Consider the following 144179-nt stretch of genomic DNA (forward strand, 5'->3'; position numbering starts at 1 on the left):
TTCGAGGGCAAAGAAATATAACAAAATGATCTAAAGAGACGACAAGATACACTCTTTTGTTAATTTTTTAGTCGTCTTCACTTCTTCTTGGTTGCGTGTAGACGGACATCTTGCGAGTGCTGGCAAATGTAAGCATATTTGTACTAATTAACCAAATAATATGTTGATTTAATAATATTGTTCAATTTTAATTTGTAAGAGTTGATCCCGATTTCATGTGCGCCTTCCTTTAATTAACCTGCATTCGAGTAATTTACAGTGCAACAATCGCAGCGGCCGATGCAGCCAACGACGCCATTACGTGGCGATATTAACTTGTAAAATTTAGCAGGAGCGAAAAACTCGGCCGTTATTAACGTAATATACATTTTTCTTCACAGCCACCCGACGTTGCAGAAAATACGTGGCTTTAAGATTCTTAATTTCAGTACCACAGCCGAGAGTCAGAGCCAGAACTCCGACTACAATGCAATGGTTAACGGAAGTAAGAAGAAATACTCTCGCGCGTGTGTGGGCCGCAATTGTAATTAATAACTAAAGATTTTTTGCTTTAAAATGAGCTGACTAGCCGAGGAAATTAATATGAAAAGTTTATTCCATTGTTCAACTTATATGCTCATGTTTTAAGATTCAGCGAGTCTAACATTCATTAACGTAAGAAATAATTTAAGATTAGTATTGTTAAGAAAGAGAATTTCACAAAAGCATTTAATTGTAAATCAAAATTGAATGAAATATTTTGATTAACGCCCACCACGTAAGTCGGCAACAATCAACGTTACAAACAAATAATAAATGAAATTACGACGGCCGACGGACGCGAGACTTACTTACGGTGATAAGGTCTGTTATAAGTGACCGCACACTGGCGTACTGCAAGAATCACCTTTCGTCCAGATAGTTCTGCAATTTGGACAACGACATGACAGCCTCAGATTATTTTTTATTTTTCTTTGCTACAGCGTCAAACAGTGATGATCAACACAACACTGCAATTAGCGCTACGCTCAAAATTCATAAAAAGAATTCATAAATATAGTCAAGCTGTTGTTAAGAAATTGTTCTCTCTACGAGCGCTTTTAACACGTTGACTGCCACGCGCATAGTCATGGGTGCTTAACCGCCAAGCCAGGCAGGGACACGGCGCCAGGCACGGGGCTTTGCTGAGGCTGGCCGCGGCCTCCTTGCAGCCAACGCGTTGATGTTGATACGTATTGCAGTTTTCAAGATTAAATCACTTACAGCGTCCTTCTTTACATAGAACATCAATTATTCTGTCGTAAAATATACTTCGTCGAAGTACAACCAAATTAGAGAGATCATTAGCTTTATCTTCTAGGCAGAATTAAATATTTCAATAACTTTTCTTACTAAAGTAGTCAATCTTCCTTTAAATATTCATGATATCTTAAATGAATATTCAGGCTTTCTATTCAATCTACTTTCAGAACTTCAAACTTTTTTTCACATCACAACTTCGTACTTTTTTATTTCGTCACAGAGTACATAAACCATGCTGAAACTTTTAAGAACGTGAGCGTATATGCAAGCATGGCCTAACATGAATCTGATTAGAAAGATATATCTTTTTCATATGTGAATAAATAAGCAGTCTTGGTTGCAGTGTTAATTTTTTTAATTATTTTCCAGAGATGCGTTTCGCCTTTATTTAGGTATCTTCGGATTGACTGATATTTGGTAGCTATGGGAACGTGGGAGACCACGTACAAAATATCCCAGCAGATACATGCCCTTTGTCAAAACTTTAAAAACAGTGCACGATATCCTTATTACGGAATGTGGCGCAGTCCAATGAAAACTACACGGGATCACGCCGGAAACAATAAAGTTTTACATGACAAAGATGCGGAGGTGCAGTGCGTATTCCGGTTGCACACATAACACTTTTTCATATACTCTGAAGCGCCAAAGAAACTGGTATAGGAATGCGTATTCAAATACAGAGATATGTAAACAGGCAGGTAAGTTTACCTTTTCGCTCACAATGTACAATAAATATTAACAAAGCGACTAACACTTATATGCGGAATTGTTTATACCAACAGTAACAAAAGCTACACACTGTCTGATAATGCTCGAAATCAGCTATTTAACGAGTATATATGCAGAAACATAGAACGGTTTAAATAAGATAAATAAACTGTTGAATAAATTTTTCCTGAACGCCAAAACAGGGAGTTCTTCAAATTTACACCAAGGATTAGCAGCAACATGAACAATTAACCATACTATCCCAATTTATTCATTTGTATCTAATATGAAAATACGGTAATATAGCTTTCGAAGAAGGTCAGTTGATAAGGATGGAACCGCAGGAGCTTACCGAATAAAAATCTGAGCTTGATTAGTTTGTACTGTAAAATAGTAATCTAAAAACATGATTTCGCTATGTATGTAATTTATCTGTGTTAAACTGGGATGCTCACGAACTGTAAACATATATATTTATTTAAAATGGAATACGTTTAGAACCGTAAATATATTCCAGTTGAACTAACGAGATTATGGTGGTTGTCACGTACCAGAGTTGAGGAAGGAGCAAGCAGAGGCGGTGTAGAGCTCTTCTGATGTTTGCAGCTGTGAGTTTGTTCGTAGGAATTGAGCTGCCAGCCTGCTGCATATTTTCAGGTGTGTTCGGTGTCAGGGATATTTCGATATATATTTATGTTTGGGACCAACAAGGGGACAGCGCCTACTCGTCATCATCGATTTCGTTCATATTTGTGGCATACGAAGGGCTTGACCAGAAATGAAAGTGACGGAAGAGGGAGGTCCAGATGGCCAAGTGTTTAGGGAAAAAACAGCATTTTCGGCGCGGGACTGGTGATACATGAGCCACATATGTTAGTGTAGTTTCCAGGCAGCGGTTGGCGTAGTGGAAGGAGAAAGGAAAGGAAAGGTATTCTAAGGATTGAGGGAGCGATTCCCTACGTGGAAACTTGATTTATTTCAATATTTGCGTTAGTTCCACTACAAATAACCCGAAGTTGTCTCTATGTTACGTATTAATCAATGTTAAGAAAAAAAAAAGGAAAAGGAACCATGAAAGTGCAGGGAAACGAATGTTTGGAATTGCAAATAAATTTACAGGAAGGAATTGTAATTAACTCATACGCGAGACCTTCGTATTTAAAATTAGATACTGTTATTATTTTACAGTTGATGATTTACACGTGCTAGGCTGATATTCATCGCAAAAACAGGGGAATCAGTAATTTTCTCGGCTTCTTGCACCCGTTTTAAACGCCTCGTTTTTATAATTACGTGCTGATTTTGAAGTTCATATAGAAATAACAACGGTTACATTCATAAACGGTTCTCTCTCATTGTACTGTTTGGCAGCAAACCATGTATAACGCATCATTTTGCCAACTATTGGCTAGCGTAGCTGGTGATGGACAATGTAGCGAGCTTTGATGCAGTCATCTGGGGATGTGGTTTCTTTCTCTCATTCGATGAGGTAAGAACAGTTTCGAAGTTTTTGATAAAATTCTGTATCTGATGATAAAAATAGACATCGCAAGTTTGCACTGGCGGAGTGTATTTGGGTGGGGGAGGGGGGCGGTCACTGTAACACTGTACGATGGCAGTCCTTCTTCATCTTGAAAAATCTCGTCGTATAATTGCGGATTTATTTGTTCTCTCCACGAGTCATCAGAAGAAATTTGTTCTTTTGCACTTAGTTAAATTTTTTTGTATAAGGCTGTTGTGTAAGCTTCCCAGATATTGATGAGGTAATGGCGACTTCTCTTTGCCTTTACTTTTCACGCCATTTATGATGATATGGATAAATACAGTATATTGAGCACCTCTTCGTAGATTCTGACAGGAACCAGATACGAGTGACATGACCAGTGAGTAACAGTCGGTTCAAACCCAACAGCAATTGCTACTATGAGTGAATACAGATTCATCTCAACCAGGACCTGAACGAAGATGGCAAATGAAAGTGCATGCAATGCGTATTTCGAGTTTGTTACGTAGCAAAGGATCATTGCTTTCGGTGGCACAAAAAGTTGTAAGTCTTAAAAGGGCCAAACAACATTGAAACTAGCGGTAGCTGAATGGAATCCTGTTGTGTGGTCTTACGAATCGTGATTTTACCTCTTTTAATATGATGCTTTGGGTTGAGAGCGCTGACAGCCCAATGACATACGTTCCCCGCGTCAGGTACTACTTTAACTGTTTGCAAAATAGAAATACACTGAAGAGAAAAGGAAACTGATACACCATCCTAATATCGTGTAGGGCCTTCGCGAGCACGCAGAAGTGCCGCAACGCGACGTGGCATCGACTCGATTGATGTCTGAAGTAGTGCTGGAGGGAATGACACCATGAATCCTGCAGGGCTGTCCATAAATCCGTAAGAAAACCAGTGGTAGAGCTCTCTTTTGAACAGCACGTTGCCAGGTGCCCCAGATATGCTCAATAATGATCATGTCTGGGGAGTTCGGTGGCCAGCGGAAGTGTTTAAACTCAGAGGAGTGTTTCTGGAGCCATTGTGCAGCAATTCTGGACGTGTGTGGTGTCGCATTGTCCTACTGTAATTACCCAAGTCAGTCGGAATGCACAATGGACACGATAAAGGGGATCAGACAGCATGCCTACGTACGTGTTACCTATCAAAATCGTATCTAGACGTATCAGGGGTCCAACATCACTCAAACTGCAGACTCACCACACCATTACAGAGCCTCCACCTGCTTGAGCAGTCCCCTGCTCACATACAGAGTCCATGGATTCATGAGGTTGTCTTCATACGCATAAAAATCCATTCGCTCGATACAATTTGAAACGAGACTCGCCCGATCAGGCGGCAACATGTTCCCCGTCACCAACAGTCCAACGTACGTGTTGACGGGCCTAGGCGAACCTAAAGCTTTGCGTCGTGCAATCATCAAGGGTACACGAGTGGGCTTTCGAGTCCGAAAGCTCATATCGATAGTGTTTCATAGACTGGTTCACACGTTGACACTTGTTAATGGCCCAGCACTGAAATCTGCAGTAATTTGTGGAAGGATTGCAGTTATGTCACGTTGAACGATTATTTTCAGTCGTCGTTGGTCCCGTTCTTGCAGAATATTTTTCCGTCCGCAGCGATGTCGGAGATTTGATGTTTTACCGCATTCCTTATACTCACGGTACACTCGTGAAATATTGCACGCGAAAATCCCCACTTCATCGCTATCTCGGAGATGCTGTGTCCCATCGCTATAACACCACTTTCTAACTCACCTAAATTTTGATAACCTGCCATTGTAGCAGCAGTAACTGATCTAACAACTGATCCAGACACGTGTTGTCTTAGACAGTCGTTGGCGACGGCAACGCCGTGTTCTGCCTGTTTACATATCTCTGCATTTGAATACAAATGCCTATACCAGTTTCTTTGGCGCTTCAGTGTATTTAAGCAGCAGTGTGTTGGAAGTGTGGTTTAGATTGAAAGTGGGTCTGTGATGTATGCAGGTGCTTTCGTATCATGAAAGAAGCCCACACTTTCAGGCTATCGTGGACACGAACCAGGGTGTTTATTTCAGCAGTCTCAGGTCCAAGTGTTGCCTTTTTCTCTACATCTTCATGATGAGTATGCTGCGGACACTCCCATCTTCCGAAATGATAAAAGCCTGTGGGACTACACCAAAGTATGTAATTCTACAGGGGCTGGCAAAAAGACCTCCCGTATTTCGAAAGGTAGTTACAAACAAACAAAGAAAGATACTGATAAAATACTTTTATTTGTGAACGGGATTGTGGGACGATTTTCGTACACTTGTGCCTTTAAGTGTTCCTAAATAAAAAAAATCGCAAGATGATAAATCTGATGAAGTTGGAGGCCAGGCGATGTCTCCTCACGAAGACGGAATTCGTCCAGGAAACAGCTCTCTCAAAATTTCTGGAGATCGCGGAGAGGTCTGACCCGTGGCCCCATCTTGTTGAAACCAGACTTTTCCCTCTCCATGGTCCCCAACAAACTAGTTTAACTTAGGTCCTTATCATGCGACAGCAGCAGTTATAATTATTCGTTACGATATCTTACGCGAGAAAATATAGAATCCATTCACCTAATTCAGCAACGGTGCACCAAACGGTGGCTGTGAATTGGCCGTTGGTGAAGTTCCGGAGGATTTTCTGCTGTCAAGTAGTAGAATTGTGTTTTTTTTTTTTTTTGGAGTATCTGACAAATGAAAGTGGGCGTCGTCGGAATAACTCAAAACAGCGCCTGGGGCAGTATTCTGAAGAATGCTCTCACACACATCTTTGCAAGGTTCAAAATCTCTCTCACTTCATTCTCGGGTAACGATTTTGTAAAGGTGCATGTGAAGATCTCTGTGCAGATGGTATGCTTAAGTGCTTAACACTTTGGAGATTCTGGACGGACGCTCTCACAAGCGCCACATTTTCCGGCGTTGTTACAGTCCGAGGTCGGCCACTTGATTTTCTTTTCGGTGGAGAAACTGATGCTCTAAGGTTTGATGCCCAAACTCGAGTAGAGTTTCTACCATGAACAGAATCATGTCGGCCGTATTCGAACCAGATGCGAAATGCTCGTTGAGTAGTAATCACAAAATCAGCATTGCGAATATACTCCCCACAATAAACGCACCATGCTCACGTAGCCAAGGCATTGCGCCTGCTAAAAATGGCACGTACACCGCTATCGACCGATACCTCCCCCACATCAGTAACCCCACCACAACTCACGTAGTGGCCTCTCCAAACACGGGAGGTCTTGTTGCCGGAACGTGTCCAACACAGCATTCCTACCGAAATTTTTAATTTCATTTCTTTTCACAAATGTGACTTCATTTTTAAATTTATTTGTTATGTATGATGAGCTTCACTATGTGTAAACTAGATTGGTGTCGGCAACGTGGACGCCAGTATCAGTGAGGAAGGTTGCCCCTGCTGCGGGGTGACGCGTGTGGAAACTGTGGGTTGTGTTCTACTGGTATCAAGGGGAGTGGAGAGTCAGAGACCTCATTCAGTATAGAAATTCTTTATTCAGCGTGACTTCCGTAGGAGAGCTCGATGTCGGCGTTCCAGCAGTTTGTGTAGTCATCGAGGCAGCGGCATGCTATATCAGCATAATTCGCCGGCGGCGTCCGTGGCCCTATCGTACAAGGTGTGTAAGACAATGGTTTGCTACCACAGTGGAACAGCAGTGGCTGGTGAGTGGCTTGTTGATGCAAGGATGGTTTTATGGCTCTGAGCACTATGGGACTTAACAGCTGAGGTCATCAGTCCCCTAGAACTTAGAACTACTTAAACCTAACTAACCTAAGGACATCACACACATCCATGCCCCAGGCAGGATTCGAACCTGCGACCGTAGCGGATGCAAGGATGTCGTCAGGTGTCCGGCGGGCAGCAGGCGTACACTGGACACCCAGCAGCTCTCATCATCACTTAGGCGCACTCCCAGAACCATCATGTCTATCTGGCAGCTTGTAGACCATCGGTTAACTGATGTCGCTGCTTGGTGACGTGAGAGCTGCTCGGCCCCACACTGGTCCGACTGTAGGTTGGAGACTCTAATAGCGTCAGCTGAAGTTCAAAGTCCAGGACCCAGCTGAAGCACAAGTTCAGGTGCTAGTAATGGCAGAACGACAATCATTTATAGACTCTCTGGCGAGCTATGTTATGACAAAAGACCACCTGCTGCTATGTAGGTGGCCACAGAAGAGCAGCATTGTACCATGGCAGTGGAAATTCAGTCCACCACTACAACATACTGCTGTATTTCAGTGCTGCGCCAACAGTACTCTACCGAGCGAGGTGGCGCAGTGGTTAGACACTGGACTCGCATTCGGGAGGACGACGGTTCAATCCCGCGTCCGGCCGTCCTGATTTAGGTTTTCCGTGATTTCCCTAAATCGCTCCAGGCAAATTCCGGGATGGTTCCTTTGAAAGGGCACGGCCGACTTCCTTCTCCATCCCTCCCTAATCCGATGAGACCGATGACCTCGCTGTCTGGTCTCCTTCCCCAAAACAACCCAACCCAACAGTACTCTGGCAACTGGTGGTAGGATGTTGCAGTATATTTGCCTGCAAGGCCCCCTATGGATCGTGGAGTTTGATCTGTGGTCGATCTAGCTGTTTTACTTGGCAGTGTCATTACATGCATCTACGGTCGCAGGTTCGAATCCTGCCTCGGTACTGATGTGTGTGATGTCCTTAGGTTAGTTAGGTTTAAGTAGTTCTAAGTTCCAGGGGACTGTTGACCTCAGATGTTAAGTCCCGTAGTGCTCAGAGCCAGCCATCATTACATGCTGAAGTCCTTTTGACCTTATTGACCTTAAGTTTTGCACAGCAGTGTAATATGGTAGACAACACCAGATGCTTCAAGAGGCTACTTGCTGATGGTACTGCTGTTTACAGGAAACTTTGCAAGTCGGGTAACTATACAGAAATTCACGAAGACCTTCAGAGACTCGACACTTGATGCAAGGACTGGCAATTAAGCCTCAACACCGATAAATGTAAAATATTGTGTATTAATAGGAGGAAGCACTTCTTGATGTATGGTTTTACCATTGGCAATAAATCATTGGAATCAGTCATAAACATAAAATATCTAGTGGTAGCCACCCGGAACGACGTCAAGTGAAGACGACACACCACATTACTCGTAGGAAAAGCAAATATAAAGTTGAAATTGATCAAGGGAATAATAAGGACTTGTAATTCATTCACAAGAGAACTTTCTAACAAAACACTGCTTTGATCAACTGTAGAATACCGCATGTCGGTATGTTACCCTTATCAGGTTAGATTAATAGAAAAGATTCAATGAATAGTGACATACGGGTTCATTTGAGCAAGAACATTATGGACATATTCAACGAAATCCTACCGTAAAAGTTCAAAAAAGTATGCTGTGGATCACAGACATGTTTACTGTCGCAAAAACAATGTGAGAGTATGCTACTTTCTCCTGTGTATGCGAAAATCAGAGACTTTAGTGTTCACTCTTATCTGTGTCTGAAACATTGCTGGATTTCTTGTGCATTACTGCTCCTGTACCTGTTTAATTTCTGAACATATTTAAGCTGTGGCTGTTGTTGAGTTTTGTGAATTTGAGGCGGAAGTAGTACAGCGTTTCTTCAGTTTCCACTTCCATCGTGATGCTACGTTGGGCAAATGTAATTTACCTGCATGTGTAAATTGTTTATTTGTTCCTGTGGTTCAAATATGACTCAATGATATCATCCTCTTATCTGTAGCAGTACTTTATATTTACTGAAACATTCAGCTTTCGAACACTACCCATGTCAGAACAAAATACCCAAAATACTGTTGTAAGGGACGAGTAATAATTATTTTTATCCAGAAGATAAATGACATACGCTAGAAAATAATTTTACTTAATTTTTTTGTGAGCAGGTACAAATCTGCAGTTATCGTACACGTAGATATCCCTGCTTCACAGTACCGTAGCACACTGCTTTAGGTGGCGAAACGAAAGGGCGCTAATCATTGGTAAAGTGGAGAATCGTGCTATAATTGATTCTCTGCATTTTAAAGGGAACAGCGCTGCAACGATCCATGCGAAAAAATGAGGAAAGAGAGAGGAGTGTTTAACGTCCCGTCGACATCCAGGTCATTAGAGACCGGCCAAGCTCTGATTGTGTCAAGGATGGGGAAGGACATCGTCCGTGCCCTCTCAAAGGAACCATCCCGGTATTTGCATGGAGCGATTCAGGAAAATAACGGAAAACCTAAATCTGGATGGCCGGACGAGTATCTGAAGCGTCTTCCTCCCGAATGTGAGTCCATAGTGATAACTACGACGACATCTCGTTTGGTGAATTCGCGTTGAGTGGGTATAACAGTATGGCAACAATTCTCCACCGTAAGACAAGGTTGTTAGGTGACTCAGATGCTTCCAAAGTGCTCACCCAAGTGTGAATGACGAAGAACTAAACGGCAGACCACCTCTCTGTGAAGAACAGGAAATCAAAAGGGTAGTGGAGGCCCTGATACTCAAATATCATTATATGACAATGCAGGTAATAGTGGAAAACGGAAAAATCAGTCATGGATCGGATTTCGACCATCTTGCACGGCAGCCATTCAAAAAACATGTCGAACCAGTACAGCTGTGTTAGGTCTTTCCAGATTAAATCGTTAGCCGCACGGTTACCATGAACGAGTGCTGGGTGTATGACAATGGGCCCATGAAAAATGAGCTAACGAAGCAATGGACACATGTGGATTCATCACCATCCCAAAAGGCGAAGACCCAGCCACCATCGGGCAAGGTATTGTTGACTGTGTAATGCGGCTGGCATGGTCCAATGTTAAATGATTGTGGCTGGAAGACACAATCCATCTAGAAGCATACTACCAAAATGGCCAGACTGTGTTACGGTAGGATGCCCAAAGGAAGCAGTTTTCCTCCACAGTAACGCCCCACCTCACTCGGCACTGGACACTGTCTAGCAAACAGCTTCTTTGGGCTGTCAGATTTTGCTTCGCCCTCTCTTTTCTCTCGACATGCTATCTAGACACTTCTTCCTCTTACCTCGGATGAAGAAATCATAACATGGCAGGCGTATTAAGAATGACTACAAAACGTTTTTCATGGTGTAACGATCATTGAACAGCCAAAACGCAGACTTCTACAAACGAAGTCTTCATCGTTGAGAAATATGTGTAACTCCAAAGGGTCAATCTATAGCGAAGGACCGACACAATGACCAATTTTCGCGGTCGAAGCGTGACTTTTTTGAGGTGGTAATTGAAATCTCGTGACTACCCACAGTCATAAAATAATCAGGTGAAACATTTTTGTCTGAAAATAACACCAGAAATTCAGCTGTAATTTACACACAGGAATTAATCTTATCTACAAGATACACAGCATATGCCGCTCTGTCCACTCATATTAATGTCACCACCTGTCTAAAACAAAAAAACACATTTAGCAGCGCCGATCGACGCGAAACGTGCAGGAAGGGAGTCAGTGAGTTTCTGGAACATAACAAGAGGTATGTGGTGCCATGGCGACTCCAGTGCAGTGGCCAGCTGCGCTTCGATTATGGATGAGGGTTCAAGACGCGAACAGCCCTGTCGAGGTGGTCCCACAGACTTTCGATTGGGTTTTGATGAGTCTGGTGGCCAGGGGAGTACGATGAACGCATCATGCTGCTTTCCGAACCATACACTTATACTAAGAGTTGCTTAATTGCACTGTTGTACTGGTAGATGCCATCGTGCCGAGGAGAAACAAAGTGCATGTAGGTGTTGACGTGGTCTCCAAGGATAGATGCATGCCTGTGTTGATCCATTGTACCTTCCAGAATTACGGTATCACCCAGAGAAAGCAACAAAAACATTCCTCAGCGCCCTTCAGATGATTGTTGCTTCCAGACGCTTCAAGCAATACACTTCAACGGCCATCTGTCTGATGGAGCACGAAACATGATTCATCTACATCTACATCTACATCTAGATTTATACTCCGCAAGCCACCCAAGCGTGTGTGGCGGAGGGCACTTTACGTGCCACTGTCATTACCTCCCTTTTCTGTTCCAGGCGCGTATGGTTCGCGGGAAGAACGACTGCCGGAAAGCCTCCGTGCGCGCTCGAATCTCTCTAATCTGACATTCGTGATCTCCTCGAGAGGTATAAGTAGGGGGAAGCAATATATTCGATACCTCATCCAGAAACTCACCCTCTCGAAACCTGGACAGCAAGCTACACCGCGATGCAGAGCGCCTCTCTTGCAGAGTCTGCCACTTGAGTTTGCTAAACGCCTCCGTAACGCTATCACGTTTACCAAATAACCCTGTGACGAAACGCGCCGCTCTTCTTTGGATCTTCTCTATCTCCTCCGTGAACTCGATCTGGTACGGATCCCACACTGATGAGTAATGCTCAAGTATAGGTCGAACGAGTGTTTTGTAAGCCACCTCCTTTGTTGATGGACTACATTTTCTAAGGACTCTCCCAATGAATCTCAACCTGGTACCCGCCTTACCAACAATTAATTTTATATGATCATTCCACTTCAAATCGTTCCGCACGCATACTCCCAGATATTTTACAGAAGTAACTGCTACCAGTGTTTGTTCCGCTATCATATAATCATACAATAAGGGATCCTTCTTTCTATGTATTCGCAATACATTACATTTGTCTATGTTAAGGGTCAGTTGCCACACTCTGCACAACGTGCCTATCCGCTGCAGATCTTCCTGCATTTCGCTACAGTTTTCGAATCCTGCAACTTCTCTGTATACTACAGCATCATCCGCGAAAAGCCGCATTGAGCTTCCGACACTATCTACTAGGTCATTTATGTATATATTGTGAAAAGCAATGGTCCCATAACACTCCCCTGTGGCACGCCAGAGGTTACTTTAACGTCTGTAGACGTTTCTCCATTGAGAACAACATGCTGTGTTCTGTTTGCAAAAAACTCTTCAATCCAGCCACACAGCTGGTCTGATATTCCGTAGGCTCGTACTTTGTTTATCAGGCGACAGTGCGGAACTGTATCGAATGCCTTCCGGAAGTCAAGGAAAATAGTATTTACCTGGGAGCCTGTATCTAATATTTTCTGGGTCTCATGAACAAATAAAGCGAGTTGGGTCTCACACGATCGCTGTTTCCGGAATCCATGTTGATTCCTACAGAGTAGATTCTGGGTTTCCAGAAACGACATGATACGCGAGCAAAAAACATGTTCTAAAATTCTACAACAGATCGATGTCAGAGATATAGGCCTATAGTTTCCCGCATCTGCTCGACGACCCTTCTTGAAAACTGGGACTGTTGTTGTTGTTGTTGTGGTCTTCAGTCCTGAGACTGGTTTGATGCAGCTCTCCATGCTACTCTATCCTGTGCAAGTTTCTTCATCTCCCAGTACCTGCTGCAGCTCACATCCTTCTGAATCTGCTTAGTGTATTCATCTCTTGGTCTCCCTCTACGATTTTTACCCTCCACACTGCCCTCCAATACTAAATTGGTGATCCCTCGATGTCTCAGAACATGTCCTACCAAACGGTCCCTTCTTTTTGTCAAGTTGTGCCACAAACTCCTCTTTTCCCCAATTCTATTCAGTACCTCCTCATTAGTTATGTGATCTACCCATCTAATCTTCAGCATTCTTCTGTAGCACCACATTTCGAAAGCTTCTATTCTCTTCTTGTCTAAACTATTTATCGTCCACCTTTCACTTCCATACATGGCTACACTCCATACGAATACTTTCAGAAACGACTTCCTGACATTTAAATCTGTACTCGAAGTTAACAAATTTTTCTTCGTCAGAGGCGCTTTCCTTGCCATTGCCAGTCTACATTTAATATCCTCTCTACTTCGAGCATCGTCAGTTATTTTGCTCCCCAAATCGCATAAGTCCTTTACTACTCTAAGTGTCTCATTTCCTAATCTAATTCCCTCAGCATCACCAGACTTAATTCGACTACATTCCATTGTCCTCGTTTTGCTTTTGTTGATGTTCATCTTATGTCCTCCTTTCAAGACACTATCCATTCCGTTCAACTGCTCTTCCAAGTCCTTTGCTGTCTCTGACAGAATTACAATGTCATCGGCGAACCTCAAAGTTTTTATTTCTTCTCCATGGATTTTAATACCTACTCCGAATTTTTCTTTTGTTTCCTGCACTGCTTGCTCAATATACAGATTGAATAACATCGGGGAGAGGCTACAACCCTGTCTCACTCCCTTCCCAACCACTGCTTCCCTTTCATGCCCCTCGACTCTTATAACTGCGTCTGGTTTCTGTACAAATTGTAAATAGCCTTTCGCTCCCTGTATTTTACCCCTGCCTCCTTTAGAATTTGAAAGAGAGTATTCCAATCAACATTCTCAAATGCTTTCTCTAAGTCTACAAATGATAGAAACGTAGGTTTGCCTTTCCTTAATCTTTCTTCTAAGATAAGTCGTAAGGTCAGTATTGCTTTTGATGTTGAAGGGTCGTGTTGGAAACGGTTGAAGCACTCTAAAACTGTCATACGTGATAAATAGTTTTTGCCATACATTTCTTTTAGTAAAAGTTGGGTATCAGTAGCAGTTTTTCTAAGTTTCAAATGAAACTTGACGACTAGTCGTTGCACTATTACTACATTTATCATTTTTCCGGCAGTACAGAATAACAGCCTTTACACAAATGCCACGGCCACACTTACTCGTATACAGATACCAGAGATGCCGTACTCGACTAAGAAGGCTTCAGGCTACACAGTTATTGCTCGTTCACCTTCGACACGTGCGTACTTACTCTGTGACAGCAACATCCTGTTATTTTATAGCCACACGTCGTATATGTCTGATTGTGCACTGTTTTACACCATATGACCCCAGAGACAACTTAAATTTACGCATAAGTGATGTTCAGTCGCGAGGCTTGATCATATGTCGTGAAACTCATTGACAAAATTACTGGCTCGCTACAGCACTCATTGTTGCTACCTGGCTGAAACGCTGAACAGCACAGATAATAGGGACATTACACCTCATATTTAAGTGTTCTAGGTCAATTAAACACAGGATAAAAACACCAGTTCGCCGTTTTAGATCATTTTTACATACAAACTCATATAACCATCTTTTCATCCACATCCCCATTCCTACGACTACTAGTGGTATCGTACACCAATCTTACTTTAATACAAAAAGAAATCTGGTTGAAATAGCTCCAGGCATCCCGGTGTTATGCTTTTAGATCACTCCTTTGCACCTCCATCCTCAGCTGTAGAGGTGCTAGGGTCTTACTGCCTCAGTAATTTTTTTTCAGGTTGCAGGTGTTACGTGTCTGCAGTTTGGTAGAAACTTCTTCAGGCATTACATAATCTTTTCACTCCCTCTCCCCCCCCCCCTCCCCCCTTACACATTTGGAGGCGAAACATCATCAGGACTGTCACCAACCATCCTAGCGACCCCAAAAACTATGGATCCGATACTAATATTGGTCGTTATCCAATACTCTTACATGTCATGGCGTCTCATCCCCAGTATTTTTATACAAATAGTAATGTATATACAAAATAGTAAATGATGCGAGTACCAAGTTTGGTTGAAATCGGATCACTGGTTAAGGGCAACGCCAGTAAAACGCAATTTTTTTAAAGAATCGAACCCATATATAAAACAGCTTCAACCATCTAATTACTTTACAAATGAGTTAATGTGTTAAACATTTGGCATTTGGCGTTAAGCATGTAAGCGAGGAAAAGTTGAGAAAAGGTTTGAAATTATGCTGAAAGTTTGTTGGAAGTCGCTAAGTGCACTCATTTTGTAACACTGTATAAACACGTAGTCTGGGTAACTTACGATCCATTTGAAGCAGTTACTTTTTCATACATGTAAACGTAACGGCGTCTTTTCTCCTGAACTATGTATTGTACAATGGTATAATTTTGCAGGTGATGCAAATTGCTCACGAAATACAGGGTGGGGCAAATAAAAGCGGCCCAAAGCACAGAGTTCCGTGGTGCAAAGGAACACAGTAGAGGAATGGAAACGCAATACTAACCTGACTATAGCAGACGTTGAAAATGACCACCATCTATCTCTTGGCACTTTTGGTCCTGGTCGGCAAGTATCTGAAGGTGAATCGAAGCTGGACTGCTGAAACAGGTGAAATCTCATCCGAAATGTCCTGCTGTAGTTCTCGAAGATTATGAGGGCTGTTGCGATACACCTTAGACTTAAGAGCTCCCAAACAAAGTAATCGCACACTGACAGATCAGGTGACATAGTTAGCCAGCTATGGCCGAGAGCAGACTGACCTCTGCTAATAACTCTGCCAGGCGTAGAGATAGCGCAAATGTATTACAAGGTTCGTCCAGCTGTATAGATAGTTGCTTCACCCTGTTGGAAGTAACTCTAGGTCTTTTCCCCTCCATTAAAGCATACATCCACGTCCAATCGTGTCGACTCGTCCGGGCCACTTTTATTTGCAGTAGAAGCAGTGCAAATTGTTTCATAAATATACAAACAGTGGTATGTGTCGATAATGTCTGCAAACTGTATTGCTAATAGAGTCGATAGCAAAGAACTATAAATTAAAGAGTCGTGTGTGATGCTGAAGTTGTCCTGCATGAATAGTGTAAAAATTTTTTCTTTTATCATTTGCAATGAGGTGTCAGCGAGAAAAAGTTTGGTGAAGGTTTGAAATTGTGTGTGAAGTTTGTTGGAAGTCGCCAAGTGCACTCATTCTCAGATAATGAATCTGCAAGTTGCGGTAATTTGCGCTCCAGAGTTGTGCTGTCTCAAGAGAAATACCAGGTTTCTAGCTGTAATACTTGTCTTATTGTACTCAACTTTTAAGATAAGATTATGCTTCTTAATGAGAAGATTATGGCAGTATTTTAAATTTTTAAATTCGGTTAATAATTACACGAAATATTGAAAATCAAATTTTTGTTGCCCCTGGAAGCCGTTAGATATGCAATCTGCTACTGGTTTCAGATTCCGGGATAGCTGTCTAGTAACACAGATGTGGAACGTACAAATAAATATACGTAAACCCATTTTTATAATAGAAACAGAAGCATAGATTCTTCGTGTTTGTTATAGCATCGGTTTTGTTAGGACGAGATTTATAAAGTCGTTTAAACATACGTATGGTGGTGCAATAAGAAGATAAGCCTCTGAAGGTGATTCCATAGGATCCGAAATACCATAGTGAATGATTTATAGCTATTATGTGACTGAAGCCAGTGTTTATGCTTGTATTCATATGAAAATTAGTTAATGAAAAGGAAATAACGTAGGAAAAAGAAAATTCATTACAAAAATAAAGTTACGGAGTTAATAACAAGAAATATGTAACAAGGAATGTCATGACATGTAAAGTTCGGAAAGATTCTTAGACAAAGTGGTAAATCAGTTTATCTGACTTCCAGACTGTTTTTAACTTCTGACAACACTGACATTTTTCTCGGAATTCTCGCACTCCACCGGAGTTACAATATCACCTGTTATATTCTAACGACTGTGGCATCACCTGGAAACCTATCTAATGTATGACACGATTTATTCAACCGATATGGAGGTAACGCAAAATAAAAAAGTAATATCTGTAATATTATTAGTCATTTTGTCGTGTCTGATAATATTTTGTGACAAATACTGTAAATATTTTCCATTAAAAAGAGTGTATTTTAACACTTTCCGTAAAGCATTGAACTTCAAGTGTAATATATATACACAAGAACCATATTGCTCTCCCCTGTTTGTTCTCCGCCGGCCGGAGTGACCAAGCGGTTCTAGGCGCTACAGTCTGGAACGCGCGGCCGCTACGTCGCAGGTTCGAATCCTGCCTCGGGCATGGATATGTGTGATGTCCTTAGGTTAGTTAGGTTTAAGTAGTTCTAAGTTCCAGGAGACTGATGACCTCAGATGTTAAGTCCCATAGCGCTCAGAGCCATTTTTTGTTCTTCGTTTTTCGCCTGTTTGTTTTATCTTGCCTGTGGTTCCATGTGCGTATAACTCGCTGTCTGTTCTTTAAGGTTACAGTACATTGTTAACTGAAAGTGTCTTATGTTTCCTTTCAAAAATATCTCTCCCTCCATGTAAAATTTGTTTAAAGATGATAATGATATTGCTGTCTGGCTTCGACTGTTTCGGTGGCGCTGAATCCACCATTACGTGTACTAAAGAATATTTCAGTGTTTGCGAGCTTCACTCGTGAAGGAAAATAATTCTAAGTGCTTTTACGAATTTTTACAGTCAGTTTTCAGTATTAAAGTTAGTTAATATTTCTGATTACGAAACTTATTCAGAGATTTAATACCACAAGGCTTAGGTGAGGCTTCACCTCGGATTTAAAATATTTCCAGTTAATTCAAAGGATTAAAAGTTAACTCAGTTTTTAAAGACATAAAGTTGACGAAATTTTTTGAAATTATCTTATAATACGCAGTTGTTTGTACCATTCTTCCTTTCTTTGTAACATTAGATTAATTTGCTGAGAAAAGAAATCATTTCATGTTTTATGTTATCGCTGGGTTAGTTGCAGGGTACGTTACGTTGTCATTCATTGAAAGAGAACGTAACATTTCCATTAATAATAAATAACTTTTTGCCTGCGTATTGAGATTAAGTCACGCTACGTATATTTAAGACGCATTTACTCGCGCTCAAAATATACGTGGCGTTCCCAAAAACAATATGCAGAATTTGAACTGCTACGTTAATTATCATCGCTGTACGTTGCGACTAACACCTACCCGCGTATTTCCGACCGCACGTATTACTCTGCACTGACTGACACTCAATAACTAAATTAATTCAACACCACAACAATCACGCAGAAAGGAGGTAATAGCACACAACATAAATCCTGACAGCAATTATATCAATGCACTTTCATGCTAGACACAGATGTGAGACACGTTTGATTTTGCGCAAGAACACGTGAAACCCATCTGCAACGGCTGAAGGCGTTAAAAGATAACGCTGAGCGCCGTCCTACACGAGTCTTTCAAAGAAGCGAAAGTCAGCGACCGGCGTTATTTGCAGCCATTCGAATGCCCGACGAGAGCCCGGCACGTGGCAGTAGCTCTGCCGGTGACGTGCAGGCTCTCCGACCTGCAGCAATCCCTCACGACGGAAGACTTCGGTCGCGCAGCTCTAGCCACCACAGCGGAAGAAGACGTTTCATATCGACGCATTAGCCCTTGAATTTAATACGATTTATTAAGATACAGGATGTCCGTGAGTAAAGTTACAGCTCTAAACCCTGTACAAAGAGAGCCAGTGCTCAAAATGACGTCAAATTTCAACACTACATAATTGATGCGGGGGGAAATGTCATGGATCAAGGTCGGGTACAAATGACAGATGAATCGCAATACGAAGGCGATGGTTTGAGTTGCACATGACACCATCCGTACTGCTCATTGTGCATGCATTCGTAAATTCGCCAGTCAAGAGCTGTGACACTATCCACCATGACACGGTCGTACCACATCGGATGGGAAAAATCGATTTTTAATTGTCCAGAGGCTAAAATCCGCATAAGAGCAAAATGACATCTGTCTCTAATTGTCGCGAGACTGGCGTGAGACACGTTCAACACGCTGTTTACCATTTTCTGTTACAAGCTGCACCTAAGGAACAGCTTGCTCCACAACTGATCGGAGTGCCTCGCGGGTCACGTTCAGAACGCGTTGCGCAGTGCATGCCTCCAATTCAGCTACTTTCGTAAATGGAACACTAAACACAACATCTTTCAGATAATCCCAAAGCAAGATGCCACACGGATTAAGATCTGGTGATCTGGACGGCCAGGCTGCAGGGAAATGACGGCTGATAATTGTAGCATTTTCGAAATGCCTCTGCAGTAGCCGCTTCACTGGCTGTGCAACGTGCAGAGGAGCGCCATCTTGCACAAAAATAATCCTACCCACACATCCACGCTGTTGAGTGGTTGGAATGACGTCACTGCACAGAAGACTCTCATAGCATTTACCAGTGACGGTACAGGTAACAGGACCCGCAAGACTCATCTCCTCGCAAAAATGCCCTATGATAAACGATGCCGTCAACCTTCACCACACAGTAACCTTCGTAGACTGAAGAGGTACAATTTTATGCGACTGAGAATTTTCCATTGTTCATATCCGGCGTTTTGATGTCTCGCTGGAGATGGAAATGGGCTTTGTCTGTCCACAGAATGTTTCATGGCCATTCATTGTCCACTTCCATGAGAGCAACAAACTCCAGAGCGGAAGTTTGTATCGCTGGCAGGTCAGTAGGAAGCAGCTGCTGAACACAGCGAATTTTGTATGGCTAACAACGCAAGATGTTTCTTAGGATTTTATGCACTGTGCCCGTAGGCATGTCCAGCGTTAGGGCAGTTCTCTGTGCACTGTACTCGTATGTTTGCACACCACCGCTGGACCCCTCCTGAAATACTGTCGCCATATCTTCAACAGGCGTCCGATCAGCCGCTTTCCTCCTCTGCCACATTACGCTTCAAAAGAACCTGTCTTTTCGCATTCTGCAATCGTTTTCTACAGATTCTTAGCAGACATCGAACCAATGGCTTTTTTCGTAACGTTGAGTGTCCGGAACTTCTGCCGGGCTACTGGCTCATAGCCATCGTTCCTGGGCAAGAGCTTCACCAGGAGAGCGCTATCTTTTATGGATACAGTCATGTTAAGTGTCTCGGACGCAACTGATGAACAGTCGTATGCCGCTCGTCTGTCTGTGTGCATATTCTGACGCTTACAGCGCTGTGTGTTGGTCAAATTTTCATTAAATTTTTTTATTTGTTCCAGGACATTTTCCCCTGCGTCAATAATTTGCTGTTCAGATTGGACGTCATGCTGTGTTGTGGTTCTCTTTCTGCAGCGTTTTCAATCTGTAACTTTAATTATGGACATATTAACTAGTTTTCGATCCACTGTAGGCACGTCGTCTCATTTAGCCGTTACGGGAGGATTAATAGTGGCGAGCGTTCTACGGAAAAATCAACATAAACTACTTATCACTAACAATTTCAATGTAGCAATAATGACACGTGGAACTGTGTGCAGTTCGAGAGTCGCCTGTCAACCTTTTTATCTACAACGAAGTGACATTAAATGCCTCAGGTATTTATTTATCTGTCCACATGTTTCAACTTTAAATGACATGAAGAACTGTATAATACTGCATATGGATTTAAACCCAGAACCCATAGCCAACGCTGACTGAGCAAAACATATGTGCCTGACCGTGACCCGAACACAGGGCCGATCGTTATTGTTGACTAAGCATAAGTAGACGTGAAATATCTAATTTTTAGACAGTATAAATTAGCAAGTCTGAACTTGAAATTACATTACGTAATTTTTTGTATTATACCAGGAGTCCTGCCTATCAAATAATTTGCGTGTTAACTTACGATGAAAGATGTGGAATATGGTTTCATTAACAAATAAACTTACATCTTTTAAATTGAAATGCTGTGGCGTAAGGTTTTGTGCAAGACAGAGTTCCGATCCCAATACCTAGCAGGCTGTTAACTAAGCACGATCAAATGTTACGTTCCACTTTTTTTCACTAGTAGCAAATTGTTTGAACCTGTAATGAACACACGAAAAACTTTTACCTTATCGGGATTCAAACCCAGTACTTATCGCCGTAGTTTTCTGGCCGGGCATAGGAATTAAATATCGATTACTTTCGTCAGTAGCATGATGGGTACATGTTTGAACATTAAATAACGCGACAAAATGTTCTTTGGTGATAGGGATTGGGTCCACCCACAAATCGTCGTTGTTGACTACACACGAAGATGTGCTAACTATCGTACTCTTTTTCCCAGTAACTAGGAGTGACATGTTCGGACTTCGAACGATCTGATGGAAAGTTCAGAGTCTGATTGAGAGAGGGAACCGACGCCTATCGTTATTGTTAACAATGCACCAAGACACATTAAAAATAAAAATTATTTTTCACCAGTCCCAATGTTAGAGCTTGAAACGACTTGATGAAATTTCTTTCAGCACCTCAGGTTCAAATAAATTGAGAAGAAACTGTCCTGTGACTTTATATGACGTTTGGTTCATTAAGTAAAATAAAATTTCCAGTGTACATAGGTCTATTGGTAACAGAGTTTAAACTTGTCGAGACTTCCGCCTATGACATGCCCTAACCTAAGCCGACCCTGCTCCAGACTTCATGTATAATGTGGATTTGGGGCCATGGTGCAACCCTAAGTTCTTCACTTGGCGTTCCCAGAGGTGAAGAGGTTCTATTCATGTCTGTTAAAAATTGTGGCAACAAGTAATAAAAGAACCCAATCCTCAGGCGAACCATGCTAGCGTCGTTCCACCAGACCACCGAATTCTACGTATGGCTGACAAATGGTTTTGTCATAATGGTGTAATATCTCTTTATATTCGATGAATTATTCTGATACAATTCTACCCTTGAATGACGTTTACAAATTTTCTATCTTCATACTCGCAGAATCCATGCGAAAAGTAGTTCATACAATAGCTATGCCATGAGAGCATAAGTATTCTTTGTAGTACTCTCTCTGGTAGTTGTTAGAAAAGAAAAAAAAAAAAAAAAGAACGGGAGCTTCCGAGATTGTCTTCGTGCCGATTAGCCTGTGCTTGGTTTGGAAGAACTGTAATCTGATTATTGAGATTTATTACAGAAGATAACTGATATGAACTGTACGATTAAATGGAAATATATATAGATGGCTCCTTCAAGTAAATGGTGTGTATTTTAAATTTCAGAATTAATGATATTTATCGATATATTGCGTAGTTGTTAATCAGAAGGGAACTTCCGAAAGACTGGATACGAACCTGCATTTAATAATCCAAGAGCTCCATTACTTCTTCGGAAGGTTAAACTTCATCAAAGCCAAATATCCGATTGATATGAGGTTTCCCGACTGATTATACAACGCTCACAAAATTACGAGGCATTTTATTTGTACAGATTAGCAGACTGCCGCAAAGTACGAGCCTGCAGAGAAGAAGAATCATCGCCTGATTTCATTCTAACAAGTAAAATTTCAGAATCATTTTGAGTGACTGAGCTATGACTGTATTTCCTATCATGAATGATTGATTGCTCGAACGAATTGAGAGCTACAGAATTACGTAGAAAAGAAAAGATAGAAGGAGAGGAAAAATTACAGTGGCGCCAGTGTGACAGGACTTTCTTGGATTGTTATATAATATATGTATTTTTTGTTTCATGAAAACCCACGAGAACGAGAGGTAACTAATCTGAAGAGAGATTCGGTGCCCATAGTAAAAGATTGCTGATACCAAGAAACGATTTCAACTATTGGACAACACCGAGACTACAGAACAAGGCCAGAGAAATCTAATTTTTTTATCCTGTAGTTAAAATAGTTTGAAATCAATTTAGAATGAACTTTTTTCCAGATAGTAGTTAGATTGTAGAGCTGTATATTGTGTGATTTTCATATCTGGACAGTGAACTTTATACCATCTGTGAAGTAATTAGAAAGTTAAGTGTGTCTACGACAGTAAATTTGAAACTGTATTTAGTGACTGGAACCTGATATTGACAGTTATTTAATGGTATTGACTAGAGCGGCATTTAAAATGTCATTGAATCAGCAACGAGACGTGCAACAGCCTTCAGCTGTTTGCACAGAAGCAGAGGCCACGGATAGTAATTATGAGACTGTTGTGGCTAGCGGTAGCAATATAAATAATCCCGCTGGTTCAGAAAACATTCATACAACAGCTGATCAGACTGTTGTTGACACATTAGTTGTTATTATGCAACAGTTGTCTCTATTAGCCGAAGGCCAAGCGGAGGTGAAACGAGACTTATCCGTTATACAAAATGAATTCAAAAATCAACTAGCCGAAAATCAAACAGAATTACAAAATCAGTTATGAGCAACCTTTACCGAATTAGATCAGAGATTAAATACCCAGACACAGGAAATAAAGGAACAGGCAGAAAGGACCGAACAGAATCTTATTGCTCGAATTGAGCAGGTCCGCCAACAATGCCAAGAAAAAAAAAATGGTTCAAATGGCTCTGAGCACTATGGGACTCAACTGCTGTGGTCATAAGTCCCCTAGAACTTAGAACTACTTAAACCGAACTAACCTAAGGACATCACACACATCCATGCCCGAGGCAGGATTCGAACCTGCGACCGTAGCGGTCGTGCGGTTCCAGACTGTAGCGCCTTTAACCGCTCGGCCACTTCGGCCGGCCTACAGCCAAGAAAACAATAGTAAATTAAAAGCGGAACTAACCGAATATGTATCCGTCAAAATTGACACGATACAAAAACAAGTAGAACTGTTTCCTCAAGTAATACAAGCTCAAGAGGACATACAGTGTTCCGTAGCTATGATACCAGAAATAACAGAATCCCAAGATAATCTAAAGAAGCAATTTGACGAAGTGAAGGAAAAACAGGAGACAGTGGAACATAGAATGAATGTACTTGCGGGAAAGTTTTCAGAAATGACATTAGAGCGGCAAAATTCTCCTTCGGAAACCATAGAAGAAACTGTGAAAGTAGCTTTACAGTCCATTTCAGAGAGTTCCGATGATAATTTTTTTAACAAAGGGTTAAAGGAAGTTCGAGAACAACTTGGCGAAGATTTCTCGCGTTGGAAAGAAAATATCGAAAGATCACTAAATCTCTCGCAGGAGGATTTAGAAACACCGAGAAGTAGGAAACAAAACTCTCAATCTGTGCGTGACATTCCGTCCACGTCAAGATCCGATGTAGACAGAACTGGAACGTCACAAGTGAGATTCGATATAACGGATAGCCACAGGGAAAAGTACGAACAGGATGATTTTTGGAATCGTAGTAGCGTTGAGGAGAAGATGATTAAACAGAGACAATTTCAAATCTTTAACCCTGACAAAAAGAATGTTCATCCTGTAGTCTTTATTCGAAGTTTCAATGGTCTATTTCCACGATCTTGGACAGAATGGCAAAAGATTAGTTTTGTATCTGGATATATACAAGGAACAGGAGCATTGTGGGCATCCGAACAAACATCTTCTTGTAAATGTTACAAAGAATTTGAACAGGCTTTTCTAGCAAAATATTGGTCTGCTGGAATACAAGAAAGACTTAGGCAGGAAGTATTATATCCTGAGCCTTTCTCATTTTCTAGAGGATCTCTAAAGAGATATTTTGAGAAATACATTAATAAATCTTTGTATTGGGATGTACCGATTCCTTTGCCGGATATACTTAGAATACTCAAGTCCAGACTACCCACCAGTATAAGGAATCAGCTGTTATATATAAATGATAAGGATATAGACTCATTTATGACTACGCTTGATCATATTGATATAATTGAGGAGGACAATAAAAGGGCAAGAGAAATGTCATATCAAAGAGGAGTAACAGAAGCGAATCCGAGCTGCAACTCGAATGGGAATGGCAGTAATGGTAGCAGTAACAATAATCATAACAAACTACACTCTCCGAGGAGACTTAGAAATGGACAAAATGCAAACAATAATTATTACCATAATGAAAACTTTAGTAATGGTGCAGCGAGGGGCTATTTTAGGAACAGTAGGAATTTTAATCGATATGATCCAATGTATGGCAACACAGGACAGTTCTACCAACACCAGCAGAACAACAACAATAATTACACAAATCAAGCAAGACAATGTAGACCGAATGCACCACAACAACCAATAATCACTGAAGTAGCTGAAGAGATAAATACCAATCGGACCAATAATCAGTCAAACTAAACATGACCGCATCGTGCCCCGGAGGAGCGGTCAGGGGATCTGTTAGGGGCGAAACAGTAAAATTACAAATGTTAAGATATAATGATGGTGAGCTGTTGACTGAAGAGTTAACAAAGGATTTAATAACGTGTCAAAATGACAGATCGAGTGTTCCGGTATCGGAAGTATGTGTTGAAATAGAGGAAGTTCCAACGAATGTGATATTGGACACCGCCGCTTCCGCCAATGTCATCTCAGGCGCTCTTTTTCGGAGAATTATTAGGAAGAAGAAGGTACCAATTTTGCCAGTACAGAACTGCAAAATCATCGGAGCTGTTGGAGCACGCTCTCCCAATGTCAAAATACAAACACAATTAGAGATGAAAATGGAAATGTAGCAATAAAATGCACGTTCCTTGTAGTGGAGAAGTTATTAGTGGACTGTATTCTTGGTATTGGGAGTATGCAGGAGTACGATTGTCAGATAGATTTTTTGGAAGGAATAGTTAAATTTAGATTAAATGGAGAAGAGATAGCACTGGATTTAAATAGAAAGGAAACTGTGCATGAGAAATATTGTCGCGGTGCCATAATTCAATTAATTGACACTACAAACGGTCGTTGGAAGGAGCTTTCAAAGGATTTGATACAACAGGAGGACTTTAACCAAACAACAATGATAAAAGCTAGTGAATCAAATCAGCTTACCGGAGAACAAAGGCAGCAGCTTCATTATTTGTTAGAGGCATATGAAGAGATTTTTGATGAGAAACCAGGAATTATTAAAGGGTATATTTGTCACCTACAAGTGAAGCCACATCAGACTTACTGTTACACGCACTACCCGATCCCCTGGCGTTTAAAACAATCTGTTCAAAGGGAGATAAATAGAATGTTAGAATGGAACTTGATTGAGCCATCAACTAGTCCATATTGTTCTCCGCTCTTAGTCGTCCCAAAACCTGGAGGTAACGTTAGATTAGTTCTGGATGCGAGAGAGATTAATAAAATAATAGTACCTGTAAGAACTCATCCGGAAAATATAGATGAATTAATTCAAAATTTCCAGGATGTTTCGTACTTAACTAGTGTTGATTTGAGAAGTTCGTACTGGCAGGTCCAAATGGATGAAGAATCTAGGAAATATACCGCATTTATCTATGCTGGGAGAAGTTACCAATTTAGAGTTGTCCCGTTCGGACTTAATATTAGTGCCGGGATATTTATTTCAGCGTTGGATTATGTTCTTGGACCAGAATTGCGTAGTCGTATAACTGTGTTTGTTGACGACTTATTAATAGCCACGAAAACATGGGAAGAGCATTTGCATATTTTGGAAAGGATTTTTGCTGTTTTCAAGAAAACCGGAATTACAGTAAACTTACAAAAGTCTCAATTTGCTTTACCACAAATCAAGTTCTTAGGACATATGATAGATGCGAAAGGTATCCTGCCTACCGAGAAGAAGATAAGTGCAATTCGCAATTTTCCATCACCACGGAATAAAAGACAGCTGAAGGGATTTATAGGTATGGCATCGTTCTTCCGTCGTTTCATAAAGACTCAAGCCATGAATTCTGAGGCATTAAACCGGCTTCTACGGAAGGATGTGCCATGGCAATGGACTGAAGAATGTGAACTAGCTTTTCGAGACATTAAAGACCAACTCGTTAACGCATCCTTATTATATCACCCTGATATGAATTGTGAGTTCTGTCTGTCCACGGATTCATCGGATGTTGGATTAGGTGCTTGTCTCTTCCAAATAAGGAAAATAAAAGGGGTACCAACATTCTGTCCGATAGCATTTGCTAGTCGAGTGTTATCGCCCTGTGAAAGAGCTTATACGACCACAGAACTTGAAGCACTTGCGGTTATCTGGGCATTCAAGAAGTTTAACTATTATTTATATGGTTCGAAAACGATTGTGTATTGTGACCATCAATCACTAACCTTTTTGCAAACATGTAAATTATTACATTCTAGATTGTCACGTTGGACAATGACACTACAACAGTACCAATTTAAAATTATTCATGTTTCTGGCAAAGAAAATATTATTGCGGATGCGCTGTCAAGATCCCCAGATGGTTTAACGCCGGAAATGGAATCAGTAAATACTTCGGATTTTCCAGTATTACTGTTGCAGGACAATATCTACAAGACTTATTATGTACATCTTTGTAGAGATATGGGAAATTTACAACGAAAAGACCGTCGATGGAAGAAGATAATTCAGCTAAGGGAACAACAAAATTCAAGGGCTAATTTAGATCATTATAAATTAGTAAATGGAGTATTATTCTTCAGACGTGGGAAGGACAACAATCCACGGTGGTGTGTATGTATCCCGAAGGAATATGAGGAAAAATTAATTTGGTTTACCCACTTATCATGGGGACATTTTGGTGTAATTAAATGTGCCAATAAAATAGGAGCATACTGTTATTTTCCGAATATGCGGAGAAAAGTGCACCAAACAATACAAAACTGTTTACTCTGTCAAAAGGCAAAACCGGATAATAGAGGTAGTAAGCATGTTCTGCATTCAATTATTCCACGAGAGCCAAGGGCGTTAATTTCGTGTGATATCTGCGGCCCTCTCCCACGATCAAGAGGAGGAGTAAAATTCATTGTTGGATTCTTTGACGTCTTTACAAAATATGTAAAACCATATCCATTAAAGTGTGCTACTGCCAGAGCTGTTGTAGTGAGATTGGTGCGTGACTATCTTCCGCATGTAGGTTTATCGAAATCCATAATTACAGATAATGCCAGAATTTTTACTGGATTTAAATGGAAGCAAACACTAACACAACTTGGTATTCAACAAATTTTGACATCATGTTACCATCCACAAGGTAGTCCAATAGAACGAGTTTTTCGAGAATTAAACCGATTTATGCGTACATACTGTCACAGTAAACAAACATCATGGCCTGATTATTTGTCAGAATTTGAACAAATATTTAATAATCTGACACATACCTCAACTAACTTTACTCCAACAGAGCTTATGTTTAGTCAGACTGAAAAGAACTTCTGGATAAACCATCTGCCAAAGTATGAAGACCAGAATTTAAAATGGGAGGAAAAGATTCGACTCGCACTTGTCAATTTAACTAAAAAGGCAATACAACGGAAATTGACATATGATAAACGGATTCACCGGATTCAGACGTTTCATCTTGGAGAAAAGGTTTTATTGAGGCGACACATCCATTCCTCGACACTGATGAAGAACATAAAGAAATGGAATCTTATTTATACCGGACCATATGTTATTGTAAATATACCAAATCCTGGATCATACTTGTTGGCATATCCCGAATCGAAAAGAATAAAGGGATTATTCCCGCATAATGATATTAAGAAATTTAGTGAAGGATCGTAGATCTGTGATACCAAATATGGAGAAGAATTTAGAGTGGAATTTGACTATGAGTCGAATGTGTATATAAATATCAAGAAGTTTATGTTGTCTAGAGGTTAAGAGACAGTGAGATTACTCTTGTGATAGGTTAAGAGACAGTGAGATTACTCCTGTGGTAGGTTAAGATACAGTGAGATTGCTCCTGTGATAGGTTTAGAGACAGTGAGATTGCTCCTGTGATAGATTTAGAGACAGTGAAATTACTCCTGTGATAGGTTAAGAGACAGTGAGATTACTCCTGTGATAGTTTAGCACAAAAATTTTAAGATAGGTAGAAGAATTTGTTAATTACTAGTGTTTGTAAGTGTGTACTATGAGCAGAAGCCACAGTGATATACAATGAAAGTGCATCTACATTTCCTCAAGACACGGCACTTATGTGAGAATTGCGTGTGAAACTTGAACAGTGTGGGATATGTAGGTAAATACGCTGTGTGTATGATGTGCGCTGTTCGCGCAAGAAAACAAATGAACTGTGAAATGAAGCAACAGTCGATAATGTCACTGTTGCAAACAATTGAAGAAACTCTCTGGTTGCGCGAGAGAAAATTATTATAATTTTTAGATTTTTTAATTATGCCTTCTTTACCAGGAGAATTAATGTAAGAATTTTAACTAACATTTTAAGAATAGCAGTTTGTGTGTTTCATGTTATGGACATAATTGTTGAAATATATTTCCATAAATGTTCATGAGAGGATGAAGAAGATTCTGCGATTGGATGATTTGTTAAATGAACATACGTCATCATTAATGATATTTATTTGCAAGTGAATCTATAAATCAATTAATTATAAGAATAATGAAAATTTTTCAAATTATTCCTTTTGTGGAGTCAGTGTCATATACCTATGTTTAAAATTTTTCATCAGGTGTAAACTTAAATTTTATCCTTAATTTCGTAATTGAAAGCAAACCTCGGACAGATTCAGTGCTCTACTTCCACCTGCACTATAACAAAACGAAGATTAGATTAAAATTTTTTTTTGAGAGGAATACATTCGATATGAGCTACAACAAAATTTAAATGCCCACAGTGTATTTGGCAATGTTTTGGACAATCAGCAATTGTAATGCAAAACAACTTTGGTATTGAGGACTACAAAAAAAATTAGCGATTGTCAGGACTGATGGATGTTCCAGTCTAGTACAGATGGAAGAATATAAGAATCCACTCCGATTTTGAGTTCAACGATGAAATATGGACTTCGTTGCCTTAATCCACTCTCTTCCAGGGATTTATGCAATCAGAACCTTTTCTTATTTCACTTTAAACCTGTTTCATGTTCACGTCCCTGACCATCTGTTCCTGAGATCATCTTCCTGTTTCTACGGCACGTTACCAGCTTCTATCCTGTACCATAAGCCATCGCCTGTCCTCCGTGCCGCGTCCACCAAACGCTGTACGTCGCCTACCCGGTGTCCGTACCCAGTGTTCCTGTTCCATCGACTTCACAACGAGATCGCCGGCTACATCGTCGAAAGAAGAATTTTGAAAATTTTTTTTTGAGCAATATTGTAAAAATTTTTTTTGGCTATGAGGCACTTTTCCTTCGATCTAATCTATAGAGCTTCTATATATTTCAAAATTACTGGATTTAGGCTTTCCTATCTTCTTTAATACCTGAGCTGGGGTCTATTCTTCCGGGTTTTCCAGGGTTTCCCTGTGAAGGCCAGTTCCCAAATGGGTAGACCTTTTTCGTAATTACACCAATCTACATCTTCCCTGGTTATGTACTCGGGATGCGGGTATACCCCGGTACATGTAAAAGCTACAGCTTAGGTATTCTCGTAACTTATTGTCTTAACATGTTACCCATACTCTCTATAGTAAAATTCTACGAATTTAAAATATTCCTCTTTTGAATAAACAACCCAACAAATTTTTTTCTGTTAGCTCGCAAAGTGTATTATCATTAACTTTGCTCGCTGCGAGGGGCAATTGTAATATCTCTTTATATTCGATGAATTATTCTGATACAATTCTACCCTTGAATGACGTTTACAAATTTTCTATCTTCATACTCGCAGAATCCATGCGAAAAGTAGTTCATACAATAGCTATGCCATGAGAGCATAAGTATTCTTTGTAGTATTCTCTCTGGTAGTTGTTAGAAAAGAAAAAAAAAAAAAAAAACGGGAGCTTCCGAGATTGTCTTCGTGCCGATTAGCCTGTGCTTGGTTTGGAAGAACTGTAATCTGATTATTGAGATTTATTACAGAAGATAACTGGTATGAACTGTACGATTAAATGGAAATATATATAGATGGCTCCTTCAAGTAAATGGTGTGTATTTTAAATTTCAGAATTAATGATATTTATCGATATATTGCGTAGTTGTTAATCAGAAGGGAACTTCCGAAAGACTGGATACGAACCTGCATTTAATAATCCAAGAGCTCCATTACTTCTTCGGAAGGTTAAACTTCCTCAAAGCCAAATATCCGCTTGATATGAGGTTTCCCGACTGATTATACAACGCTCACAAAATTACGAGGCATTTTATTTGTACAGATTAGCAGACTGCCGCAAAGTACGAGCCTGCAGAGAAGAAGAATCATCGCCTGATTTCATTCTAACAAGTAAAATTTCAGAATCATTTTGAGTGACTGAGCTATGACTGTATTTCCTATCATGAATGATTGATTGCTCGAACGAATTGAGTTCTACAGAATTACGTAGAAAAGAAAAGATAGAAGGAAAAAAAATTACAATGGAGGATGTGCCACGCGGATGAGAATTTTGATTCCTGCCTCCCTGGATGGTTCTCACGATGTTTGTGATTATTTTAATGTTAGATCACTAATGATTTACAGAAACAAATCTTCAAGTGATGTTTGTTTATTTTGCCCTCTGTAACTCAACGAAATTATACATTTAACATGCATATTAGCTAAAATTTCAAGCTAGCTGACATCAGTGTTAGCACTACAAGACTGATGATGATGATGATTTAGACTTCAGCCTGGAGAGTATTTTGATGCAGCTCTCCTCGCTAGTCTATTATGTGCAAGCCCCTTCATGCGCGCAAGGCTATTCCAAGCTGTTGGTGGACCACAACGTTATTGTACCTGGGAATGAGGGCTCTTCGGTTTGCTTATCGTGAGTTTTTATCGTGATATTTAACGAGGACACACTGAAACACTTGATTGTATATGCACAACTATCTTATAATCATTCACAGTGCGATGTGTTTTCCTTAGTCACCGCTGAACTTGTTTACTGTAACGCTACCGCGTGTTTGCGGTACCGGGCACTGTAGGTCAACTGCAATAATGTCGAGTCGGTTAGTACAATCTGCTTACTCTTTACAAGTCTTGGTACTCCTCCACAATATTTACTCCCCCCTCTTCCCTCCATTACCACAGCGAAAATTACTTGCTGCCTCACAATGTGTGCTAGCAACCTATCCCTCCGTTTAGTCAAGTTGTGCCATAAATTTCTTATTTCCATGATTCGATTCATTGCCTCTTCATTATTTACTCTATCCACCACTCTAGTCTTCAGCATTCTTCTGTAGCACCTCTTTTCATTTCTTGTCTGAAATGCTTAACGTCAATGCGCCACTTCCCTGTTAGGCTACATTCCAGGCGAAAGGCTTGAGTAAACACTTCCTAACACTTAGATGTTTATAAATTTCTCTTTTTCAGAATGATTTTCGTACTATAGCGTGACAGCATTTTATATCCTCTCTATATCGGCCATCAGTAATTATATTGTTGCCCAAACAGCAAGATTTATCTATACTTTTAGTATACCATTTCCTAATCTAATATCTTCTGGATCACCCTACTACATTCTGTTACCACCGTTTTACTTTTGTCGATGTCCGTCTTATAACTTATTTTCAAGAAAGTAGCCATTCCATTCAAGTGATCATGCGAGTCCTTCGCTGTCTCTGGAGGATTACCATGTCGTCGGCAAACCTCAAAGTTATATTTCTTCACCCTGAACTCTAATTTTCTTTTCGATTTCCTTTACTGACTGCCCACTGCACCGATTGAAAAATATTGTACTCGTGGAGCCCATCGTAGAACACTGCTCAAGTGCGTGGTACACATGCCAAATTGCACTGAGAGTGGATATTCAACGGATACAAAGAAAGCGGCACAGATGGTTGCAAGTTTGTTAAACACATGGGAGAGCTTCTATAAAGTTTGGAAGGTGGGAGACGAGATACTGGCAGAAGTAAAGCTGTGAGTAGCGGGCGTGAGTCGTGCTTCGGTAGCTCAGTTGGTAGAGCACTTGCCCGCAAAGGCAAAGGTCCCGAGTTAGAGTCTCGGTCGGGCACACAGTTTTAATCTGCCAGGAAGTTACATGGGAGAGTGTCACGAAGATACTGATGGAACTGAAGTAGCGGATGCTTGAAGGTAGACGCAAACCATCCCGTGAAAACTTTCTTAGGAAAACTGTATGTGGCCAATCTAGGACTGTACAACAGCCCCCTACGTATCGCTCCCATGGCGATCGTGGAGACAAGATTAGACTTCAGTAACTTCAGTAATCTTTCTTCCTGCGATCGAACGCGAATGAAACGGGAGAAGGCCGTATTACATAGATGGTACCATAGGACGTACCCCCTGCCAAGCATTTCGCGGAGGTTTGCAAAACTGATTAGCCAAAACATTATGACAACCGACCAGCTATCGATATTAAGCCGTCCAGGCTATAGCAGCGTCACCTGGCGAGGAATGGCTGATAGACACACGCATGGCGCATGCAGTATCAGTGAGCGTGCTGTCCACGTGTAGAATGGGGAACGCGCGATCTGAGTTTGACCGAGGGCAGACTGTGATGACACGGAAGCTCAGCACGGGCATCTCGTAAACTGCACGACTTGTCGGATATTCGAGGAGTGCTGTGGTGAGTGTCTTCAACACGTGGCGAAACCAAGGTGAAACCACGTCCAGACATCGTGGGGTTGGAAGGCCATTCCTCATTATAAATGCTGGACGTCTTATGCTGGGCTGACTGAGGCAGCGAACCATGGCGGAACGAACATCAGACTTTAATGCTAGGCAGAGTACAAGTATGGCTGAAAACACAGTGCACCAAACACTACTAACGATGGGCCTGTGCAGCCGACGACTCGTGCATGCGAAAATATTAACACCAAGGCATCTTCAACTACTACTGAAATGGGCACGTGACTATCAGCACTGGACGTTGGCGCAGTGGCATAACCTTGCATGGTTTGATGCGTCCCGATACCTTCTTCATCTTGCCGATGGGAGGATTCGGATCTGTCGTCTTCCATGGAACAGGTCCTTGGCACCTGGACTGCAGCACGGAACCATTATGCTCATAGAAACATGCGCGTGGCATCCATGGGTCCAGTGGAGCTCCTGCAAGGCACCATCATGGCCAAGAAGTATCGTACATTGATTGCAGACCATATACACACGTTCATGACGATCATCTTTCCCGACGGGCCACGCGGGGTAGTCGTGCGTTCTGAGGTGCCTTGCCACGGTTTGCGCGGCTCCCCCCGAGTCCTCCATGGCGCATGGGTGTTTGTGTTGTAGTTAGTTGGTTCAAATGGCTCTAAGCACTATGGGACTTAACTTCTGAGGTCATAAGTCCCCTATAACTTAGAACTTCTTAAACCTAACTAACCTAAGGACATCACACACACCCATGCCCGAGGCAGGATTCGAACTTGCGACCGTAGCGGTTGCGCTGTTCCAGACTGTAGCGCCTAGAACCGCGCGGCCACCCTGGCCGGCGTTGCCGTTAGTGTTAGTTTAACTTATATTAAGTAGTATGTAAGCCTAGGGACCGATAACCTTAGCAGTTTGGGCCCATAGGAACTTACCACAAGTATCCAAAAAAATTTCCCGATGGCAGTGGCCCCCAACTCGCCATATCTGAACGTTATCGATCACATCCAGGATGTCATTGATTGAACGTGGTGTCAGAGCTCATCCCCCATTTCCCAAAATTTGCGGAAGTTAGGTGGCGTGTGCAGTGTTGTGCCGACTCCCTCCAGCGACCTACAGCGCCTCAATGCTTCCATACCATCACTCGTCGCCGCTGTTGTCCGTGCCAGAAGTGGACATACCGCATATTACGTAGGTGGTCATTATTTTTTGGCTGATCACTATAGATGTAGGTAGGCTACATCCCTATCTCTCTTCTATCTGAACTTCTTCTTACCTTTCATGTCCTTGACCAGTATAATTGGAGGTTTGTTTTGTACCATTTGAAAATAATCTTTCCTTCCTTTGTTTTATTTCTGCTGCATTCAGGATTTCAAAGACTGTATTGAATTGAACAATGTTAAAAGCTTTTTCTAAGTCAATGAATGCAAGAAACATATTTTTACCTTTCTTTCGCCGCGTGTGCTGCGGTCGCAGGTTCGAATCCTGCCTCGGGCATGGATGTGTGTGATGTCCTTAGATTAATTAGGTTTAAGTAGTTCTAAGTCTTGGGGACTGATGACCTCAGATGTTAAGTCCCATAGTGCTCAGAGCCATTTGAACCATTTCGCCGCGTGGAGTGGCCGCGCGGTTTGAGGCACTATGTCACGGACTGTGCGGCCCCTCCCGTCGAAGGTTCGAGTCCTCCCTCGGGCATGGGTGTATGTGTTGTCGTTAGCATAAGTTAGTTTAAGTAGTGTGTAAGTTTAGGGTCCGATGACCTCAGCACTTTGGTCCATTAGGAATTCACACACATTTGAACATTTACCTTTTCTTTTACCTATCTTCTAAGAGAAATCGCAGGGTTAGTATTACCTCGCGCGTTCCTGTATTTCTCTGATACCCAAACTGATTTACCCTAAGATCGGTTTCTACCAGTTTCTCCACTGTTCTGTAAATAAGTCGCATCGGTATATTGCAAGAATAACTTAAAACTGATGGTTCGGTAATATTCTCACTTATCCGCAACTGTCTTCCTAAAGGCGAAAAATAATTCAACATTCTCATGTATTTTGCATACCTCTATTGTTCCTCATCTATATTAACGACTTAGGAGACAATCTGAGTACCCATCTTAGATTGTTTGCAAATGTTTAGGACGGGTGGTAGGGACAGAGCATCGAGTGACATAATACTGAGTGCACTATCTGAAAATTACCTCGAGCAATTAAACAGGAACCGACTCGTGGAGATAACATCTTGGACCTACTGATAACAAATAGACCCGAACTTTTCGACTCTGTAAGTGCAGAACAGGGAATCAGTGGTCACAAGGCGTTGCAGCATCCCTGAATATGGAAGTTAATAGGAATATAAAAAAAGGGAGGAAGGTTTATCTGTTTAGCAAAACTAATAGAAGGCAGATTTCAGACTACCTAACAGATCAAAACGAAAATTTCTGTTCCAACACTGACAATGTTGAGTGTTTATGGAAAAAGTTCAAGGCAATCGTAAAATACGTTTTGGACAGGTACGTGCCGAGTAAAATTGTGAGGGACGGGAAAAACCCACAGTGGTTGAACAACAAAGGTAGGAAACTACTGCGAAAGCAAAGAGAGCTTCACTCGAAGTTTAAACGCAGCCAAAACCTCTCAGACAAACAGAAGCTAAACGATGTCGAAGTTAGCGTAAGGAGGGCTATGCGTGAAGCGTTCAGTGAATTCGAAAGTAAAATTCTATGTACCGACTTGACAGAAAATCCTAGGAAGTTCTGGTCTTACGTTAAATCAGTAAGTGGCTCGAAACAGCATATCCAGACACTCCGGGATGATGATGGCATTGAAACAGAGGATGACACTCGTAAAGCTGAAATACTAAACACCTTTTTCCAAAGCTGTTTCACAGAGGAAGACCGCACTGCAGTTCCTTCTCTAAATCCTCGCACAAACCAAAAAATGGCTGACATCGAAATAAGTGTCCCAGGAATAGAAAAGCAACTGGAATCACTCAACAGAGGAAAGTCCACTGGACCTGACGGGATACCAATTCGATTCTACACAGAGTACGCGAAAGAACTTGCCCCCCTTCTAACAGCCGTGTACCGCAAGTCTCTAGGGAAACGGAAGGTTCCAAATGATTGGAGAAGAGCACAGGTGGTCCCAGTCTTCAAGACGGGTCGTCGAGCAGATGCGGAAAACTATAGACCTATATCTCTGACGTCGATCTGTTGCAGAATTTTAGAACATGTTTTTTGCTCGAGTATCATGTTGTTTTTGGAAACTCAGAATCTACTCTGTAGGAATCAACATGGATTCCGGAAACAGCGATAGTGTGAGACCCAACTCGCTTTATTTGTTCATGAGACCCAGAAAATATTAGATACAGGCTCCCAGGTAGATGCTACTTTCCTTGACTTACGGAAGGCGTTCGATACAGTTCCGCACTGTCGCCTGATAAACAAAGTAAGAGCCTACGGAATATCAGACCAGCTGTGTGGCTGGATTGAAGAGTTTTTTGCAAACAGAACACAGCATGTTGTTATCAATGGAGAGACGTCTACAGACGTTAAAGTAACCTCTGACGTGCCACAGGGGAGTGTTATGGAACCACTGCTTTTCACAATGAACATAAATGACCTAGTAGATAGTGACGGAAGCTCCACGCGGATTTTCGCGGATGATGCTGTAGTATACAGAGAAGTTACAGCATTAGAAAACTGTAGCGAAATGCAGGAAGATCTGCAGCGGATAGGCACTTGGTGCAGGGAGTGGGAACTGACCCTTAACATAGACAAATGTATTGCGAATACGTAGAAAGAAGGATCCTTTATTGTATGATTATATGATAGCGGAACAAACACTGGTAGCAGTTACTTCTGTAAAATATCTGGGAGTATGCGTGCGGAACGATTTGAAGTGGAATGATCATATAAAATTAATTGTTGGTAGGGCGGGTAACAGGTTGAGATTCATTGGGAGAGTCCTTAGAAAATGTAGTCCATCAACAAAGGAGGTGGCTTACAAAACACTCGTTCGACCTATACTTGAGTATTACTCATCAGTGTGGGATCCGTACCAGATCGGGTTGACGGAGGATATAGAGAACATCCAAAGAAGAGCGGCGCGTTTCGTCACAGGGTTATTTGGTAAGCGTGATAGCGTTACGGAGATGTTCAGCAAACTCAAGTGGCAGCCTCTGCAAGAGAGGCGCTCTGCATCGCGGTGTAGCTTGCTCGCCAGGTTTCGAGAGGGCGCTTTTCTGGATGAGGTATCGAATATATTGCTTCCCTCTACTTATACCTCCCGAGGAGATCACGAATGTAAAATTAGAGAGATTCGAGCGCGCACGGAGGCTTTCAGATAGTCGTTCTTCCCGCGAGCCATACGCGACTGGAACAGAAAAGGGAGGTAATGACAGTGGCACATAAAGTGCCCTCCGCCACACACCGTTGGGTGGCTTGCGGAGTATAAATGTAGGTGTAGATGTAGATGATGCTGTCATTTACCGTCTTGTAAAGTCATCAGATGATCAAAACGACTTGCAAAATAATTTAGATATCTGTACGGTGCGAAAAGTGGCAGTTGACCCTGAATACGGAAAAGTGTGAAGTTATTCACATGAGTACTAAAAGAAATCAGCTAAATTTCGATTACACGATAAGTCACACAAATATGAACGCTGTAAATTCAACTAAATACTTAGGGATTACAACTACAAATAACCTAAATTGAAACGATCACATAGATAATATTGTGGGTAGAGCAAATCGAAGACTGCGGTCCATTGGCAGAACACTTAGAAGGTGCAACAGGTCTAGTAAAGAGACTGCTCACACCACGCTTGTCCGCCCTATTCTGGAGTATTTCTGCGCGGTGTGGGATCCGCATCAGATGTGACTGACGGATGACATCGAAAAAGTACAAAGAAGGGCAGCTCGTTTTTTATTATCGCGAAATAGGAGATATGGTGTCACAGAAATGATACGCGAATTGGAGTGGCAATCATTAAAATAAGGCGTTTTTCGTTGCGACGGGATCTTCTCTGATATCTCAGTCACCAGTTTTCTCCTCCGATTGCGAAAACATTCTGTTGGTACCAACCTACATAGGGAGAAATGCTCATCACGATAAAACAAGAGAAATCAGGGCTCGCACAGAAAAATTTAAGTTCTCGTTTTTCCCGCTTGCCGTTCGAGAGTGGAATGGTAGAGTGCCAGGCACTTTATTGTGAATAGCAGGGTAATAACGTAAATGTAGATGTAGATGTGGTGCAATGTCGACTACGCCGGAGCCCTCGTTTCGATTTATAAGAAAACCACACGACGATCGAACTTTTCTAATTTTTATAATCATGTTGCGTTCAGAACTCAAATGCAGGGTATACATAAAGTCTGGGAACACTTTCAGTTATTTATTCCGCAAGAACTAAACATTGTACAGATGACACACATATTGCATTTTGAGGATAAACTCTGAATTTTTTTTTTTTTTACAAACATTCGATATGTGAACCATGAGTGACCCGGCAGACGTCAATATGGTAATCGAATTCTTGCCATACCCCTTTCAACATGGCATCGTCGACTGTGGCAGTCGCTTCCCGTATTCTCTCCCGAAGCTCTTCTACATCACGTGGTAGAGGCGGTGCATGCACCAGATCTGTAATGTGTCCCAACAGAAAAAAGTCACACAGAGTGAGACCTGGTTATTAGGGAGGCCATTTCACGAAACAGCTGTCCCCTTCTGTAACACGGCCGATCCATCGATGTGGCAGCTCCGCGTTCACGTACCCTCGAACTTTGCGATGAAAAAGGGGGTGGAGTCCCATCCTGCTGAAAGATGAACGGAGAGTCCGATTGCATTTGAGGCATCAGCCATTGCTGCAACATGTCCAAGTAGGAATATCCAGTGACAGTGCGCTCAGTAAAGAAGAATGGCCCGTACAGTTTTCGACTTGACAAGGCACAAAAAACATTCAGTGCATTCGTGTGGATGCTTTGTACTCCAGATTCGACAGTTATGCCTGTTCACTTTCCCATTAGTGTGAAAATTGGCTTCGCCGCTAAAAATTAAGTGATCAACAATGCCATCCCCATCCTCATTCAATTGCTGCGGCTGCGAACAAAACTAAAACGCTTGTCTTTGTCGTCGTTATTGAGCTTCTGCACTGGCTCCAATTCGTCATTGGAGCCATTTCGAGTTCACAGGATACATGACGCACAGATTTCTTTGGACTGCTTCTGAATGTCTCTCGTACGTGCTCCACATTCACTTCACTCATACTGGGACGTTCGCTTCTCTTTGCCGGGCACAAGCAACACGTCGTAACAAATTTTTGAGCCAGAGGTAAATGGCCGTCCTAGTTGGTGGCTTCTTACCGGACTTGGTTCTAAACATCCGTTGAATAGCTGTAGCACACTTCTTTTTGTCGAACTCCATCACACAGAAAGCTCGCTCCGCACCTGAACTCGCTATATTTACGACTAGCGCTGACTATCGGTAGATTACCAAACTTCGCTGTCGCGGTATACATGAGAAAAAACTTGAAGGGTTTCTCTTCAAAATGACGTATGTGTGATATCTGCACAACGTTTGGGTCTTGTGCAACAAATAATTGAAAGTCTTCCCGGACTTTATGTTAACCCGGTATTAACCTCCAAAAATAATTCGACGCAACTCTAAAAAATTATGGATAAAATCGACTTTTAAATTTTCCGACCGTTTTTTTTGTACCAAAGTAAGGTCAAAATTGCTTGGCAGACCATGTGTCTGTGTGGCACAATAATCGCCTGCAGTGTGTTGGTCTTAGATTCGATTCCTGGCTGATGCAAATTTTTAAACAGAGGTACCTGTGCTACTAGCAATTTCGTGAAGTTCAGAATACGTAAAAATGAATGAAACTGATAACTGTTGGTTCGATTCTCCTTTCGGTAATTCTTTTGTTTTTTTGTTTTGTTTTTTGGTTTTTCATTTACAGTTCGAATACCTACGTCATTTAAATGTAACAGTCATGAAATATGTGCTAATCAACAGGTAGGTAATCCCAATTTTTATGAAAAACGCTTTTCGTCGTATTCCTGATTACATATTGCACATAAAAATCCAGTTTTCACGGGCAGTATATATCGTTAATTACCGATCTTCTATAAAATATTGTTTAACTAAACAAAACATTACAAGTTAAATCCTTTTTCATTCTCAAGTATTTTACGCGTCATGGAAATGTTCATGGAACATGCACCATTGTTTAAAATTTTGGCAGCTCTGGGAATAGCACCTGCTCCACACGCAGGTGGGCGAGCATTCTAGCGCACAGCCACACGACCTGGCGAGAAAAGTGGAGCTTGCTTTAGCATATTAACAACGATCGGAAAACTTGAAAGTCCACATTCTCGAGACTTTTTGAAAGTTGCATTGAACTGCTTTCGGGTATTGATGTTTGAGTTCTGAATTTCCGTACCATGAACATAAGAAAAACTTCAGAATAAAATTCAGTCGTCAGTAACACGGATGTTTTTATTTCCATCCTTGTTCAACATAGTGATTTTGCATGTGTTTCAAATCAGATAACCTAAGAGGTTTACCAGCACAGTAATTTATAAATTTTTCTAAGGGGATGTTTCAGGATTAATGTGTTTAAACGATCTTCATCAAACCCCGAAGGTCTTTCTGAACGTGGGGAGTCTCTAATGTCAAAACGATCCTCCTTAAATCAAGAAAACAATCTTGCTCTGACCAGTGGTATTATCCCCATACACGGCGGAAATGTTTCTGACTGCCTCCGCTGCTGTCATCCTCCTATCAAACGGGTGAATATGTCGGAATTATTACAATTTCTCCTCTTGGCATTCCATTTGCTAGCCTCCACAGATCCACGCACTATCCTCAGACGACAAAACAACAATATATAAACTCAAATAGCAAAAGTGAACTACAAATAAAAAGTTACAATCGATAAATAAACACGTAGCAACCGTAGTACCGACATGTAAAACAAAAACGTTACGAACATGTACACCAGCCTAATATACAGCGTGTTTCGCAATTCATGTTACACACTCCAAGAGGTTGCAGAAGGGGCTTAGTAGATCACGTTTTATACTGAAACCCATGTTCGGAAACGTCATACAACGACGCAACAGAGCGCCAAAGTTATAGGCACCGGCACCTGTAAATAAATGTTTGTATATGCAGGATGATTCCGTAATAATGTTACAAAATTTCTACGATGATGGAGAAGGATAAATGTATCCAATTGAGGAAAGGGTCCCTGCGCCGGAAACGAACGAGTCGAAAGTTATAAACGAAAACCGTTCTGTCACCTCTAACAATGGAATACATGTACTGGTACTGTTGTTGCTAAGATTGTAGAGTAGGCAACTTTCAGAGATGTTAGTATGGACCAAAACAAGAAACAGTGTCCAGTAAACAAGGGCTCTAAAATGCATACCTTAACAGCTATGAGCACTTGTTCATATTACCTAGTGTGAAACACCTCTCCACTATTGAACAAGTGCTCATAGCTGCTACGGTATGCATTTTAGAGCTCTTGTTTACTGGACACTGTTTCTTGTTTTGGTCCATACTAACACCTCTGAAAGTTGCCTACTCTTCAATCTTACCAACAACAGTGTTAGTGCATGCATTCCACTCTTTGAGTTGACAGAACGGTTTTCGCTTATAACTTTCGGCTCGTTCGTTCCCAGTGTAGGACCCTTTCCTCAAATTGATACATTTCTCCTTCTCCATCATCTTAGAAATTATGTAATATTATCACAGACTCACCCTGTATATCCACTGCCGGTCATTAAAATTGCTACACTAAGAAGAAATGCAGATGATAAACGGGTATTCATTGGACAAATATATTATACTAGAACTGACGTGTGATTACATTTTCGCGCAATTTGGGTGCATAGATCCTGAGAAATCAGTATCCAGAACAACCACCTCTGGCCGTAATAACGGCCTTGATACGCCTGGGCATTGAGTCAAACAGAGCTTATATGGCGTGTGCAGGTACAGCTGCCCATGCAGCGTCAGCACGATACCACAGTAAATCAAGAGTAGTGACTGGCGTATGGTGAAGAGCCAGTTGCTCGGCCACCATTGACGAGACGTTTTCAAATGGTGAGAGATCTGGAGAATGTGCTGGCCAGAGCAGCAGTCGAACATTTTCTGTATCCAGAAAGGCCCGTACAGGACCTGCAACATGCGGTCGTGCATTATTCTGCTGAAATGTAAGGTTTCGCAGGGATCGAATGAAGGATAGAGCCACGGGTGGTAACACATCTGAAATGTAACGTCCACTGTTCAAATGCCGTCAGTGCGAACAAGAGGTGACCGAGACGTGTAACCAATGGCTCCCCATAACATCACGCCGGGTGATACGCCAGTATGGCGATGACGAATACACGCCCCAATGTGCGTTCACCGCGATGTCGCCAAACACGGATGCGACCATCACGATGCTGTAAACAAAACCTGGATTCATCTGAAAAAATGACGTTTTGCAATTCGTGCACCCAGGTTCGTCGTTGAGTACACCATCGCAGGCGCTAATGTCTGTGATGCAGCGTCAAGGGTAACCGCAGCCACAGTCTCCAAGCTAATAGTCCATGCTGCTGCAAACGTCGTCGAAATGTTCGTGCAGATGGTTGTCGTCTTGCAAACGTCCCCATCTGTTGACTCAGGGATCGAGACGTGGCTGCACGATCCGTTACAGCTATGTGGATAAGACGCCTGTCATCTCGACTGCTAGTGATACGAGGCCGTTGGGATCCAGCACGGCGTTCCGTATTACCAACCTGAACCCACCGATTCCATATTCTGCCAAAAGTCATTGGATCTCGACCAATGCGAGCAGCAATGTCGCGATACGATAAACAGCAATCGCGATAGGCTACAATCCGACCTTTATCAAAGTCGGAAACGTGATGGTACTCATTTCTCCTCCTTACACGAGGCATCACAACAACGTTTCACCAGGCAACGCCGGTCAACTGGTGTTTGTGTATGAGAAATCGGTTGGAAACTTTCCTCATGTCAGCACGTTGCAGGTGTCGCCACCGGCGCCAACCTTGTGTGAATCTTCAGAAAAGCTGATCATTTGCATATCACAACATCTTCTTCCTGTCGGTTAAATTTCCCGTCTGTAGCACTTCATCTTCGTGGTGTGGCAATTTTAATGGCCAGTAGTGTGCTTACAGTCGCCGGCGCCTATAACCTTGACGCTCTGTAGCGTCGTTGGATGACGTTTCCAGACATGGATTCCCATGTGAAAGACATGGGTTCCCATCTGAAACTTGATGTAAGTGCCCTCTGCAACCTCTAGAAGTGTGTAACATGAATTGTGAAATACCTTGTATAAACGTTACTAACTAAATTCGAAAAAAATGGTTCCAATGGCTCTAAGCACTATGGGGCTTCAGATCTGAAGTCATCAGCCCCTAGACTCAGAACTACTTAAACCTAACTAGCCTAAGGACTTCACACACATCCATGCCCGAGGCAGCATTCGAACCTGCGATCTTAGCGGCAGCGCGGTTCCGGACTGAAACAACTAGAACCGCTCGGTCACAACGGCCTGCTAAATTCGAAAGGTTTGTTGAATGTTCACTTTGCACTGAAAAACAGACACTATTTGAATTGTATGACATCTCTTATAAAATGTGAAAAATTAGCCTATTCCTTTTTAACATTTGTTATACATAAGTTCGTGATATACCTTATACCTTTTTACATGATTTTAAATATGTTCCTCGTTGTGGCACAACAGCTTGATATCTACATAAATGTGATTATTTACTGTAAATAAGTTGTCTGTCAATCTGCGTTTACATTAATGACATACTGTATGTACATTTTTGCACATGGCGTTATGGTTCCTTGAAGATACTGAGATCTGCTAAACCAGTGCTAAGGAAGTTTCTGTAATACACTTCTCATACGTTACATAAATTGAAACATCCCTTTGGAAAAATTTATGAATGAATTGTGCTGATAAATCTCTTACATTATTTGATTTTAGAACAGCTGACCAAAACTGAACGTACTCAGACATTTCTCTCTTTACTTATTCTGATCATCACTAAACTGACACACAATATTTTAAGCGCAACGCAATCTGACTTTCAATAATCCCTACAAAAGAATGGCCCTGACTAACAATAACCTATACCTTTCATGAATCACTTACCTCACAAAAATCTTCATTACTCGAACTACTGCAATACAGCGAGCGCCACTACTGCCAGCTAAATAAAAGATTCTAACTAGTGAAGGCACTAACTACTGATAGGCATGGTTAGCAAATGAAAGATTTTGATAGATAACGAACAATGTATTTACCTTAATAGTGTTCAAAAGTCATAACATATATAGCAGTTCATGACATCCAGTCTTACAAATTTACTGTCTCTGATGGACACACGTCCAGATCATCCGCCCGCAAAACTCCGCCATCTCTCTCCCCACATCCACCACTGCTGGCGGCTCACCTCCAACTGCGCAACGCTACGCGCTGTTCACATCCAACTGCCCAACACTACAATAGCAAATATTCCAACAATGCAAACCAGCCACAGACTGCGCACAGCACAGTCAGTGATTTTCATACAGAGCGCTACGTGGCGTTACCAACATAAAAACCTAAACAGCCTATTTACAAAATGTATGGTCAAGACCTAATTATTTAGAATATCCCTAATTTTGTGGGTTTCTGAACATGACAAATTAATCTGTCGAGACCGGTAACGTGAAATAAAAATATCTGTGGAACTGACGACTGAATTATTTTCTGAAGTACATACTATAGTTGCTGAAAATTGACAGATATGAATAAAATGAAAAAAAGTACCAAAATCCTATTTTAATGTGGTCTGCTTGTTAGATCTTTTAATGCTGTGTTATAGTCTTATTGCAGTATTACGTTTGATACTTCAAACGAGAACACTGATGTAGCCGCGTCGCACACATGGTGTGTGCCACTTTACTTCCCAAAGCCAATGGTAAATAAATTTAAAAAATGAATATGCTATATACCACAAGAGGTTTTCAAACTGCACCAAGGGGCGTTACGGTGGTTTTGTTAACATAATAACGTAGTTTGTTTGCTTTTGAGTAAAGGAGTGACGTATGCGCTAGCAGTGGTATGTAGCGGGTCTACAAGTAAGCGTTGCTACTATGGTAGCTTGGTAGATGGCAGTCCAATCGTACTATGTGATTTATTCCTTCATGTAATAACAATCTGAAGGTTAGATTTGTCGAATGCAGATCGTTCCTAGTTGTTGTTTGTCTCATGTGATTTGTGTTTCACTGTAACCATCGACAAAGTTTTCAATGTTTAGTACAGAACGTTACGGTTAAAATCTATCATGCAACTCTAAAGACATGAGTAGAGGAAAACAGAGAAAGCACTACGAAAGTTACTTTCATTTCAAATTTTATGCGTACTACAGTTACAAATGAAGGATGACAGCGGCGTGTCATTTGCTTAAAAGTCCTGGCTACTCAAAGCACGCTTCCTAGTAAAATCAAACGACTATTAGAGTCAAGCCACGGCAGTTTGGCAACAAATCTGGAGAATACTTTTTCCACAAGTTAATACAAATGATACAACAAGAAAACTTTCAGTAAATAAACTAAGAGTCCTACAAAGGCTCCTCTTTCGTGTTACAAAGTTGCCTAAGATCTAGCAAAGAGCGTGAAACCTCACACCACAGAGGAAGACTTTACTTCACCAGCTTCTCAGAACGTGATAGCGACACTATCTGACAGAAAAAGAAAAGAAAAAGAACTGAAATACCCAATCTGGAGGAAGAAAGTAAATGAAACTTCCCGGGCTCAGAGTGCACGTTAAATTACACTCCTGGAAATTGAAATAAGAACACCGTGAATTCATTGTCCCAGGAAGGGGAAACTTTATTGACGCATTCCTGGGGTCAGATACATCACATGATCACACTGACAGAACCACAGGCACATAGACACAGGCAACAGAGCATGCACAATGTCGGCACTAGTACAGTGTATATCCACCTTTCGCAGCAATGCAGGCTGCTATTCTCCCATGGAGACGATCGTAGAGATGCTGGATGTAGTCCTGTGGACCGGCTTGCCATGCCATTTCCACCTGGCGCCTCAGTTGGACCAGCGTTCGTGCTGGACGTGCAGACCGCGTGAGACGACGCTTCATCCAGTCCCAAACATGCTCAATGGGTGACAGATCCGGAGATCTTGCTGGCCAGGGTAGTTGACTTACACCTTCTAGAGCACGTTGGGTGGCACGGGATACATGCGGACGTGCATTGTCCTGTTGGAACAGCAAGTTCCCTTGCCGGTCTAGGAATGGTAGAACGATGGGTTCGATGACGGTTTGGATGTACCGTGCACTATTCAGTGTCCCCTCGACGATCACCAGTGGTGTACGGCCAGTGTAGGAGATCGCTCCCCACACCATGATGCCGGGTGTTGGCCCTGTGTGCCTCGGTCGTATGCAGTCCTGATTGTGGCGCTCACGTGCACGGCGCCAAACACGCATACGACCATCATTGGCACCAAGGCAGAAGCGACTCTCGTCGCTGAAGACGACACGTCTCAATTCGTCCCTCCATTCACGCCTGTCGCGACAGCACTGGAGGCGGGCTGCACGATGTTGGGGCGTGAGCGGAAGACGGCCTAACGGTGTGCGGGACCGTAGCCCAGCTTCATGGAGACGGTTGCGAATGGTCCTCGCCGATACCCCAGGAGCAACAGTGTCCCTAATTTGCTGGGAAGTGGCGGTGCGGTCCCCTACGGCACTGCGTAGGATCCTACGGTCTTGGCGTGCATCCGTGCGTCGCTGCGGTCCGGTCCCAGGTCGACGGGCACGTGCACCTTCCGCCGACCACTGGCGACAACATCGATGTACTGTGGAGACTTCACGCCCCACGTGTTGAGCAATTCGGCGGTACGTCCACCCGGCCTCCCGCATGCCCACTATACGCCCTCGCTCAAAGTCCGTCAACTGCACATACGGTTCACGTCCACGCTGTCGCGGCATGCTACCAGTGTTAAAGACTGCGATGGAGCTCCGTATGCCACGGCAAACTGGCTGACACTGACGGCGGCGGTGCACAAATGCTGCGCAGCTAGCGCCATTCGACGGCCAACACCGCGGTTCCTGGTGTGTCCGCTGTGCCGTGCGTGTGATCATTGCTTGTACAGCCCTCTCGCAGTGTCCGGAGCAAGTATGGTGGGTCTGACACACCGGTGTCAATGTGTTCTTTTTTCCATTTCCAGGAGTGTATTTCAGTGATTACAGTATCGAGTCCTACAGAGAACTTCGCGGTAAGAGCCCACTTATTAGTATGACATTATATCGCCTCTGGTTTTGATGCATGCACATTACATTCCCTCTGGTTTGGATGCATGCACATTACATCCCCTTTCAAATGGTTCAAATGGCTCTGAACACTATGGGACTTAATTTCTGAAGTCATCAGTACCATAGAACTTAGAACTACTTAAACCTAACTAACCTAAGGACGTCACACACATCCATGCCTGAGGCAGGGTTCGAACCCGCGACCGTAGCGATCGCTCAGTTCCAGAGTGTAGCGCCTATAACCGCTCGGCCACACCGGCCGGCTACATCCCCTCTGGTTTGGTTGCATGTACATTACATTTCCTCTGGTTTGGATGCATGCACATTACATCCCCTCTGGTTTGGATGCATGCACTCATTCAGATGTGAAGGGTGTCATAAATCTGTGATATCATCCCTGAGCCAAGATGGCCCACAACAGAGTAAGTCGTCTTTGATGTCCTGAATACTGGCACTTGGGCGGAGTTGACATCATATTCTATCAGAGACCGATCTTCGGATATTGTTGGCCACGAGAGTACCCTAAACTCACGCAGACAGTGCACAGATACATGTGCCACGTGTGTACGATCATTGGCACCATGATACTGGCGCTAGGTAGGTAACTTATGAGGCCACGCTATGTCCATGAAGTATCGTTGTGCCGTCAGCAGTCCCTCAATCACTACCATTCGTAACCTGAAGTGATATCCGACGGCTTTACACACCATGACGCCTCTCCAAAACGTTGGAGGAAGGGGACCTCTCATCAGGCCGCCTACATATTCACCGACGATGGTCATCCGGGTAGTACAGAACCGTAGTTCGTCACTGAACACAATGCGACGCCATTCATCAGCAGCGCATGCCTCCCAATCACGGCAACACTCCAAACGTATTCGTTTGTATTGTGTGGTTAGCGGCAAGCTACGCTTGGTCCAATAATTCTTTAGTCCGGCTCGCGATGGTCTCCGACTAATGCTGCGGGACGTCACAGAATGTTAATTGGAGCAATTATTTATTTTCAGATGGCAGCCGCAGACGTGAAGAGGTAATGTGCTTGATGCACAGCGGACGACGAGTGTGCCAGGATTCACGTTCCCATGTATTCCATCATCTGGCTACTGTCACAATGGAACACCCCATAATTCTGGATATTACGCGATTCGAGCGTCTGGTCAAATGGAGACCTACACTCTCAAACTCTGTTAATGCTGATAACGCTGTCTCACACGTGTAGAAGCCACATCCGTGTCCTTCATGTTGATCATTCAACGCCTGATGCTGTTCACACCCCTTACATCCCCTACCAGCCCTGGTAACAAGACTAAACGTGAACAACATTACAGTGATAGGCCAAAATATTATGAAACTGCCTACCGCGACATTAGATGCCACCTGGTGGCGTTGCGCGCACGTGAAGCGGTAACAAAATTATGTAAGCGGAGCAGACACTCTCGGGGGATCATCCTAGCGAAGGTAAGGGGTGCAAGTGGCGAAATTCATTGAGATAAGCGACTTTGAGAAAAGGCAAATTATTAATAAGCAAATTCTGTGAACGAGTATCTCGAGAACGGCGAATATGGTGGAATGTTCACGTGCTACTGTAGTGAACGTCTACAGTAAGAGGTAGGAGGACACTGAAACTACCACTAGGGTCTAAGTGGTTGGACGTCCACGACCCTTCACAGAATGTGGAGTTCGGAGGCTTGTCTGCTCTGTAAAATAGGATAGATGGTGATATGTGGTAACTCTGCCGAAAGAGCACAATATTGTTGCACGCACAAGTGTTTCGCAGGACACCGTTCATCGTATGTACGAATGCATGTTTTCGCGGCGATATGAATTAATACAATTTTCTCGTGCCTCCTTCCGCGTCAGGTGGCTAAAATCTCACGAGCTTTCGACCAAGCTCTCCTCAGTCATTCTCAAGTGGTAAGAATGACTGCTGTGTCGCCGTGGCCGCGTCGTTATATAGCCGCACCGCTGGCTGTGACGCCATATATGGTACATGTCATGTGTGGTCTGGCGTCTCCTTACCAGCAACAGGTCCCAGGTTCAAACTAGTCAATTCCCTTAAAAACGCGCTCAGAGCGTCGTTGTGCGAAAGTGGTAGGGAGACACGACTTACAACAAACAGACACCGCGTATAATGTCAGAATTCCAATAATGAGTCCAACCAGCCACAGACTGCACACAGCGCAGTCAGCGATTTTCATACAGAGCGATACGTGGCGTTACCAATATAAAAACCTAAACAACCTACTTACAGTTAATTTTGACAAACCATCTAAGCGGTATAGATGACGAAACTGTTTGTGAATTAATCATCATCTGAAAACGACAATAAATTTCCAAAGCTGGTTATATGAATACTTATAATATCCGATCTTGACAGGCGATCTTGACAGAATAAATTACTATCGTCAACTCGTGAAATTCTATATTTGTGAAAACAATAAAACGACTCGTTCTGCTTTCTAGCTCTGTATGGTTGGGAGTGTAGATCTTGACCACGTATTTCGTGTGGTGGGATACAGCTTGTTAGATTGTGAACCCTTTCTCTCTGTCTATCTCTCTCCCTCTCTCCCTCCCTCCGACTCACTCTCTCTCTCCCTCTCTCTCTCTCTCTCTCTCTCTCTCTCTCTCTCTCACACACACACACACACACACACACACACACACACATACTGAATTGAGACTATTGTATCTTCTCTCCTATCATCATCGCACATATCCTTCTATCATACTACAGCATTTCTTTTTAATCACAAAGTAAAATATATGACATAATTATTTTTTGCATACTCGGTATTTAAATACGAGGACTTAAATTTTCAGTCTCTAAATACAAATGTATGTTACTAAAATTACGAGCCTAAGAGACTAGTTATATGCTACATTATCTTCTTTTAATGAGTCTATGTTTCACATTTATTTGTCACTTTCACCCTTACTTATCTTTCTCTGTGTTGTTGTTGTTATAGAGACATGTAAATTATGTGTACAGTCTCTCTTGCGGAATAATAAGTTAACATTAACTGTCGAATTGTAAACACAATTATTGTAAACACAAGTAAGAAATACCTTCCTTCCGTTACATTATTCACAAATTTTGGATTATATGTGTTATTTATGATTTTTTGAGGCCATCTTCAAAGGGCTGGAGCCGAATTGTTCAATGACCAAACGGTACGAGCTCCATTTTTAGTTTTTCGTCAATCTTTCTTTTAGTAGAGAAAGAAACTGGCTTCGTCAAAATCGCAGTCCGATTCCATTAATTTTTTCATTTCTTCAATGTAAGAGTTTTCTTAAACTATTACTGTCGAAAGTCATTGAACAATGAAGCTAGACAACCATACACATTGGTCTAGAGCATCGTAATTTTTCTGGTGATAGGGACAATTATTCCTGATTTTTTATCCTTTCATATCACTAAAGATTTCTTACAAAAGGCATTTATGCAGTCGTTAAGCATAAAAGATATCTCCATCGCCATTGGAATGTGCCTTCTTGACGTGATAAGACACACTTGAAACTTTTAAGTCATTCACATTTTTCGATGACACTTAGCTGCAGGATTTTTTTTCCTCTAATGCAGTTACTTTATCCGGAGGACACATTTCAAAATACAAATTGAAACTGAATGGATCTTTACCTACCTAAGCTTCTGGCAATTGGATATTTAGCGCTCTTTGATGCGAGAGTAGTTCACGTTTGTAAAGTGATGTTTGGTCGTGGCTTCGAGCTGTTAGCGGTTATCGTAGGATGGCGTGCAGGCAGTTTTTTTTTTTTTTTTTTTTTTTCAGCAGGGTGCCTATCAACCAGCATGGAGAGCCGCTAAGTGTTACGGACTGCCAAGTGTCGCGCGAAGGGCTGATTCACTTCGTGCATTTTATTGTTTGAAATCGGTCGTGTTGCTATATAGCAGCCCCCCCCCCCCCCCCATGAACCATGGACCTTGCCGTTGGTGGGGAGGCTTGCGTGCCTCAGCGATACAGATGGCCGTACCGTAGGTGCAACCACAACGGAGGGGTATCTGTTGAGAGGCCAGACAAACGTGTGGTTCCTGAAGAGGGGCAGCAGCCTTTTCAGTAGTTGCAAGGGCAACAGTCTGGATGATTGACTGATCTGGCCTTGTAACAATAACCAAAACGGCCTTGCTGTGCTGGTACTGCGAACGGCTGAAAGCAAGGGGAAACTACAGCCGTAATTTTTCCCGAGGGCATGCAGCTTTACTGTATGATTACATGATGATGGCGTCCTCTTGGGTAAAATATTCCGGAGGTAAAATAGTCCCCCACTCGGATCTCCGGGCGGGGACTACTCAAGAGGATGTCGTTATCAGGAGAAAGAAAACTGGCGTTCTACGGATCGGAGCGTGGAATGTCAGATCCCTTAATCGGGCAGGTAGGTTAGAAAATTTAAAAAGGGAAATGGATAGGTTGAAGTTAGATGTAGTGGGAATTAGTGAAGTTCGGTGGCAGGAGGAACAAGACTTCTGGTCAGGTGACTACAGGGTTATAAACACAAAATCAAATAGGGGTAATGCAGGAGTAGGTTTAATAATGAATAGGAAAATAGGAATGCGGGTAAGCTACTACAAACAGCATAGTGAACGCATTATTGTGGCCAAGATAGATACGAAGCCCACATGTACTACAGTAGTACAAGTTTATATGCCAACTGGCTCTGCAGATGACGAAGAAATTGAAGAAATGTATGATGAAATAAAAGAAATTATTCAGTTTGTGAAGGGAGACGAAAATTTAATAGTCATGGGTGACTGGAATTCGAGTGTAGGAAAAGGGAGAGAAGGAAACATAGTAGGTGAATATGGATTGGGGGACAGAAATGAAAGAGGAAGCCGCCTTGTAGAATTTTGCACAGAGCACAACATAATCATAACTAACACTTGGTTTAAGAATCATGAAAGAAGGTTGTATACATGGAAGAACCCTGGAGATACTAAAAGGTATCAGATAGATTATATAATGGTAAGACAGAGATTTAGGAACCAGGTATTAAATTGTAAGACATTTCCAGGGGCAGATGTGGACTCTGACCACAATCTATTGGTTATGACCTGTAGATTAAAACTGAAGAAACTGCAAAAAGGTGGGAATTTAAGGAGATGGGACCTGGATAAACTAAAAGAACCAGAGGTTGTACAGAGATTCAGGGAGAGCATAAGGGAGCAATTGACAGGAATGGGGGAAATAAATACAGTAGAAGAAGAATGGGTAGCTTTGAGGGATGAAGTAGTGAAGGCAGCAGAGGATCAAGTAGGTAAAAAGACGAGGGCTAGTAGAAATCCTTTGGTAACAGAATAAATACTGAATTTAATTGATGAAAGGAGAAAATATAAAAATGCAGTAAGTGAAACAGGCAAAAAGGAATACAAACGTCTCAAAAATGAGATCGACAGGAAGTGCAAAATGGCTAAGCAGGGATGGCTAGAGGACAAATGTAAGGATGTAGAGGCCTATCTCACTAGGGGTAAGATAGATACCGCCTACAGGAAAATTAAAGAGACCTTTGGAGATAAGAGAACGACTTGTATGAATATCAAGAGCTCAGAGGGAAACCCAGTTCTAAGCAAAGAAGGGAAAGCAGAAAGATGGAAGGAGTATATAGAGGGTCTATACAAGGGCGATGTACTTGAGGACAATATTATGGAAATGGAAGAGGATGTAGATGAAGATGAAATGGGAGATATGATACTGCGTGAAGAGTTTGACAGAGCACTGAAAGACCTGAGTCGAAACAAGGCCCCCGGAGTAGACAATATTCCATTGGAACTACTGACGGCCGTGGGAGAGCCAGTCCTGACAAAACTCTACCATCTGGTGAGCAAGATGTGTGAAACAGGCGAAATACCCTCAGACTTCAAGAAGAATATAATAATTCCAATGCCACAGAAAGCAGGTGTTGACAGATGTGAAAATTACCGAACTATCAGCTTAATAAGTCACAGCTGCAAAATACTAACACGAATTCTTTACAGACGAATGGAAAAACTAGTAGAAGCCAACCTCGGGGAAGATCAGTTTGGATTCCGTAGAAACACTGGAACACGTGAGGCAATACTGACCTTGCGACTTATCTTAGAAGAAAGATTAAGGAAAGGCAAACCTACGTTTCTAGCATTTGTAGACTTAGAGAAAGCTTTTAACAATGTTGACTGGAATACTCTCTTTCAAATTCTAAAGGTGGCAGGGGTAAAATACAGGGAGCGAAAGGCTATTTACAATTTGTACAGAAACCAGATGGCAGTTATAAGAGTCGAGGGACATGAAATGGAAGCAGTGGTTGGGAAGGGAGTAAGACAGGGTTGTAGCCTCTCCCCGATGTTGTTCAATCTGTATATTGAGCAAGCAGTAAAGGAAACAAAAGAAAAATTAGGAGTAGGTATTAAAATTCATGGAGAAGAAATAAAAACTTTGAGGTTCGCCGATGACATTGTAATTCTGTCAGAGACAGCAAAGGACTTGGAAGAGCAGTTGCATGGAATGGACAGTGTCTTGAAAGGAGGATATAAGATGAACATCAACAAAAGCAAAACAAGGATAATGGAATGTAGTCTAATTAAGTTGGGTGATGCTGAGGGAATTAGATTAGGAAATGAGACACTTAAAGTAGTAAAGGAGTTTTGCTATTTGGGGAGCAAAATAACTGATGATGGTCGAAGTAGAGAGGATATAAAATGTAGGCTGGCAATGGCAAGGAAATCTTTTCTGAAGAAGAGAAATTTGTTAACATCCAGTATTGATTTAAGTGTCGGGAAGTCGTTTCTGAAAGTATTCGTATGGAGTGTAGCCATGTATGGAAGTGAAACATGGACAATAAATAGTTTGGACAAGAAGAGAATAGAAGCTTTCGAAATGTGGTGCTACATAAGAATGCTGAAGATTAGATGGGTAGATCACATAACTAATGAGGAAGTATTGAATAGGATTGGGGAGAAGAGAAGTTTGTGGCACAACTTGACCAGAAAAAGGGATCGGTTGGTAGGACATGTTCTGAGGCATCAAGGGATCACCAATTTAGTATTGGAGGGCAGCGTGGAGGGTAAAAATCGTAGAGGGAGACCAAGAGATGAATACACTAAGCAGATTCAGAAGGATGTAGGTTGCAGTAGGTACTGGGAGATGAAAAAGCTTGCACAGGATAGAGTAGCATGGAGAGCTGCATCAAACCAGTCTCAGGACTGAAGACCACAACAACAGCTATATAGTATCTATTCAATGGAATTTTCTAGAATTTGTTATATCATGGAATGGGATATCCTCCTCTAGCATTACTTATCCTCGACAGTAGTTGTCGATACCAGACATATTTTTCGAATTATCTCAGCTGTTTTTATGAAAAATTTCATATAATTTTATAAACAATACGTTATATTTCGGGCTAAAATTTAGGAATAGCAATTATTACTTTGGATGTTATAATCGACAAATACTAGTTGTGAATATACAGTTAAATTTTTTTAGAAATATTTAAATTGAGAATTATTTGGCGCACTTAAATTTTGTATTATTAATTACGCAATCTAGTACTATTTATGTTGAAACTTCCTGGCAGATTAAAACTGTGTGCCGGACGGAGACTCGAACTCGGGACCTTTGCCTTTCGTGGGCAAGTGCTCTACCATCTGAGCTACCCAAGCGCGACTCACGCCCCGTCCTCACAACTTTACTTCTGTCAGTATCTCGTCTCCTACCTTCTAAACTTTACAGAAGCTCTCCTGCGAACTATATATGTTCATTTCTGGATTCATTTATGAAGTAAAAATCGAAACTAGTAGAAATTCATTTGTCAAGAAAAATTGTAAACCTGTTGGAATATTGTTATTACCGCAGAGTGAAGGAGCATTAAGCATGCCTCGGATGTGATTGGACGTATTTCTGTATTTTGGGCGAACAATGCAATTTCGGCTTTGTTAACATGTAAATTCAAAAGACTGTGTAATATACTAAAATGTGACTAACTAAATGAACGTAAAAACAAAAATTCTGCAACAACGATCTTCAAAATAATTTAGATTCAATTCAATCATGAGGATATCAGATGTAAGAATTTCACCTTCAGGAATCAGATCCCTAGACAAGAAGAACTGGAGCCAACGCTACAAGAAAAGCAAAGCAAACTAAAAAGTTTATTGTAATCTTACTCCTCGTAAATCTTCAGAGAAGATTTTGCTTATCGTGGACAGAAGCCGCAACTAGGAAGGGAGGGGTAGATTTCAAGTGTGGGCATCGTCAGTGATAAATTGACTAATAATAAAGTTTTGCCTGTTGCAGGAAGTGCTTTATTTTGGTACTTTTTGAAATTTATGGAAGAATAAATTTTCGATCAAACGGAGCAGAAACCGAAGGCTGGCCCACAAAGCAAATCATACCAACAGTGATGATGTACTACCAGTAATGATGGACCGGATCGAATGAAAGTGAATAGATCTTTACAACTGCAACCAGGGACATCAGAAAGGAAAGATGAGTACGAATTATTTGTGAAGTTAATTTGCTTGTGGAATCGAGTGCTTGTTAACAAAATGAATAGGGACGAAAGCAAAAGTGAGGTAGAAATGAAAGCAGCAGGATCCAGTCAGGACATGTTTGAACCGAGTGAAATCGTAGTCAGTAAAGAAACAGTAAAGACTGATGTTTTGCAGTTAATTTTGGCAAAACCAGAGAAAATTAAGACAGATAAAAATAGCAAATTTAGTGCAGTTAATGATCAGTTAACTGAAATAAGAATTGAAAACATTAGCAAAATGGACAGAGTACAAATCAGGTAGACCATCTCAGAGTTACAAAATTGCTTGTCAGAGAGACTAAAAAGTGTGAATGAAAAAGTTGATGTTTTAGATAATAAATTTATTGGTTTGGGCAATGAGTTTGTTGCTGAATCAGCGAAACAATCAAAGAATGTTGTTGACATCAGAGTTGAAAAGAAGGCTGTAGTGGAAAAACTCAACAAAATATTGTCAGTTGAAACCAAAATATTTTAAATGTAGAAAACAATAAGCAAACTAATGTAACTTTTTCAGATAAAAATATTTCAGCAGCTCAGGAAATTTGCATTCACAAAAATCTGTGTGCAAACAATGGTACTGAGTGGTCCAACACTCCTATCAAAACATTTTCATCAGATAATTTATATCCTGTGGATTTTCTGCACAACTGAAGACATAGTTTTGTGTCAGGCATGAATGACAATCAAAAAATTACATTTGTTAAAAGATTTTTTGAAGGCAAAGTTTAAATTTAAATCAATGGGAAATGTTTCAGAGTTTTGAGAAAAGTTTTTTAAATAACTTTTGGTCAGAAGCAGAACAGGGGGGAATCACAAGTGACTTTTTGAATGGTCCTAATTACAGGAATAGGGACAGCACTTTGAAAGAACCAACATAAAAAATTAGCACATATTGAGAAACCATTTGACGAAATTACCTTGACTGATGCACTTAAACGGAGATTACCAAGAAGATTGCAGTGGAATTTGGTACAGGACCTGACGATTGTCCAGAACAATTAATTTACGACTTGTTGACAGACTGGATATGGCACTAGAAAGAAGTATGTGTCATTGGAATGATAGAAATCCCAGTGGGAGTTGACAGGCTGGATATGACAGTAGAAAGAAGTATGTGCCATTGGAATGACAGAAATCCCAATGGGAGTAATCACAGAAACAGAGGTAATGTTAACTTCTACCAGGAGCAAAGTATCAATACAGAGAGAAATTCTGAACAACAGCAGGATAGTAATAATGGGGATAACCATATGCTTTTTAATAGAAGAAACGAACATAGAAGTAGCTACCTGGGAACGGCAGTTCGTCTGAATGAAGGTCCACAGTTTTGGTTCGAGGAAACATAACAACTGCAGGATCCCCAAGTTACACATAACATTGTTAATGACATGACACATGTATCTGAAATTGAGAAGAAGGAATATCAGATTTTTCTTTTATATTTTGATCAAAAGTTATGGGGTACTTTGTTTAATAATGTTGATGTAAGTGCTAATCACAAACTAGAATGTGAGAGGAGTGAGAATTTTGATGTATTATGTACTAATATTTCTTCTCTTGGGCAGAAAACAGTATTGTTGATGTATGTAAATCAGGTGATGACTGTGTTGGATCTGAAATAGCTGGTATTTTTCTTACAGATGTGAATGAGAGCTATCAAGTAACTGAGGTTGGTAAGCCTGAGAATGGTGGCTTATTGCAATTAATGCGTGTAGGTGAGATAAGTGACTTCGATGGAGATGAGACTTGCATTTTTAGTGATGTTGTTGGAGGAATGTGATGATGAGTATCAGGCATTTGTGGAGTTTGAGAATAATGAAGTTTCAGAGATATTTGTAAATGATGTTGACAGTACAGGTAAGGTAAGTGATGTATGTGATGTAAGTGAGGGCCGTGGAATATCAGTCCAGTCATAACAATTTTTCATTAATGTCATGCAGACTAATGATCCAAAGAGTAAAGGTGAGGTCTCTGTGAGCCCGTAGAATAAAGGTGAAAACTTTCTGAAGTTTGTTTGAGACCACATTGATGATAACAGGTGCATTCTGGAATAAGTTAGCTGTGGTTAGAATTTGTATCCTAATTGGTGGAATAAAATGAAAGAGTATCTAAGAAGGAAGTGTAATTTTGACAGTAATGTGCTTTGTGTTCCTTCTGTAACAAGTGATATTAGTTGTGCCATTCCATTCATTGTGTTCAATCTTTACCTGCCAATATGAGTAATCAGAGTAATGCTATGATACCTGTAAAGTTGATAAAACCTTGTGAAGACAGTGTGGATGTAGCATTTGATGAAATTGAAAGCGTTCTTTTGCATGAAGTATCTGATAACAGAGAGGATGATCGAGATTTTGGGTGTCCTTACATTAAAATTAAGACTGATCAGTGGGAAGGTAACTGTCTGATTGATACAGGTAGTCCAACTCGTGGTATATCTGAATAATTTAAAGACAACATCAAGTGTATCAAGAATTTTGTGGAAATGCCCTTTGTAGGTGTAAAGATAAGATATGCTACTGGTAAGCTAAGCGGACTGGTAAAATCTCAACAACTTTTAACTTTTAGCACAGAAGACAAGACCTTTGAACATGGATGCTTAGTGATCCCTAGTCTGGGAGAAAATATAATTCTCAGTATTGATTGGATAGTGAAAGTTGAGGCTTGTTTTGGATGGACTGCTAAGGAATTGTTTATTTTGGAACCTAAATGTAATACTTACCTGGAAACTAATTTCTGTGTTTTAAACTGTGGGAAAAGTTCTAATCATTTGCAAAACATTGTGAAACAAGGCGAGTACCAGATGTTTGATGACGATATAAACTTTGATGAGACAGAGGAATAGGATTTAAAAACTGTAGTAGATCCTAAAGTGAGGCAAGCTGAAACTCTTAATGACCAACAGAAGGAACAACTTAGGAATTTGTTACTGAAGTTTTGAAATGTGTTGTGTGAAAGACCAGGGAAAGTGAAAAGCTATCAGTGCATGCTTTACCTTAGAGATCAACCTTTCTTTCTAAAGCCATGTAATATACCATTTTCTAAAAGGAAAGCTGTTGAGAAATAAATTCAGAAAATGGAAACAGGAGGAGTAATTGAGAGAATTAGGAGTGCTTACAATAATCCTTTGGTTGGGGTAAGTAAGAGAATGTTTTGTACTCTAGACATCTTTGTAAGGTTCTTATCAGAGAGAATATCCATCCTGAGAATATAGAAGCGCTGTTACACAAATTTGATTCTGTGACATTCAAGAGTAGTTTGCACTTGATCTCTGGATTTCACCTGACCCCACTTGCAATTATTTCTAGAAAGTACACTGCATTTTTTATGGAGGTAAGTGTTATCAATACTGTGTGGTACCATTTGGGCTAAATGTATCTGTAGCTGAATTCATAAGAGCTCTGGATTCTGTCTTGGGAAGTGAAGTGAGTTCAAAATTAATTGTGTATGTTGATGACATTTTGGTCAGTGAAAAGACTTGGGAACAACATTTGGATCTGTTAAGAGATGTGTTTTAAACATTGAAATCAGGTGGTACAACTTGGAAAATAGGTAATTGTAAATTTGGTGTGAAAGAAGCAAAAATTTTAGGACATGTTATATTTGAGAGAGGAATTGCACCTGATAGAGAGAAACTTGACGCTATTGCTAATTTTCCTACTCCTCACAACAAAAAACTGATTAAATCATTTTTTGTATTAAATGGATTCCATAGAAAATTTTGTAGCAGCCAAGCTTCATGTCTGTGTGCACTTTTGAAGAAGAGTACTGTTTGGGATAGGAACGTCAGAATGATTTCGATGAGATCATAGGACAGTTGTGTCAAAGTCAGATACTGTTCAGACTAGATTTGTCTCTTCCTTTTTGTATTATGAGAGCCACTAGTGATGTTGATTTGGGTGCTCAATCATTTCAGGAGCTTGAAGTTGAAGGTGTTATTGAGCAATGATCTCTTGCATTTTCTAGTAAAGTATTGCAGAAACATGAAAGGACATACACTATAACTGAGAAAGAACTTTTGGCTGTACACTGGGTGTTCAACAAGTTTAAAAATTATTTACCAGGTCACAAAGTCATCGTCTATACTGATTACAAAGCGTTATGTTATCTCCAGGTGTGTAAACTGTACCACAACAGAAGTACTCAATGGGCCTTGTTCTTACAGCAGCTCAATTATGAAATCAAATACATTAACGGCACAGACAATATAGTTGCTGATGCAGTGTCTAGGCTACCTTTAGGGAGTTATCATCCAACAACTTTGGAGAAGGAATGAAAGAGTTTAAAATTATGTACTATGTGAAAGAGGAAAAAAGAGATTTTGAGAATTTACAAAAACATTTGCAGGTATGAAAATCACGATCAAAATATGAAATTAGCTAAGAGCATGTTGGGTAGAAAAGGAGGAGAAAAGATGGAACAATATTAAAAGGTATACAAGGGTATTCTATTCAGGAGACATAAGACTGACTCAGATGATTGGACTGTATGTTGGCTGGAACAGTGCATTGATTCTTTAATTACTTATGAACGTGAGAGTTTTGGTCATTGTGGATCAACCAAATGAACACAAAAGATTCAGGAAAACATCTGTTAATTATAACATAGGAAGGAGAGTCAAGAAGGAGGTTGCAACTGTGACAGATGTCAAAGGGTGAAGGTGAGTAACCAAAGAAGTAGAGGCCAAATGCAAAACATACTGCTTAAAAGTAACCTACATCTCGTGTTTGTGGACGTTCATGGACCTTGTCCTAAGTCTAAGAATGGACTTTGTTATGTTTTTGTGGTGCCTGATGTATTTTCAAAGTTCATAAAGCTATTTCCTCTTAAGAAAGCTGCCAGTAAGCAAATCATTTCTAAGTTTGAAAACACATATTTTCATCAGGTAGGTAATCCTAAAGCAATTTTATCTAACAATGATCCTCAGTTCTCATCTCAAGCTTGGAAAGATTTTGTTGATCACGCAAAAATAAGGCATACTCTATCCTCTGTGGACAATCCGTCGAGTAACCCTGCTGAAAGATATAAGAAACCAATTGGAAGACTGTTTAGAACATATTGTAGTAAGAATTATACCAATTGGGTATATTATGTCAGTGATTTTGAGGTTATAATGAAGAGCTCACAACATTCTTCAACAAGTTTTTCACCATTTGAAATCATTTTTAATCGGAGACCAGCTAACTTTACTTCTGAGAATGTTAAATCTCCTCCACATAAAATCCTGTCACCGCAAGAAAGAGAAGAGTGTGCCAGGGAGATGGTGAAAAAGCAGGGGGATAGGAGAAAGCAGAGATATGATGGGAAAGGCATATTTCCTAAGTTTGAGGTAGGAGACCTTGTGTTGGTGAAAGCCAAAGAGAAATCTAAATTGTTGACATCTGAGATAAAGAAATTTTACGATGTTGATAAAGGACCATTCGAAATTCTTGAAAATCCGTATCCTAATGCATATTTAAGAAGTTGCTTGGATTACACAATATCATTGAACTGAAAACTTAGACACATGATCCATAAGTATCTCATTTTTTTTGTTTCTTTTTCTTTCTCCTTTGTCAGGGATGTAGTATGTAAGACGATGTGATTTCTATGGTTATGTTTTGTCTACTGATTGAGTTTAAATCTTTGCCACACTACATTTGCTGGATCATAAAACTATATAATTCTGTTTTGTAATAGATTTTTGCTTTAGAATTTGATACATATATGCCATGTCACTAAATAAGTAGATACTTTTACAGATTTGAAATGAGACAATGCCATTAAATATCTAATAATACATTTCTTATCGTAGCATGCTATTAGTATTAAATATTATCGTTATTCCCGTGTACTCTGCAGAGAATAAATAAATTTAATTCTCCTGAACCCGTTTGGGTAAAATCATGGGTGTTGTGATAAACTAAGTGAAGACTCGTTTTATTTGTATGTACTGTAAATATTAGGAATATACCTTAAAGTTTCATATGTGAACACTTTTTAATCCATTCTGATGTGAACTCTGTATACATATTTTTTCAGTATAGATAGGCAAAACATGTGCCATGTGATGTGAGAGAGCCATTGAACTGCACACTTAGTACACAAAACAATGTTTCAGGATCCGATGTGAAAGCTAGACAGGAAGTTACCTACCTGTTGGAACCTGTGATGAGAAATCTAAGTTGATCCACTCCCACACTCATGTATGACTGCAACCTTGCTGGTCCAGTCGACTTACAAGAGATCATAGGTACTGGGTAATTTACTCAAGCATCTGTCAACTACATCAGTCTTGTGGCTGAAATTTGTAAATTGTTAGCCAGGGAATTATTCTGTATGAAGAATTCGTGAAACTATTTGTTTAGAAAAGTGGGCTGTGTTATTCCACATAAATGTTTTTTTTTTCAATTTAGGGGATTAACTTTCCAATACATTATGTAACTTTAAATAATGCTGTGGAAGTCTGATGTTCTATGACTGATGATTTGTTATTTTCATCACAGGAATGTGAAAACTTAAAAAGTTTGAGAGTACTGTCTATGGACCATGTTGTAAATAATGATCAGAATGTGATAAAATTAGGCACTGTTATGTTTGTAGTCATACATTACAACGAATTTTCTTATCTCAAAACTCAGTACGTATTTTTTCATCAACTGTAAACGAACTTTCTAGGCTTCTATGTACATAGGTTAGTTTGTATGAACAATTAGCAAATAATGTGGAAGACATTTACGACTGTGGTCATAAATTGAGTATAGGCTGTATAACGAGATGTATACATTTCTCATTGCACACAGTGATTTTGGTCCTCAAACCATTCGATTAATTCCTCATTCACAGCTATTTATGACTCTGGTTACCTTTATTTATCCTGAGTACTGCATTATTGTATCTCACTGGAACTTGAGTTATGTGCAAACTCATGCTTAACTGTGTTTTGTGGACCCCTGGTCATCATGACTGTGTGTGTGTGTGTGTGTGTGTGTGTGTGTGTGTGTGTGTGTGTGTGTATGTGTACTCAAGGAGAGTTTGCTGCTATTGACTGAGGCTAGATGCTTCCTACAATTATTATTCACATACGGTTGAACTTATCGATATATGATTATGAACTTTATTCATTTTGTTGTGTCGAGAAAATTTCTGCTGGTGTGTAACCAGTGTGGTTTGATTCATGGGTCAGTCCCCACTTCATAAGCATAAGCCCTAATATTTTTTCATTATTTTCTCCTTTCATGAGTCGACATATCCTTACACACTCTGGTTTATGTGGCTCATTGATTTTGTGCTATACTCCTACTTGTGATTGAGATATTCTTCTGGTCTATCCTTGTCGTTGTGAGTTTTTTCAGTCTGCTCACTGATTGTACACTTAGGCTCTGGATAATGTTTTCCTTCTCTTTTGATGATTTTGATGATGTAACTTTATAGATGTGAACTTGTAATTTGTAATTCTGGTAATTTATGTTGCCTGTACACTTATTTATATAGTTTTAGTGTTGTAATGTTGTAGTTTTGACTTTACATCATTTGTCTTGAGACAGAATGTTCCACAGATTTGAAAATCTGAATGCCATGTCCTGTTAAATGTATAGCTTATGACTTGTATAGTAGATATTTTTCTTACGTTTTCTGTAATATGTTATGTATCAGATATTTCTATTCATCTGTAGTTATATTTTGGCATCATTTTGTGTAGCTTTTGGCAAAACTTATAGTAGGCAACAAAATATTTTAAAGACATTGTTTCCATATTACGTGAGGGCGATATCAGTAATATTTTTCGAATTTTGGATGGTTCAGTATTATCTCAACTGTTATGCTGAAAAGTTTTAAATGATTTTATACACAATATGTTATATTTCAAGCTAAAATTTATAAATAGGGATTATTTTATGGATGTTATAATCGATAAATACTAGTTCTGAATGTACAGAAAATTATTTTATTCTGGAACATTTGAGATTGCGAATTATTTGGCACATTTAAAATTTCTATTATTAATTACGCAATCTATTGCTGTTTATTTCTGGATTCATTTACGAGTTTATAATCGAATCTAATAGAAATTTGTTTCGTCAGGAAAAATTGTAAACTTTTTGGAATACTGTTATTACTGCAAAGTGAATATGTAGTAAGCATGCCTCGGTTGTGATCAGACGTATTTTTGTATTTTGGGCGACCAATGTAACTTCGGCTTTGTTAATGTAAAAATTCAAAAGAGTGTGTGATATACTAAAATTTGACTAAATAAATTAACCTAAAAACAAAAATTCTGCAACAACGATCTTCAAAATTATTTAGATCAATTCAGCTATGAGGACCTAAAATGTGAGAATTTCAGCTTCAAGAATCAGACCTCTAGAAAAGAAGAACTGGAGCCAACGCTACAAGAAACGTAAAGTAAACTAAAAAATTTATCGTAATCTTACTCCTCTCAAATCTTCAGAAAAGACTTTGCTTATTGTGGACAATAGCTGCAACTAGCATGGAAGGAGTCAATTACAATCACATACACAGGTGTTAAGTGTATGATAATTTGTGAATGATCAGGGAAACATAGTGTAAGAGAAGAAGAATCTATGTCAATCAAGGTGTTCTTGGCTTAAGGACGCAGGTATTCAAGTGTCATTATTTATTTCCATCCTATGCTGACTCTTCACACCACTTTTGTAAATACTACATCTATTCTTGTTGACACTTACTTCGTCAGACTGATAGAGCACTTGAATAAAGTATAGTTTTTCAGAGTAATCTTTGGCCAGCACTGTTTGTTTATGATTTCTGATTTGTTCTTGTGCTTTCAGAGAGATGGATTTTCCTTGCATGCAAATTTGAATTTCGTGATTCTTGGTGTGATCAAGTGAGAATACTGTTCAGTTTTGAGACTGCTTAACAAAACTATGTCTAATATCTTCGCCATTCGATTTTGCAGCCATTTGATGTGCTTTCAGCGTCCTCCAAGTCTACAATGCAAACAAATGCAGCGAGTTAAGACATGGAGAGTACACACAAGTACCTGTAGGTACCATCCTAAGACGAAACAAGGACACGCCACGTAGGAATTATCCGAATGGAATGGAAATGGGCCGATATGCCTTACATATACAAATAAGAAATGATAAAAATTTAAAATGAAGTGGATGATTTATTCAAAAGAAAGAGCTTCACAAATTGAGCATGTCAATAAAGTGTTGGTCCACCTCTAGTCCTTATTCATGCAGTTATTTGTCTTGGCATGGCTGTTCTCCTGAGGGATATCATGCCACATTGTGTCCACTTGGAGCGTTATATAATCAAAATACCGAGTTGGTTGGAGGGTCCTGCCTGCCTATAATGCTCTAAACTTTCTCAAATGGGGAGAGATCAAGTGGCATTTATGGCCAGTGTAGGGTTTGCTAAGGACGAAGACAAGCAGCAGAAACTCTGTCCGTGTGCAGGTGGGTATCGTCTCACAGAAATGTAAGCCCAGGATGGCTTGCCATCCAGGGTAACAAAATGGGACGTAGAATATCGTCGATGTCACGCAGTGCTGTGAAGATAGCGCAGACGACAAACAAAGGAGTCGTGCTATGAAAAAAAATGCAATCCCAGATCGTCGTTCCTGCCTGTCACGCCGTACGGCGGGTGACAATCACGTTGGTGTCCCACCATTGTCTGGGGCATCTCAAGACACTTCTTCGCTAGTCACCGGCGCTTACTTCGAATTGGACTCACCACTGAAGACAGTTCTACTGCAGTCAATGAGATTCCAGGCCGAAGATATGTCTGGAGACGCCCTGGACAGTGGTGACATACCACCCTGACTGACGCCCGCCATACCACCCAATAACCTGGGGTGACAGTCTGGGGTGCCATTTCTATTCATAGCAGGACTCCTTTGGTCGTCATTCGTGGTACATTTGCAGCATAGATACACGTCGACGGTATTCTACGCTCCGTTTTGTTGCCCTTCATGGCACGCCATGCAGGGCTTACATTTCAGCGAGGTAATGCCCGCCTGCATATGGCGAGAGTTTCTACTGCTTGTCTTCGTGCTTGCCAAACCCTACATTGACCAGCAAGGTCCCAGGATCCCTCCAAAACTGAGAACGTCTGGAGCCTTATAGACGCGGTCCTCCAGCCGGCTCGGGATTTTGATGATCTAGAGCGCCAGTTTGACAGAATCTAGCACGCTGTCCCTCAGGAGAATATCCAACAAACTCTTTCAATCAATGCCAAGGCGAATAACTGCATACGGGCCATGGTGGACCAATGCTTATTGACTTTCTCAATTTGTGAAGCTCTTTCTCCTGATAAGTCATCGAGTTTTTCTGAAATTGTAATCATTTGTTTGTCTGTAAATCTACACCACTTCTACTGATTTCTGTCCCATACGCTCCATTAGGATAGTTCCTTAGTGTTTCTTGCTTTTGTTACTTAGATTCTACACGAAGTGCAGCTGCTCACAGAGGTCCACTATGGGCTCTGATTATCATATGGCAGCGAAACTTGGTAGATATGCTAAAGCGTTAATGCTGAGCCGATTTACATTCGAAAAAAATATTCTAAATTTTTGCCATCAGGTGCAAATCTGGCGCTGTGAACGCAAGAAAGACGTATAGAAATGTTTCTACATATAATGGATAAGGAACGGGACGTGGGCAGAAAAGATCAAACAAGTGAGAAAGGCGTAATGTTGATTTATTATGCACCAACACTTACACAATTTGTTCAATCAGAGCCCCAGAGAAGTCTACAAGATGCTGTACAGCGCCAGTTTTGCACCTGATACCCATAATTGGAACTAATTTTTTTCCAGCTTAAATCAGTTCTGCGTTAACGCGTCATCGTATCTGCAAAGTTTCGCTGCAATGCGATAATTACGGTTCGCACTAAGCTTCCGTGAGGAACTTAATACCAATTGTAACTATCCGGTACCCAGACCAAGCTAAATATCTGTAATAGCACTGCAGGAAATGCTCTTGATAACTATAAGTGTAGTGTAGTATTGCTTTCATCATAAACTTGCGCTTGCGGTGTCCCTGCAGTTCCAGCCCAAGAAGACTAAGAGAATAGTGAAGGGATGCTGATTACAGAAAGAAGAACTCTGTATTTATTGGAAAACGTTTATTAAACAACAAATTTCAGTATACAGAATGGTCCTCGGATATTCCATACCCTAAACCAGCGCAGAGAAGCTCCGAAGTAGTACCTACAGAGACACGCTAAAGTCTTTGGTGCGTTAACATTGTCGATTACTTTGTTACTAGACTAAAATAGTACTGTAGCAGAAAGTGTCTGAGGACCTACATAATGAGAAACATTGAAGCTAGTTACGCTAAATAAATACGCTCTTTGTATAGGATGCATCTTATGCACGGAGAGAGGTGACGTCTGACGACCCGGCAGGGAGCGAGAGTGCAGTGTGACGTCAGTGCGCCTTGACGGCGGCGGAGCGTCTGACGCGGGGCTCCATGCGGACTTTGAAGCCCTCGGCGCGCTTCAGGATGATGTCGGCCGTCAGCTTGAAGTCCTTCTCTGTCAGGTCTGAGTACACGCGGTAGTTGCGCAGGATCGTCGACAGGATGATCTTCAGCTTCAGCATGGCGTACTTGCGACCTGTAACAACACACAAGAACACTCCGTTAATTCAAGGGGAAAGCGCTGTTGGTACACAGATTCGTGCATTAGGGTAACACAAGAAATTTAGTCGTAATCAGACAGCAATAAATTTTCGGAGACAGGGAATGAGTGCTCTTTAAAGGCAGTAAAACTGAACACTTGTTACAAAATTGATACATTCCAAGAACAAATTCCTCAAATACGTACAATCGTCACAGACATGTAAACAAAAGGCACATGCTCATTGTCAAGAACTGTAACAAAATCGTTCTATATGTCAGGTGTGACACCATCTGCAGAATCTGATGTAACTTACGCGAAATTCAACACTGCAGTACACATCTGCTATTGCGTATGCTGCACCATGCGTTAGACACCTGTCACTCGTTGGGAAGAGTGACAAGTGAGTCAAAGAGAAGAATTGTTAGTTACAGCACTCATAATGTTGCGTGGCAGTTTATCCCCAACCTGTCATGCAACCTATTTTACAATGTAATATGCACGTCCCAATATTCAGTAACTGGTTCTTTGAAGCTGCACCATAGCTGCAGACAATATTCAACGATACCGATGGTTGCCCAGCTCATTACTTCTTTTCTTGCCCTTCATAATAGTGTTATTTCCTGCAGCTTTTCTTAGCTCGCTCGTGCCACATGGAAGTTTACTGTAAAGGCCTAGAGGAACACAGACATGTCTGGAGCTGAAAGCAACGCTAATGAGCAGGTGGAAGACAGAGAATTCACTAAGTCCCATCTCCACACAGCAGGAGCCTTAATGGCGGACTGTGAGCCGGAAAACTATTTTGTGTGAGACAACAGAAGAAATCCTTCTTCGAAAGATGAAATCGAAGCCAACTGTAGGCTTCGGAATGGGAGAGCGTGGAACCTGCTGTTTCCCAGCTGCAACGCCATGAAAGAGTGTTCATTTAAAATCCTAGTTAACAGAAACTCTGATTGGCTCACAGTAATTATTTGTGTAGAAGACAGACTTTCTCACACAAGTGTATGTGCAAGCATTTAGATTGGCTAGCGTTAGAATATTTCATGATGTGTAGAGATTTTCCGTGTTCCTCCCCACGCCAGACCACTATTGGTTAATCACTGCAAAATCCGCAACAAAAGGACTTTGTTAAACTTATTTATAAAGTTATTACTGGTCAGAACTTGGAAGGTCTGCAGCAGTTGTTAGGCGTGATTCCTATACTGACAGAAACTACCTAGTTTTGAGGAGTTAAGTCATTCAAGACTTGGCTCAAATGGCTCTAAGCGCTATGGGACTTAACATCTGAGGTCATCAGTCCCCTAGACTTACAAATACTTAAACCTAATCAACCTAAGGATATCACACACATCCATGCCCGAGGCTGGATTTGAACCAGCGACCGTAGCAGCCGCGTGATTCCGGACTGAAGCGCCTAGAACCGATCAACCACAGCGGCCGGCCTTCAACACTTGCTGCTGGAGGATCGATGAGTGACTTGCTGCGCAGACACCGAAGAGAGTATCCTTGCTGCCGAGGCATTGTAGTGTGGAAACAAGAAGATGAATAGTTACTTACCAACGCAACTCCTTGGGCCAGCGCTGAACGGGATGAAGGCGTAGTAATGCCTGTCAGCGGTCTTCTCTGGGATGAAGTTGTCAGGATTGAAAACTTCCGGGTTGGGATAAATGTCTTCCCGGTGGTGGATCTTGTAAGTGCCCACGACTACGGTGCAGCCGGCGGGCAGCGTTACGTCCATGGAGGCTATAACGAAATACAGCATAAAATTATTTCGGGATGAGGTACAACGTAAAACGTCTTGAGGAGAAATATACGTACTGAATTACTGCTGAACATTTACAAGACTTCGTACTTATTCTGTTGGGATAAGAGTGCAAGTATGCTGGAAGTTAAGTTGCTTAACAATTCATATTTCCATCTAATTGTTTATTTATTCACTGCTGCATTGCCGTGAGGTGCTTCAAAAAGCAAAATGGCTGGCGCCAGTTGGATCTGCGATATTCTTGTGTCGACTGAAAATTATCTTTGCTTCGCAGTAGTTTTAGCGTGCCAAAGAATACTGTTGCAGTAAACTCTAAGCAACAGTAGCAAATACTATTTGTTGCGAGGAAACGAATCGGAAACTAGAAGTAGTCGTTGTCTATCCGAAGTTTCAGCTTTCCTATTTACAGCTGCCAATGAACAACGATGATATGTATCGAAGAGGCATGAATTTTAATGTTGGTGGTCCGGTTTCGTTTAGAGGTAAGACTGCCTCTGTTTTGACTTAACTGCTCAGTCACGTAAGTCTATAGAAGCTGTTTAGGTAGTAGATATTTTTAATCGAGATATGTAACATGTTGTTTAAATGAATGGTTAATTAGCTATTTACAGATGGGTTTCGCTTGGGATAGCGACTAGTGTGCACAGAATAAGTGAGTTGCAAAGAGTCACTTTCCAAATGTTTATGAAGGAAATCTTTTTTTACTAAGATTATGAAATTTTGTGCAGCGAGTTTCGTTTTGCTCGCGCGGCTGTAACATATTGGTAAAAAAGAAAGGTAATGCGAATCACACTGCCACAAAATTTTAAAAGTATTTTGTGATCGCAGACTGTTTATTATAACAACGGCCATTGTGTGCGACGTAACATAAAACTCGTCTCCTAAACCTATATTTATCTGCTGGGCTTTGTAAAACCTCCATCGTCTTGTTTTAAAGTACCCTTATAGTAGAATGACAACAAAAGTATGACTAGCATGTAGCTGATTCAGTACCCGGCGTATAGTCGACGGCGCTTGGGTGGGAGGTAGCTGGTATGATTTTTCACTGGAAATAACAGTTCCACAGAGATAAACTTAATTTTTTAAAATTTTCTTTGCTCGCTACTAGTTGTGGTATGACTCGAAGTAGCAGAAGGATATTCTGTACGGTGTATGTAGGGAGAGTTTTAACACATTAATGTACAATTCCTGAAAAGCTACAGTTGAATAAGAAATCTAAATCACGCTACAGCCATATTTATTTTAAATATGCAAAATATTTCCAGAGACAGACGTCACGCTAATTAACCGGAAAAATTATTTTAGCAAACGGAAACTGAACTGCTGAAACTACAGATATGTCAAGTAGGATTTGTTCCAGTGACAATGTCATTTTCTCCGCATAACTTCATCTCACAGTTAAGTGCAGCTGATTTTTCAAGTCTATGTAGTCACATCATCTGGTCCAAGCGTTCCTAAAAATTCATGTGATTTATCTCGTGCGTTCTTACAGTTCTCAAATTTTGAGGCAGTTTTGGTCCATAACAATAAGACCATTTCTTTTCTTCTTCCTCTATTCTATAGTGTGATCCAGTCTGCACTTCCTTGGTTGGTTCCCGCCGGAATTTTCTGTCGAACTTCATATCGGATTTGTCCAACCACTGCTCCTTGGGACGGCCACGGACCGTAATGAAGGACTGTTTTGCCATTGAGTTTTCCTCACAACTGGCTGTGTTTTCATACTACTTTGGCATGTTTCCCGCAATTTGGCGGTAATTTCTGTGCCTTGGGGTAACCAGTGAACGGCGCACAGTTTTCATTCAATGCAGCGGTTGTTAATGTTTTGTTGTCGCTGCCAAATATTCTAAATCAAATAGAGTCACTGGGCAGACGGTGAATCTACAAAATTCCCCATTAAGATGATAGGGCAGTTTCTTCCTACATGCCAATAGTATATGATATTGAAATTCGTTGTATAATAAATGCACATCAAAATAAATTGCATGATACAGACGTAGAGAGAAACTGGTATTGTTAATGGAAATATATATATATATATATAAAATGAAAAAAGCCCTTCTAGAGGTCCTATTCGCAGCTGATCCAATGGAAAATAGATCAATCAATATGCTCGACGAGGATCAACTAACGTTACTGACACCTTGCCCGTGATTTCAATGCAGGATATTCTTGTAGTCAGAGATGCTGGATGTGGATCTGCAAAAGTTTCGAGAAAATAAGTTGCCTTAGCGCAGCATTCAGTGGCCGGACCAATGCCATAATTTTAGGATTGGATTTTATTGATATACAGTGCAATAATGATGGTTATTGTATGGAAGCGCGCCGAAAACTACAGACGGTCGACATCTATTAGAAGTTTAAACTTTAGTATGTGAAATATTGCTGAAAAAGTTGTGTTCTCTCTGTATACGTTGTCAACATCAGAAAAATTGCACTCTCATCAATGTTAAAACTTTGTTCTTTGGGTTAAATGGGCATTGCTTCCTCCCGCCCCCCTTCCTCCCCCCGTGAAGAAAAACTAACGTATCAAAAATACCATACAAACTGAACGTGGACGGCTTAAAAGCGAGAGGTTTCCGACAACGGAGGAGGTCGACATTCGTGATCTCACATCGATGCATAACGACATGATTTAAGTGCTGAAGGTAATTTTGAAGGCCGAGGTCACAATACACTCGCCACGATCTACGCGCAAGGTCTTAGGTTTCCCTCGTTCGAAAACTAGTCGTTAAACCGGAATACAGCGGTTTGCGACAGCCTGTCGAACCTGTTTGGAAACTGGAGACTGTAACAGAGAAAAGTAACAAAAATGCTTGTACTGGCCAGTGAAATATAAACTCAGTACTTATCCAGAAACTGGCAGTTGAATTATAAAAGGCGCATCATTCATTTCGATGATCTTGTTGCGGCCGATACCTTCATTCAGTCTGACGCCATTATGAACCAGCACAAAAGGCATAACAATCATCAGCCGATTGTTCCTTTTTGCATAACTCTAAACAAGTAAGAAAAACAAACTCAGGGAATACGTCTCCAAATCAATTCAGCAGGAGTTCTTCTCAATTAACGTGGTGAAAATGCAATATTATAGATTTGTGGATCTTAATCCTCAAGATTTCTTTCAACTCTAGAAATCCAAACTCAATTATTTTGCTACTAGTGATCATCATGATTAGAAATTGCTATGACAGGAAGTCTATTTTTAATGACTTTGCTACGTTTAATGCATTCGAGTACATTACGGTTGTAAGAATGAGTTTCGGCTACTAAATCAAGTCTCATATCTTTAGCTGTAGCTGAAGTTGGAGGTAAGCTCATCAATAACACTTCGATACGCTATTTAAGTCATGATGTTGAGAGTCCGTAATGCGTACCATGGTGTTTAACACATGTCGAATTATATAATTGATTGTGGATTAAGTAGACGAAGATGACAGTAGACAGTAGTCGAACACTCACATGTCTGGAAATTTTACTCATTTTGATAGGTATACCACTCGTCAACCTAGACGACGTATTCCAAATCGTGTTGCGTTCCAACGTTACGATCTAGTGCGACTTCAGATGGATTTTTATAGTTAACTCTGCTCTTCTGTACTTTTTTTAATAAATTCTCTGTGTTACATGGATCACATTTATTCAAATACTGTACATTTTGCTCTCAGGTTGTCCCCACTGCTTTTTTACCACATCGCAGAAAGCATACGTCAAACTAGCGTTAAATCTGACGTAAGAGCAAAATTATAGACAAAATTTGACGCGCGTACATTCATCAAGGTAAAGGTATTCAGTTGTCTTTTACAAAGATGTACTGTAAAGTAACCCCCAAAAATCATTCATATATAAGGAAAAACGCAGGGTGATCAAAAGGAGTTAAATTGAAGAGTACGGTTTTTGCGAAGTACTGAAGGTCAAGACAAAGACAATCTGTCAATGGATACACTATGAAATTCATTTACGTGATGGCTTGATATAGTAGGTACGTGGTAGAAATTCTCATATCATAACAGACTAGTTAATCAAGTAAGTACAAATAACATTTAAACAGCAAAATATAAATTATCAAATATACTGACCGTGTTTCTGTTGCTAATTACATCTGGAAAGATGTCACAGCTGTGAAAAGAAAGCTTAATCATTAAAACTAACAAACTCTTTTACTTCTTTTTCATCAGTTGACATTTAACTCAAGTTACCATATAAGTATCTGAAAGGATCCCAGATAATAGTACTGGACACATGTAAGCAGTCGACCATGCTAAACGCAGGAAAATAACAATATTAGATAGATACTAATATGTTTTGCTTTCTGAAAACAGAAGTGAAGAGTCACACGACGAAATTGCTACTCCAGAATTCGAATAATAAAACACTGCATGCAACTACAAATTCCTTATTCGGAATTTTTATTTAATTTCCCTAGCGATTTCTAGACTAGAGATTTGGGAGTCTGTGACTGTAGCTTGATCTTGTATCGATTCAGGTCACTTATTGGCCCGCATAGAAGACTTACGAATTTTCATGTAGGAACGATAATTTCAATTATGATTTGTCTGAAGAAGGTAATTCATTTACACACATCATTTCTCATGTATAAATGAAACTAAAGTGACGAAAATTTGTTATTCGATGCAAGCGCCGTAAGTCAGTAAACTACTTTATGGCCGTAAATTAATATAAAAGTGAATCTTGTGTGTATATGAGAGCTAGGTGTGTGTGTGTGTGTGTGTGTGTGTGTGTGTGTGTGTGTCTGACAGATAGAAGGTATTCTGCCTCGAAGTAGACTGTCGTGCAAATATTTACCGAGTTTGAGTTCTTCGTGGAGCTGTCTAGCTATGATAGGCACTGGTGGGAACATGCGAAGCGTCTCCAGGATGCAGCGCTCGAGGTACTTCATTTCCAGAGTGTCCTGGAATGTGGCCGGCCTGTCTGAGTCCCCGAAGATCTCATCCAGCTCTTGGATCACTTTGTCCTGAAATACGTACATTTTCTCGTTTTCTGTTGATTTTTACGGTGAAGTCAGTAATACTGCACACAAACTGTAAAATATACAAGCTTTATGAAGGTATAGATTTTCATTCTGAATTACTATGTCATTCTGATAGGCTTCATACATTAGTCGTTACTGTTCGTCGTAGTTTGCACAAGACAGGAAGAGATGAGAATTTCAGAAGCGGTGGTAACGAGAAATACAGAGAGAGAGAGAGAGAGAGAGAGAAAGGGAATGGGTGTGAAGAGAAGCATGAGGAGGATGAGTGTGAAAGTATTAGTTTGCCAGAGGAAGCTGTTGCGAGATTACTGGTCAGAAACGTTTAGATAAAGAGTGGATACAAGAGGAAAGTCATTATTTTGAGTTATATCAGGCAGGTCAAGTTATATTGAAAGATCACATTTCAGTGGTCTGGGAATAAGTAGCTTATAATTTCCTGATAGTCTGTTAGCGGAATCAACGGACAGTTAACTTTTGTCTGTAAAGTGGCTGCAGTTGCATTTCGCTTTAAAATAGAAGAACTAATACTTGGCACTTTCATAGTATCCGTAGCTGTCAATGACTAGCAAAGGATGGTGTAAAAACAGAAAACATTCTAGTTGAGTTTTCCTTAACATATGTACTACAGTTGTTTGACAAGAGAAGAAATCTCGCATGAAAAAAAAAAAAGAAAAAAAAAACTAAAGCAATGCTAGAACTTCCCGAATCAGGACAAACAAGACCTTGGTTGAGTTTCATTACCTGAATGTCTTGATGAATGCCCATCATCGACAGGAAGAAACTGCTGCCAGCAGCTGTTGTGTCGTGTCCCTGCAACATCGAGAAGGCAATGTAACATAACGAATGTCGTATTTTCATGTTTCGAACACTCAAATGCATGGTCTGCCTGCACGCTCACCTCAAACATGATGGTGTCCACTTCCTCTTTAATTTCTTCATCAGTCAGCACCACTCCATTCTGGGCGCTTTCGATCATCAGGTCCAAGAAGGCCAACCTCTTCTTTTGACCTGTAAATAAACAGTAAATGGTATGGAACATTGGGTGGAATGTAAGAGTATGCGCGTAAACATTAAAATATATGTGAACCCAGCACGTTAGACATTACTGCGTCTTGATATTTTTAGAATTTTCGTGACATAATAGATCGAGCTTTAAGAAGGAAGGCGTTTGTTCCTAAATGATTTATTGCCAGTCTATTTATTTTAAAACTTTGGGAAATTCTGACTGCCACAAGGAAAGTCATGAGTAACTTATATCAAATACTGCAAAACAAAGCAAATATTTCTTTGTAGTGGACTTAAAGTTGACTTGATAATAAAATGAAATAGATTCTATAAGAAATAGAAGTAAGGTGAAAATCGGACATGACACTTGATAGACAAGTATTCACTTGTTGTGATTTACGAAAAGTAGGAGAATCCTAATCAAACTTAATTCTTTCCCGTATTTTGATCGTCGATTTGCGATTTCTTTGTAGGCTTAAGTTTTTTGTTGCTTATAGCTTTTAGTTAGAAACATTTGTTTATATATATTCAAGCCATTTTAGTACTCTCAGCAAATTTAACATGCGATATCAAAGGCATCTTCCTGGAGCACACGCGACATGCCGCGTGCCATTACAGCTACGTGAAGACGGCATTTTAAACCTTCCTCCAGCGCGGTAGGTGAGCTCGCTTTTCCATAGCTCTCTGTCGCCGGTGGGAGAGACGTCACGCATACACGCCGCCAGACGACGCTAAATTGACATGACGTCACTGCCTGCGACGCTGCTTGACCAGTGCAGCTTTTTAAGCAGACACACTCAAAGGTTCCCCCATCCCCCCCCCCCCCCAAAAAAAAAAAAAAAAATTCGCTGTATCAACATTTGTGCGGAAGACTGCAGTGAGGACCCATTACTTTGACGTAGCACGATTCTATTAAATATTATTAATATTCGGGGACTATCAGAGCGTATCAGTACTCACGACTGTTTGTTTTTATCAAGTACTTTACTATCATTGCATATACCTCAGCACCACAGAAGAACCTGCAGCACTTCGAAGTTAGGTATATCTCAATTATTAAATGTGACAATTCGAAATAAACTTATTAATGTTTTACAGATGTCTTATAGTGCCACTGGCCACATCCACTACCGACACAGGAGACACAGCACGTATGTGCAGCAGTAACATGTTAGTCTCACTTCTGTAATTATGGGTCTTTTTTGCTCTGCCAGAATGTGGATCAAAATGCCACTGACCTCTGCTCTCATCCAAGAAATTGGGTCCCATATACCGCGAAATCGTTGAACGTGTATTATTAACATACTGCATGAACGAGACAGTTTGCATTTCTTGTAATCCATTAATTTTAATGCAAACAAATGGGGTGATACCTAACATGTTTTGAAGAAGTTTAAATATCTTCTTTATATCAAATATGAACGCCTGCACACATCCATAACGGTATCCTCCCTCCTTCAGTTTACGAAGTAGCTCACTACGGTCATAATATCGCCTTTTCTCTAATACGAGGGCGTGCTGAAAAGTAATGGGTCCGTATTTTTTATGTGATGATTCTTAAAGCCTTTTAAATAAAATAAACGTTACTAATATTCTACATCTTTATTCTTCATGTCTATATATTGTTTCTCAACGTAGTCGCCCTGGCGACGAACAAATTTCTCCCAACGAGACATCAGTTTGTTGATACCGTCACTGCAGAATGCTTGACTTTTTTGGCAGAGACACAACTTAACCTCTGCTTACTTCGTCACTATCAAACTGAAGTCCTCGAGGGCGGTTCTTGTGTTTATGGAAACAGATGGTTCAAATGGCTCTGAGCACTATGGGACTTAACATCTATGGTCATCAGTCCCCTAGAACTTAGAACTATTTAAACCTAACTAACCTAAGGACAGCACACAACACCCAGTCATCACGAGGCAGATGGAAACAGATGAAAAGCGACTGGACCCAAGTTGGGACGGTATGGAGGATGGTCGGTGATAGCGAATCCGAGACGTCGGATTGTCGCAGATATCGCAGGGCTCGTGGGTAGTCTGGTGTTTTCGTACTGAAGGAGAGGATGCTACATATGTTACAGCACGCTGTTTATCACGCATCTACGCAGTTACGTTACACATACTGCAATGCGGAGCCCTCTAGCGGCAGAGGTGTGCAAATATCCAGACATGAATAGTAAAGAATTCCATCGTTGTTTGCTGCAAACGGTCTCCAAGTAGCCGAACGTAGCAGTTTTCAGTCAATGGTCGGTTCAGTTGGACCAGAGGACCCAGCCCATTCCACATAAACACAACCCTTTCATTATGGAGCTACTACCAACTTCCACAGTGCCTTGTTGACAGCTTAGGCCCATGGCTTCGTGCGGTCTGTGCCAAATTCGAACCCCACCAGTTGCTCTTAATAACTGAAATCAGGGTTCATCTGACCAGGCCATGATTTTCCAGTCCTCTATGGTCCAACCGATACGGTCACGTGCCCAGGAAAGGCGCTGCAGGCGATGTCTGCTGTTAGCAAAGGCACTTGCGACGGCCGTCTGCTGTCATAGCCCATTAACGCCCAATTTTGCCCCGCTGTCCTTACGGATTCGAAATCAATCCTATTGTTGAAATTATTACTGTTATAGGAAGAATAATTCTTGATTTTTGAGACGTTCGTCGTACGTCCCACAATGATTCCTGACGTTATTTGACGCTGTCTCAGCAGTGACAATTCTACGCAAACGCCGCTGTTCTCGGTCGTTAAATGAAGGCCGTCGGCAACTGCAATGGCCATGGTAAGAGGTAATTTGGTATTCTCGGTCCACTCTGACACTGTGGACCTCGGACTACTGAACTGCAATATGCCACACGTCTAGCTCCAACTACTATTCCATGTTCAGCACCTGCTAATTTCCGTGGTGCGGCCATTATCACGGCGGAAACCTTTTCATATGAATCACCAGGGTACAAATGACTGCTTTGCCAATGCACTGCCCTTTTATATCTTGTCTACGCGATACTACACCATCTGTATACTTGCACATCGCTATCCCCTGACTTCTGTCACCTCAGTGTTTATGGCCCACGCACATTCCTGTGCATCTCCACTAGTCTCCCATTTAAACACAAGTAATTTAGTCACCGTGGATATTCCGAATACCCGAACAAAAGAAGCGATAGCAAGCGCGCTGTTCTTATAACTATTCTAATAAGTAATTTTTCTGTACTTGATGTGCAAGAACTGGTTTTCTGCCATCGCTGCCCTTCATATCGCTTCACAAGGCTCGCCCTTAGGTTTGGTCCATATAATCGAGTGCCTGCGCCTCTGTAGCTAAGTGATGAGTGGAGCTGACTGCCATGGAAGACGCCCAGGTTCGATTGGCAACCGGATCGGAGATTTTATCTGTTCGGGGACTGGGTGTTGTGCAGTCTTCATCATCGCTTCGTCATCGGCATGGAAGTTGCCTAAATGGCTTCAAGCAAAAAGACTTGCCCTCTGCGGCCGAACAACCCCTGATGGGGTCTCCCGGCCAATAATGCCACACCTATCGTTTGATTCCCCGCCTTTGGGATTTTAGCGTAGTCGCAGCCCAGTGGAACAGAGTCATGATGAGATGGGCCGCGGAACGCAGCTCGGGCGGCCACGTGCCGGCCAGCACGAGCCGCGCGCATCTGTAGGCGGCTGCTGTAAGCTGACATCACGCCGCCTGGCGACCACGCGTGCTCGCTGCTCACCAGTCACTGCTTACCGACGTCGTTCTCGTCCTGCTCGTCGAGGTCGTCGCGCAGCCCCTTGTTGGCGGAGAGCGCCGCCGCCGCCGCCGTGTCCGTCTGCTCGGACGCGATGTACCGCTTGGCGCCGCCGCCCTTCTGGAACTCCTCCTTCTTCTTCTTCAGCACCTGAAGCCCAACACGCCAAACTTTGAACACCACTCTGCCTCATATGTAGCCTCTTAACAGATCAGTGTAATAATGTGGTCGTACTCTGAACCAGTTACTAGAGATTTTTGTCTTTGTTTTCTCTTACAACTCGTTATACCGCTTATCAGCACCGGATTACGTATCGAATACATATCCAAACCTGTGTATGCTTTCAGGTCCATTATTTCCCAGTGATTGCGTCATTCTTGAGTTGGGTATCAGATAATGTACACAGACGAATCGCATCGTGTTTCAGACTGCGGTGTCTTACAGGGTAGCCCCTGATAGAGTTTCCGAATGCCGAACAAAATCACATCACTCTAAGACAAAAAGAAAAAAAAATAATAATAAAAAAAAAAAAATAAATAAATAAATAAAAGTCGACGCACCACGGAGCAATTGTCCGAATAGCATGGAACTGTACAAACAAATAACTGATTACAATTTCAGAACTATTAGATGATTTATTCAAGCCTTGGCACTGATTGATAGAGTTGCTAGACGCCCAGAGGGGTGTCGTCAGAAATTGAGTCCCACTGGCGTGTTACATCGTAAAAACCCCGAGCTGGTTGGAGGATCCTGCCCACAATCCTCGAAACGTTCTCAATTGGGAAGAGATCCAGCGACCCTGCTGGCCAAGATAGGGTTTGGCTAAGACCAAGACAAGCAGTAGAAACTCTCGCTTTCTGCAGACGGGCATTATCTTGCTGAAATATAACTCCAGGACGTCCTGCTATGAAAAGAAATGGCACCACCGATCATCACTGCTGGCAGCTGAGCCATATAGCGGGCGATATTCAGATTGGTTTCCCACCGATGTCTGGGGGATCTCCAGACACGTGTTCGGCTTGGAATGTCATTGAGCGGTGAAGAATTGTCTTCAGGAGTCTCACTTCGAACAGAGCCCCGTTGGCCAGCGAAGATGTGTCTGGAGGCGCCTCAGACAGCGCTGGGATGCCAACCTTACTTTAGTCCGCCATACTACCCGACAACCATGAGTCACGGTCTGGCGTGGTATTTCTTTTCATAGCAGGACCCATTTGGTTGTCATCCGTTGCACCTTGACAGCACGATGGTACGTCTGCGATATTATACTCGTTGTTTCATAACTCTTCATGGTTAGTTAACCTGGACTTACATTTCAGCAAGGTAATGCCCGCCTGCACACGGTGAGAGTTTTTACTGCTCCTCTTCGTGCTTGCCAAGCTCTACCTTGGGCAGCAACATCGTCGGATCTTTCCCCAACTGAGAACGTTTGGAGCATTACGGGCAGCTCCTTCCAACCATCTCCCGATTTTGACAATCTAACGCGCCAATTGGATAGCATTTGACACGATATCACTCGGAGGACACCAAACAACTCTATCAAGCTCTTCCAAGCAGAATAACTGATTGCATAAGGATCATAAGTGGGGCTACGCGTTATTGGCTTGCTAAATTCGTGAAGTTATTTCTCTTAAATGAATCTCTCAGTTTTTCTGCAATTGTAATAATTAGTTTTTCTTACATGTACATCACATTTACTGATTACGTTCCATTCGGATAATCCCTTTGCGGTACGTTGTTTTGTGTGTCACAGAGTGTTTTTCATTTCGTCTTTGTCGACTGGTGTCTTGAGTTTATAAACCCATACAGAGGTGGTTCGTGTAGGCCTCTTCTGAAATTGTGGTAACTCTCGACACTACCTCACCGAACAGTCCATGATATACGCACACAGTCCAAGAGACATAACGACCATTATAAGAGCCAGATGACACTTGACAGCCGCGTGGTATTAGCCGAGCGGCCTTACGCGCTGCAGTCATGCACTGTGCGGTTGATCCCGGCGGAGGTTCGAGTCCTTCCTCGGGCATGGGTGTGTGTGTTTGTCCTTAGGATAATTTAGGTTAATTAGTGTGTAAGCTTAGGGACTGATGACCTTAGCAGTTAAGTCCCATAAGATTTTACACACATCTGAACATTTTTGACACGGCAGTAGCCGACGGGTACTCGGACGATGGGGCTGGGAGTTAACTTGGCTGAGGTGCCTGGAAGCCCGAGAAGATTTTATCTTATCGCCGCAAGATGAAGCATTCGTAAACTACAATTATAATAAGAGAAATAATTTGTGTAGACGGTATTAAATAGCTATACTTATCTTTATTTTGACAGTCATTTCTGTCACCATCTGACCACCCTTGGACATAAATTATGCATTTAACTGTGCATTCGGCAATTGCAATATTTGATTAAAATCCTGAACTATTCCGCTTTTATGTAAGCTGTGATATTACTGATCCTGTTCGTCTACCTTCCAACGTACACTATGATAGTTTTCTCTGGAAAGCTACAGCAGGTACATGATTAGTTACATCACAATTTATGCCAAAATGGAGCATTTTAAGATTTTAATTAAATACTGTAGTTGAGGAATACAAAGTTAAACACGACTTTTATGTCTGAGGATCGCCCGGTTATGACCCAAATTGATTTGCAAAATTTCTCTGTATTGCAAAATTCCATTCCTAACGCTTATAATAAGTTTATTTTTTATACTTATATCAGAATGTAATTGTAAACAGTTATAGACTTATTTCGTTACAGCGTTTCTTACTCGGCGCACTTCACGGCCCCTTTGGTAGACTTACGTATCCTGAAATTTTTGACATGTTTTAATCATATCAAATCAACATCTTCTGCCCTTTACCTATTTACACGTTAATAGCTAAATGAAGACGTGCTCTGTTGGTTTTGAAAGGCGTTAGTCAATCAGCCTCTCACATAATTCTGTGGTTTAGCGTTATGAAATGCGGGAGAGTATCTTTTCTCTGCCTACATTTGTTCATATTTTCCGCACCAGAGAATATCACATTGAGAAGCTAACTTGTGTGTTTTTATTCTCCGTTTAACCATAGCTGATAGAACATCTGTCCCTGTCCCCAACATGGATAATTGCTCGTTTGAATGAATGTGGGTGTAATTACAACTGTATACAAGTAGACTAATTTAGATGGAAGTCCTTGGCTTAGCTTTGCAATAGGAGCCTGAGAAGACAGCTGAATGTGATCTTGGAAGCCAGCTCTGGTGACGACAGTCTGTCGTAATCTCTGTCGCCACAGGCGACTGCGCCTTTCGAATCGAAGCGTAAGGACACCAACTTCAGAATTTCAGCCGATGAACGGAATGGAAAAGTTCAGTCCGAAAGAACCTGGCGTTGCCTCTCCTGTCTTCTGATTGGAGGAGATTCATGTTCTTACTAGCAAAATCATCTTGGTGATTTGTCAGTTCGCCTCCTAAGACTTTGTTCACTCTCTGTACGCGAGGGGAGGCAGTATAAATTTTGATAGAACTTACCGGGGCGCCGAGGAGTCGTGTAACAGCATCAATATCTGCTCCTTGGACAAGTAGGTATGGCGTGCTGTCTCTGTACACACGTGAGCAGTGGTTTTTGGATGGGAGTAGTTCGATATTGAGTTAGCATTCCCTATAACGACCATACTCAGTCGTGGGGAGCACTGGTGATTTCTTTGTCATATTAGGTAAGTTCAGATGGGGTCATTATTCTTGTCACTCTGAGTCACGAGCCGGATTTGACAATTCGTTCGTTAATGGAAAGTGGTGAACTTTGCTTTCGATTACTCATATGAATCGTTGTGTGTGAGAAATTGCGCTACCATGTTGCATTTCCACAGCCCACAAATCCTTGCTGACCGGTATATTATTATACTCTGCTCATGAAGAACCATAGGATTAGTATTTCTATTTGTGTTACATGTAAATACAGTTTTTGGAGTACGCTTCATATGTTAAATGTTCATTATGCAGCTACTTAGTTGGTTAAAATTCGCTACAACGTACAACACTTCCACATTTGCCCCCTCCTATAATACCTAGCTTCAGGCGCCCTGTGAGAGAAAACTACTTCAAATATTTAGTAAAGTGTAAGCTTTTGCCGGCCGCGGTGGTCTAGCGGTTCTGGGCGCTCAGTCCGGAGCCGCGCGACTGCTACGGTCGCAGGTTCGAATCCTGCCTTGGGCATGGATGTGTGTGATGTCCTTAGGTTAGTTAGGCTTAAGTAGTTCTAAGTTCTAGGGGACTGATGACCATAGATGTTAAGTCCCATAGTGCTCAGAGCCATTTTTTTTTGTAAGCTTTTATCGAACGTTTTGCAGTCCACTAACTACAATTCCACTGCGTAGTTTTCTCCTAGGATAGGGTCTAAGGCTAATAATTACTCTTCATTAAATTTCAGACGATTTGGCACTTAGTGCTAGGTAGATAATGTTAAGCGTGCTACTTGTGCAACAGATAGTTATCCGTGGTATAAGATGAAAGCCAGCCCTACCAAGAAATTAAACAGGTGGGACTATTATTTGCAGCCTTCCCATTCGGCAAGCAAGAATCCCTTCCTTCACTTTACAACAATTCAAAGCTTACAAGGTCCCGCATAACCTGTGCTGTAAAAACTTTAGCACCAGAGCAAATTTTTGTCTGTGACAACCACTGCCCTGGTAAATTCTGAAATAAAATTTCGCTTAATAGTATAAAGCTTTCCATAGACGAAAAGCAGAAATTACTGCTTCGGCAATGCAATACTCTCAGCTTAAGGCCCCAGATTGATATGTAAGCTAAATTACGGAATGGCAGTTTACAGGAGAAGTTATAGCACGCGTAGTTTCTTATTTCCAGGTGGAAGCCCATTCTTTATGAGAGGCGGTTTAGGTTGCTAGTGAAGTGTTTTGTACATTTGAAAATTATCCACAAAAATAAGAAACAATGCTATTTACCTCGAAGGGTTCCCTTAATGCTATTGATAAGATGCAAATAAGTGGCAATAGCTAAAGGTGTTGCTTGTTACGGAGACATCACGTGCTTCTCACATCATCATCGCGGAGACCAATTAGCAGCAACGTCACTCATTTTGTATGCTCATCTGGCTTAATGGACAGCACGAGGACAGTTTCAGGAAATTGCCCAACTGGATTTACAACAGAATGCAATACTTCATCGAAGCTTTGCAAGTCATAGAACAATCATGATGAAATGGCACCACCAAATTTGTACACCAAATTGTGCTGCCAGTGTTTGGTTTATTAATACATTTCTCATCAGAATAAAATCCATACTCGACAGTTTACGGTAAGATGATTTGCGTGTAGCTCGAGTAGGCTGAGTTCAGTTTGGTGCAGAAATGAGACGCATCATTCTCCACTTTTTGACCACGGACATCACATATGTATTAGGAGCTTCACTAAATGATTACCAATGGCAACGAACGACGTATGGTATTCACTGTCCAAAGCAATGAAAGAGGCATACAGTCTAATACTTATTGCAAGAATTACCTGAACTGTATCCAGCAAGAAAACGAGACAGCTGCTAGCTCACAAGGGATACTCATGGACACATTCGTTTTGGATATGAGAGGGCAAGAAACCCGTCACTTGCTTAAATTAGTCACTGTACCGCTTGTTGCATGAATTATTCATATTAAGATAGGGTGCAGACTTCATGGCGTTTGTATGTGTAGAAATCACAGTGGAGGCTGCGGAAGACGGTGTAAAAGTATGCTTCATTGCCTCACTTCTGTTAACGGATCATCCTAGACATGTCAGACATTGGTACTCATAATGATAAGTTCAAATTTAAATTGCTCTGAGCACTATTGGACTTAGCATCTGAGATCATCAGTCCCCTAGAACTTAGAACTACTTAAACCTAACTAACCTAAGGACATCACACACATCTATGCCCGAGGCAGGATTCGAACCTGCGACCGTAGCAGCCGCGTGGTTCCGGACTGAAGCGCCTAGAACCGCTCGGCCACCGCGGCCGGCATTATGATAAGTGTTTAGGAGAATATGTTTATATTTGAGTGCAGTTTACGTGCCATCAGATGGTAAGTTCTAAGTAGAAAACATGTTTTCTCAAAGGGTATTGGAATATCCATAAACGATTGAAAGCGAATATGTGGTATTTTACAGAAGGGAACCGTTAACACGTTCACTGGATATGAATATTCTCTTATAGAGAAGCTATAGCGACTTTACAGCCTCCACACGAAAATTAACTAGTAAATAAGAGTTAACTTCGTAAAAAGTACATCTAAACACATCTCTAGTGAACGTCCGAGCATATCTTTAGTGAATACCACAATGAATTTATGTACTTCGTCGAGCGGGACCCCGAATACTATAACGCGCCATACCTCTGAGTTTTTTGACTTAACGATAGTGTAGGAAACGTAAGGTGTACCAGACGATTAGTTTTCCTTAGCGCGAACAAGCTGGAATATTTGTTGGTCACCATACTCAATTTCACCAAAAAAATGCTATTAACATCTGTGTAAGAAAATTATGGCTCTGAAATAATGATGCTATCGAAACTACGTTAACACACTTTTGTTGTCTTGGAGAGTTCTTACTATGGTTTCATGAAGTACATTATTAGCATCAAGTATCATATGTTATATTTCAGTTCAATGATACCCCAATAAAAATTTCAAATACCGCGGGTCTATCAAAGGTTGATGACAGTGGCGATGAGAGATAAGCCGGCGTATTCAGTTTCTGACGAATATGCTTCTCCGCTTTCGTAGACAAAGGCCGAAAAAAGGTATTGTGGCAAGCGCAAGGCGAGGCTGAAGAAGTGGAAGGAATCGAAAAAAAAAAAAAAAAAAAAAAAAAAAAAAAAAAAAAAAAAAAAAAAAAAAAAAAATGCAGGTATTTGAACGGCCATCGTGTCTAACGCGGACATTCTGTGTAGACAGGTTCGATTCCAAGTACTGCCAGTGGTTTATTTCGGTGGGAGGTCGGAATCGGAGAACACTCAGCTTCCACAAGAGAAACGGTTTAAATTCTCACATTTCATACTACACGTTTAACCGTCACAGCTATAAGTGAAATAACGCAATTTCATAAAATATCAATATTACGCCCACTATTTGTGTGTATTCCATATAAAATTTTTGTTTGACTTGGTACGTCAGTGGGTAAGAGCCAGACGGCAAATAGGTCCTGGCTTCGATCCCCAGTCAATCCAAGGAATTATCTCTTTCACCACTACTGACAATAATTTATGTTGTGGAAAATGTCGATATTCACCATCGTGAGGCATTCACGTTAAATTGTAGGTCCCCTCACAACTGACTAGGTATGTTGGTTCGAAGGTTTGACGAAGGCAAGGGCGCACTACGTCCAATAGCACCAGTCCAAGTAAATCACTGCAGTGTTCAAACATTCAGGTTGACAACAGTTTTGTTGTTTTACAGAACGTTAATCCTACATTTACGTGGTCTACGGATGAAACTTCCTGGCCGATTAAAACTGTGTGACGGACCTAGACTCGAACTCGGGACCTTTGCCTTTCACGGGCAAGTGCTCTACCAACTGACCTACCCAAGCACGACTAACAATCCGTCCTCATGACTCGCCCACGAAAGGCAAACGTCCCGAGTTGGTGTGGTGTGACTTCGTCCGTCACACAGTTTTAATATCGGGGCCCACTCCGGTGCAGAGTGAAAATTTCATTCTGTTCTACAGATGCCAACATATTCTGCTAAGTGAGTGAGTCCAACTTCTAACTACAACAACAGCACTCATTATCATGTAAGAGACATTGTAGGATTGTCCCGGTTAAGGCTATCGAGGTCAGGGCGAACTGACAGTAGTCTCTTTGTTAATTTCTTTCCTCGCCGGATGCATTGTTTTATTCGCGAAGTACACTGGCGTCACACGGTAATTCGCACTAAAAGAACCTCAATGTTAATGCCCTTCCATTTGGTTTGCGAGAGCATGAACATAAATCCTGATATTTTTACCTCTATGATTCTCACCTACGGATTTCACCGCGAGCATTTGTCATGGACGCCTTGTTTCATAATGGGAGGTTTATTACAGACAATAGCAAACTCGTATGTTTTCTTTCACTTGTTGCTTCTACTTGTATGAGAAAGATTCTGAAGTCGGATACGTGCAACAACTATAAATTGTCATTTTTTGACGGTAAAAAAAGATGTGGATTTACTCTTTGCACATTTTTAGGACTATTCGTGTACAAGAAGAAAAGAAAGACTGTTGTTTTAGGCTCTGATTACATCTTACACTAAAGGGATGTGTGACTTCAGTGTCCCAGTACCAGAAAGCAGGCGTTTGAGAAACAGTTGTACCAGAGTGCAGGGCCCAGAGTGCGGAGGATGACCATAGGTTGACACGAAAAATCTTAATACAAGTATATTTTGCATATTGATAGTTTTATCATGAGTAGTGTGTTTCGCGTCATTTATAATCTTGGTTCTGCGTCACTATGCGCACCTTTTACAAATTACGAGCGTTCGTATCTCTGGAGTTAGTGCAGTGTTGCGTCTCAGGACAATTGCCTGTATCGACGTCTGATTACGCATATTATCGTTTTATATGATTCTATGTTTTACGCTTGCCACGAATTACGTAAAATACTCACCTTCTTTGTAAGTCCGTGGATGACATCCAGGAGCTTGACCTGCTCCGTGCCGTATCTCGTCAGGTTGAACAGCCAGTCGGGACGGAGCCACAGTTTGGTATGGCGCAGGTGGAGGATGTCGCACATTCTGAAATGGAGAAACGCCCTATCATTGGAACGCACAGTGTGTATGCGACAGCCGATTGAGCAACGATTAGTGCAAGACGTGGCACATTTGTTTCTATGTATCAGAAAGACGAGATACGGCTCGCTTGAGTTGTGACACAGTGTAAATGTGTTACATGCTGAGGCCCTAAAAATATTGTTCTTGGTTTTTCAAATTCTCACGTATAATTTTCAGTAAATATGCCTTATTTTCTAATTGTTATAAAGTTCGTAAAGGAGCCTCTTCGTTATTACGTAGACACTGAGGCACTGTGTAACAAATGGGCAGTTGCTGAAAAGTGATGACAAATACAGCGGCTACTTTAAATTTTGAAATGTAGTGAGAATCAATTTGGAAGCTTTAACTGTTGTAGTTTGCTGCTATAACATTAAACGCTGTGACAAGTTTGCTACTATAACATTAAGCGCCGTGACAGAATGTACCAAATGAGCCACTGTTATTTTAGATTTTGAAGCATTACGCGTTATTTGATAAGGCTTATATCACCCAATACGTCTTTGCCCTGTAATTTTAGTGAGATAATCTCTTTAGCAGTCTTACACCTGGAAGTGACCCAATAGTTAATTGTAAATTTACTAGAAATTAAAGAGTCCTTGTAATGCTCTTCGGATGCCAGATGACGTCGTGGAGAATGGAGAAAGGGGAGGGGGAAGATCATTTGAGAATTCGTTCAGGAGTGTTTGGTAGGGTATCAGCAGCTATGGCACTTGTACATCAGTCTCCTGCGAGCTGCAGCTGGACCATAATAATGATGCAACTGATGATCGAACACAACTGATCCAGATAAGAAAAGGGGGGGGGGGGGGGTATTGATGTCAGTTCGCTGTTGTGCAACATGGCTGCGGCAGCTGCAGCTGTGAGGCTCTTTGTTGCGTTCACGCGCACCATGTCAATGTGCAGTATTGAGCTTGAATTAAAGGACTTTAGTAACCTTATCACTCCCTTGCTAAATTTCATCTTTGGGCTTTCTGTTGGGTTAAATGAGTTTGGAGAAACAAAGCACGCAACGTAAAAGGATTCAACCGTTTGGCTACCTGACGGAAGCCCATTTTCTGACTGATTGTTGTGGTAACTTTCCTGTGAATAACTAACTGTCAGTTATTTTGCTATTGTCAGATACAGAGCCAATATGACAGAACACGATCCATCACCGTTCAGAACATCATGATCACGTAAGATGTTGACATTTAAACAGTCGTTTTAAAGAAACAATAGCAGAACATATGCTGAACAACACTGTAACAAAATTGTACATCTTGCCGAGTGTCGTTGGTTGGCTCACGTAGTTTTTCTTTAGGTTCTCTGTTCATATGGACTTGACTTTACTGCTGTTAGGACGCGGTGAGTACTTGATGATCTATCGGTAATATTAAGAAAAAGAAGCAGTCTCCGTAAATTAGTCAGCAATCATTGTTGATTTTTGCGGATTATGACGTCTAGACCGCTTAATATATTTCTTTATCTGTAACTACGTTTCGGTTAGTGTCATAATAAGATCTTCATTAAGTTTAAAGGAAAATAAGGCTGACGAGTGTTAATTGCACATTACCACGCGGAAGAAGAAAAAAAGTTAAAACTTAGAACTTTGTGTCATACGCTACAAAAACTTTACTTAAGTGAGTAGTTGTTTGTTATGTATTATTGGAGAGACATTATAAATCTAATACAACAAATTCGACATCGGAAACCATCCATTTGTGGCCACCTTTTCCTTGTAACTGACCACTCTACAAACTTCATTGAATACGCTCTAGAAGTCTGTCAGTAGAGTTAATATATTTTCTTTTATCGAACGAGGGATCTGTAGAGTAATTCTAGTGCAACATATATTCATTTTCAGTGGTTATTAATTGTAGTCTCGGGAACGAAACTGGATCGTGACAGCTGCCGGAAAAATACTTACTTCATTACAGCCATAGCGTACTCGTATCCGCTCTTATCTTGTGTCGATTTGGTCACTCCCATAGCGGTTTCTGTAAAAAATGAACAAGCAACGAGCATTCACTATCTGTCTTCACTTTCGATCATTCACTTTCATTATTAAATACCTAAACTTAACCATCTGCAAGACATACATAGTCGGACGGCGGAGCTTCGATGCCATGAGAGCACTCACCGAGCAAGATTTCGACGGTACACTCGCTCATGTAGTCGTGGACATCGAAAGTCTTGGTGCCTTCCTTGCGCAGTTTGTTGACAACATCGCGGCTGTTAGCGTTGAACAAATCGATGAATGACTTCAACACATTCAAGTGGAAAGTGGGTGCTATCAGCTTGCGGTGTGACCTCCACTTCTGACCTGAAAAATTGAATTATGATGTAATTAACAAGCGACGTGGTTGACGAAATTGTGCCATTTTATTATAAAGAAATGCACTGAACCCTACTTTGTCTTCAAATCAACTTGAATATCATGATAATCAAAACTTTTTTGTCACGAGAAGTTTTGAAACACTTTTAGTCTCGTAACGTCCCCTATTACTGTGAGATATATTGATCTGCCGTTACTTGGTAAAAACGGACAGGAAATACACATGATGTACCTGAGCTGATTAAAAGGCCTTCTCCCAGCCAAGGCTTGAAGAAACGGTACTCTGTAGACTTGTCAATATACACGTTGCTGCTCAGGATCAGCTGCAACACGCGAATAAAACAGATTTGTTAATTACATTTTTCATTCAAAACTACTGAATAAATTCTAACATCAGAAGATTGGAAAACTAAAATTGGAGACTACTTCAATGAAATGAGTGTCATTATTTGAGTTTGAAACCCATTTTCTTAATGAAAGAAGACAAACAAGTAAAGTAAATTTCCCATAATTAATTATGAGGCGCCTTATAGTTGCAACTGTCGGAGTCCGGCAATACAAGTAGAAACTTTTTTCAGCGTTTCAGAACATGTAAAACTAAAAAGGCTACATAAAATCTTCCTATTACGCTTGTTAATTCTGTTGCAAAGCTGTTACGTGAAGTATACTGTATTGGTCCAAGATACTGGTAGCTTATAGTCAACAAGAATTACGTTTACTGATCATCGTTGTTTCAATTAAGTGCCAATAATCCAGGTTTGCGACCAATACGATCTTGGATAAATCTAAACATAACAACTTCGTTAATCATTTATCATTATTGTTGTCAGTTTAAAAGAAATCGTTCCTGAATCTTTTGCTTTCCCGAGATGCTTTGTAGTGAACATTACTGTAACGCATTTAACTGCGACAACGACGCAAGAAAAATGTGATGAACATTTCAGATGATTCAGCATTGTGAAATGCTAGAAAATGTGAATGAATGTGTGAGAAAGTTTCTCACACACGTAGCTGCAGTACAGACGTTGCTTACTGTTCACAGGCCTTGGTATCCCTCTACAGTATTTACCGCCCACACTTCCCTCCATTACCATATTGGCAATTCCTTTCTGCCTATCGATCTACCGATCACTTCTTTGAGCCAAGTTATGCCATAAATATCTTATTTCCCTAATTCGATTCTGTACCTCCTTAGTTATTCGATCTACCCTCCGGCCATCCAGGGATAGGTTTTCCGTGATTTCTCTAAATCGCTTAAGGCAAATGCCGTGACGGTTCCTTTGAAAGGGTACCCGTTTATCTTCCCAATCCTTCTCTAATCTGAGCTTGTGCTCCGTCTCTAATGACGTCGCTGTCGACTGGACGTCAAACTCTAAGCTTCCTTTCTTCCTTTTCAATCTATCCATCAAATCTCCAGCTCTCATACACTGAGGTGACAAAAGACATGGGATAAAGATGTACACATATTTAAATGACGGTAGTATCGCTTACACTAGGTATAAAAGGGCAGCGCATTGACGGAGCTGTCATTTCTACTCAGGTGATTCACGTGGAAAGATTTCCGATGTGCTCATGGCCGTACGCGAAACGATAGTTGGAGCTAGACGCGTGAGACGTTCCATTTAGGAAATCGTTAGGGAATTCAATAGTCAGAGATCCACAGGGTCAAGGGTATGCTGAGAATACCAGATATCGCGCATTTCCTCTCACAAAGGACATAACAGTGGCTGATAGCCTTCACCTAACGGGCGAGAGAAGTGGTACTTGCGCAGAGTTGTCAGTGCTAACAGACAAGCATCAATGCTTGAAATAACCGCAGAAAGCAGTGCCCGACGTACGACGAATGTATCTGTTAGGGCAGTGAGGCGAAATACGGCGTTAACGGGCTGTGGCAGCTGATGACCGACGCCAGTGCCTTTGCTAGTAGCAGGACATCGCCTGCAGCGCCTCTCCTGGGCTCGTGACCATATCGGTTGGACCCTAGACGACTGGAAGACCATGGCCTGGTCAAACTATTCCCGATTTCGCTGGTAAGAGCTGATGGCAGGGCTCGAGTGTGGCACAGACCTCACGAAGCCATGGACTCAAGTTGTCAACAGGGCACTGTGCAAGCTGGTGGTGGCTCCGTAATGGTGTCGGCTGTGTTTACAGGGAATAGACTGGGCGCTCTGGTCCACCGATCGTTGACTGGAAATGGCTATGTTCGGCCTCTTGGAGACCATTTGCAGTCATACTTTGACGTCACGTTCCCCAACAACGATGTCATTCACCGGGCTACAGTTGTGCCCGATTGATTTGAAGAACATTCTAGACAATTCGAGCAGATTGTTTCGTCACCCACACTGACCGATATGAATCTCATCGGAAATTTATGGGACATAATCAAGAGGTGAGTTTGTGCACAAAATCCTGCACCGACATCACTTTCGCAATTATGGGTGGCTGTAGAGGCAGCGTGGCTCAGTATTCCTGCAAGGGCTTCCAATGAATTGTTGACTCCACACCAAGTAGAGTTACTGCACTACGCCAGTCAAAGGAGCTCCGACACAATTTTAGGAGGTATCCCTTGGCTTTTGTCACCTCAGTGTATGTGGCATAACGATTCAAAAGCTTGCAATCTCGTCTCGTCTGAAGTGTTCATCACTCATATCTCATTTCAGTACACAGCTACATTCCAGACAAATACCTTCCGAAAATACTTCCCACCGCTTAAATTACGTTCGATATTAACTGATTCCTCTTTTTTTCAGAAACACTGTCCTAGCTGTTGCTAGTCTACATTTAACATTCCGTCTGCTTCAACTGTCACCAGTTATTTTGTTGCCCAAAAAGTGTTACTAATCTTCCACTTTTCTAATCTAATTCCCCTGGCATTGTCTGATTTAATTCGACCTCATTCCAACAGTTACAGTTTTGCTGAGGTGGATTTTATAACCTCTTCTCAGGATAATGTGTGTAGGGTGTTTACTTTCAGTGTTTTGTTACTGCAGTTTTTTGATGATGTATGTACAATGAAGAATAAACGAATTACAGGAATTACGATGTGGACTATCAGTGAAGCAGATTCTCACAATACGCAGAAGCGACTGCTTCACCTACTGCTTCAACAGGTCACCAGGAGAAGACTTTACTGAATCTTGAAAACCCTGATCATGGAGCTTTCATTCTGAAACACGTATCGAAAATAAAAGCCTAACAAATCAAAACAGAGTAGACCGACTTTCATTGATAGATATCTAGTCTTCACTGTATCTGTGCGCCACCTAAAATTATTATGGGTTCTTAATAGAGAGAAAGAAAATTACTATCCATCCCTTTCTACTGATCATCCGGGGCCTTTGGAGTCTCCGACAGATTACAATGCGATCAGCAAAAGTTTTTGTTTCTCCTCTTTGAAATTTAGTCTCTTTTCCAATTTCTCCTTGGTTTCTATAGCTACTTGTTCAATTTACGGAATGAATAACATAGAGGATAGGCTACAGCTCTATCTCACTCCCTTCTCAACTATTCCTTCCCTTTCATGTCCTTCGATTCTTACAACCGAAGGTTTGTTTCTGTTAAACTGTAGATAAATTTTCACTACTTGTATTTTATCGCTCCTACCTTATGGGTTTCAAAGAGTGTACTCCAGTCAAAGGAAACACAAGATTTGACGACCATTCTGTGAACATGAAAGATTTTGTTATTGTGCATTAATGTCTGTTGCTGCGACAGCCAGAAGGAATAAATTGAAAAGGCCGTATAAATAGGCAGGTAGTTGCTCGGCAACAAACCTTGGGTTGAAAGCGCGAAGGAAGAGAAGGAAAGTGCGTAAGCACCTCCATAATGCATGAGGCGGTGCCTGAGGCCTAGTGGCTGGTGGCGAGCTGCCAGCCGCGGAGACTCACCTCCACATCGCGTGGGTCCGTCAGGAAGACGAGCAGCTTGGGCCCGATCCACGTCTTCACCACGCTGCCGAACTCGAAGCTCATCGTGTACACTCGCTCGAAGATCTCTGCAACAGCAACACACAAGCGGTCGCGTTAGCCAGCCACGCCGTCATCAGGAAGCCGCCACGTTATCTATTTTCCTGACAAATATCACAAGAAGCGAATTGTCTAATGGCAGTATGGTACAAGTGGCAAGAGGACTTTACATGAGCTAAGAAAAAGTGTTCTTCTTCTATGAATTTACTCAACAGATATGTTTAGAGTACGATTGGTCAAAGTAAAAGGCAGAGAAACTAACGGTATGTTGCGACCAACAGGTGTCCGTCTAATTCGAGACGGTCAATATTGAACGATGCATTTTATAGCGGTTTCTTGTTGGGATGTACTTTTAACTTTACTTGTTGGTTTATCTTACTAAAATTAAGGTGGTTTTCAAATAACGTTCTTGTAATGAAGACAGAAAAATATTACCTGGTCCAGCCATCCTCAAATTAAATTTTGCTGTTTTCTTCCTATAGTTTCTCGCAAATGGCGAGATGATTTCTTACCATCAGTCACTAACATCACTTTTCCAAATTACAACTCGTTATGATGCGTTTTAGTGGCTCTAAACTAGCATCTTATTCAAGTACATATGTTTTCGCAAGTATTGATTACATTTGTTGCGCTGAGGCCTACTTTATGTTTCTTTCTGTTTCCCAGGGGCACTACTGTGATTTAAATAATTTTACAGACCTTTACAAAACATATGTACTGTTCCGAAACATATTGTACTGAATTAATCTTTCACCCTGTAGTCCAGTGTGCGCTGTTATGAAACTTTCTGGCGAATTAAAACTGTCTGCCCGACCTGGATTCGAGCCTGGAAGCTTGTCTTTGGTGACTAATGCTCTTTACCGACTTTGTTCTCCAGCCATGAAACATGACCCGGCTTCGCAGCCTCAATTCTACCAGGTATGGTTCCGCTTTCTGGCGAAGGTGCGGCACCCACCTGCTAGGAAGTTTCAGAATTTTAAGTACTGCATGTTGCTGCTTTCATGGCATCCTGAAATTCGAGACTGCTTCCTCTTGAAGTTATGTACTACTGACCCACAGTCATCAGTTACGACAAGAATGACCAAAGACGTTGCACCAGCCACACATTACTGACCTGCACTCTGCTGTCTCCTGAGCCGCTTTATCGTCGATATTCGCATTACATGGGATTGCATCATTCAAGAGACTCAGTCTTGTTGTGTCTCGTTGCGGTGGAAATGTATGGACTCCTACCCTTTACGGTTGTGTCAGCATTTGTCAGTTTATCTTGCAAATTAATGTAATAACGATAAATACATCATGCACGGAGCGTAGAGTTTAATGTGCAAAATTATTATTGTTGAATGAATTGTCACTTACAGCGGAATATGCGCCGATTTGGCGGATGGTAAACTGTCAGGATGGATCATGCATCGTACCTGCGTAGCTCTATCGGTAGATCATTCGGAAGCGGTAGGTGAAGCTTCTGGATTCTAGTCCGGGTCTAATTCACAGTTTTATTCAACCAGGAAACTTAATTATACTTTTTATTATTCAGTGTATGTAGTTATTGTTCATACAATGTAGTGACGTATCCCTTGAACACTTGGCAATGCTATAGTGACACTATAGAACGAAAAATAAAAAAGCAGTAGAAAAGTTACTGCATTCAGGAAAAAAATCACTGTCCACGACAACAAAAAAGTAACGCCAGAGAGTTACATATACTAATAATATCTGAATTGTCTTTGCCTGAAAATGGCGCTGACTAACTCATCATGAACCCGTGTAGAAACGTGTGGGATAATGGAAACATGTAATTAATCTTTTCTTTGGCTAGAAGCTTGATACACGGAAGTCTATTCTCATGACTGCAGGTTAAATTGCAGGTTAAATTGTGCCTTCTTCCTACTGCATGTTAATCGTCCGTTATTTACTACACAGCCGTGTTGTCTTTCATAAACGTTTAGAGGCCGCATCGAGAGTGTTTTCTTAGGTTCTCGATGACATCAGGCATGTGTTGTAACAAGTGGTATGTAGACTTTTTCAGACTTTCCGTGCTGTGTCCGTTAGGTTCCGTTGGATGTGGGAGCGAGAGTATCACCAGAGCGCTCTAGTTACCAAAGCGACATCTTAAGAAACGGTCCATTACGGTTGTTGGCATACCTAATTGTTTTCTGAAGAACTGGCAACGAGGCCCGCTGTGCTTGCGTTAATGATAGTACGGATTTCATTACGTTTCCGTCAGTCGTCGAGTGTGAAACCGTGGCCGCTGCACGCCACACCGTGATCGCATCAGACGGGCCAGACCGAGAAAAAAGAATAAAGTGCTGGAGACCCATGATTTAGCGTCTTCCCCTGTAACCGGCTTTGACTTGATGTACTCTCACAACACAAGGCTCTCCCAGCGGAATAGGGATCCCCTATTTTTGTTATTAGTGGTACGTAATACTTGCACGTCAATACGTATTTCAAAGTAGTGATAAAACTGCTGCAGGTAAATGACTTTTTGTTTCATTGTTATGGGCAGAATTTTCATCCAATAGCTTTGCTATGACTTCTGCAAAGTATTCATGATACTTCTGCTACAAACCGATGCCAAAAATTAGAAATAAAAACAAAAACAATGAAGAAAGACCCACAGTTTTATTTTCTAATGCAGCTACTACCGCTACCGATCACCAAGACGGTGAAATATTATCAGCTAGAGCAGTAATCGCCAAACCGTCAATCGCGTGCTATTAGTAGCTCTCGGGGATATTTTCGGTGGATGGCGGAAACTTTCAGGTTGGCTAACCTGGATTGCTCCATTGAAGTCAGACCGCACTGATTGTTTCTCCCGCGCAGTTGCCATAGGCAGCCAAGAATATTACACTGCCAGCCTTTTAGTTGACTGTAACGCGTGAGGTTATGCACTTCACATTTTTCGTGTGTACATCATCCGTTTCCTAACGTAATAGTGTGATTTACGCATTGATACTAAGCTGAATTTGTTCTGAAGATGGCGTGTTCAAGCATAAAGCAAAAAACTTATCACTTGCATTCGGTATGGGAAACCGATTATGAACTTCACCTTTATAAAGGAAAATGTATGTGTTTACTGTGCTGTGCAAGTGTACCTGGATGGGAAAAAGGAAATGTAAAAGGTCACTTCAAAACAGTTCAGTCATGGATTGGAAAGGATATCCCACTGGATTGTGCTCCAAAGAAGGAAGTAAGGGAGCTAAAATTCAAACTTAATGCTCACAATCATCATTTTAAAGCCATTTGACAAGAATGAAGCAGCAATTGAGGCATCATTCTTCGTTGCAAGAACTATCGCACAGAATAAAAAACTGCACGAAGACGGTGAAATTATCAAAAATGCATTTTTAGTAGCTGCCGACTCATTATTTGATAATTTCAGAAATAAGATTTAATTAAAATCAATATAATATTTATTAGTACTTTAAATGTATAAGCCATAAAAATGTAAGATTTAAACACAATATGATAAGAAAACGTATATTAGTGACTACATAGCTGTGCGAAAAGTGATTGTAACTTGAGAGATATATCACTTATTGTGTGCAAAATGCAGTGAGATAGTTAGTTTTCACATTGTAACGCACCTCCACGCATCCTCTTCCCGCCTCCTCCCGCCCCTAGTACAACCATTATGCAGTATAAAAATTATGGCGCCACGCTTGAGCCTTCCAGGTGTGTGGCGCAAATAAATTTTGTTACAACTGTCATGGGATGTCTGACATTCCCCAAATAAAAAGTCAACTTATCAAAATTAAGTAATCTACAAACGATCGCAATCAGAAGGGAGATTATTTTTCGGTATTGTTAACCTTCTTGACGACTTTATTTAACGATACTCTGACATAATGGTTTTGTTTGTATCTCTCAGTTTTTCAAAATACCCAGAATACACCCGTGCATCAGAATCCACACCGTTATTTGAAATTATGACGTCGAAATCTTTCTCTTATGCCAGCTCAACAACGACGGGGGTCTAGAGAACAGCATGAGGCTCTTGAAATTTTCAGAGAAATAAAGAACAGCAGCTCGTTAATTAACGCTACAATCTCTGCCACGTCCTTTTGTCGCGGCAGTGAGACACAAGTAACTTACTGTACAGAGACTGTGAATACGTTCTTCAATGGTGTTGTGGCAATCGTAGGGGGATGGTTGTGCCGTGACTAAGGTAATCACGGTGGCACAGCAAGAAAAGTTGCTGCGTTATGACCCGTTTTTTGAGATCAAAACTAGAATGACGTGCCACCCTCGCCACAGCCAAGGACACCCAGACAGCAGAATTTAAGAGTGGTTCGTCTTGAATATTGCCTTAACCCTGAGAGCGGTTTAGTGGGCGAAATATTACCACGATAAACTGGTCTCTTGTTAATGGGAAACACGTCTGTCCAGCTGGTCTCGTGTAGTTCGATGCCCGGGAGTTCACTGGGCGTCTTGATTTTAGTCACCTGAAACTACGTATAAAACAGCAAGAACGGCGTAGGATCTGCTGTACACTGTGATTTAATGCATTGGGAGATATGTTTCTGTGTACAACAAGGCCTTCAAAAGAATGTGACACATAGTGCCGTATGTAATGAGTTCGAAATTTGTTTTGTTGGTCTTGGGCATCTGTTAAATTAACGTGTGAAACAACAGCTAATATTATATAATTCATTAAGAAGAAGTTGATACTTAAGTGAATCATACTATCACTGACTTATCAAACAATTTAGGAACTCAGACGAGAAGTGCGTTTTACCCGTTATATCTGGAGCAGATGTGTTAGGAGCTGATCTCTTAATAAGGCACTTGGACATTTAGAGGTATAAAGGGTACCCAATTGGAGTAAGTCAGTATTCCGGCCAGATTGAAAAATAAAAACAGATAACAAATACAGAATTAACTGTGGATTGTAAAGACAGGCAAGACTTGTGAGTGGGGTGTGCTGCATTGTTGGGCTGGTTCCTTCAAAAGCACACGGCCAATTTCCTTTCTCATGCTTCTTCCATGAGAATTTGTGCTCCGTCTCTAATGATCTAGTCGTCGACTGTACTTTAAATCCTAATCTTCCTTCCTCTGGTATATTCCATAACAGTGTTAACGAGTGGGCGGTGGGTGGTAATTAACTCAGCATAACTCACAAACGTAATTAGAACTAAAATCGCTGTTGAAACTTAATTGTATTTTGACATTCAGTTAATTTGTTTGGAACTGCAAGTACACGACAAACTTGATAGCTCCATTAGCCCTGATGGCAGGCACACAGTGGAAGCCTTTTTCCAAGGGGATCTACATCGTATGCTTAGGAAGGAAGGTTGGAGTTTTAGCGTCCCGTCGACAGCGCGTTTTTCGAGACGGTGCTCAAGCTCGGATTGCGAAAGGATATCGGCCATGTTCTTTCCAGAGCAACCATGCCGGCATTTGCCTAAATAAATTTAGGTTAATCACGGAAGACCTCAATCTGGATGCTCGACGGGGATTTGAACCGTCGTCTTCCCAGCAGAAAGCCCACTATGCTAACCATTGCGCCACCTCACTCGTTTCCTGTATCAACCTTTATCCTCGTTTGTGGTGGTTATTGCCCGAAGGCAAGGTTATTTGGGAAGCTGCGCATCCAATATCCACTAATAAAAGTGTATGACGTATTTGTATTCCAGCATCCATTAGAAGCTAAGCAGACGTTTGATCCAATGCTGTTGTGCTCTAGATAACGTATGACAAGTAAAAACTTCAATACATTGTTAGTTTTGACACGTTGGGGAGAAAACATCATCCCTATTTTCTGCGCGTTATAATGCCAGCTCGTAATCTTTTATTTATCTAATTACTTATTTTTGGACTGTTCGGCACAACAGCCTAACAGGAGTGTTTCATCTCCGACGATAACGTAGGCTTCTAGTCGTGGAAATCTCAGCCACGTAGACACTTTAAATTTGTCGAGTACAGCGAACAGTGCGTGGAAACGACAGTGGTCGTTTGATGTCCATCTTGAGGGACGTGAGAGGGGCACAGAGTGCTCTTGTAGCCAGTGAAATCGGGGCAGGTCGCTTGGCCAACGGCTCGCAATGCTGGCTCTCGCTAGCGTTTGTGGCGACCACACACATACGAACAGCTCCTCAGCGGCCGCATATTGCACAACGACGTTTTCCGGAAGCGCTAGCTAGCGTCCAGGTACAATGCGTGCAAAAACAGCCAGCAAGGCGCAGCCTGTTCCTCCATCCTCAAGCCGAACGTTCCAGATCCTAGCATCGCGGTGACATGGCGAACCTTGCACACTCATAATTGCACTACAGAGTTCTCAGAGAGTAACGGATCGAAAAACAACTTCCAAAAACGCAGAGACTGGTTCTTCTGACGTACACAGGAACCAGTCGCACCATTCATATCAGTAAGGTGGCTGGAAATTTCAGGTCAACCCTGTATGTTTCCTTGGAACTTGCACGTCTTTTGGAAGTCTCAAATATGTACGACTGTTACCCTAGTTTTATAAATCTTGCTCTCAATAGATAATCCCAAATAATTTCGTCTTGAATAGTGTTCTGGAACTTCAGAAATTGTGTTTTGATGTTTCGCTTTCGCTTTTCTGAGAGATTAGTGGTGAAGCGCGTGCCTGGAACCAGAAATCTTTCGGAATTGAATTTCAGTCAGACCATGCAACATTTCAGTGTGCCTTTAACCTATCCTTGTGAGGAAACGCCAGGTACGACACGTGATTCGGATTCCACGTTGAACTATAGGTCACCTTTTTCCAGTAGAGCTACTGGGGTATGTTCGGGACACGTAAGTTGCAGAAGTGTGTCCAATGCAAAAAATTGCACCAGGTCATTGAGCAACACGAAATTACAGCACTTGAATTTCATTCTTATATTTGTTGATTGTCACTTTTTAACAGGTATTTTAAGGCAAAATTTTTATAAGTTCTTAACCACTGTTGACTTTAATTATACACTTAGGTGACTAAAGCCATGGGACACTTCCTAATATCGTGTCGGACCTCCTTATGTCCGGCGTAGTGTGGAGCAACTCGACGTGGTATGGATTCAACAAGGCTCTGCAAGTCCCTTGCAGAAATACTGAGCCATGCTGCCCCTATAGCCGTCCATAACTGCAGAAGTGTTGCCAGTGCAGGATTTTGTGCACGAGCTGACCTCTTGATTATGTCCCACAAATGTTCGTTGGGATTCACGTCGGATCATCTGGGGCCAAATCATTCGCTCTAACTGCGCAGAATGTTCTTCAAACGGATCGTGAACACTTGTGAGTCTGTGATATGGTGCATTGTCATCCATAAAAATTCCATCGTTGTTTGGGAACATGAAGTCCATGAATGGCTGAAAATGGTTCCCAAGTAGTCGCACATAACCATTTCCAGTCAGTGATCGGTTCTGTTGGACGACACGATCCATTCGATACCATATAAACACAGCCCACACCATCATGGAGCCACCACCAGCTTGCACAGTGCCCTGTTGACAACTTGAATCCATGGCTTCGTGAGGTCTGTGCCACACTCGAGCCTTACCACCAGCTCTTACCAACTGAAATCGGGAATCATCCGATCAGACCATGGTTTTCCAGTCGTCTAGGATACAATCGATATGGTCACGAGCCCAGGAGAAGCACTGCAGGTGATGTCGTGCTGTTACTGGAGGCACTCGGGTCGGTCGTCTGCTGCCGTAGCCCATTAACCCCAAATTTCGCCTCACTGTCGTAACGGATGCGTTCGTCGTGCGAGAAACTTTGCCTGAGACCCAAACTGATCCACATACGTCGAATATCTGTTTCCGTTTTATCATCTTTGGATGTAGCTGGGCCTCTTTTTTCGCGGTTTGGGTACGTGCATGGGATTTGGTTGACTGCTCCACAACTGGTTCTTAAGAGCAGTCACAGAAGCGGCAACAAATAATGACGTCTTTCTTTAAAGTGCAGTGATGCTATTTTGCGTAGCAAACTGGAGCTTTGATCTCTTCCTAAAACTGAATAGGAATAATAATTTCCTGTGGCTCAATGGCCTGATGTAAGCCTTTTCAATTGGACGCCACTTCGCCGACTTGCTTGTCCCTAACATACCACAGTCATACAAGCGCGGAAAGGGGACTTACAGTTTAATGTGGGGTCCCAACCCCCAACCACGTGCCGTTTCTGGGCTGCCCTCACATCGTAGAAAGAGGAAGACTAGTTTAAAACGCAAACCGGAAAATCCATGTTCCAAACGCGATTCGATCCCGCGACCTCTCGGTTTCGAGGCAAGCGCTTTACCGCTATTTTTACCCCCCCCCCCTTCCCCCTTCCTTTTTTAGTAATTGTTCTCGACATTTGGTCCGGACGGACGCCACGTGACAGACCTTCAAGTTCACCGTTCAATACTTCACTTCTTCTATTTTTTTCTTTTTGGTTCGTGTAATAGCTCTCGTAAGTAATGCATGGGAGATAAAAACTGGTATACTTTTTTGTTCATTTCAATGTAGTTGTTATTGAAACTGAACAGTAGAACTTTCTGTGTGTCCTCACAGTAAGTGGACTAATTGCAGCTTCTTTTTTTCATTTTCTGTGCCACGTTCATACATGTCAGTAATCGGTTCACGGTGTGCATAAGAGCATCTTGAGACCAACGTTAATGAGAAGTTAAAAGTCCATATTCTCCAACACGTACTCCGGTTTCGGAAAAAAAGGGGTTGCGTTTAGAACTTCAACTACTGTACGAATTTTTGATCTTGCAAATATTCCGATAAGAGTAATTGATTTTATTCTAGCGACAAGCGTGGTGGTAACCGTAAGGCATCCTCTCAGATACATCCTTTCTGCCAAGTGCTGGTTCTGTTTCTGTCTCTCTGACAAGACGTTCTAATTTATCACAGATTTAACCAATACCATATTTCGATGAGGTTCAAAGCGCTTTCTCCCAGATTATCTGTATATGCACTGAGATGGTTAGTTTTGTTTAACAAAAATGTCTTCCATAATTTCTCTCCGAAATTACTATAGCGGTAATTATACAAAGCAACGTTCACCTACCAAATGTGTGTCTACTGTTTCCCCACAGCATTGTTAACCAGGCCCTCGAAGAGGGTCGTGAATATAAACAGTGGGGAGCTATGGATCAGTAATGCGATAAATCAGATGTTCTATAACCCGATGGAAATAATAGAGTACTCATAGTACTCGCACTAAAATTTTGTGGTTTCAGGAAATATGTATTTTAAGCATATATCACTCGATTCTTATTTTGTAAGTCGATAAAATTATGGCTACTGACGTAAATCAATACGTTAAACTTAGTCACTTGATAAATTCAGTATCATATCAGTGATAATTGATTTTGGAAGATTCGTACTTGTGGCATAAGCAGGAGACTGAGAAAGTTATCTTTAGGATGAGTTTGCGCAAGAATAACTCTGTAGATGATGAGAATGATACTCAAGGGCGACAATTAACGTGAGAGCGTTTTCGATGTCGAAGGAACTTTCCGTTTCTGCAGGCTTGCTAGATGACTCAGTGAACGTTCTGAGGCTGCCGTAAAACAGCAGCTCCGTCACGGCCGCTCGCCGTGACATCTCAGGTCGGCAGAAGGACGGATCTGGACGAGTCTACTCTGACATAAAGTTCCTACTACTGTGGCAGTCACTGCGAATACGGAACTAAACAAAAGTTACGATCGTTGAGACGTCACAGAAATAAAGTACAAAAAATGGAGAAATACATCTTAAATCGAAATAACTTGCTGCTTACATGTGTATATAAGCTGCAGTCAGTGCTGTTTCGCCTATTTAATAGATCTGGCTGAAGTCAACGGGGCTTTTTTCGATGGTCCGTAACACGTTCGTTACTGTAAACTATTGCTGCACATCTTTATCCCTCAGTACGATAACTGTTAATTTGCTACAACGTATCTGGATGTAACATCTACACGATCTGGAGGTCTGACTGATTTTGTTAATGAATGTAGATCTACATGTACATCTACATTTATACTCCGCAAGCCACCCAACGGTGTGTGGCGGAGGGCACTTTATGTGCCACTGTCATTACCTCCCTTTCCTGTTCCGTATGGTTCGCGGGAAGAACGACTGCCGGAAAGCCTCCGTGCGCGCTCTAATCTCTCTAATTTTACATTCGTGATCTTCTCGGGAGGTATAAGTAGGGGGAAGCAATATATTCGATACCTCATCCAGAAACGCACTCTCTCGAAACCTGGACAGGAAGCTACACCGCGATGCTGAGCGCCTCTCTTGCAGAGTCTGCCACTTGAGTTTGCTAAACATCTCCGTAACGCTATCACGCTTACCAAATAACCCTGTGGCGAAACGCGCCGCTCTTCTTTGGATCTTCTCTATCTCCTCTGTCAACCCGACCTGGTACGGATCTCACACTGATGAGCAATACTCAAGTATAGGTCGAACGAGTGTTTTGTAAGCCACCTCCTTTGTTGATGGACTACATTTTCTAAGGACTCTCCCAATGAATCTCAACCTGGTACCCGCCTTCCCAACAATTAATTTCATATGATCATTCCACTTCAAATCGTTCCGCACGCATACTCCCAGACATTTTACAAAAGTAGCTGCTACCAGTGTTTGTTCCGCTATCATATAATCGTACAATAAAGGATCCTTCTTTCTATGTATTCGCAATACATTATATTTGTCTATGTTAAGGGTCAGTTGCCACTCCCTACACCAAGTGCCTATCCGCTGCAGATCTTCCTGCATATCGCTGCAATTTTCTAATGCTGCAACTTCTCTGTATACTACAGCATCATCTGCGAAAAGCCGCATGGAACTTCCGACACTATACCAATTGGTATATCAACAATTCCATGCTTTGCTTAAGCAAGCTTTCTATTTTCTGTAAATCTTTTTATGTTATACTTTCTTCATCATACGAAATCTCCACATTTCTTGACGTCTAGTTGACCGTTCTTGTGTCTCTCGGCTCGGAGATGTTTGCGGTTCTTCTAAACGGCATTTGTGTACAGTACGTAAAAATAAATAAAAAGTATTTATGATCCCTTAGGTAATACTCTAAAAGATACGCTCCCGTTACACTAAATTCTTTTGTCCTGGCTTGTCGTGAAGATATGATCCGTATTTGCAATACAGTTTCACACGAGGCAAAAATCAGTTACATAAACGAATTGAACTGCATTCGGATCATGACACCCTGGGAAACGCAAGGTGAGCTTCCGCTGCGGCCTATTGTGTTTGTTCTCTCGGCTCAAGTTCCCACGATAGTCCTCGAATAATTAGCCCAGCGAACTGTTCAGCAACGTCATTGTGATACTACAATAGACTTGACAATAACTGATGTACAATAGGAATACGCATAGATGGTTGAAAACACTCATGCTACGTCAAGTCTAGCGTGTAACATACGAAGGCGCGCCGCAGCGTGGGCGAGCGGCGTTGCTGCACGCGGGGCGAGAGCTCACGGCGGCTGGGTGCGTCGTCTCTGCCAGCGGCGTACCAGCGCCGCCCTTACGCAACTCTTACGGCGGCTGCCAGCAGGATAATCGATTCCCACTGCTCTCCTTCCTCCCTTCCGGTGCCTTCCCCGGCACCGCCGTGGATAAACACCACGATGTGCTGTATCTCTAGTTAATGTCCGTTTGGCTGCGCTATTCCCTGTCAGGGATCAAAGCGGCTGCGTGTGTGGAACACAACTTTTTCCTCCACTAGATCACCGTATCGAACTAGCACGCTACGTGATCTGCTTTTCATTTTCACAGAACGTCACACCGCGCGGGGTAGCCGCACGGTCTTGGGCGCCTTGCCACGGTTCGCGTGGCTCCGCCCGTCGGAGGTTCGGGTCCTCCCTCGGGCATGGGTGTGTGTGTTGTCCTTAGCGTAAGTTAGTTCATGTTAGATTAAGTAGTGTGTAAGGTTAGGGACCTATGACCTCGGCAGTTTGGTCCCATAGAACTTATCAACTTACCACAGAACGTCTTGCTCTCGCAAGTGGATCGTACGTATTGCCTCCTTCGATTTTCATCTACGTCTACGTGACTGCTCTTCAACTCACAACTGAGCGCCAAGCAGAGGGTTCATCGAAGACCCTTCAGACTGTTTCTCTACCGTTCCACTCTCGAACAAATGGCTCAAATGGCTCTGAGCACTGTGGGATTTCATCTGAGGTCATCAGTCCCCTAGAACTCAGAACTACTTAAACCTAACTAACCTAAGGACATCACACACATCCATGCCCGAGGCAGGATTCGAACCTGCGACCTTAGCGGTGGCGCGGTTCCAGACTAATGCGCCTAGAACCGCTGGTCCACAACGGCCGGCACTTTGGAACAACGCGTGGGAAAAAAGAATACGTAAATCTTTCCGTACGCGTTCTGATTTATTTTATTATGATGGTCGTTTCTTCCTACCTTGGTTAACGTTAATAAAGCATTTTCGCATTCAGAGGAGAAAGTTGGTGAGTGAAGTTTCGTGAAGAGATCTCGCCGCAGCGGAAATCGCCTTTGTTTTAGTGATTGCCGTCCATCATATCCCTCCTCTGTTTTACAATAATACAAAACGCGCTGCCCTTCTTCGAACTTTTTCGATGCCCTCCGTCAATCCTAACTGGATCCCATATCGCACAGCAGTACTCTAGCCGAACACGGGATAGAGTAGGTGCCCTGTTAGTGGATTTGTTGCATCTTCTAAGTGTTCTGCCAGTAAAATACAGTCTTTGGTTTGCCTTCCCCAAAACATTATCTTTGTGATCTTTGCAATTTAAGTTTTTCGTAATTGTAATTCCTAGATATTTAGTTGAATTGACATCCGCTAGATTTGTGTGATTTATCGTGTGATCGAAATTTGACGGACTCCTCTTAATACTCATTTGAAAGACCACATACATTTTATTATTAAGAGTCAGCTACCATTCTACGCATCATACAATCACTTTGCGTTTGGTTTTCATCTTTTGATGATTTTGCTGGGCAGGAAATGTCAGCATTGACTGCAAACAATCTAAGAAAACCGCACAGATTGTCGCCTAACTCGTTTATATAGAAAATAAAACACTTTTTTTTTAATTTGGAAGTCTGAACTGTGTTATTGAATACTTATTTTTTCATTGAAGAAAAGTGCATTTCACATGTCTGTATCAAATTTTAGTTACCTTTCATACCATCATAATTAAAAATAAAATTATGTTATTTTTATTACAAAATCGTCATTCAGTCTTTTCTAAACAGCATTCATTTTTTTAATGAATATCCAGTTTAAATAAACGTAAAAAAATGCTACTAGCAAGATTGGAACTAGAGGTGTACGATTACTACGCTACTACGCCATGCATACACCTGACAGAGACTAGTAATATGCCGGAAACCCAAAAAATGTTTTGTACTCAACAGACCTTGGAATTTCAATCTACGAAGATTATTTTTTCTTCGTAAATTGCACTTCACTGCATTATGACGTTGACGTCCGTACACTGGTCTTCAGTTGACGTAAGTATGAAAAAATGGAAGTGGGTCAGTCCGTAAGCTGTCTTTGCTTGACTACCTTAGAAAAATGGTTCAAATGGCTCTGAGCACTATGGGACTTAACATCTGTGGTCATCAGTCCCCTAGAACTTAGAACTACTTAAATCTAACTAACCTAAGGACATCACACACATCAATGCCCGAGGCAGGATTCGAACCTGCGACCGTAGACTACCTTAGAATTTTTCGGTGCTTTCTCGTAGGCTATTGCAGCTCGCTGTCCGTGCCTTTTGCGTGCGGACGCTGAGTGTAAGCGACTGTGCAGTGTGCCTTCGCAACGTAACAGAGCGACCTATAAATGTGTGTCAAAAATTTCCGTGGGAGGGCGTTCTACAGCATGTATGCGACGTAGCGCGACTGATGCGGGTATAAACGCACCGACATGTAGACTAGGGTTGGTTGGTTTGTGAGATTAAAAGGGACCAGACTGTAGACTAGGGGCTAGTGTGGAATTTGGGTCTCTTCGACGTGCGTACAGAAATTGCGAAAACGTGAATTATGGCGAAGTTGTTGCCAAATGTGTCTAAACAAGCCTAACGTGTTGTTATTCTTTTCTTAACTGCCGAAGGACAAACACCAGTAGACATCCATCAGACAATGAAAAATGTGAGTAATTAAGACGAAACGTCAGGGAAAACTATGACAAAATGTGCTGATGCTTCATAATAACGCACGTCCCCATATCCCAGATGTGGTAAAGTAGATATTACGCCAACTCAAATGGGAGACAGACGAGCACATGCTCTACACTCTTGATCTGTCCTCTTGCAAAGAATGGCTCTGAGCACTATGGGACTTAACTGCTGAGGTCACCAGTCCCCTAGAACTTAGAACTACTTAAATCTAACTAACCTAAGGACATAACACACATCCATGCCCGAAGCAGGATTCGAACCTGCGGCCGTAGCGGTCGCGCGGTTCCAGACTGTAGCGCCTAGAACCGCTCGGCCACCCCGGCAGGCCGTAATCTTCCCTTAGTTTTTTAAAGACGTCAAAAGCTCACGTTTCCCACGTAAATCTGCAACTCTTAAATGGTATACCTTTACTCAATTCAAAATACTTTCGTGCCAAGCAACTGTCAGAGAACTGACAAATACGAGGACCCTTTCTTGGAAACGGTTGCCTTATGTCATAAGTTATACAATCTGCGTAAGTCACAAAAACATACCAGACACGTTAACTGCAAAATATAACAGTGTAAAACCTCGCCATTTGTGCTGTAAAGACCCCAGAAGGGTGAAAGCGAGGTTGCTGGTTTATAGTCGTATCAGCGGTAGGCCTTGCGTGACAACTACTTTTTTCCCTTTCACCTTCGAGCGCTCCACTGGAACGACCTCCTTCGTTCTCATCACATAATGAAATAAAGCTCCTTGCCGACCTTCGCTCAGTCCAAAATTGTTTACCAAAATTTCCTGGATTTATAATAGTGATAAAGTTATAGTGGAAAATTACAAAGGTACGCACTGATTGTTTACTCTCTTCCAGCTCTGAATGACACTTTGAGGAATTCGTTTCTCAAACGGCAGTTAGTAGCAACATGGGTTGATACTGACTTCGATAGACTCTAAACACTTTTACAGAAGTACGCTCTCACGAGAATTCACTACGTATTTGTGAAGCTGTGTTTCGTATTTCTCAGTAAACTGGAGCAAAACAGTGCCCCGTTGCTTCAGGTCAGACAAGACTTATTGAAGATCAGAACACTGGCCCAGATCGGTATAATGTCAACTGGTTTTCACATAATGTGCCATACTGGTTTCTTGGCATAGTTTTTATGGAGGAAAATTGATGTTTCAGTTAATATTAATGGTTTGTCACATTAATATAGGAGTCCCATATTGAGCTCACGTTATGGTTGGTAATTTGCCATTAACAGCCACTGACGACTTCAAGGAAGTGATGCATACAAAGTGCAACTGTTAGTGAAGAGTTGTTACGCTAAGAGAAACTGCCAAGAAAGCGTTTAATTTTAGAACCAGTTCCATAAAACATTAAAGTGAGCTATAGAACAGTCGATGATAAGACGGAACCATTGCATATGGAGAATGTCATAGGCTGTTTCCGGTGGGCCGGTGATGTCACTGTCAGCCGCTGTCAGGAAGATAGCGGAACCGGCCATTAGTAACGGACTGTCTCCAGAGGAAATCTAAATGAGCATCTCTGGGCGCCAATACGCAATCCAGAGGGTTCGATTGTGCGTCTCGACAATGCAACTACGACAGATGTAGTTGCTGTTATATATTGAAGGAAAACTAGTAATGATCGGTTTTGCATAGTTGAAAAGTCTCAGGAAACCCACAAAGAGTAAATTCCAGACAAGCGTATGGTGCAACTGCCATCATCTAAGTGGACTGGTCAGCTTTTGTTTACTGTTTTAATTTCTGTTATTTTTTTAACCAGAGATTTACTGTTTCATTCGTTTACGGAATATGTGCTTGTAATGGATCTTCACCAGTGTTGTCAGTAGTCTTAATTTTATGTTGTTTGGCCTCACAAACTCTGCGTTTTAGGTTTGTTTGTTTGTTAATATAGTCTTATGACAAGGTCTTCGTGAGAAGACATAAGACTGTATTACAAAGACTATATTAACTTAATTTCGCATGTAGATAACAGTGATGTATCATTGCTCATTAGGAACGAGAAGTTTTCGTTTTATGCCGATGGGTAATTAAAGCAATAGCGGGATAAATAACATAAAACTTTAAAAGTGAACTTCTATAAATTTGAGATGTAAGACCATTTCAAAAGCTGATTGTGCGAAAACAATTTTGTCTCTCCTATACCAGCTCATTAGTAATGTGTGGAAATAAGAAATTCTTGGTCCCGCTGTATATGCATCTTAATTAGTGTGCGTTCATTAATGCCAAGTGTTTAAGGGCAGTCAGCTCGTACATAAAGATTATGGAAGTTTGTATCCTTGATAATTTCCTACGTTAGTATTTTGATGTTGTGGATGTATCAGCCACACATACTTTCCGATCTCCTTCTAACTTCCCGAATAATTCTTCTTTAAAAGCATCATATATTCAAACGATCTCTCGTGGGCGGTGGCGCCTTGTAGGCCGAACAGTCCCGAGGTGAAGCACCGCACTACTTCTTGCGTTTTTTTCTATTCGAGCATTTCGTACACTCAAAGAATTTCATTCAGTAGGTATTTTTTACGTTGGACGAAATGTCCATGAGCTGTCTCTTTCTACACGCACATTTCCTCTCCGCCTGTCACCGGATGATGTCAATTGGTAGACACCTAGGGGAAGTATTGCTTATGCTCTTTCTCTGCCTCCCAGAAATTCTGTGTACTGCTCTGAAAGCGACTTAATATATTTTACACTGTAGGTTATGCCTGATTTTACGTTGAGATGAGTAACATAATAATGGTACCGTTGGATGTATAATATAATCATTGAATTGTCTTTAAAGACAGGTTCTTCCCGAACACAGCCCTCCCTCTTCGACGTCTTGCTCGTAAAAATATCAACTGGACTTCCCCAGGCATTTTTGTAGAGGACTCGTTCAGGTCATATTGACTCATGATCATTTGTGCAACTCGTCTTTACTCTTCTTCCCTCAGTTTGACATGATACAGACCCCAGACAGGTGAGCATTTTTGTAACTACTTCTCTAGCAGAGAACTTACACCTCCTCCCTCCCCCACCCCCAGAATCTTCACAATCACCTCAGGCCTAGCCAAGTCCACTAAGAGATTTACGTGGCCGTTCCAATTTACGTCACAATGAATGATCATTGGGAATTATTTACCTGATGTTTCCAGTTCATGGCGGTATGGTACAGCAATCACAGATATATAATTTGGAGAGACAAGCAGTCTTTATTGTTTTGTATTCTGCCAATAACGAGTTTCGCCTTAATTAAGGCATCTTCAGATTGGCTAGTATAAGAGATATTAAACACAGATGCTGCCGTCCATGCAGTTGTTTCAGCAGGGAAACACCTTTGCCAATAATTTAAGGACATCGCGTGGCGTCCTGATATAAAATAGTATTGAGTTAACCGGAAGTCACTTTTAAAATACATAAAAAAACCTCAACGGGTAGTTACTCTTATCTAGCATATGGTGCAGCCCAAAGAAAACAAAAAACCGTATCAGGGCTACAGAAATGCATCACTTGTACATGAACAGTGGCATGTTTCCTTTGGATTGCGCCGTTTACTCTGCAATGGCACTGCCCCAAGTCTCTTAAAACTCGACAAGAGCTATCCGCTGAGATTTTTTAAATGTATTTTAAACGTAACTTCCCGTGTTCTTACCACGATTTTCTGTCAGGGCACCACGCAATGTTCTGAAAATATTGATAACTGTGTTTTCATGCTAAGACATCTACATGGACGGCAACATATGAGTTAACACCCGTTTGCAAGCCAATTTTACGATGCCTCAATCAAATCGAAACGCGTTATTGGCAAAAATAAAAAAAAGCCTGGCAATAATAATAAAGCCTGTTTTGCAGCCAAGACTGTTTATCTCTTCAAAATGTTTATCTGCTTTCACTGACTTTAGAGGTTTATCACTCGTGATATATCAAAGCAAATGATTTTACCTTCGAGCGTCGATCTGCATTCATCTACGATTGAAGTGCGGCGCCAGTAGTTGCACAAACCGATAAAATTATGGCGCATTCCCTCGAAATTCTAGGGGGATATCGTATCTCAGCTCACCTAGTAACGAGAAAAGCCTCAGTGGCCACTCGGACTGATACGCACCCTCATTCTTTCCGATGAACGAAAGCGCGTTGCCGAGGACTGGAAGTCCCGGAGGTCCCGGTATCTTGTCGGCGAGCTCGTACATGCGCCGGCGCTGCAGCCGGTAGTAGATGAAGTAGAGGACGACGGCGGGTAGCAGCAGCCAGTAGAAGACGGTGGAGGCGGACAGGGCCGACTCTGCGACCGCCTCCGGACCGGGGGCGGCGGCGGCGCTCAGTGTGTCTGCGGCCGACATGCTGCTTCTGGCTGCTGGCGACTGCTGCGACCGCCGGCGCGCTCCGGCATATATAGACGACGGCCGGCGGGGCGCTGGCGGGGAGGGTGAAGGCCTCCACCGGACTCCGGCCGCGCGTCCGCCGACGTTCCCAGCACCATTGTCTTCGTCCGTACTCTGCAAATCACGCCCGAATCCGAGTCACAGGGTAATTGTTGCTACATCTCTCCTTCTGTTTCATTCGTGGACAGAGCTTGGGAACAAAGATTGCCTATGTCTGTCTGTACGTGCTGAAGCGCCAAAGCGCCAAAGCGCCAAAGAAACTTCTATAGGCATTCGTATTCAAATACAGAGATATATAAACAGGCAGAATACGGCGCTAAGGTCGGCAACGCCTGTATGACAGCACGTGCCTGGCGCAGTTGTTAGCTTGGTTACTGCTGCTACAGTGGCAGATTATCAAGATTTAAGTGAGTTTGAACGTGGTGTTATAGTCGGCGCAAGAGCGATGGGACACAGCATCTCTGAGGCAGTAATCAAGAGGGGATTTTCCCATACGACCATTTCACGAGTGTGCGGTGAATATCAGGAATCTGGCAAAACATTTCATCCCCGACATCCCAGCGGTCGGAAAAGGTCCTACAAGAACTGAACCAACAACGACTGAAAATCGTTCAACGTGACAGAATTGCAACCCTTCCGCAAATTTCTGCAGATTTCATCAACAAGTGTCAGCGTGCGAACCATTCAACGAAACATCATCGATATGGGCTTTCAGAGCCGAAGCCGCGCGGGATTAGTGTGGCGCGGCAGTCGTGGACTGTGTGGCTGGTCCCGGCGCAGGTTCGAGTCCTCCCTCGGGCATGGGTGTGTGTGTTTGTCCTTAGGATAGTTTAGGTTAAGTAGTGTGCAAGCTTAGGGACTGATGACGTTAGCAGTTGATTCCCATAAGATTTCACACACATTTCAACAGTTTTTCAGAGCCGAACGCCCAGTCGTGTACCCTTGATGACTGCACGACAGAAAGCTTTACGCCTCGCCTGGGCCAGTCAACTCCGACATTGGACTGTTGATGACTGGAAACATCTGTCCTGGTCGGACGAGTCTCGTTTCAAATTCTATCGAGCGGATGGACGTGTACGGGTATGGAGACAACCTCATGAATCCATGGACCCTGCGTGTTGGCAGGGGACTGTTCAAGTTGGTGGAGGCTCTGAAATGGTGTGGTGTGTGTCTAGTTGGAGTCATATGAGATACGTCTACATACGATTCTGACATGTGTACGTAAGCATTCTGTCTGATCACCTGTATCCATTCGTATCCATTGTGTATTCCGTTGGGCTTGGGCAATTGCAACAGGACAGTGCGACATCCCACACGTCGAGAATTGCTACAGAGTGGCTCCAGGAACACTCTTCTGAGTTTAAACACTTCCGCTGGCCACCAAACTCTCTAGACATGAACACTGTTGAGCATACCTGGGACGCTTTGTGACGTGCTGTTCACAAGAGATCTCCACACCCTCGTACTCTTACGGATTTACGGACAGCTCTGCAAGATTCATGGTGTCAGTTCCCTCCAGCACGTTAGTCGAATCCATGCTACTTCGTATTGCGACACTTCTGCGTGCTCGCGGGGGCCTACACAATATTAAACAGGTGTACCAGTTTCTTTGGCTCTTCAGCGTAATATGATCTTATCGTTTACCGTTCCTAATGTAGCGATATACGAGGGGCTATGCAAAATTACCGAGAAATCCTTGAAAAAATCAGGAAACACACTTTACATTTTAATTTCCAACGTCAAAAAGTAGGGATGGGCAAAAATGTCGATGTACGAAAATATCGACATTTCTTGGTTATAGTATTGCCACATATCGTCGATATGCAAAATAGTGAAGTATCTACTAATAGATATCGAGTATTGAGCGTCGAAAGTAATATTTTTACTGTTTGTCTTTACTTGATCCATAAGCACTATAGTTCTCACCGGCCGATTTCTCGCCCATTCCAACTACTACTATTCTTTGTGATCTAACAGTAAATGTTTTACAATGGGCTTAATTTAATTTCACATTAAGTGCTACAAATGAGCATCAAATTTGAACATGAATGTATCCGTACTGCATCTTTATGAAAGTTTGTTTGTTCAGTGAGCCATTTCTGCTATAGCATGTGATAGGTGCGAGGTGCAAATCCAACATGTCTTGCGACACCACGGTACAAAAATGGCGGAAATTACTACTCCCACCTCCCAACTATGGGACAGAATATGCGCTCTACTTACCCCCTGAATCCCTGTATCAAGAAAATATAGACGCACTGTAAAAGTAACGTTGACTCAGCACAAAAGTTACGCACGTTACTGCATTGGCTCTGAGCACTATGGGACTTAACATCTATGGTCATCAGTCCCCTAGAACTTAGAACTACTTAAACCTAACTAACCTAAGGACATCACACAACACCCAGTCATCACGAGGCAGAGATTACTGCACTGGCATTTAATGGATAATGAACTCTTGGTGTCTGAAATGTCTATGGAAAGTACAATATTTCGTGCGCAGAGCACATATCAGAAGTGTTTCACCTCCGTGATTTTTCTCGCGTAGGACTAGGTCAAAATGTCGGTACTGCAAAAAATTTCCAATTTTGTCTTGACAGTATCGATGTCTTTTTATAAATATCGAAGCGGTATATATCGATATTCTTAAAAATTTGCTCATCATGCTACAAAGTGTCCCCTCGCGCTTCTATGCAACGCTTCTAGCGATTTTCCCAGTGCAGGAAGCACTGCTGGAAGTGTGCTGACTGAATAGTGTTCAAAATTATTTACGATTCCGCTTGGTTTCCTTCTATAGAGTACAATGCCACCCATTTTCAGAAAGAGGAAGAAATCGAAAGAGATCTAGATCAGGAGAGTGGACTGGGTGGGTGGACAGTGATCATGCTGTTCTTTGCCAGGAATTTCTTCACAGTGAGTGAGGAGTATGCAGGTAAATTTTTATGGAGCAGGAACCAGTCTTGGGTCTCCCGTCTCTCAGGCCGTTTGCGTATATTATCATCCCTCAGTCTCCTCAAAACATCGCTACACAGCTTCCCTGTGACTATTTGAGCACATGAAAGAGTTCTTTATGGGAAATTCACTGCATTTAATTAGCCATGTCTCCGCAATATCCTTTCTTCCAACCACTGCTAGTCCCACAATGTATGCAAGAGAACTTCTGTAAGTTTTCAAGAAAGGAGATGATGCACTGGTGGAAGTAGGGCTGTGAAGTGCGATCGTGAGTCGTGCTTGGATATCGTGCACATGATCTTATGTGAAAATAAAATCTGAATTTGAAATTGAACTAGGAAGGAGTTAGCAGTTATCAAAAGAACCACAGGAAGTCATGCTTTGCAGCTTTGCAACCCACCTGGAAATGTTACCCGTCCGCAACGCATAACAGTTATTGGTGGCTTATGGGAGAGTTAGTTAGTGCCTTTCGTGCTAACAAACACGACGTTGAACTTAGAAGAGTACATGTTTTATATTGCAGTCATTGGTGGCTTATAGAACAGATAGTGTTTTACGTGCTAACAAACACGACGTTGAACTTAGAAGAGTATATGTTTTCTAATGCAGAAGAACATTTTAACTTTCAGAAGGACACTAAATATAAGGATTGGTTTCAAATATTTTATCTATTGCCCTATGTGGGCTACCATGAGGAGGACAGTTTTGCTTATTCTTTTCTCTTCCGTTACTACTCAGGAAACTTTCTTATGCTCGTGCTAAAATGAAAACTGTACCAATATGGCAGAATTGCTCCTCAGACAAACTTTTTTTTTCGTTAGCCGAAAGATATATAGCGTTCTTAGAGGCATCACATTGCATCCAGTGGGTAATAACTTAAATTGTGGAAATGTTTTCCAATGAATACTTGTTATGAATTTTTCCGGCGTTATTTTGATTGTTTTTAGCTGTGTTTTAGGAAGAACCCTCTCCACTGAAGTGGCAATCTGCTATTATTTTTACCTTAGTTTACTAACTCAGTTTGGTTTTACAATTTATGGTTTATATGGAAACAAACATGTGACAGTGCCTGGCGTCGAATTTTACTTTCGCTACGAGTGGGAATTAGAGAAATTATCGCTTTTGTGCCAGCACCGTCGAAGGTGAGACTATTTTGTCTGTTTTGAGTTATGTCAGAAAGAAGACCTCTCGCCATTGGCTGTGGCGGCCTGTTAATATCTCACTTCAATTTACTACTTCAGTTTGATTACACAGTTTAAAGCATATATGGAGAAAACATGTGACGGTGTGTAATCTCCCCACGGAAAATTACACTCTACCACGCAATAATTAATAATGGTCAATCAAATCATCCACATTTATTCACTTTTGAAAAGTATCTGATCGGATTTTCTAGTAATATATGCGCCGACAGCTCGTCGACGCCAAGGTATTTTTCTAGTACGTTTATTCTTTGGAAGAACAGAGATACATATATGTATTCTCCATGGTTGTTAGGGACGGATAACTAGGACAGCTTCAGAAGTATCTGTTGGAAGATTGTCGGGTTGCTAAAAGAGACATATTTGCTCTTCTTCTCGCTGAAGCGAGCTATTAACGTTTGTGCCACTAGCGGGTTATTTGAAGAGAGAGAAAAATTGTAAACGCAAATTAAGTAAGACTGAGAATCAACAGAAAACGGAACATGTAATGGAGATGGATTGAATATACAATTTTCCTCAGAAATAAGGTTTGTGACCCTTTTATTCTAGAGTGAATGACGAATGAGTTCTCTGTCTGAATCATTGGTTGTCTTGGCCCTGTAATTAGTGGGGAAGTTTCAGTTGTGACGAAGAGAGCCTGCAATCACCGAGATTTTATAAAATCGTCCAAAAAGGCTTCGGACACATCTGAAATTCTAAATCTGTCGTAAAAATGAACGAATTGTTCAAACGATCGATTTTCCCAACTGAATGCAGCGCTTAACAATAATAATAGATATAAAGATCTTTTACAGCAAGCCAGCCGCTGAATATTAAGACGAAGGGCTCCACCAGAGATTCTATTGGGCTGAGTTCACGTAATGAAATATTATATTTAAAACTGTATATAGATAAAGGACAGAGAAAGAGAGAGAGAGAGAGAGAGAGCGAATGAAATTAGAGAAAATACGCAGAATCCTCCATTAGTATAATTGTTTGCCTGTCTTATCACGGATCAGCCTAAAGATAAAACAGGAGGCCCATACTTTACTGTACAGGTTTATGTGTGAGAGACATTACACCAAGTTAGCGGCAAGCTGCATTCACATACTTTCATCATTTACAGTATAATTCATTATAATGGCCAATCCGTGACAGGACACGTTTTTGGACGTTGTTAAAATAATTTTGTTCTCTGTTTCATGTGAACTATGACGAGCCAACTTAACTGACGCTTGGAAAAGAGAAGAAATACTCGCAGTCACATTAAGTGGATTTACAAATAAGAACATAAGACAACACACTGGCGCAGAGAAAAGGTCAGATCTATAATTTTATTATTAAAGCTTGCTAGTATAGATGAAGTATACGCTTTTATATTTAGTATTATTGGATATTTGAACATTGATTAATTGTGTTTATGCTAGATGTAGTTTGATTGACCTGCCCCAGTTGCATTTATCTGTGGAAGTACAGTAAGAAAGTAGCCACAGAAGTAGTCTTGTGTGAAGGGAGATATATATATATATATTGACGGTAGAACATTTATATGGTTTTAACTAGATGAGTCAAGCAGAGCAGAGCAGCACGCAACAGCCTTCAGCTGTTAGCACTGATAATAATGATGTAGTAAGAAGTGTTGTAGAACCGATCGCTACAGATAGCGCAAGAGAACGCCCTGTAGACACGGCTGGAGATGAAACGGCAAGTACGCAACATGGGTTAGATCCATTGGTCATTATCATGAGACAGATGCAAATGATAACCGAGAGCATGAATAATATGAATACAAAATTAGCCTCAGTCACTGAAGGGCAAAATGATTTGAACGCGAAATTAGCCTCAGTTACTGAAGGGCAGGAAAATCTGAAAACCGACATTAATGCGAAATTAGCCTCAGTTACTGAAGGGCAAAATGATTTGAACGCGAAATTAGCCTCAGTTACGGAAGGGCAGGAAAATTTGAAAACTGAGATTAAGCAGCAGTTACAAGACAGTTTTTCCGAATTAGAGCAGCGGATAGAGGCGAAGACAAAGGAACTTAAAGATCAGGCCGAAGAGACGGAACGAAAATTAACTGCACAAATAGAATTGGTGAAAGCTCAATGTGAGAAATCTACTCACCGCGTACGTGTAGAAATGATGGAGTATGTGGCTATTAAGATAGATACCGTACGGGAATAGGTGGAAATGGTTCCGCAATTAGTACAAAAGCAAGATGCCATGTCATGTGCAATTGCGCAACTTCCTGAATTGGCACGTACGCAGACTAACCTAAAGGAAAGTGTTGAACATCTGACAGAGCGTCAAGATGTTATAGACCACCAAATTAATGTATTAACGGGTAAATTATCCGAAATCACATTAGAAAACAAAAGGCTAATGTGTGAAAACGTTGAGCAAAATGTTAAGGCAGCATTCCAGAGTCTATCTGGCAAACAGGAAGAGAATTTGTTTGCGAAAGGACTTGAGGAAGTGCGACAGCAGTTAGGTGCTGATTTCGAGCATTGGAAACAAACGATAGAAGAGTCGATACGCGTTTCACAACAAGGCTCAGAACAAATGAATACAGGCCAGCAGCAGAAGTTGGCAGCGATTATAGAGCCAGTTACTGCACATTCGCACACGATACCGGCTTGTGTAAGTAACTCAAACATTAAATTGCCTCGAGCTAGTTGTTCGCGTGAAGTCTTATCTAACGGAAATTACGAAAGCCTTTGCCATGCCGAAGAAAAAATGATAAAGCATCGGCAATTCCAGATTTTTAACACTGACAAAAGGGGGGTCCATCCAATTGTTTTTATTCGAAGTTTCAGAGGAGTGCTACCCAGAAATTGGTCGGAGTGGCAGAAGATCAGTTTCGTTACAGGATATATACAAGGTTCGGGGGCGATTTGGGCCTCGGACATGACTTCTGTTTGCTCGACATATGACGATTTTGAGAAGGCGTTTTTAGCAAAGTTCTGGTCAGAAGGGGTACAGGAACGCCTAAGGCAGGAGGTGCTCTACCCAGAGCCTTTCTCCTTTTCAAAAGGAAGCCTTAGGAAGTATTTTGAAAAATATATAAATAAAACTAGATACTGGGACAGACCTATGCCCTTGCCAGACATAATAAACATACTTAAGGCAAGACTACCAATTACCATCCGGAATCAATTGATTTACGGCAATGATAAAGACTTGGAGTCGTTCCTCACGACGTTAGACCATATAGATATTATTGAAGAGAACAACCAGAAAGCCCGTAATAACAGATTCCAATATAGGGAGATAGAACCTCCGCCAAGTGGTAGGCAAGGGAATGCACAGAGATCGTTAAATAGCGGAGAAACCCCTCAAAATCTCAATACTAATACCGGCAATAGTCTTGCGAGGGGCTATCCAAGGAACAACAGGAATGGGAAAAGATACAATCCCGTGTGGGGGAACGAAAGGAATTTCAGACCTCAAGCCCGGAATAATAACAGTAATAGAAAGTGGAATCAACCGGGGGGAATGAACTCAAATAACCAACATCAGTGGGGATGGACATCTGCGAATCAACCGGTAATTACCGAAGTGACGGACGATGTCAACCACCAGGCGAATCAAAATCCAACAAACTTGTAAGGACCCACTCGTGCCCCGGAGGAGCGGTCAACAATTGGTTGAGGGGCAACAGGATATGTGTACCCATGCTAACGTATAATGATGGACGATTACTGGCAGATGAACTGACCGAGGACTTAGAACCACAGGATGAGGATAAGGAACAGGTGGCAGTAGCCGAAGTGCAAGTCATTTTGGAGACTGTACCTATAGTGGCGGTTTTAGACACAGCTGCAACCACAAATGTTATTTCGGAGGCACTATTCAACAAGATCAGAAATATAAGACGAGTACCAATTTTTCCAGTTCAAAATTGCAGAATAATAGGCGCCGTTGGGGCTAGATCGGCTAATGTAAAAGTGCAGTCACTACTTAGTGTAGAAGTCGGAAATGTAGCAATATTAAGCACATTCCTTGTTGTGAAAAATTTGGTGGTAGATTGCATTATCGGAGTCGACAGCCTACGTCAATACGGATGCAGAATAGATTTTAAAACAGGAAAAATTTGGTTAAATGTAAATAAACAAGAAATTGAGTTGGACTTGTTGAAAAAAGAAAGCCTTACCAGAAAATATAATAGTGGGATCAGTGTGCAAGTAATCAGGACGGCACAAAATTCTAAACAGCACGTAATTAATGAGTTCCAAGTCAAAGGAGATTTCGGTCAATTAGTGTATGAGAAGTTAAATGAATCCGACTGCATTATTGAAGATCAGAAGAAACAGCTCAAAGAATTATTATTAGCGTATAAAAACGTGTTTGATGAAAGGCCAGGAGTTGTTAAGGGATACATATGCCATCTCTACGTTCAGCCGCACGAAACGTATTGTAGAACTTTCTATCCTGTTCCCTGGAGGTTAAAGGCTCAAGTTCAGAAAGAAATAGATCGCATGTTGAAATGGGGTTTGATCGAACCCTCTACAAGCCCATACTGCTCCCCATTGTTGGTCGTGCCAAAAGCAAATGGGACTGTGAGACTGGTACTCGACGCCAGAGAAATAAATAAAATCATAATTCCAGTGAGAACACATCCGGAAAACATAGACGAACTTATACAACGGTTCCAGGACGTCCAATATTTGACGAGCATTGATTTGCGGAGTTCTTATTGGCAAGTCAAGCTGGATGAGTCATCAAGGAAATATACGGCTTTCATTTATTCCGGAAGAAGTTACCAATTTACTGTAGTTCCTTTCGGACTCAACATTAGTGCTGGAATCTTCATAGCAGCTCTAGATTATGCACTAGGCCCAGAACTAAGAACCAGGATAACAGTGTTTGTTGATGATTTGCTTATTGGATCGAAGACTTGGGAGGAGCATATTACCTTACTGAGCCGGGTGTTGGACGTGTTCAAAACCATGGGAATAACTGCTAACCTACAGAAATCCCATTTTGCAGTGAACAGAATCAAGTTCCTGGGGCATTTAATTGACGCAAAGGGAATTTTACCAACCAAGGAGAAGCTAAATGCGATTAGTAAGTTTCCAACACCCAGAAATAGGAGGCAATTAAAAGGGTTTATGGGTCTTGCCTCATTTTTTAGAAGGTTTATAACAAATCAGGCCATGAATGCAGCAGCTCTAAATAGTTTGCTGAAGATGGATGTGCCCTGGCTCTGGACATTAGAGTGTCAAGATGCATTCGAAGAGATAAAGAAGCAATTAGTAAATGCACCGCTTTTGTACCATCCGGACATGCAAGAAGAATTTTACTTGTCAACAGATTCGTCGAATGTGGGTCTTGGAGCGTGCCTTTTCCAAGTACGCAAGATAAATGGACAACTCACCTTCTGTCCTATTGCGTTTGCCAGTCGTGTTTTGTCCAACTGTGAACGAACTTACACGACGACAGAATTAGAGGCTCTTGCGGTCGTCTGGGGTTTTAAAAAAATTTCATTATTATCTATATGGGTCTTCCACATGTTGGTACACCTAAGGCGATCATAACAGACAATGCTAAAATATTCACGGGACTCCGATGGAAACAGACTTTGTCTCAAGTCGGTGTGAAACACATACTAACATCATTTTACCACCCACAAGGCAATTTGGTTGAGAGAATTTTTAGAGAATTCAGTCGATTTATGAGGACGTATTGCCATAATAAGCAGACTGCGTGGGCAAATTATGTGGAAGAGTTTGAGCAGATATACAATAACATGCCCCACTCCTCAACTGGATATACACCTCGTGAATTGATGTTCGAAGCAAAAGAGGAAAACTTCTGGACTGACCATATGCCCAAAACTCTGGAAACTGAGATGCCTTGGGAAGAAAAAATAAGACAAGCCATCATAAATATGACGAAAAAGGCTGATCAGAGAAAACAACAATATCACAAATTAATCAAGAGGGTACAGACATACCATGCCGGAGAAAAGGTACTAGTCAAAAGACATACCAAATCATCCTTAATAAAGAAAAGTATAAAGAAATGGGAGTTACTATATACTGGCCCATACATTATCCTACAAATTCCGAATCCTGGGGCTTATCTATTAACATACCCGGGATCGAACAAAATAAAAGGGTTATTTTCCCATAACGACTTGAAAAAATTTAATGAAGATTAGAAGATAGGGAGGAATGGTGTTGCGAGTGACAGAGATGAACGCTCGTAAAAAAAAAAACATAACAATAAACTGTGTGTGTAGTGTTAGGAAACTTTAAATTGAAATAATTAATCAGTGACATAGACTATAGAAATAGTGACTAACTATTACTATCGAGTGTTGCAAAGAAGATAGTGGAGATAGGCTTCACCTGTGGTTTGGGTGAACATGGAACTTTAGCATTGCTAATGTCATCAAGATTTATAAAGGATCTAACTGACCTTCAAGAAGAATGAAATGTTTCCCACAAATGACGCTGAATAATCAAAAGAGGTTCCGAGTGAATGTTCATATATAATCTCAAGTGCACGCTTAGATGTGTAAACGTGTGAAGGGATGTGTTGAGGCAGTGAATCGTGAGTGACGGTTAATGCCGCAAAGATAATTTGGTTCAAATGGTTCAAATGGCTCTGAGCACTATGGGACTTAACATCTGTGGTCATCAGTCCCCTAGAACTTAGAACTAATTAAACCTAACTAACCTAAGGACAGCACACAACACCCAGCCATCACGAGGCAGAGAAAATCCCTGACCCCGCCGGGAATCGAACCCGGGAACCCGGGCGTGGGAAGCGAGAACGCTACCGCACGACCACGAGATGCGGGTAAAGATAATTTCCCGCGCAAAACAGTTGATGTCGGCGCGAGAGTTAAAATCGATATAGACGACACAGATATGCTTTGTAAGAGACTCGCATCAAACGCGAGGGTAAACTGATTCATGTTGAACTTTAAAAAGAAAAGGTGTTATAATTAGAAGTTAAGAGTTTTTAATTTATTAATGAATGATTAAAGAAAGTAATATTCATAGAATTAGTAGTTATTTAATGGTTCGTGTTCGTTTGGGAATTTTATTTGAAAAATCCATTTCCATATATGTGCATGTGGGAACGCCGTATGAATCAGAGAATAAATGAAAGAAGTGAATCCGCATTCCTCAATGTTAATAACTTTTACATTACAGCAATCAAGCGGAGAAATATATGTATTTAGAATAAAAAGTTTTGAGTATAGATAAATTATATGACTTTTCAAGGAAATGATGGATTATGTTTTTGTATAAAATGAACTACACTTTCCATTATTCGATGATTTGAATCCAAAATCTACTGTAAGTTGCATGAATCCTTTAAATTACGAAGAACAAATCACTGACAGAAATGTGTCAGAATTTTCGGACTGATAAGCACAAGTGGGGATGCAAAGTCCGAAAGAGTATTCGAACTAGAATAAATATGAGGATGTTTTGGCAACAGCATTAGTTAATGGTGAAATTCCTTGAAGTACGTCGTAACAAAAAGGATGCATGAAGCCATAAGGATTTTGCTTTCAAAAAGGAGAATCTTGGACGGTGCAACCTAACCAGTTCTTTTACAGGAAGAGTTTCCCTTTTGGTCATTGCTAATTCTGTTGGAATGAATGTTGCATGTGAAATCGGGTATCCCTGTTCCTTCTACTCTTCCCATTGGGGGCCGCGTAGAAGACCGACTACCAAGTGGGCCGCGTAGAAGACCGACTACAAATGTGGACGTCGGGGACATGCAAGACCCGGGGGAGTTTTAGCGCCGCTAGATATTGTCCTAGGAACAAGATTGTAAAACGAAAATTCACGTTATTTATTGTAAAATGTTTTTTTTTTTTTTTGCTAGAGGCACAAATCACTCTTCTCCAAATCGTGATATAAATTGACCCCTGTCTTTCCTTTAGAGATCTATTTCAAATTTATCTTTTTCTTCTATAGGCTTTCCTATCTTCGATGTACCGTAGGCTGGGGGTCTAGGCTTAAGAGGTTTTCCAAGGTTTCCCTGCTTAAGAAAGTTCCCGAATGGGTAGACCCTGATAACAGTTTCATGAAAGATCATCTTCCTTGGTTGTGCACAGCAGACATAACACCTTGATGCACGTAAAAGCAATACAGCCGCGGTACCTGTCTCTTCATTTCTTCCGTTTTCAATATTTCTTTTCTTCGTCTGTCTTAAACATAATATTCTTTTCCAGTCGGAGTACTGACAATTATCACTTCCGGGTTATCCACACTAATAGATAGCTCGCGAAGTGTGTTCGGCAAATAAAAATTGAGCTCACAAACTTCGCTCGCTGCGAGGGGCATCGGTGCTTCGCAAGTTTCCAAATCAGCGCACACTTCGATGTAGAGTGAAAATTTATTCTGAAATTCCATGAATTTCGAGACAGCATTATTGGCATTCCGCTGATGTTGCTGTGAAGGCGGTGCACTTTTTGAGCCGCGGACAGGTCTGCGTCTTCCACTGCGAGGATTTATGTTTTCTTTGAGGACCGTAATCGTCCACCCATAATTCATCGGCAGTGAAGTCCCTCGGCAGGCAGTTTAGTTAATTTCGAAGAGTCGTTTGTAGTTCAGGCCTGATAGTCTCGTTGGTCGGCGTTCGAAAAGCCGAGGTACGAACTTCGCTGCAATTCGTCTATTGTTCAATTCATAAGCTATGGCGCATTAACATATCCCGCAAGAAATTTTTTTTAAAAAAAAGGTTCGAATGACTCTGAGCACTTTGGGACTTAACATCTGAGGTCATCAGTCTCATAGAACTTAGAATTACTTAAACCTAACTAACCTAAGGACATCACACACATCCATGCCCGAGGCAGGATTCTAACCTGCAACCGTAGCGGTTGCACGGTTTCAGACTGAAGCGCCTAGAACCGCTCGTCCACAGCGGCCGGCGCAAGAAATTCCAACGGTTTTACAAACGTCATGTACTGTCTGGCTTTTGTCCATGTGGGTCTCTTTATGCACTTGCGCGATCGGCTCCAGAATTGTGCATGATGACTGTCGGATCGTGTGTTTGTTATCCTCCACAGACCCCTGGCCATCTTGAAATCGCCCAGATGTTCCACCTAGGATGAAAGCTTTCTCACCAAAAGCCTCAATTGCCATGCGATCGGTTTCGGCTGCGAATCCTTTGTTCCTTGAAGTCAATCAGGCGCTGGAGAACAAGGTAAAATGAAATCTACAATAACATTTCCTACCGATGGAATTAAATAGGGTGAAGAACTGGCCGATTAAGGTAGTGAGGTGGAATCCTGAATCGTACATGTGTAGCTCAGTCGGTAGAGCACTTGGCCACCAAACAGCCAAGATTCGAATCCTGCAATGGCACGCAGTTTTAATTTGCCAGGAAGTTTCAAATCAGCGCACACTCCACTACAAAGTGAAAATTCGTTCTAGAATTCCATGAATGCCAAGAAAAAATCATTAGCGCCGAGATGATGTTGCTGCGAAACTGGCAAACCGGTAGGTGAAATACACAACTAGTGCCTTCTAGTATGAGAACTTTAACTGCTGAATGTTTCGGTACAATATTCAAATTCTCGGAAATTTTGGGTAACACCTTCTACAGAAAGTTAAACAATATATTTTTTAGAAGTGCCGTTCTGAAAAATATTCTTATAATTTTCTAAGGAAGTATTCGCAAAGAGGTAAGCTTCATTCTTCACGAGTCTCCCATATCAACTCTTCATTATTTCTGTTAAGCTGCTGTTCCCCAGAATCCGACCAATGAATCAAAGCTTGTATACGAGGGCGGTTCAGAAAGTAACCTCCGATTGGTCACAGTGCGGGTTGTGGGGGGAGTAGCGACGCCATCTGTGCGTTCACGCACTCAACAGGTCTGTCGGCATCAAGCCGTGGTCGAGTGAACGTCGTACCTGCGCTAGTTTAGTTTTTGTGGCAGTTTGAAATGTGTGCTGCAATAGAAAACCCCGCCAAATCTGAAGTGCGTGCTGTCATAAGGTTTTTTACAGCCAAAGGATATTCTGCAGCAGCTATTCATCGTGAGCTTTGTGCCGTGTACGGACCAAGAGTTATGAGTGAAGGAGTTGTCCGTGAATGGGTACGTTTATTTAAAAGTGGACGAGAAAACGTTCATGATGAAGAGAGGAGTGGTAGACCATCATTGGTGACTGACGAACTCGTTCAGACAGTTGATGCAAAAGTTCGTGAAAATCGACGTTTCTCAATGTCGGAGTTGTCTACTGGTTTTCCACAGATTTCTAAGACTCTCTTGTACGAGATAGTGACAGCAAGATTGGGTTACCGTAAGTTCTGTGCACGATGGGTGCCCAAAATTCTTACCGACCACCACAAAACTCAAAGAATGGCCTCTGCATTAGACTTTCTGTCACATTATGAGGACGAAGGAGAACCATTGTTAAACAGAATCGTGACCGGTGACGAAACCTGGATTAAGTACGTGAACCCTGAGACAAAAGAACAATCAAAGATGTGGGCACATTCAAATTCGCCTACCAAACCAAGAAAAGCCTCGCAAGATTTTTCTGCCAGAAAACTGATGGCAACGGTGTTTTGGGATGCCAAAGGGGTGTTGTTGGTTGAATTCATGGAACGTGGTACGACCATTAATCAAGACGTGTACTGTGAAACAATAAAAAAGTTACGACGGGCTATACAGAACAAACGCCGTGGTATGCTGACTTCCGGTATCGTTTTTTTGCACGATAACGCCCGTCCTCACTCTGCTCGCAGAACAACGGCCCTTCTTGAGTCCTTCAAGTGGGACGTTATCAACCATCCACCTTACAGCCCAGACCTGGCGCCAAGTGATTATCACCTCTTCATGCATTTGAAGAAATGGCTCGGGTCACAGCGGATTGATGACGAAGAGCTCAAAGATGCGGTCACAGGCTGGCTCCAGGCACAAGCGGGTGATTTTTATGCAGAAGGAATTTCAAAGCTATGGAGACTATGTAGAAAAATAGTGCAAAGATGTAGTTGTAAGATGTATATATTAAAATATTTTTATTTAACTTGGTATATTTTTTTAAATCAACCGGATGTTACTTTCTGAACGGTCCTCGTAGTTCGCAACTGATGGCTTGCCATCATTTCACTTTATATCCTTACGTATTTTTGCTATCAGAATTTCTACGGCATGTTTACTCCAGTTGCAACTCATTAATCTGGCGTTCACGGAAAATAACGTTTTTGGGTTCCGCGCATTGCGTGACGTAACAATCTTCTGCACAAGAGATGACTAAAACCCCGAAGAAGTTATGGTGCTGTGTTAAGTCAATAAGCAGATCGAAATAATCAATTCAGTCGTTCAGTGACCACAATGACAACGCAACGGAAGATGACAGAGAGAAGGTCGAAATACTGACTTCAGTATTTCGAAATTATTTCATCATGGATGTTCGTGATACTGTTCTCTAGCTCAGCCATCGTACAAACGCGGAAACGGCAGGTACTGAGAAAACTGATCGCTTAATGAAAAGTCAGCTAAAATTACTCAGTAGTGGAAAGCTATCTAGAGCGGATGAGATACCTGTGAGATTCTACATGGATTCTGAGAAAGAATCAACTCGCCTTCTAGCAATAACACGTCGTAGATCGATTTACCAACGAAATACACTTAACTACTGAAAAAAATGAGAGATCATTCCCGTTTTCTAGTAGGGTCGTCGGAACTCTTGCACAGAATTAGATACCTACACCGTTAATATCACTCTATTGTAGAATTATGGAACGTGCCCTTGACCACGTAATATGAAGACTATGGAGAACGAAAATCTCTGTCAAACCCAACACTGATTTCGTAAACAGACATCTTGCGACATACTGATTGCTCTGGACGTCCATGAAATGTCTCCCATGGCTCCCAAATGAGACTCTTCATTGTTTCTGTTAAGCAGTTTTTGTAATCAACTTAAGACGAACTTCTGTTCCCCAGTATCCTGCCAATGAATCAAAGCCTGTTTAATCCACAACGTACATGCTATTAATGCAATTGTATGATGTGTCTGTCATAAAACATCGATATACAGTCAGCTAAATAACTTAAACAACTTTTTTTAATATACGCGCGATAAGCGGGGCCTCAAGTACTGATCGTTAGAATTCGGCAACAATTGGGATATTTCGCGTCGACCGTTCTGTTTCAGCAGGCTGTCACCCACAGACACCATAGCTGCGTCTTTGTAACTGCCTGACGAAGTATTGTGTTGTGTAAGCAGATGATTAATTGATTAGTTACAATAATTGTACTTTTGTTTAAATGCATAAGCAATATGCAGCGTGATCACAAGTATTTACTAAATGTTTTGTTTTATCTTTCTACTCATTGTGTTATATTCCAACAGACTTAATTTAATTCCATATTCCTTGCTGAAGATATGTACCAAATTGAAGATGACCGTCTCTATAATGCGTATTCACGATTCCATGTTACTTCCGTTTCAAATTTATGCCATACAGCTTGAAATGCGTGCCATAGGAACTGATGGGTACGGGGCACATATTGCTATGAGTTGTCGACAACGGCAGATAAACGATGAAACATCCACTCTCTCACACCTTTAACCCTGCGGTGGCCGCTCTACTTACCCCTGTCCCCGAGGTAAGCTGCCAACTTTCCTCAGCTTACGGCTGAATTCGTCAACGGCAATAAAAATTAAGCACATCTCAAAATATTACTGCGTCTTACATACTTTTATTTGCTACTGATTATGAGCAGTAAAACTACACTCCTAATAAGCTCGAAACGTTCGCTGACGTTTTTGGATTCGGCTGTTAGTTGATAGATGTATAAAGTTATACAGGGTGTTACAAAGAGGTATGGCCAAACTTTCAGGAAACATTCCTCACACACAAAGAAAGAAAATATGTTATGTGGACATGTATCCGGAAACGCTTATTTTCCATGTCAGAGCTCATTTTATTACTTCTCTTCAAATCACATTAATCATGGAATGGAAACACACAGCAACAGAACGTACCAGCGTGACTTCAAACAATTTGTTACAGGAAATGTTCAAAATGTCCTCCGTTAGCGAGGATACATGCATCCACCCTCCGTCGCGTGGAATCCCTGATGCGCTGATGCAGCCCTGGAGAATGGCGTATTGTATCACAGCCGTCCACAATACGAGCACGAAGAGTCTCTACATTTGGTACCGAGGTTGCGTAGACAAGAGCTTTCAAATGCCCCCATAAATGAAAGTCAAGAGGGTTGAGGACAGGATAGCGTGGAGGCCATGGAATTGGTCCGCCTCTACCAATCCATCAGTCACCGAATCTGTTGGTGAGAAGCGTACGAACACTTCGACTGAAATGTACAGGAGCTCCATCGTGCAGGAACCACATGTTGTGTCGTACTTGTAAAGGCACATGTTCTAGCAGCACAGGTAGAGTATCCAGTATGAAATCATGATAACGTGCTCCATTGAGCGTAGGTGGAAGAACATGTTGCCCAATCAAGACATCACCAACAATGCCTGCCCAAACGTTCACAGAAAATCTGTGTTGATAACGTGATTGCACAATTGCGTGCGGATTCTCGTCAGCCCACACATGTTGATTGTGAAAATTTACAATTTGATCACGTTGGAATGAAGCCTCATCCGTAAAGAGAACATTTGCACTGAAATTAGGATTGACACATTGTTGGATGAACCATTCGCAGAAGTGTACCCGTGGAGGCCAATCAGCTGCTGATAATGCCTGCACACGCTGTACATGGTACGTAGCACTCTCCATACAGTGACGTGGTCAACATTACCTTGTACAGCAGCAACTTCTCTGACGCTGACAGTAGGGTTATCGTCAACTGCACGAAGAATTGCCTCGTCCATTGCAGGTGTCCTCGTCGTTCTAGGTCTTCCCCAGTCGCGAGTCATAGGCTGGAATGTTCCGTGCTCCCTAAGACGCCGAGCAATTGCTTCGAACGTCTTCCTGTCGGGACACCTTCGTTATCGAAATCTCTCGATAGAAACGTACTGCGCCACGGCTATTGCCCCGTGCTAATCCATACATCAAATGGGCATCTGGCAACTCCGCATTTGTAAACATTGCGCTGACTGCAAAACCACGTTCGTGATGAACACTAACCTGTTGATGCTACGTACTGATGTGCTTGATGCTAGTACTGTAGAGCAATGAGTCGCATGTCAACACAAGCACCGAAGTCAACATTACCTTCCTTCAACTGGGCCAACTGGCGGTGAATCGAGGAAGTACAGTATATACTGACGAAACTAAAATGAGCTCTAACATGGAAATTAAGCGTTTCCGGACACATGTCCACATAACATCTTTTCTTTATTTGCGTGTGAGGAATGTTTCCTGAAAGTTTGGCCGTACCTTTTTGTAACACCCTGTATAATTCGGCCGAGAACTGCGGGCCGCAGGAATACTTGATTCGGGGCACATGCGGCCGGCGGGCTGTAGTTATACGACCATTGGTCTACATCAATGTTACCAATCAAAATAGCCCCCATTAGATACTGTATATCTATACCAAAGCTTTTACCAATCCCCGGAAAACTTCTGGAACTCGATCTTTGTATAGCTTTTAGCTCTCTGACCGATGCGTTTTTAATCTCATCTGCACTTGTAAACTGACGGCCGTTTGAGATTTTTCTTCCTTTTTGGAAATACAAACAATTCACATTTAGCCAGACCTGGTGAATATGGACGCTGAGGAGCCATTACTGTACTGTTTTTGGAACAAGTGCATTATCGTGATACAGAAGCCTTGAATTGTTACATCACAAATCCTTGTGTTTTTTCGGATTCCTTGACGCTAACGCTTTTCAATTTGCAAGTGGAACCCTTCAGTGACCGTTCGAACTGATGGGAAAACTCTTGGTGCACTGTACTGTTAAAAACGAAGAACACAGTGAACATAACTTTCAGATTTGACCGTGTTTGTCAGGCCCCCTGTGGTTTTAGCGATCCAGAATGGGGTGACTGAGCTTTCGTATAGAAGCCTTATCCGTAAACCGCTGCATTATCACCTGTGATGACACATTTCACTCTTCTGCATCGTTGTTCATGTAGCGACTTCCGAACAACTTGCATTCGCTGTTGTCGTTCGAAATTTGGAACACATTCTGTCACGTGTCTATCTCAAAACATCGAGAAATGTTTCATAGCATGAGCCAGTTGATATGCCGACATCATCAGTGTTCCTTGACTGTTCAGAATTATGTGTTCCACTTTTTCCACGATTTCACAGGCAGATGAAGTGCTCGGACATCCAGGGTACTGGTCATCTTCAGCTTTTTCCTGGACTTCTCCAAATGCTTACACTACTCATGAACTCTTGTTTAGCGCATAACAATACTCACCAAAGCATAGTTAACATTTCTAAACTTTATTGCACTTTAACACATTCTTCTTATAAAATTTCATATAAATTTTTATGCAGTGTAAATAATCGCCGATATTGCCAAAGTATCTGTATCCTCACCGATACTCCGCCAGCCACCTGACGCTGTGTGGCGGGGCGTACTTCTTGTACTATTATCTCCCCATCCTTGCCCCTACCACAAACGGTGCGTGGGAAGAATGATTGTTGACGAGCCTCTGTATTAGCTATAGTTTCTCGAGTTTCTCTTCGTGATCATTTCGTGAGATGTATGTGGGTTGCCGGCCGGAGTGGCCGAGCGGTTAAAGGCGCTTCAGTCTGGAACCGCACGACCGCTACGGTCGCAGGTTCAAATCCTGCCTCGGGCATGGATGTGTGTGATGTCCTTAGGTTAGTTAGGTTTAAGTAGTTGTAAGTTCTAGGGGACTTATGACCACAGCAGTTGAGTCCCATAGTGCTCAGAGCCATTTGAACCATTTTGTATGTGGGTTGAAGTAACATGTTTTCCGACTTTTCCCAGAAAGTGCTCTCTCAAAATGAGTGTTGCACAGAACCCCTTTTACCGTCTGCCGCTGGAGTTTGTTCAGCATTTCTGTAGCGCTCTCGCGCCGACTAAACGATGCCGTGACGAAACGTGCCGTTCTTCGTTGGATCTTCTCTATCTCTTTTATCAGCCCTACCACGTAAGGATCCCGTACTCATGAAGAATATTCAATAATCGGTCGAATAAGCGCCTTGGAGGCCACTTCTTTTGTGGATGAGTTACATTTCCTTAAGATTCTTCCTATGAATCGCAGTCTGGTATCTCCTTTTCCTGCTGTTTGTTTCATGCGGTCATTCCACTTAAGTTCACTCTGGATATTTAATGTTTTTTCCAGCAATACGTCGTCAATATTGTGGTTTTACGGTATTGGGTTTCTGTTCCTGTGTACGCGGAATATGTTACATTTTTTACTTTTAGGGCCTGCATCATTCATCAGTCTTCTGCAGGTCATTCTGCAAAACGGTATGGTCTTGTGGCCTTGCTACTTTCTTAAATCTGCGAGCAGTCTAAAAAAATCTCCCGACGCCTTCTGCAAGATCATCTATATATTGCAGTCAGCAAGGGTCCTATCAAACTTCCTTGCGGTACTCCGTAAATTAGCCGCGCTGAATGGCCGTGCGGTTCGAGGCGGCATGTCACGGACTGCGTGGCCACTCCCGCCGAAGGTTCGAGTCCTCCCTCGGAACTAGGCCCTTCCGCCGAAGGTTCGAGTCCTCCCTCGGGCATGGGTGTGTGTGTTGTTCTTAGCATAAGTTAGTTTAAGTTGTGTGTAAGACTAGGGACCGATGACCTCAGCAGTTTTTTCCCTTAGGAATTCACACACATTTGAACAACTCCGTAAATTGCCTTTACATCTGTCGATTTTGTTCCGTTAAGAACGAGGTATTGTGTTCTGTCTGTAAGGAACATATAGCATAACTCTACAACATATTGATATAATCCTAAAATTATGTGCCTCTGTCCTACAACCCTTCTTGAAAAGGGGAATGACTGCGTCTTTTTCGATCCGTTGATTAACCTTCGTTATTTCAGCGACGTACGATAAACTGCGGCGAGAAGAGGAGTAAGTTCTTTTTCATAATCTTTGCAGAATCTTAAAGGTATCTCATATGGTACTGTTGCCTTTCTACTACCAAGCGACTATAGTTTCTATCCTATTCCTCGATCGGTTGTCTCAATATCTGCCATTGCGACGTTCGTGCGACGATTGAAAGGAGGGACCGTATTACGGTCTTCCGGAGTGAAATAATTTCGGAAAACCGAATTCATTATATCGATCTTCACTCTGCTAGCTTCCGTTTCGTTGCCTGTATGATCACTGAGTGGCTCTATAGATGATTTCGAACCGCTTACTGATTTTATGAAAGACAGAAACCTCTTAGTATTTTTGTCAGAACAGATGACAGTAGCAAAGTCACTGAACTCTGGTCTCATTGGTCTCCTTCGCTCATTTTCACTTCGTTCAGCTTTTGTTTGTCAGCTAGGTTTTAAGATCTTTTGAATCTATGATGACCCGCTTGGTTTAAGTAGCAGTTTTCTATCACGGGTATTAAACCACGGAGGGTCTTTCCGTCCCTTGAGATCTTGCTCGGAATATCCTTGTCTGAGGTGTAGAAAGGACTTGTCTGAGGCATGCTGAACGATGCTTTCGAATTTTTTCCATTTGTTCTACACCTATTTGTCTTTAGCACTGAATACTTGATCTTGACTACTCACATACTCAGCAACTTGCATCGTGCCACTCTTACTAAGGAAACATATTTTCCTACCTTTATTAACATTCCTTGTAATACACGTTGTCATTGTTGCTACAACTGCCTTATTATCACTAGTACCCTCCCCCATGTAACCGATTCCTTAAGTTCAGGTCTGTTTGTTGCTAGGAGGTGTCAGATGTTACCTACACGAGTTGCCTCTCTAACTATCCGCTCGAAGGAATTTCCGGACAAAACGTTCTAATGTCACATGGATTCCTGTCTCCGTCTCCAGTTTTTATAGGGTGATACTTCCAATCTACACCTGGTAAGCTGTTGTCACCTCCTATTACAACGGTATGATCAAGACAGTTACTAAAGATATCACTTACAGCTCCTGACCCAGAAAGTGTATAAAAGTACCGGCTTACCATTCTTGAAAGACCTTTGTTGCTTATCTTCACCCACATTGGTTCAAATGGCTCTGAGCACTATGGGACTCAACTGCTGAGGTCATTAGTCCCCTAGAACTTAGAACTAGTTAAACCTAACTAACCTAAGGACATCACAAACATCCATGCCCGAGGCAGGATTCGAACCTGCGACCGTAGCGGTCTTGCGGTTCCAGACTGCAGCGCCTTTAACCGCACGGCCACTTCGGCCGGCTCACCGACATTAATTCACGTTCAGAATCAGTGATAACCTCGCTAGATATTATCGAATTCCTTACTGCAATAAATACGTCGCCACCCTGGGGACTAACCTATCCTTGCGGTAGATATTCTAATCTGAATTTAGGACTTCCGTTGCCGTTCACTCCTGGTTTCAACCAGTTACCTTTTCCTAATACTATCTGGGTATTATAACCTTCGACAGGTGCTCCTGCTGTTTACTAATGTCTTATTAACCTTTTCTATGTCCAACCCGTGAGGACGAGCACTCTTGACGAACTTTTTTGACAAATGACCACAGACAACATATCCGATAAGGTTAATTTTGTACAGATACTTTTCAGACATGTTTATCTTACACAACAACAAAAAAATCGCGTGAACCGGAGTAATGCAGGACGAACTGTTGTTTCCCAATATCCTTGCTTATGAATCGAAGCCGGTTTCACTCACAGTTGCTCGTTTGTGATCATTCCACTGCATATCGTCAAGTTCTGCTACTGTCAATTATTTATATGACATACTGATTCCAGTTGAAACTTATTAACCATTCTAGGAAAACTACAAATTTAGGTTCCCTGAATTACATACCGTGACACTTCGCTATATTAAGAGATAATTGCCAGTCTTTGGATCACCTTGATATTTAATCCACATGCGACTACCCACAACAGATCCTCATAGACAACAACATCATAATCGAAATATGGTATGGCAATTAATACTTTCAGCTGCCTCCTTAATGTAGAATGTGAACAGTAGTCGCCCTATTACAGTTTCCTGGAGAATTACTTCTGTTTCAGTAATATTCCGTGCTGCGTTCTACCAAGAAGTCTTAAGTTCATCTGAGTAGAGATACCACATGACGAGTCGAAAAAATGCAGAAACACGGAATAAACCTATTTACGACTTTTTAAAGGATGTGACATATGCTATTTGTGCTTTCGGTTCGCCGGCCGGTGTGGCCGTGCGGTTCTACGCACTTCAGTCTGGAACCGCGTGACCGCTACGGTCGCAGGTTCGAATCCTGCCTCGGGCATGGATGTGTGTGATGTCCTTAGGTTAGTTAGGTTTAAGTAGTTGTAAGTTCTAGGGGACTGATGACCTCAGATGTTAAGTCCCATAGTGCTCAGAGCCATTTGAACCATTTTTTGCGTTCGGTTCCTCACTTCCGCTAACCATGTTGATGGCCATGGAGAAGGTCTTTTGTTCCCGCTCATGTCTGATTATATAATATGTTCAAGAATTTTAATATTCAGGTGCTTGACGGTTGTTGTTTGCCATTACACTTGTATCACTTCTGTAACTCTCTTTCCGTGTAAGTTACGCTTCATTGAATTGCTGCTGAATTCTTTCATGTACGGGATGAGTATTTGACTTACTGTTGACAACGATAATAAAGAAAGTACCTACAAGGACATTGCTTTGAATGTTCACGATATTCCGACGTCATAGGTCAGGGGGTTTCTGTGCTGTGATGATCGAACATAAAGCAAACTGTATTTATATTATTATATCATTCGTCCTGTACCTACTACTCTTTTCCATTTCTAAGCATAGATTTTGATATAGCAACGTGGAAGGTAAGTACATGTGAGAAATTCGAATGAAACGTACCAGTGTTTTTCTTTTACTCTCGACTCATCTGTATTGACCGACTAGAAATCGGCGGACTTATTGCATATTGTGTGTTTGATCATTCATACAGTTTCCTATCGCTCAGTGCACCGAAGAATCGATTACATTTACGCCATGAAACTGATAGTAGTTAACTTCTTATACTCTTATTTATAATTCTTACTTTCCATCCACTTTCTCTGTGCAACACATACAATCTAAAGTACCATTGTCACTCACAGACTGCGAATATTTTATTTCAATGTCTGTTGCACATAAATAGTCTTCAGCTAGTACAGAATGTGGCTAGAAGCTACACAGCTGAATAGATCAATACGAGCAGTTATCCCTACTTAGCTAGGTTTTCGAAATGTCGTCGGATGTCTAGCTACCAACTTCTGCCATAAAATAATTGCTTTGTGCAGTCGCAGCTACAGTAAACGTTGTTGAATGTCTTTCGGTGGTTATTCCGTTTCTAGTGCAGTATTTGAAGAGAAGTAATCTGATATATGACAATATCTACCCAAAAATCTTCCTTGGATAGGCGATTCCACTTTCCCGTTCATGAAATGTTTAAATGTTCGTTACTTCTTCACATGTGTTCTACATTGTAAGATGCTTGATATTAAGTAAATAAGTACAAGTTTCATTTAGTTTGTTATCTGCACTAACTGTGAGAAATGAGACCTATTTCTTCCACTCTTGCAATACCTGCAGTTCTCATGCATGTTAATGCGTCTTTTCTCCATTCCTCCCCACTTTATTGAAAATGACAAAATAATTAGCTGTAGTACGGAATGGTTACGAATTATTAGACAAATAAGAAAGTTATATTTTCACCAACACTGAAAGTAAATAAACGACTTATCATACATGATCGAAGTAAGTCTGAAGTTTTTACAATAATGTTAGGTACATGTGATCTGAACCCCGTCCATAATAAGGTGAACGTCCTGACTGCAGCCTCAAACTTGCAAAACCCTCTCAAGGAGGTCCGCTATGACTATCTCGATAGTTTGTAACTTGCTGCCTGAATTCTGGTACAGTTGCTGAACGCGGAAGCATATGAACTTTGTTCTTGACGAAATCCGAAAGAAATCACATCCTTTGTGACTGGGATGGCGGGGAAGACTTCACAAGACAAAGTGTGATCTGCAACAGTTGCACGACTGATCCATGCACGATAAAATTCTCAATCTATGTTCTAGGTTCTCCTGGGAGTTAATAAACCAACGTGGTACTGAGTAGTATTGTTAGTTAGTGAACCCTATGCCAAGAGTTGCGGCTTTGTCCAAATGCACAGGGTACTTATCTTCGGTGAGAGTTCTGTGGGCAAAAAACATATGGCAAATTACGCAACGTTTATAAATGGCACAAGGCATAATCAATTTAGATTTATTTCGTATGCTTAAGAAAAACGTGAAACATCTGACAGCAAGTGACGAATACGGCGTTAGCCATCTATACCCAGTTGTTTTGTACCCCTTATCCTGCAGTGACACCCGTCTGTGAGAGGTAATAGGGATGGAAATGTACCTTAAAACCAGCGGCTTGCGACAACGTTCACGAAAAGAGATTCTAACAGACAAATAAGACGACGTTTACGACAGATCGCGCTTGAATATGTGAATCGAGCCGTCTTTGTCATCCTGGAAACGGCGTCTGTGTCACAAGAAATGTGTACGACCTGTATCACAGGATGTAGTTAGTCACATGAAATGTTTAAGTAATTCTCCACTACAATGCAGCCTTAGAATTAATTGATTATTGTGAAAATACGCTCCAGGTGCTCATAAAGGCACATCTGTGGTTCAAATGGCTCTGAGCACTATGGGACTTAACTTCTGAGGTCATCAGTCCCCTAGAACTTAGAACTACTTAAACTTAATTAACCTAAGGACATCACACACATCCATGCCCGAGGCAGGATTCGAACCTGCGACCCTTAACATAGACAAATGTAATGTATTGCGAATACATAGAAAGAAGGATCCTTTATTGTATGATTATATGATAGCGAAACAAACACTGGTAGCAGTTACTTCTGTAAAATATCTGGGAGTATGCGTGCGGTGCGATTTGAAGTGGAATGATCATATAAAATTAATTGTTGGTAAGGTGGGTACCAGGTTGAGATTCATTAGGAGAGTCCTTAGAAAATGTAGTCCATCAACAAAGGAGGTGGCTTACAAAACACTCGTTCGACCTATACTTGAGTATTGCTCATCAGTGTGGGATCCGTACCAGATCGGGTTGACGGAGGAGATAGAGAAGATCCAAAGAAGAGCGGCGCGTTTCGTCACAGGGTTATTTGGTAAGCGTGATAGCGTTACGGAGATGTTTAGCAAACTCAAGTGGCAGACTCTGCAAGAGAGGCGCTCTGCATCGCGGTGTAGCTTGCTCGACAGGTTTCGAGAGTGTGCGTTTCTGGATGAGGTATCGAATATATTGCTTCCTGCTACTTATACCTCCCGAGGAGATCACGAATGTAAAATTAGAGAGATTCGAGCGCGCACGGAGGCTTTCAGACAGTCATTCTTCCCACGAACCATACGCGACTGGAACAGGAAAGGGAGGTAATGACAGTGGCACGTAAAGTGCCCTCCGCCACACACCGTTGGGTGGCTTGCGGAGTATAAATGTAGATGTAGATGTAGGGCGGTTCCGGACTGAAGCGCCTAGAACCGCTCGGCCAAATCGGACGGTTGGCACATCTATGTTTGACTGTTATGTCCCAGCACTTAGGATTCACTGGGTGTTTGAACGTTTTAGTGGCTGAATGATGTTTCCCCTTTATGTATCAGAATTAGGTTAAATCTAAAATACTGGATTTTTGTTTGTCAGTATTTCGAATGAAGCAACGGTAGTACTAAGATATTGTCAGTATGCTTGTTTCAGTGGTTGTAACAGGGTTTAAAAAAGTAGAAGATAATTCAGTTTCAGAACAAGTCTCTTGAATCCCTTACTTACTCTATGACATAAGTTTTGATTTTGACTCCAACACTGAAAATAAAATGTAAAAATTCCAAGCTATGTGATAACATTTGGCAAAACATTCGGCCATGAATTACAAAAAGAGACCATGATGAAATTTCTTAAAGTGAAGGCGGCTGCTGTCCTATCCCATGGAAGCAAAAACTGAGTTACCACAAAATAAATAAAAATAAATAAGTATATGAACAAAATTCAAACATAGACGATGACGTTCCTGAGGAGGAAATTTATGGTAAGTTCCTGTGGGACCAAACTGCTGATGTCATTAGTCTCTAGGCTTACACACTATTTAATCTAACTTAAACTAACTTACGCTAAGCACAACACGCACTCTCATGCCCGAGGAAGGACTCGAACCTCCGGCGGGGGCAGCCACGATAATCGAGACAAGGCGCCCCAGACCGCGCGACTACCCGGCGGGGCCTTGAGTAGGACGCTGCGCTGCAAAAGGCGAGACATGAATAGTAATTACAACATCTGAACAGAGGAAAACATTTTTAACAAGAATTATGAAATTCAGAAGTATCTTCACAACTGGAGACAACACAGAATGCCAGGTCGTAAAATTCCCCAGAACATCTTGAACTACGAGCCGAATGAAAAAAAAGGTCGCAAGCCATCGCTTCCTTTAATCATAAATATATGTCTGAGTGATGCTAAATGCTATTATCTTTACAAAAAGTATTATCTTCTCCATGACCTTTGAATCGTGAGCTGCACACTTAATTTTTATACAGGGTGAAAAGTATTTAAACCGACAGACTCTGGGAGGTTGCAGGGGGCATCAAAACAAATCTTTTTCCCTAATGTCATTTTTTCCTATGAGGATTATTTAAACCGGTGGAGGCCGTATTACGCCCTTCAGTTGTTAGAGGTCGTATTACGATCTTCAGTTGTTAGAGGGCGTATTACGCTCTTCAGTTGTGGGCAACTGCTGTCCACCAGTGTAGTAGTGCATTGTCTCTGTTTACTAATGGAGCGATACACCTGGAGTGAGTACACTGATATGGTTGGTGCGTACTACGTAGCGCACCACAACGGACGAGCTGTACAACAATATCCTAATCGCCATATCCCGGGGATCCTTCAATCAGCACTCGTGCAATTGCACGTAACATGGGGACGAATCAGATGAATGTAAGAACAGTCCTTCGAGAGCAATTGTTACGTCCATTTCACTTACAGCGTGTCCACAACCTGGAACCAGTCGATTATCCACCCAGAGCACAGTTTTCGCAGTGGTACTTGCAACAGTGTGAAATGCATCCTACATTTCTATCCTCTGTGTTGTTTACCGATGAAGCAACGTTCGGGCGTGATGGAGTCTTCAACATGCACAATTCGCATGTTTGGAGTGAGGATAACCCGCATGCCACAGTTACTAGCGCTCCTCAAGTGCGGTTCTTCGTTAATGTGTGGGTCGGTGTCGTTGGGGACTGTTTACCTGGGCCGTATCTGCCACCTAGGCCATTAAATGGCAGGCACTATTGCAATATTCTCCCCAGAGCGTTGCCAGAATTACTGGAAGACGTCCCGCTCCCTACAAGACAACGCATGTGGTTCCAACATGACGGGGCGCCGGCACATTTCAGTCGTCGTGTGCGTCCCAGAAACGTGGATTGGCAGAGGTGGTCCTGTACCATGGCCTGCTCGATCCTCAGATCCCTCTGGAATGTTTTGTGTGGGGAGAGATGCGCAACCTTGTTTACGCAACTCCTGTAGCATCAGAAGAGGATCTGGTTGTTTGGATTGTAGCAGCAGCAGGAACAATTCAGGATACTCCTGGGGTTTTTGCCCGTGTCAGATAGAACATGATCCGACAGGTAACCTTTGTTTACATGTCAATGGAAGCATTTTTCAAAATCTACTGTAACTGAAATTGGGTTGTGTTAATGTGTTGTCTCCTGGTCATAAAAAATTTTTTAAAGTGTTTGTTGGTTTAATTAATTTAATCTTCCTCTACCGGTTTAGTACTTCTCATAGGAAAAAATGGCACTAGGGAAAGATATTTGTTTTGATGTCCCCTACAACCTCCCAGAGTATGTCGGTTTAAATACTTTTCACCCTGTATATGCAGTTAGTGAATTTACTCACGGCCGTTTTCTTGCCTACGCCCTGCAGTTACTTTCAGAACTCAAATTAATAATCAAATTATTTAATTTAATAAGATTAAACCTTAAATTGCTGGTGTATCCACGTGCCATCACATAAAATGAAAACACTGAATAGTTGAGGGAATACGAATGAGAAAAGTGACGTATTTAAGTTCACAAAAATAACATCAAGTTTTATTAATCCTTTTGTAACAACGAGCTGAGAAAATGACAAACACAAATCAGAAAAGGGATGGTACTTGATTGGCAAAGCATTAATTGGAATGGAAGCTATACAAATTGTCCCCTTTTACAACGCAACCTGACTTCGTTTACATAAATCCACTGTGTTGCCCAACTCTGTTCAAATGGAATCAACTACGACCAAGTATACCTGAAACTACGGTTCACCAGAGAACAGGGTGCTGTGAATATCATTTAACAACCCTAAGCTGGTGCAGCAGTATTTTACCCTCTCACCTTGATTCTGGCGGCGGCAGAAAACGGCGCACTGTGAGCGAGGAGCGGTCGCTGCGGCAGGTGTAATGTTCTGACGCGTCTACGAAAATTTGCAAATTATGCGGACTGACATTCTGGTTATCAGAACGAGGGAAACTTTCCTATCAGAACATTGAAATCCCAACAGATTGGAGCGTGAGGTGCGCCCGTTCACTGGTCTGACCAAACTAACTTAACTCACAGGCATAATGGTGCGTGCAGGAATTGTCAAACGTCAGACGGGCGACTCAGGTAGATAAGTTCACCCTTGTGACACCCGATATGTTCGAGATGATATGCAGTTCCACTTTGGTACAGTTGGAAACTGCCACTGGTTCTTAGTCTACCACAACATAGAGACCACAAGTCTCACCCACCAGGGAAGATCTCAACCAGCAGAGGACCAGAATACGAAAAAGACAAAGAATGCTAACCACTTTCTACCAAGTCTCGGTATGGGAACCACGTTGGTAGAAATGAAACCGTGACCACGTTGTACAAAACAATCTAACTATACTTTACTTATTAAATCTCCTATCTTGACTGGTCTGTTGGTCTGTCAGCGAACTCTGACACAGCAATGGGGTTCCCACGCTAGGGCAGTAAGCCTACACTTTGCATATCCTAAGGGGAGCCAATCAACAACTGTAAATCTCTTTTATCTGGAAAAAAGGTTTTTTGCTAGGGAGCCGTCGTTCTCATGCTAAGCATCGGCATGTTATTGGCAAATTATATATATATATATATATATATATATATATATATATATATATATATATATATGTGTGTGTGTGTGTGTGTGTGTACTGATATCACATAGCGGTATGTGACAGTAAAGTCCAACCTCTTTGATGGCAATGACCTTGAATCGTTCCCTACGGTAGAACCACCTGTCTGATATGGATATTACACCCGCTTAGCTAAGGCCTCACGCACAAAGAACAACTTCATAGGTAGTTAATTAACAGTAAACAATTTATTGGAAATAGCATGAACAGAAACACATCTTACTAACCACAAGCATTGCAGTTAAATCATCCGCACTGATAGCTTATCTTATACGTAGTTAATCAGTGACAAGCCTTAATCACAGGTAACCTTGAAACACTGTCACTGCAAGTCTGACAGAATACATTTCTGTGCCAGATGAACCACTTTGTAACTGTGGGATACCTTGCTTTGGGGCCTGAACAGACCGAGGTCACAGAGCATTGCTCGTTGAGGACTTCTGGCAATTCGTAGAGGGATCCAAAGGCGCTGATGTCCAGGAGGAGTGTCTGCTTCACATGGGTCCTCGTTCAGTACTGGAACTTCTGGCTACTTAGCCGCTTTGGAAAGATGCTAACCCACGTAAGCATCCATGGGAATGACAGTACTAATACATTAGCTAAGGAAGTCTAAAGACTGGACTTACTGCCAATATAAACGCCAGAAGCTGACTTTTGGGCGCATCTCAGGTACTGTATCTTTTACCAGTGGGAAGAAGAATAGATGGCCAAAATGGGACCCAACAACCTTCAGTCCATAAAAGCATACAACAAGAAGTGATGAATATTACTTCATTCCATTCGAAGAGAAGCTGTGTGTCACATGTCGCATATGTACTGATCA

General features: G+C 41.6%; 1 protein-coding gene across 1 annotated transcript; it reads right to left on the minus strand.

Moving 5' to 3' along the window:
* Nucleotides 1-67465: 67465 nt before the first annotated feature.
* Nucleotides 67466-112950, minus strand: LOC124605288 (cytochrome P450 4g15). The gene is made up of 12 exons (XM_047136868.1): nucleotides 112703-112950; nucleotides 94438-94544; nucleotides 90783-90873; nucleotides 90356-90538; nucleotides 90143-90212; nucleotides 88074-88200; nucleotides 79463-79613; nucleotides 75626-75735; nucleotides 75469-75537; nucleotides 74541-74709; nucleotides 69533-69718; nucleotides 67466-67972 (listed from the first exon to the last, which is right to left on the minus strand). Exons 1-12 carry the CDS (start codon nucleotides 112935-112937, stop codon nucleotides 67785-67787), a joined length of 1686 nt encoding a protein of 561 aa, XP_046992824.1. The 5' UTR covers nucleotides 112938-112950; the 3' UTR covers nucleotides 67466-67784.
* Between the last annotated feature and the right edge of the window lie 31229 nt (nucleotides 112951-144179).

The sequence above is a fragment of the Schistocerca americana genome, chromosome 3, assembly GCF_021461395.2.
Source record: "Schistocerca americana isolate TAMUIC-IGC-003095 chromosome 3, iqSchAmer2.1, whole genome shotgun sequence".
In the NCBI taxonomy this organism is placed as follows: Eukaryota; Metazoa; Arthropoda; class Insecta; order Orthoptera; family Acrididae; genus Schistocerca; species Schistocerca americana.

Coding starts and splice junctions, on each gene's coding strand:
- LOC124605288 (XM_047136868.1), bottom strand. CDS start 112,937: ATGTCGGCCGCAGACACACTGAGCGCCGCCGCCGCCCCCGGTCCGGAG. Junction 94,545..112,702: donor GTTCATCGGAAAGAATGAGG/GTGCGTATCAGT, acceptor TTGCTGTTGCAG/AGATCTTCGAGCGAGTGTAC. Junction 90,539..90,782: donor AGGCCTTTTAATCAGCTCAG/GTACATCATGTG, acceptor TCAATTTTTCAG/GTCAGAAGTGGAGGTCACAC.